General features: G+C 58.8%; 4 protein-coding genes across 6 annotated transcripts; 2 read left to right on the forward strand and 2 right to left on the reverse strand.

Moving 5' to 3' along the window:
- Positions 1–14,686: 14,686 nt before the first annotated feature.
- Positions 14,687–18,714, forward strand: U2AF1L4 (U2 small nuclear RNA auxiliary factor 1 like 4). Of its 2 annotated transcripts, XM_044990601.1 has the most exons (8): positions 14,687–14,798; positions 15,178–15,265; positions 15,464–15,530; positions 15,778–15,827; positions 16,188–16,286; positions 16,481–16,614; positions 17,822–17,917; positions 18,307–18,714. In XM_044990601.1, exons 1-8 carry the CDS (start codon positions 14,755–14,757, stop codon positions 18,389–18,391), a joined length of 663 nt encoding a protein of 220 aa, XP_044846536.1. In that variant the 5' UTR covers positions 14,687–14,754; the 3' UTR covers positions 18,392–18,714. The 2 variants fall into 2 exon arrangements, with proteins under 2 accessions (XP_044846536.1, XP_044846537.1); XM_044990602.1 differs by lacking the exon at positions 16,188–16,286.
- Positions 18,715–24,681: 5,967 nt separating this feature from the next.
- IGFLR1 (IGF like family receptor 1) lies at positions 24,682–28,616 on the forward strand. Its single transcript, XM_044991433.1, has 8 exons — positions 24,682–24,784; positions 25,227–25,451; positions 25,847–26,036; positions 26,239–26,344; positions 26,478–26,655; positions 26,796–26,906; positions 27,553–27,645; positions 27,723–28,616. The coding sequence occupies exons 2-8, from the start codon at positions 25,277–25,279 to the stop codon at positions 28,025–28,027; spliced, it is 1,158 nt and encodes a 385-aa protein (XP_044847368.1). The 5' UTR covers positions 24,682–24,784; positions 25,227–25,276; the 3' UTR covers positions 28,028–28,616.
- A 4,645-nt stretch (positions 28,617–33,261) lies between these two features.
- Positions 33,262–70,040, reverse strand: KMT2B (lysine methyltransferase 2B). Of its 2 annotated transcripts, none has more exons than XM_044991162.1 (37): positions 69,847–70,040; positions 65,274–65,349; positions 62,030–64,014; positions 56,121–56,219; positions 55,739–55,901; positions 54,979–55,231; positions 53,251–53,306; positions 49,976–50,224; positions 49,675–49,769; positions 49,136–49,234; positions 48,365–48,478; positions 47,977–48,123; positions 46,934–47,029; positions 46,707–46,824; positions 45,934–46,047; positions 45,370–45,554; positions 44,588–44,680; positions 44,326–44,433; positions 43,886–43,959; positions 43,648–43,769; positions 42,694–42,878; positions 42,279–42,416; positions 41,667–41,825; positions 41,324–41,444; positions 41,075–41,153; positions 40,408–40,562; positions 39,781–39,999; positions 38,094–39,456; positions 37,288–37,386; positions 37,101–37,198; positions 36,704–36,841; positions 36,453–36,527; positions 36,065–36,242; positions 35,715–35,822; positions 35,516–35,599; positions 35,103–35,232; positions 33,262–34,279 (listed from the first exon to the last, which is right to left on the reverse strand). In XM_044991162.1, the coding sequence occupies exons 3-37, from the start codon at positions 63,905–63,907 to the stop codon at positions 34,004–34,006; spliced, it is 7,668 nt and encodes a 2,555-aa protein (XP_044847097.1). In that variant the 5' UTR covers positions 63,908–64,014; positions 65,274–65,349; positions 69,847–70,040; the 3' UTR covers positions 33,262–34,003. The 2 variants fall into 2 exon arrangements, with proteins under 2 accessions (XP_044847097.1, XP_044847098.1); XM_044991163.1 differs by having other exon boundaries at positions 42,694–42,800; positions 69,847–69,953.
- Positions 70,041–72,679: 2,639 nt separating this feature from the next.
- ZBTB32 (zinc finger and BTB domain containing 32) lies at positions 72,680–93,007 on the reverse strand. Its single transcript, XM_044991692.1, has 6 exons — positions 91,055–93,007; positions 77,392–77,483; positions 76,092–76,178; positions 75,531–75,689; positions 74,170–74,337; positions 72,680–73,610 (listed from the first exon to the last, which is right to left on the reverse strand). The coding sequence occupies exons 1-6, from the start codon at positions 92,290–92,292 to the stop codon at positions 73,375–73,377; spliced, it is 1,980 nt and encodes a 659-aa protein (XP_044847627.1). The 5' UTR covers positions 92,293–93,007; the 3' UTR covers positions 72,680–73,374.
- Between the last annotated feature and the right edge of the window lie 45,182 nt (positions 93,008–138,189).

Genomic DNA, 138,189 nt, shown 5'->3' on the forward strand with positions numbered 1-138,189 from the left:
TGTTAACCTGGTTCAGGTTTTGTGTTTGTATTGTAACCACTTGTTTCCACCACTCAATTCTAGTTGGATTTTTATTCTGTTTTACATAACCCCTATTCTGAGTTATTGGGAGAGCTCACAAGTGCTACGTGGTTTGCAAGAGCAGTGGTTTAAGGAAAAACTGATAAACCAGGGCATACTGCTCCTTTGGGTGCAGAGGACCTGGTATTTCTGGGAGTGGCCAGTGTTAGGGGCTGGATATCACACAGTAATGATTCAAAGGAACTTGGGGTACACCTATTGTTAACCAGCCAGGTAAAGACAGGGATGGAATAGCCCAGAGGAGAGTTTTTGGCAGTGTCAGGGATCTGACACCTAGCTGCCACAAGAAAGATGCCTCTCACTGAAGGAGATAACCCTGAGAAACGTAACAGTGGTGTTGGAAGCAAGATCTGTACTCCATTTTCTAGCCATCCACAAATCACACTTCCAGCACGTACCCACCAGTTACTGAGAGACTACAGAGCATGAAGGAGGGGCGTAAGTGCAACCCTTATGCCAGGTCGAGCCGGCAGCAATCAGGGCCAGGTTCAATATCTAGGGGTTTCTTTTCAACAATACAACACAAAACCAGCTCGAGCCCCCACCCAGTAACCTGGGAAAATTACACACCACCCCATGGGTGCCTCTAGAGGCGATACTTCCCCTCTTGCAAGCAGAGTCTGACTGTAGCAAAGAAATTTTTAATAAAAGGCGGGAAGTCACCCGCATTAATTTGGGGAAACGCCACAAGCAGGATTCATAAACAAAGCCATGAGCAAAGGACCCACCCCAGATTACACTGGGCAGTCTCCTTTTGCCTCAGGTTCTTAAATCCAGCAACCAAAAGTTCCTTTAACATGCCCCTCCCTTCTCTCCACACCCCACTCTCAGTTGTGTCCAGGAGCTCACTCAACACTCCACTCCACCAGCCGCCCTGCCAGGCGCGCACACCTCCATTGGCCGCCTGCTCCTACCAGTTAACACAGCACTGTGACAAAGTGGGTTTTTCCTCCTCATTATGTTGTACATGGGCCTGTTTCTCGCTAATACTGTGTGCCTCAATTTCCCTGTGTATTGCACTGTGACATTATCTGATTAAAATATGACCATATAGATCCTTGTTGCAGCCACTGTTATATATTTGCAGCAAATATTATACAAAGGTTGTTGAGTGATGTGTCTATGGAAAGGTTATGTTTTGCTGGTTAGGATTATGCTATCTGTATGCATGTATCATTTTTGTATGTGAAGTATTGGAATATCCACCAGCTTTATGGGGATTGTCTGCCCCATGCTTTGCAGTTCACCCTAATTGAGTGACTACAGCTATCCCCCGCTGGGAGAGCAGTATCAGCCATATATGCCATGTAAGATATCTACAAAAATGTTATAATTTGTCAGATATGATCATCTTGTTTATATCACCTTTCTATTATGAGTTATACATATGTATGTATGTCTGTATTTCAAACTTGTGCTCTGCTTCTGGGTGACACCCCAGACAGTTTGGCATCAGCACTGCTTGATGGCCCATTAAGGACACAAGCTACACAACTGACCCATTGAGAGAAGGCAGATACACCTTATCTCAAGGGACATGCCTATGGACAGAACTCTACAGTGCTGCAACTGTCTCACTCAGAGGAGTGAAATATATATATACACCCCCCTGAGCGCTGCAAGTTTCAGCACTGTGAAGTGCCAGTGAAGACTGCACCAGTGCTGGGAGCGGCGCTGGGATTCCCCTCATGGAGGTGGGCTATGCCGCGACTACACACGCCACGTTAAAGCACTGCCCTAAGGCTTCCAAGCCATGTGCTGGGCAGGTTGTGTCTGGAACCAAGGAAGCACAGGCCGCATGGCAGGAGACTAGAAAAGGCAGCTGCATCGTCCCCATTTTGTCTTCAATCCTGCTTCTTACCTCTGGAGCAACTTTGCTACAAACTGAAGCTCTGAACAAAGGACCGAATGACCCATCCCAGCAGCGGATGTTCTCCAGAGACTTGACTTAAGCCAGCAGTTTATTCCATCACTGCTACAAGCCTGAACCAAGAACTTTGCCACTACTGTGTGCAATCGATTCCTTTTACCCATTTTAACTCACCGTTCTGTTTATAAAATGTTTAGATTGTAGATACTAAAGGATTGGCATCAGCATCATTTTGGGGTAAGATCTAAATTATGTATTGACTGGGGGTGTGGCTGGTCCTTTGGCATCAGAAGAACCTATTATTTGATTAGGCTGGTTGTAAAGAACCCCTGATCTCTGAATCCAGTGTTTTTGGTGGTGATACAAGAACCGGAATGCCTGAGGAATCTGCCTGTGGAGGGTCGAGCCCCGGCCAGCACCTCTCCGGGGCGGAGGGGAGCCACACCGGCTCACTGCACACTGCTGAGGTTTGGGGAATTAGTCCGGCCGCAGGAGTCTTTCCTGGCGGCCCTTGTGGTAACTGGAATAAGCACCGTAAGCCCAGGCCCTGGGTCTGGGTGGGGAAACAATGAGTCAGGGGCTCAGGCCTTCACGCAGGGGCTGAGCCACAGCGGTACAACAGAAATAGGCCCAGGCCCTGGGTCAGGGCGGGGCAGCAATGAGTCAGGGGCTCAGGCCCTCAGGCAGGGCTGAGCAATAACAGTAGGCCCAAGCTTCCAAGACTGGGGAGGGGGGAGACGGCCACCCGAGGTGGGTGGCAGGGGGACACAGGCCCTCCCTCTCCACTGCGTCCCAGCCCGGGGTCCTGGCAGCAGCAGAAGACCCACTGCTGAGTCAGTGGGGATCCTGGCCACAGCACACTGACATGGGCTCTGGCAGTGCTGCAGCCAGACTTGGGTCGGCTGCTCCCGGGCTACTTCCACACTCCCCCTCAGGTCGTACCTGGGTCAGGGTGTTGTCCTCTGGGGGGTCCAGCACCATAGGTTCCTCGGGGTAGCGAGCGCCGGGCAGGTCTGGCACCTCCTCCGGGCAGGTCCGGCCAGTTCTGGCATGCACCTTGGGCCGTGGGGGTTTCCCCATCGTGGGCTAGGCTGGAGACGTCTGGCCTGCCCGGCGGCTGGCTCCCTAGTGAGCTCTGAGGGCGAGCCTTTATACTTCTGCGTTGCCGCCTGACCCCCGAGGGGCGGGCTCCAAGCTCCCTAGCTCTGCCCACTCCAGTCTCCAGATGGGCTCATCCCACTCCGGGGCGGCGGGGAGCCACACCGCCTCACTACACTGCCTGTATGTTTTCTTGTTAACCACTGTGGCGAAACAGGAGTTTACTTTTGTAGCTGGTTCTTATAAAAGAATAACCACCAATTCTGCATTGTGTCTGCCCTATTTCTCAGCAGTTCATCCTGCATTTGGCATCCTCAGTTGGTAGCACTCAGGCATGGTTACATGCACTAATGCCTAGCTTCCTGCACTAAGCAATGGCCGGTGCCCTTCGTAACTTGAGACCCAGGAGGGGGATGCAACTAGGGGACACTTTGCCCAGGAAGCGAGACAAAGACCAGGAGGAGGACCAACAGGCATGCCAGAGGTGGAATCTCTAGGAGCTGGGCAGTCTGCTGTTGGGGACTCAGAGAGTGGGCAGTCTTGGGCATCTGACCTGGAGTCCCCCACAAGATGGACTTGGGTGAAATCACTGATTTCTGTGCTAACAAGCTCCATTCTACACTGTGTTCCTGTTGACTAATAAACCTTCTGTTTTACTCACTGGTTGAGAGTCACTGCTGGCTGCAGAGTGGGGTGCAGGGCCCTCTGGCTTCTTCAGGGGTAGACCCACCAAGGGCAAGTGTTTGGTGTGAACAGGGATGCTGGATGCGTCGAAGTCAGACCCAGTGTCATAGGTCTATTCCCCACTTTGAACTTTAGCGTTCACAAGATGGGGACCTGCATGGACTCCTAAACTAGGATTTTAGTTTAGAGATCTGGTTCTTGCTGCCACCAGTCAAGTTTTAAGTGTCTGACACACTCCCTGTTCCCCCAAAACTCTCCCTGGGGAACACAGATTCAAACTTGAATCTCAACACAAAGGGAAACAACCCATTTCCCCCCTCCCCTCTCCTAGTGCTTAGGAGAGATACCTGGATTCAAATTCCTTGAATCAAAACAAAGAGGGATTCACTTTCCCCCCCCTCCCTTTCCCCTGAAAATCCAAACAAGGAAGAAATCAATCAAGTTCTAAAAAGAAAAGATTTTATTAAAAAGAAAGAAAGTAACACTATCTCTGTAATACCAGGATGGAAAAATACAGGGTCTGACTTATAAACCTGGAGAGGCTCTCCCCCCGCCCCTCCTTTCTCAGAATAATTAAAGTAACAGCAAACAGAAATAAAGATATTTCTTCAGCAAACACACAATTGCAAATGTAGAAATCAAATTATAAGACTAGCCCGCCTTTCTAATACTCACTAGACTGAATAGAAGAAAATACTTCAGGAAACTTGGAGAACTTGAAGAATATGTCTGGCCTCTCTTAGATCCAAAAAGAGAACAAAGACCCAACAAGGAACACAGAGATTTGAAATTATCTTGTCCCCTGATTGGTCCTCTGGTCAGGTGTTCATTAGGTTACTGAGCTTGTTAACCCTTAACGATCTGTTATGACGCGCCCCCCAAATCGCAGACAGTGGGGAACCCACACTGGCGGTCATTTCTCCCTAGAACTTTAAAATAAACAGATTAACAAAACACATGCTATTACATATACTACTAAGTATGTAAACAATGAGATTTTTCTCATTTCAACAACACTTTTTAACCGTTTGATTATGGGAAACTTTCACGAGAGAGTGCATCAGCTACTTTGTTGGAAGCTCCTGAAATGTGTTGAATTTCAAAATCAAAATCTTGGAGAGCTAAACTCCATCGGAGAAGTTTTTTGTTGTTTCCCTTGGCAGTATGAAGCCACTTTAGCGCAGCATGGTCGGTTTGTAGCTGGAACCGCCGTCCCCAAACGTATGAGCGTAGCTTTTCCAGGGCATACACAATGGCGTAACATTCTTTTTCACTGATGGACCAGTGGCTTTCCCTCTCAGACAGTTTCTTGCTGAGAAACACGACAGGATGGAAGTTGTGATCCGGTCCTTCCTGCATTAGAACTGCTCCTACCCCACGTTCAGATGCATCGGTGGTTACTAGGAAGGTTTTGTCAAAGTCCGGGGCCCTTAAAACGGGGTCAGACATGAGCATCGCCTTAAGCTGGGTAAAGGCTGTCTGACACTCATCAGTCCACTTAACTGCATTTGGCTGGGTTTTCCTGGTTAGATCAGTTAGTGGGGCAGCGATTTGGCTGTAGTGTGGTACAAATCGCCTGTAATATCCGGCCAAGCCTAAGAAGGATTGGACCTGTTTCTTTGACCTTGGGACAGGCCACTTTTGGATAGCCTCCACCTTGGCCTGTAGGGGGTTTATTGTTCCTTGACCCACCTGGTGCCCTCGGTAAGTCACTCTGTTTTGGCCTATTTGACACTTTTTGGCCTTAACAGTTAGTCCTGCCTGCCTGATGCGCTCAAAGACGGTTTCCAGGTGTTCGGGCCAGGAATCAGAAAAAATGGCCACATCATCGAGGTAGGCAACTGCACATTCTCCCAATCCTGCTAGTAGACCATCTACCAGCCTTTGGAAGGTGGCGGGTGCATTTCGCAGTCCGAACGGAAGCACATTAAATTCATACACCCCTGCATGGGTGATGAAAGCTGACTTTTCTTTAGCGGGTTGATCTAGTGGTACTTGCCAGTACCCCTTGGTTAAATCTATTGTGGAGATGAACTGGGCACATCCCAATTTCTCCAATAGCTCATCGGTGTGTGGCATTGGGTAGCTGTCTGGGTGAGTTACAGCATTCAGCTTACGGTAGTCCACGCAAAAGCGTATTTCCCCATCTGGTTTGGGAACTAGAACCACTGGAGATGCCCATGCACTGTTAGAGGGGCGGATTATACCCATCTCTAGCATGTTTTGGATCTCCCGTTTAATAGCAACTTGGGCATGAAGAGACACCCTGTAGGGTGGGGTTCTAATTGGGTGAGCATTACCTGTGTCAATGGTGTGGTATGTTTGTTCAGTCCGTCCTGGGGTGGCTGAGAACAAAGGGCCGAAGCGATTGCACAGCTCCTTGATCTGTTGCCGCTGTAGACGTTCCAGGGTTGTGGAGAGGGTCACCTCTTCCACACCACCATTACTTTTTCCTTCGTAGTAGACACCTTCAGGCCACTCAGCGTCATCTCCTCCCTGGGCTGTAAACTGACAAACCTGTAATTCTCTGGGATAAAAGGGCTTTAGAGAGTTAACATGGTACACTTTAGGCTTTAAGGAGGAATTAGGAAATGCTATGAGGTAGTTAACAGCTCCCAGGCGCTCCTGGACCGTGAATGGTCCTTCCCATGACGCTTCCATCTTATGGGCTTGTTGTGCTTTCAAGACCATAACCTGGTCTCCTACCTTGAAGGAACGCTCTCTGGTATGTCTATCATACCAGACCTTTTGCTCTGCTTGAGCATCCTTTAGGTTCTCTTTAGCAAGGGCCAAAGAGTGTCGGAGGGTGTTTTGTAGGTTGCTTACAAAGTCCAGAATGTTAGTTCCTGGAGAAGGCGTAAACCCCTCCCATTGCTGTTTCACCAACTGTAATGGCCCCTTAACCTCGTGGCCATACACAAGCTCGAATGGTGAGAACCCTAAACTGGGATGTGGTACAGCCCTGTAGGCAAACAGCAACTGCTGTAACACTAGATCCCAATTATTGGAGTGTTCATTCACGAATTTATGTATCATGGCCCCTAAAATTCCATTAAATCTTTCCACCAGGCCATTGGTTTGGTGGTGATACGGGGTGGCAACCAAGTGATTCACCCCATGAGCTTCCCACAGGTCTTTCATGGCCCCTGACAGGAAATTTGTTCCCGAGTCTGTAAGAATGTCGGAGGGCCAACCTACCCGGGCAAAAATGTCAGTTAAGGCCTGGCACACAGTTTTAGCCCTGGTGTTGCCTAGAGCTACTGCTTCCGGCCATCCGGTAGCAAAGTCCACGAAAGTCAGTATGTATTGTTTTCCTCTGGGGGTCTTTGGGAAAGGACCCATAATATCCACAGCTACTCGCTGAAATGGGACCTCAATTATGGGGAGTGGCTGGAGAGGGGCCTTGACCTGGTCTTGGGGCTTTCCTACCTTTTGGCATACCTCACAAGACCGGACATAATTGGCAACGTCCTTGCCCATCCCCTCCCAGTGGAAGGACTTCCCCAACCTGTCCTTGGTTCTGTTCACCCCAGAATGACCACTGGGATGATCATGGGCCAAGCTTAAGAGCTTTTCCCGGTACTTAGTTGGAACTACCAACCGTTTTTGAGGATGCCAGCCTTCCTGGTGTCCACCAGAAAGAATCTCCTTGTATAAAAGTCCTTGTTCTACAACAAACCGGGATCGGTTAGAAGAGCTGAGAGGCGGTGGGTTGCTCCGTGCCGCCAAGCTTTCTTAAGGCCGTCATCTGCTTCCTGCTCAGTCTGGAACTGTTCCCTTGAGGCTGGAGACACCAGTTCCTCCTTAGACTGTGGACTTGGGCTTGGTCCCTCTGGAAGCAATGTAGGTGATGAGGTTGTTTCCATTGACTGTGAACCTCTCTCCGCTGGTGCACTAGGTGATATTTCAGGCTCTGACTGAGCCTCTTGGGTAGGGTTGTCTACTGCTTCTGCAAGTTCAGGCCCTCTGGCGATGGGGTTGGAGACGGGTTTGCAAGCGCTGGTGTCAGGGCTGGCAATGGTTCTGCCGCTGGTTGTCCTTCCAGTTCCGGTTCTGGGACTGGATGTACTATGGCTGCTGTAGTTGTTGGCATGGGATCCGGTTCCACCACCTCTGTCTGGGTCTTTGGCAACACAGACGGGGTCCTGGTGGACAGCTCAGGAACAGGGATGGGAGTGGAAGCTTGTTTGGCCTGGCTGCGGGTGACCACTCCCCCCCTCTTGGCCAGCTCCACATGGTTGGCCAAGTCTTCCCCCAGTAGCATGGGGATGGAATAATTGTCATAGACAGCAAAAGTCCACTTTCCTGACCAGCCCTTGTACTGGACAGGCAATTCAGCTGTAGGTAAGCTTACAGATTTTGACATGAATGGAGAAATTGTGATTTTGACCTCTGGGTTGATGAATTTTGGGTCCACTAAGGACTGGTGGATAACTGACACGTTTGCCGCGGTGTCTCTCCACGCGGTAATCTTTCTCCTGCCCACTCTCAAGGTTTCCCTGCGCTTCGGGGGTATTTGAGAGATATCTGGGCCTGGGGATCCTTGGTGTGATGATGGTGTAATGGACTGTACTCGATTGGGGTTCTTGGGGCAGTTGGCCTTTATATGTCCCAGTTCATTACATTTAAAACATTGTCCGGCTGACGGGTCACTAGGCCGAGGTGGGTTGCTGGAGACTGGTGAGGTGGGACTGTAGGTAGTCTGAGGCTTTCCCTGGGTTGTAGCTGGGGTCTTGGGTGGCCCCCGGTGGTACGATTTATTGTCAGCTTGCCCCTTGTTACATTCGCTCCCCTGGATGGTAGCTTTTTTCTTTTCTGCTATTTCCACCCATTTGGCTCCAATCTCCCCTGCCTCGGTAATAGTTTTGGGTTCTCTATCTAGGATGTACCGTTCTATTTGCTCAGGAACACCATCTAAGAACTGTTCCATTCTCATCAGGAGTGACAGCTCTTCAAAATTTTGAACCTTTGTTCCTGATATCCATGCATTCCAATTTTTGTCAATGTTGTAGGCGTGTCTGGGGAATGACCCATCTGGTTTCCATTTTAGGGCTCTGAACCGCCGACGGGCATGTTCAGGTGTTAGCCCCATCCTGATTCTGGCCTTTGTTTGAAACAGTTTATAATCGTTCATGTTTTCCTTAGGCATTTCAGCTGCCACTTCTGCTAAGGGTCCACTGAGCCGTGGCCTCAGCTCTATCATGTACTGGTCTTCAGGGATGCTGTACCCATGGCAGGTTCTTTCAACATTTTCCAAAAAGGCCTCAGTGTCATCACCTGCCCTGTAGGTGGGAAATATCTTGGGGTGGGGAACAGTGCCTGGAGAAGGGTTGTTGGGGTTGGCTGGAACATTCTGCTTAGCCCTTTCTAATTCCAGGCCCTGCTGGTGGGCCTCCCTCTGGAGCTCCAACGCCCTCCTGTGGTCAGCCTCTTTGGCTTGTTGTTTCTCCATCTCTCTCTTGTGGTCAGCCTCTGCCCTGGTCATTTCTGCCTTAAGTAGCTCCATCTGCCTTTGATGTTCTTTCTCCTTTTCTTCTGCTTGCAGCCTGGCTAGTTGGAGTTTTTCAAGTGTTTCACTGGTGCTCATGTCTGTGTGCTTTCTGGTGCTGGCCACACCCCTCTGCAGTCAATGAATTGACTGTGTTGCTTGGTTTACAGTTCCTACCCCTTTCTACTCCCGACCGAATAAAAAGAAAACAAAACTTTTCATTTGCAAATGGTGTTTTGCTGATGTTGCTGTCTCACAGCTTCTAACTGTGCTTCTTTGACAGAGGGAAAAAAAAACCAGAAAAACTGGTTTTGTAACTTGTTTCTAGCACTTGCTAAGTACCTCACAGTGGGGGTCCTTTCCAACAAGCTACCTAGAAAACTTTACCTCTTTTCCCTCAAGCTGCTTGTCCAAGCAGCCAGAAAGAAAGAAAAAAAAAAGAAACAAAATCTCTCTTTCTAACAAAGCCTGTTAGAAAACTCTATTCCCTCCAGCTTAGCCCAGCTAGAAACTCCTCCTAACAATACCCTGTTAGAAACTGAATACCTCTACCCTCCCCTCTTCTCAGGCTGCCTCCCTGCTCTAGAGGGAAAGAATAGCTCTCAATAGCTCCTGGTTCTTAATACATCCCACCACTGCCTACCATGTCATAGGTTTATTCCCCACTTTGAACTTTAGCGTTCACAAGATGGGGACCTGCATGGACTCCTCTAAACTAAAATCCTAGTTTAGATCTGGTTCTTGCTGCCACCAGTCAAGTTTTAAGTGTCTGACACACTCCCTGTTCCCCCAAAACTCTCCCTGGGGAACACAGATTCAAACTTGAATCTCAACACAAAGGGAAACAACCCATTTCCCCCCTCCCCTCTCCTAGTGCTTAGGAGAGATACCTGGATTCAAATTCCTTGAATCAAAACAAAGAGGGATTCACTTTTCCCCCCTCCCTTTCCCCTGAAAATCCAAACAAGGAAGAAATCAATCAAGTTCTAAAAAGAAAAGATTTTATTAAAAAGAAAGAAAGTAACACTATCTCTGTAATACCAGGATGGAAAAATACAGGGTCTGACTTATAAACCTGGAGAGGCTCTCCCCCCGCCCCTCCTTTCTCAGAATAATCAAAGTAACAGCAAACAGAAATAAAGATATTTCTTCAGCAAACACACAATTGCAAATGTAGAAATCAAATTATAAGACTAGTCCGCCTTTCTAATACTCACTAGACTGAATAGAAGAAAATACTTCAGGAAACTTGGAGAACTTGAAGAATATGTCTGGCCTCTCTTAGCTCCAAAAAGAGAACAAAGACCCAACAAGGAACACAGAGATTTGAAATTATCTTGTCCCCTGATTGGTCCTCTGGTCAGGTGTTCATTAGGTTACTGAGCTTGTTAACCCTTAACTATCTGTTATGACACCCAGAAATGCCAAAGCCAAGGAGGCTCCTTGCCCTGAACAGCATGCCTTGAAGGGAGTCACACCACCCCAGGGTCCTGGCTGGCTTCATACAGTGCACCAGAACTGTGACTCCATGACAAGCACTCAATGATTTCAGCCATTAGTGAGGAACTCTCATTGCTGGAAGTCTCTGGCATCAGAAACACTGTCCCAAAACTAGTCTAATGCTTAGACCTGATTATCAGTGATTTCAGCTCTCCATTGAGCCTTAATTGGCTCTATTATTATATTATACAGAGAAGAAAAACAGTATCAACTAGTGCAGGGGTAGGCAACCTATGACCAGCACACAAGCTGATTTTCAGTGGCACTCACACTACCAGGTCCTGGCCACCAGTCCACAGGGATTTGCATTTTAATTTAATATGAAGATTCTTAAACATTTTAAAAACCATATTTACTTTACATACAATAGTTTAATTATATATTATAGACTTCTAGAAAGAAACCTTTTAAAAATGCATAGAAAACCTTAAATTAGAATGAATAAATGAAAACTTAATAATTCATAGACTAGTACCTTCACCCATAAGAACCAGATACTTCTTCCAAGCTGCCACCACCCAATGAGCTTTGGAACCCATGTCCCCTGCCTAGCAAGTGTGGTTTAGGTGAGGGGGGAGTCTCTCAAGCAGGGTATGCCCAGCACAGTCCTGGTGCCCTTGATCCTCACAACAAGGATAACAATGCTTTATTACTCTTACCCCAATAACTAGGAGACTGGAGATCCAAAACCAGCCAAACGTGATCATGTGGGCAAAGCAATCCCATCAGGCCGAGCACCTAGGCAGAGTGGGTGTGTCCATGCAAACAAGGTTGGCTACTGAAGTCCTCTTCCCCAGCTCATCACTAGATGTCAGAGGAGAGCTCATTCACACCCTGCTTACACAAGTAAAGGTGAGGTTACACTTTATTTTCTGTTTATTTTGGGAAAGGAAGCAGGACAGCAGAAGAGGAAGGATGAGCAAAGACAGAGATGGTAGGCACAACAAAAAGCAGCTGGAAGAGCTGTGCGAGAAGCAAGGCTTGTTCACCGCAGGAAAAAAAAATGGGGATGGGCCGCGAGCCCTTCAAGGCATATCAAACACCACAAGAGACAGACAAGTTTGCCCAGTACACCTGAGGACTAGAGGCAGACCTCCAAGCCTGCAACTGAACCCCCAAATAGATACAGCCAACCATCCCTAGGCTCCTGCCAGGTCACCTGCTTGCAGTGCCTGATGCTGCTCTGAGATGGGAGATTCCCTGGCAGGAAGGGACTGTTGGTCAGGGCCGGCTCCAGACCCCAGCGCGCCAAGCGCTTGGGGCGGCATTTTGCCAGCAGGGCGGCAGGCGGCTCCGGCGGACCTTCCGCAGTCATGCCTGCAGGAGGTCCACCAGAGCCGCGGGACCAGGGGACCTCCCGCAGGCATGACTGTGGAGGGTTCGCTGGTCCCGCAGCTCGGGTGGACCTCCCGCAGGCATGACTGCGGAAGGTCCGCCGGAGCCGCCTGCCGCCCTCCCAGCGCACCCTCCGCAGGCGCGTCTGCAAGAGGTCCCCCGGAGCCGCGGGACCAGCAGCGCGCCCCCTGCGGCATGCCGCCGTGCTTGGGGCGGCCAAATTCCTAGAGCCGCCCCTGCTATTGGTGCAACAAAAACAAGTGGGAACAGAATAGCTGGTCCTCTGGCCAGTGAGTGTTGGTGATCTAGTTGGCATAGGCTGTCTCTGCACTGGGACCTTGCGAATTCTGGCTGGTTTGCAGGACTGAGGGATTCCCCAGAAATCTCTGCTCCATGAGCACCAAATGGCTCCTGGAGGAGACGGTTAAAGGAAAGTCACCAGATGTCCCTTGGAAGTTTCCTGAATGAAACCCCAGCAGGGCTTTGCTCTGTCTCTCAGAACAGCCCAGCCCGTTCTGGTTCTAAAATCCTGTTTTCTTCTCTTTGCTTCAAAAACCAGGCTCCTCTGGGTTCTCACACCTGTTCTCACCCCCCTAGACTAACACCCCTGCCTTTGGAGAGCTCTCCCTGGCTTCTCTTTGCACCCAGCTGGGCTCTGCAGACAGCGTTATCACAGCCTGCCAAAAAAACCCAACCATTGCTGCACCCTCACAGGTACCCATCTGCTTGAACATGCCCTCAGCTCCCGCCTCAGACCTGCCCTCCTGTGACACACACACACACACCCCCGGGCTCCACACACCATCCTTCCCCACAAATCCCTCTTCTGCATTCCCTGCCAGGCCCCAGCCAGCCCCAGAGCCCAGCGCTCACAGCTGGCCCCCAGCCCACTCTGTGATGGCCTTGGCTGGGATCAGGCTGGGGGGTGCAGTGAGACCCTGTCAGCAACAGGCCTCAACGTTCCTGTGACTCAGCATCACCCCACATCCCCTGTCAGTGGCACAGGATTAGAGCAGGACTCCAGCCCCTGAAATGAATGGAAACGGTGCTCAGTCAGGCTTTTGGGGGCACTGGCAGAGCTGTGGAGGGAACCCAGGGCTGGACAGCAGAGGGCTGTGGGTCAGGATTGAGGGCCTTCAACAAAGCTAGGGGTGGGGGATGAAGCCCAGGACTGGGATAGCAGTGGACTGTGGGTCTGGAGTGAGGGGCACCAACAGAGCTGGGGGGAGGAGTCCTGGGCTGGGCTAGCAGGGGGCTGCCAGCTGTGGGTTAGGATTGAGCTCAGGAGGGAAAATTTGGCCTTTAACTGTGAAGATTCCTCTGATCTCAGCCTCAGCCTGCTCACTGCCCACACATGATGTAAACCTACACTTGAACATCAAAGTTACGAACTGACCAGTCAACCACACACCTCAGTGGGAACCAGCAATACGCAACCTGCAGCAGCAGAGACCACAAAAAAAGCCAATCCGTACAGTGCTGTGTTAAACGCAAACTACTGAAAAATAAAGGGCAAATTTAAAAAAAGACTTGACGAGGTAAGGAAACTGCCTGCGCTTGTTTCATTTAAATAAAGATGTAAAAGCAGCAAAGAGTCCTGTGGCACCTTATAGACTAACAGACGTATTGGAGCATGAGCTTTCGAGGGTGAATACCCACTTCGTCGGATGATGACATGCATCTGATGAAGTGAGTATTCACCCACGAAAGCTCATGCGCCAGTATGTCTGTTAGTCTATAAGGTGCCACAGGACTCTTTGCTGCTTTTGCAGATCCAGACTAACACGGCCACCCCTCTGATACTTAAATGAAGATGGTTACTTCTGCATAATAAACAGAGCTGCATTAGGCCAATGTTCAGTTATAAACTTTTGAAAGAACCAGAGTTATGAACCCCTCCCCCTCCCTTCCTATGGTGTCCATAACTCTGCAGTTCTGCTGTATGTGTGTAACCCCACACCACCTGGGTGTGGTGCTGTGTCCCATCTACGGGCACTGAGACCACTTAGCACAGTGGTTCTCAAGCTTTTGTACTGGTGACCCCTTTCACACAGCAATCCTCTGAGTGTGACTCCCCTTATACATTAAATACACATTTTTAGGTACACAGTGGAGCCCTGAGCAGCGGGTGCTGTGACGTGCTGGCCTGGGAGAGGAGAAATTTAAAAAACACCTGCTTGCATTCTATTTTTGCAAACCCGGCAGGTGCCCCCCACCCCTGTGCTGGGGCTTTGCCCCCTGCTACCCTCTGGCAGTGCCTCCTCCCTGGGCCCTGCCTGCCCCGCCGCTGCCTCCGCCTCCGCCTCTAGCTGGTTCACCCCCATCCAGTTTAATAATAATAATAGATAGACCTATCTCATAGAACTGGAAGGGGCCCTGAATGGTCATTGAGCCCAGTCCCTGCCTTCACTAGCAGCACCAAGTACTGACTTTGCCCCAGATGGCCCCTTCAAGGATTGAACTCAGCTCTGGGTTAGGCAGGTCAACACTCAAACCATTGAGCTATCCCTCCCCCCTTTCTACCCCCCCTCCAAGTAAGGGCAGAGCGAGGGCAGCGGCTTCAGCTGGTGTTACTGAGCTTGCTCGGTCCGGGTGCGCATGCTCAGTACAAGCCAAGCCGCCGAGTCTGTCGAGGGGGGGTCTATTGGGGTGGGGACTACAACTCCCAGCGTGCCCCGGGGCGGGTGGAAGAGGGAAGATGGCCGAGTACCTGGCCTCCATCTTCGGCACCGAGAAAGACAAGTGAGGGGGGGGAGGGGGGCAAAGGTCAGATGACCAGGACGCCTGGGTTCTCTCCCTGGCTCGGGGGGTTGGGAGCTGGGACCCCTGGGTTCTCTCCTTAGCTCAGGGAAGAGGTCTTGGAGGGAGGTGGGGGTTGGGAGTCCGGACTCCTGGGTTCTCTCCCTGGCTCTGGGAGGGAGGGGTTGGGAGTCCGGACTCCTCGTTTCTCTCCCTGGCTCCGGGAGGGAGGTGGGGGTTGGGAGTCAGGACTCCTGGGTTCTCTCCCTGGCTCTGGGAGGGAGGTGGGGGTTGGGAGTCAGGACTCCTGGGTCCCAGGCACTCTGGGGGTTGCTGGCACCACCAGCCCCTTGCTCACTAAACATCTCTGGCCCTTTTCCAGGGTTAACTGCTCTTTTTACTTTAAGATCGGGGCTTGTCGTCATGGAGACAGGTGTTCCCGCCTCCACAACAGACCCACCTTCAGCCAGGTGAGCCTGGCAGTGGGGCTCCGTGGCGCAGCATCTGGGGGATCCGGATGCAGCCACCTCTGGGGTGGGGCAGGCGGGGAACAGACACACATAACACCACATGGGGACCACTCACCTGCTGCTGGGATGCAGCCACCGTTGGGCGGGGGGCAACTGGGGAACACGGACACCTCACTATGTCTGCATCTCCGTTTGTAGACCATCGTGCTGCTGAATCTGTATCGGAACCCCCAGAATACGGCCCAGTCGGCAGATGGCTCGCACTGTGAGTACCCGCTACCCCCTCCTGGCCCAGCTGCATGGGACACTGGGGAAGTGCACAGCCTCCCAGCCCTTCCCGTCCCTTAACGCCCTGGTCGGGTCTCCGTCCATGCTCCTGGGCACCGCCTTGCTTGTGAGGAAGCTCGTGGCCTCTGGAAACGCCCCTCACTCCTGGCAACAGGAGGCACGGGGGCACCGAATGCAGCTTGTCCATTGTCCAGCAGCCGTGAGTCTGTCTCTCTCTCCTCCAGGTCATGTCAGCGATGTGGAAGTGCAGGAGCATTATGACAATTTCTTTGAGGTAAGTCACTGAAAGCAAGCTAGGCTAGAACCCAGGAGGCCTGGCTCCCAGGTTCCCCTACTCCACAACCACAAAACTCCCTTCCCCTCCCAGAGCTGGGAATAGAAGCCAGAAATAGTGACTGCATCTCACATCAGGCAAGCCAGCCTTATGTGGTATCACTCTGCGGCTGTTCCCCAGCTGCCCTGCCCCAGAGGTGGCTGCATCCCAGGGCCAGGCGAGCCATCCCTGTGCAGCATTATGTGTGGCTGTTCCCCAGCTGCCCTGCCCCAGAGGTGGCTGCATCCGAGGGCCAGGCTAGCCAACCCTGTGCAGTTACTGGGTATTTGCCCCATGAAGCTCATTCTGTCCCTGCGCCAGGAGGTCTTCACAGAGCTGGAGGAGAAGTATGGGGAGATTGAGGAGATGAACATTTGTGACAACCTTGGGGACCACCTGGTCGGCAACGTCTATGTCAAGGTAACCCCCAGCGCTCCCCCCCCCCCCCCGAGCCAGCCAATACCTGCCCTGGAGCCAGATTGGGGCCAGCGCCCAGTAGAGGGGAAAGGCTTTGTGCCCCATTCCTCCCCCCCGAGCCAGCCAGAACCTGCCCTGGGGCCAGATGGGGGCCAGCGCTCCCCAGAGGCAGGCCCTTTTGACTCGTTCCTCCCCAGTTCCGGCGGGAGGAGGACGCCGAGCGGGCCGTGGGGGAGCTGAACAATCGCTGGTTCAATGGCCAGGCCGTGCGGGCCGAGCTGTCCCCGGTCACCGACTTCCGCGAGTCCTGCTGCCGCCAGTACGAGATGGGGTAAGTGACTGGGCACAGGGATGGCACCTCTGGGATTCTGTCCTCATTAACCCCTCAGGGATCCCCCTTTCTGGCCAGTACCTACTGGGCGCCCTGGCCCCACGATCCCTCAGGATCACCTCTCCCCAGGAAGCTACTTGCTGGTCACGCTAGCCCTCTAACCCCTCAGGGACCCCCCTCTCCCCAGGCCAGTACCCACCAGGCTTCCTGGTCTGCTTAACCCCTCGGGGACCTCCCCTTCCCAGCAAGTACCCACTGGGCGGCTGGACCCCATTAACCCTTGGCAGTGTTCCCTCGAATTTTTCCCACCCATGTGCGGAATGAATTTTGTGACACATCACCTCCGTGTTGGTGCAGCTAACAAAATTCATGTTGCAGGCTGGAGTCAAGGGATTCAGAGTGTGGGACTCGGGTCATAGAAATCATAAAATCTCAGGGTTGGAAGGGACCTCAGGAGGTATCTAGTCCGACCCCCTGCTCAAAGCAGGACCAATTCCCAGATTTTTATCTCCTTAAGGATTGAACTCACAAGCCTGGGTTTAGCAGGCCAATGCTCAAACCACCGAGCTATCCCTCCCCCAAGGCATTTGGAGTGTGGGAGTTGGGAGGGTTGGGATGCAGGGGGGTGAGGGATCCGGCTGGAGGTGTGGGCTTTGGGGTGGAGCTGGAGATGAGGGCTTTGGGGTGCACTGGGGTAAAAGTGGGGAGAGAGGACTCCCCCCTCACCCCATCTCTTTCTCCCCTCAGCAGCACCTGGGCTGGGGAGGAGAGGCGCCTCTCCCCCAGCCACAGCAGGTCCAGGCCGGGCAGGTTCGGGGCTGGGCTGGGTCGGGGTCAGGGCCGGGGGAGGGGCGGGCAGGCTCAGGACTGGGCCGGGGGAGGGGCGGGCAGGCTCAGGACTGGGCCTGGGGAGGGGCAGGCAGGCTCAGGATGGGGCCGGGGGAGGGGTGCTGTGGCAGGACTGGCCTTTGGGGAGAGGCTTCTCTCCCCACCACGGCCCTAAGTGCCTGCGCGGCACTTGATAGGCAGCTGTGTGGCTGCGCAGCTTAGAGGGAACGTAGAGCCTTGGGGATTCCTCTCCCCCGGCAGGTACCTGCCAGGTACCCTGGCCCCGTTAACCCTTCATGGTCAGTGCCCCCTGGCCAGCACCAGCTGCCATGAGGTGCCCGCATCACCGATTATCACCCCCTTGCTCTCTGCCACCCAGGGAGTGCACGCGCGGAGGGTTCTGCAACTTCATGCACCTGCGGCCCATATCCCGGGAGCTGCGCCGGCAGCTCTATGGGCAGAGCCGGCGGCGGCGGTGAGTGGGGGCAGGGGCCTGGGCCCCGGGGGATGACTGGAGGGTGGGGGCAGCTGCTCTCCTGGGGGAGGGGGGGCGTGGGAGTCCTGGGGGGGCAGGGTAGGGAAGTGCCTGGGCTGTACAAATGAGGTCGGGGGGTGCTGGGGCAGAATGAGTAGCAGGGGTCAGGGGTGCTGGGTGAATGATGATGCAGCGGGGAGGTATGGGGGCTGGGTGCAGTGCCCCCCAGGGGGAGCTCAGGAGGGAAGGGGAATGACACAGCAAACCCTGGGGGGCTGGGGGAGCTCTAGGGGCTGGGGGGTGACACAGCGCCCCCTGGGGGGCCGGGGGAGGATGCAGCACCCCCTGGGGTCCGGCCATGGCCATGCTGACTCTGTTCTCTCTCCCAGGGCCCCATCCCCATCGCGTTCCCACGACCGGCCCCATGGCAAGAAACGCCAGCGCTCGCCTGACCATCGCTATGGACGCTTCTGACCCCTCCCCAGGCTCCTTGCCTCACCTAGCCCCGCCCAGCCACCAGGTCACCTGACCTGCCCTAGACCCAGCAGAAGTGCAGCTGCTGCAGTCCCCACGGTGGGAGGGTTTGGGGATCCCTAAGGCCCCTCTCTATTTACATTCTGCTAGTGTAACCCTGCGCAGCCCATGAGTGTACTGGGGGGCCTCTCCCCAGCTGTGGAGTCGGTAGGACCCAGGCATCCGGGGAGGACTGCTCAGGGAGTGACGGTCTGAACGTTGTCCCTCCCCCCGCGTGGGATGTAATGATGAGAGCTGGAATAAACTAGACATGATCCACCCCACCCCTGTCTCATTCCCTCTGGGTGCAGCATGAACTAGGGATTACATCGATTGGCAGCAGGAGGCGCCGTGCCATGGGGAGCGGGGCAGGGGACCAGTAGGGGGTGCTGTGCTGCAGCAAGCAGGGTTGGGGCACCGTGCTGCGGGGTTGGAGGCATGGCAGGGGCACCATGCTGCAGGGAGTGAGGTGCGGGGGGGCCATGCCATGGGGTGGGGGAATGGCAGGGGCGCCATGCTGCAGGGCAGCGGTGTGGGGGGCACTGTGCTGCGGAAGCTGGTCAGGGGGCTTGGCAGAGGGCACTGTGCTGTGAGCTGGGGGGCAGAACAGGGCACGCTGTGCTGCAGGGAGTCGGGTGGGGGGTGCTGTGCTGTGGGAAGCAGGGTGAGGGGCTGTGCTGCAGGGCGGGGGGGGGTCATACCACACAGCAGGGTGGGGGGTGCTGTGCTGGGGGGTGGGGAGTGATGCTGCAGGGCAGGGGGCGCTGTGCTGGGGGAGTGGGGTGGGGTGGCCATGCTGCAGGGCAGGGGGTGCTGTGCTGCGGGGGGCATACCACACAGCAGAGCAGGGGATGCTGTGCTGGGGGAGTGGGGTGGTGGAGCCATACCACACAGCAGGGCGGAGGTGCTGTGCTGGGCGGGGGGTGCTGTGCTGGGGTGGGGGGGCCATACCACACAGCAGGGCGGAGGCGCTGTGCTGGGAGGGCATACCGCATAGCAGGATGGGGGGGTGCTGTGCTGGAGGGGCCATACCACACAGCAGGGTGGGGGTGCTGTGCTGGGAGGGGGGGAGGGCATACCACACAGCAGGGTGGGGGTGCTGTGCTGGAGGCGGGGGAGGGCATACCACATAGCAGGGCAGGGGGGCTGTGCTGGGGCTGGGGGGGCCATACCACACAGCAGGGCGGGGGGTGCTGTGCTGGGAGGGGGGGGCCTACCACACAGGTGGGAGGGGGTGCTGTACTGGGGGGGGGCTACCACATAGCAGGGCAGGGGGGCTGTGCTGGGGCTGGGGGGGGGGGCATACCACACAGCAGGGCGGGGGGTGCTGTGCTGGGAGGGGGAGGGGGCATACCAGACAGCAGCGTGGGAGGGGTGCTGTGTTGCAGGGAGCACAGGAGGGGAACTGAGTCTTGCTTTGCATTTGTCCCGTAGAGTTCTGTTCCCAAAATGAGGTTCGTTCCTGTAAAATATGTCGTCTTGCAGGTACATCCGACCTTCCCGCCGAACCTGGCGCTTCCTTTGGCTAAGCAGGACGCTGCCCATCTCCATGCCCGGTTATTGACCCAGCTGTAGAGTGGCACAACCAGGGAATCAGCGTCTGAACTTTGACCTTTTTAATGATGTTAGAAAACCAGCCGGCTGCGTTTCCTTGTTTCTGCGTCCACACTTTTTACGCTGGGCTCGTGTTATGCTGCCAAGTTACTCCTGGGGGAATTCTGCGCTACTGCGTGTGCTCATAATTAATGAGTCCTGCAGATTTTTAATTTTTTGAGCAGAAAAAAGCTTCTGCTGAATTGTTGCTGCAGTTCTGACTTTTGCCCACCAGAGGGCACTGTGGCGCTAGGGCAAAGCTGCAGCTCCCGACCAGTGGAGGAAGAATAAGCAGCTGCCTTCTCCACGGTGCCTGTCAGGCCAGAAGACGGGGCTATGGGGAGACACAGCGTGGGGTGCTGGGCGTCAGACGGGCTCACAAGGGCTAGTGGGGGAGGACAGAGTGGGGCAGGAGCTCCGTGCGAGTGGAGGCGCAGGGCCATGCTGGGGAGGGAGGTGTGCAGAGCTGCATAGGGACGGGAGTGGCTAGGCAGGGCCGGCTTTAGGACGTGCGGGGCCCGATTCGAAAGAGCTGCTGCCGAAATGCCGCTGAAGCCAGCAGCAGCAATTGAGCTGCCGCCGAAGACAGCGGCGGCAATTTGACGGCAGCTCAATCGGTTGGAGGGTCCTTCCTTCCCTTGCAGGGTCCCTCTTGCGGACGCTGTGGGGCCCTCGTAGGCGCAGGGCCCAATTCACAGGAATCGGGCGAATCGGCCTAAAGCTGGCCCTGCGGCTGGGTGGGGAGACAGAGACACAGGGAGGGGAGAGGGGGTACAAAGCCACATAGGGACAGTGGGAGGGGGTGCAGGGCCACTTGGGGATGGGGGCAGTGGGTGTCTGAGTGGGGCTGGAGGGACACATGGGAACAGGGGCAGATGTGCCTGACTGAATGGGAGAGGCTAGGGGTCTGGGGGAAGCTCCCTAACAGTCCCTCCCTCCACCCCCAAAAAACCCCTCCCAAGTTCACACGCAGGCTTCTTCCCAGCAATTTACTTCCCTCTCCCTCAGCTCCTCCGTTACCCCTGACTCCCCCAAGCCTTTGCCCTGTGTCGGAGGAAGGTGGGAAATACGGTTGTGTTGTAGTTTAAATGAATTATTACTCAGAGTTCTGTATTAATATGCCTAGTAAGGAATCTATTTCTCAAAAAACATTACAGACAACAAAAAAGATGCAAGTCTTGTTACACACATCCTTGCTGACGGGTATTTTGAAATAAATGACCAAAAATAATGGAACCTGGTGTGATTATATTGTGTTATGCAGAATTTTATATGCAGAATTTTAAAATATTGTGCAGAATTTTTAATTTTTTGGTGCCAAATCCCCCCGGGAGTAGCAAGGGCAGTTCCAGCAGCGAGGCGCAAACACGATATTTTCCAAGGGGTTCTTCTTTCTTCAAGAAAACACCTTTCAATAGGCTGGAGTCAGGCGTGAATCAAAACCTTTGGCCTTTAAAAGGACCTGCTGCAGTAAGTGTGAACTGCACATAGTGACTGCGGGAGCTGTAATTAGATTTCCCTGAGCCAGGGACAGTTGAGAATGCCTGGGCCGCGGCACCCGTCTCACCATCGAGTCCCTGACAGTCCCCTTGGGCTCTCCAGTGCAGCTCGCCCCCCAGACAAGCTGGACGTAGTGATCAGTGATCACTGACACAGTCAGGTTGCGTCCAGTCCAAGAGACCGCGCAGCCCAGATCCATGGGAGCCTAGAGCAACGGTTTTCAGCCTGTGGCCGCGGACCCCACGTGGGCCGCAGACTAGCCAAAGGGGCCGCGCCGCCATTCAAACTTTTATAGGGGTCTGGAGATGAAAAAAAGGTTGAAAACAACTGGCCTAGATCTTCCCCCCGAGACGAGGCCTGTAGTTTGTTACAGGCTCAGTCAGCTGTTACTTAGGAATACGAGTTAGTTACAAGTTAAAGCAAGCAGGGGTATGTTGGCAGGGGTCCAGCCCCCTCCTCCCTCTTAGTTCCCAGATGCAGCTCGCTGGAAAGTAACAGTCCAGAGTGCAGCCTGCAGGCACTTCCATGGGTTTATTGGGGCTACACAAGCAAGCACCAGTTGGGCATTTCTACATGCCCAGAGAGTTTTCCTCTTCCCCTCCCCCAGCTACAGGTCTATACGTGGACTGAGGTTTCCTCTTCCCCTCCCCCAGCTACAGGTCTATACGCGGACTGAGGTTTCCTCTTCCCCTCCCCCAGCTACAGGTCTATACGCGGACTGAGGTTTCCTCTTCCCCTCCCCCAGCTACAGGTCTATACGCGGACTGAGGTTTCCTCTTCCCCTCCCCCAGCTACAGGTCTATACGCCGATAGAGCCTCTTCTTCTCCTAACCCCTAGCTCCAAACGCCAGCGAGCTCCCTCTTCCCCCACTCTTCTTGGCAAATTTCATTCTACTTGTTGTGCTCGTCCCCTGGGCCCACCCCTTCCAGCCCATGGTCAGGTTCCATTCTGGGGGGGGGTCCTGAGTCGGGGGTCGATGAGCCCGCCTCTTTCGTACCTGATGGGAGGGGTAAGGAGCAGGTCATGGGCACTCCTCTGCAGACTCCACGTCTCCTCCTTACACCCTCCCCTCCCGCTACCTGGGAACCATTGCAACCCCTTGCTCCATTAGCCCCTTAGCTTCAAGGCTACCAGCGTGGGGGGATGCAGCCTTGTGCTTTCACTTACATGCTCTTGCTTATTTAGTCTGTTTAAAAGCAAAGCCAGAAGCAAGATTATGATTGTTTAGTCTCTACTCTATTTATGTTACATGCTCCTACCAAGCGACACACACTGCTGAGTTAGCATCTGAGCTGAAGAGTAACTGAGGTTGCAGTGATCTGTCCTTTGGAGCAGACCCCCCCCCGGGATCTCTGGCTTCAGCTACAGCCTCTGGCCTTGTTCCAGGTCAACCAGCCCAGATGGAAATTGTTCCTGTGACTTTGTTTGATTTCCTTCATTCAGGCTATGGCTATACTTCCACTTCAAAGCGCTGCCGCGGTAGCGCTTTGAAGCGCTAAGTGTAGTCAAAGCGCCAGCGCTGGGAGAAAGCTCTCCCAGCGCTGTCCGTACTCCACCTCCCTGCGCTGGGGCTTTGACCACACTGGCGCTTTGCAGCGCTGCAATTTGCAGCGCTGGAGAGGGTGTGTTTTCACACCCTGCTGCAGCGCTGCAACTTTGCAAGTGTAGCCATGGTCTCAGACTCTAAGCCCCCAGCCGAGCTTCCCTGCACAGAGCAGGTCTCCGGTGGGACAATCCTTCGCATTGCAAAACGTTTTCAGCATTTTAAAGCAAAACTCACGTCTTTCCTTCTCGCCGGGAATACCGACACTGCAAGTGAGCTGAACGCAGGCAGCAATTTACAAGCATGTCAGAGAGTCTAAACACTAAATCCATTCTCATTAGACTAATACCTATTCTGAGCGAAACTCAGAATAGGTATTAGTCTACACTCATACAGGTGACCTGGTCTGGGCTTCAGCTACGAGTCTGTTAGGTCTTAGCTAACGCCTGCAGCCCGGGCACGGACGGGCATCTGGCACAGCCAACATCACAAATTTAACTTGAGAATCTGAAATTCCCACGAGGCAAAGAGCTGCACCTTTTGATTCTTAAACCCCTGTTGAACGCTGGCCTTGTGGCTTTGCAGCCCTTGTAGCTCTCAGCTTCTCCTGACTGCTTGGGATTCACAGAAAGAGGGAAAAGAAGCTTCTGGCTTTTTCAGCTCCCAAGCAGTGGCGCGATTTGGAATGAACTGAGCCCAAAAGACAAAAAATGTTCCCTCTGCACCTCCCCCATAAACTGCATCCCAAATTCTGATGGTAAAAAGCTTTTCTCCCCCCCAGGAACGGTAACAGACACAGGTGGATGGCGGGCCCAATGCTGAGATGCAGCCACCTCTGGGGTGGGGCAGCCAGGGAACAGCCACACACAACGCCACACAGGGACAGCTTGCCTGACACTGAGACGCAGCCACCTCTGAGGGCAGGGAACAGCTGCACAGTACCACCCCCAGGAGTGAAAGCTTTCCACTCCGTGAACGTCATTCTACCAAGAACCAGCTCACCGGTTCTCAGTCCTGCCCACACATCCTGAATGCTGTGGCATTTAATGTCACTGTCTTTTCCTGCACTCTCAGCCCCCGTATTTTGTCTAGATTCATCAGCTGCAAGAGCCTCAGAGCCGGCCATGTCTCAGCACCCGGTGAGCCATCCCCATGCGGTGTTATGTGCAGCTGTTCCCAAGTTACCCTGACCCAGACCTGGCTGCATCTCAGTGCCAGGTAGGGTGACCAGATGTTCCGATTTTATAGGGACAGTCCCAATTTTGGGGGGCTTTTTCTTATATAAGCTCCTATTACCCCATCACGATTTTTCACACTTGCTGTCTGGTCATCCTAGGCCTGGGCAAGCATGCGGTGTTATGTGTGGCTGTTCCTTGGCTGCCCCACTCCAGATGTGGCTGCATCGCAGCACCAGGTGCGCTGTCCCGTCCGGTGTTACAAACAGCCATTCCCCAGCACCCATGTCTGGGTAATCCCCATGCGGTTGGTAGTGCTGAGTTGACTGGTTATATCTGCCTCAGCTGACTGCTGTTTTTCAGGATGGCAGGAAGTGTGCAGGGTGGAGACGGGAAATGGGGGTGCCGGCTGAGGGGGGGAGCAGCACCACGGAGTTCACATGCCTTACAGAGGTGAGCAGCGAAGCAAACACGCGTGCAACTTGCCAGCCCAGACGACCGTGGGGGCACAGCAGGAAAGAGGATACACACTCTGAGCAGGGGTGAGAGCCTGGGGGACAGCTGGGGCTGGTAGGGTGGGGTATTGGTGGGGTTATGGAGGGTGTGTGGGGAAGGGGTACAGGCCAAAGGGGTGAGCTAGGGGGAGGGGTATGATTAGTGGGGTGAGGGGCTGAAGCAGCCAGGGGGCCTGTGGGGAAGGACTCGGAGTACAGGTGGGGAGGGTTGACGGGAGCTGGGGGGTTACAGGCAGCTGGCAGGGGGTGGGGTGGAGAATGGGGATTTAAGGACCTGGATGTGGTTGGGCTCAGGGTCAGCTGGGGGCGGGGTATCAGTAGGGCCGGGGCTGCGGCTGGAGGAGGGAGTAGCTGGGATGTGGGGGTTACAGCCCCTGGAGCATGGGGGGGGGGGTTGGGGTGAGCTGGAAGATGGGGGGGTTGTAGGTGAACCCCACATCCCCCCTCCCCATGTTCTCTCCTCTCCCAGGTCCCAGCACTTCCCAGCCCTCCCCCCAACACACACACACGGTCCTTGCCATGCTGCTGCCCCTGCTGCTCTGCCTCCTGCCCAGCGCCCTGCTGCCCCCCGGCGCCTGCACGAGGGCCCAGAGCTCCCGGTCCAGGAAGTGCAGCCACCTGCAGTACTGGCACCAGCAGGCCCAGGCCTGCGTCCCCTGTGAGACCGGCTACGCACACAAAGTCCCACTGCACGGTGAGTGGGGGCGGGGGGGGCAGAGAGGGCACACCAGGGGGCGCCATGCTGCAGGGTGGGGGGCTCAGCAGGGGGCGCCATGCTGCAGGGCAGGGGGCTCACCAGGGGGCACCATGCTGCAGGGCAGGGGGCTCACCAGGGGGCACCATGCTGCAGGGCGGGGGGCTCACCAGGGGGTGCCATGCTGTGGGATGGGGGGCCTGGTAGGGAGCGCTGCGATGTGGGGCAGGTGGTCAGCAGGGGGCCCCAGGGTGCGCGGGGGTGTCTTGCTGCAGAGAGCAGGGCAGGGGGCTCTGTAGGGGGCACTGTGCTGTGGGGCAGGTGGTCAGCTGGGGACCCTGGGGTGTGTGCTGTGGGGTGCAGGGTGTCTCTGACTCACTCCACGGTCTCCCCAGGACTGGAGTTCACCGTGAACTGCGGCATGAGGGACACAGGCGGCCGCTTCGCAACTCCCACCCAGGAGTGTCCCTCCAAATCCTTCAACGATGGGCGATTCCTGCTGTGCCAAAACTGCTCCCAGTGCCCGCCCGGGGCCGAGCTCAGCTGCTGCACCCGCCTGCAGGACGCCCGGTGCTGCCCCCCCGGGTACGGCATGGACCCACCTTGGCTAGAGCAGGGGCTGGGAGTCAGGGTGCTGGGTTCAATCCCTGGGCCTGGGAGGGGAGTGGGGTCTAGTGGTTAGAGAGCTGGAGGGCTGGGCACCAGGACACCTGGGTTCTCTACACGGGGGGGGGGGGGGGGACGCTGCTCTTTGCCCTGTTTGACAAGGCTGCTCTCGGCTCCGCAGGCAGCTGCGGGGGCCGGATGGGAGGTGCCGGCCCCGGTGCTGCTTCCCCGCCGAGCAGTGTCACCCTGCGGTCCGGGCTGACATCGACTGCGACAGACCAACGGAGGTAGGTGCTGGGGGCGGGGGCAGCGTCAGTGGGGGGAGGGGGGAGCCAGGACTCCTGGGTTCTATTCGGACTTGGGCGGGGGGGGGGGGGTGGCAGATGGGCTCATGCCCTCTTGCCTGGCTCTGCCTTTCAGGCTCCCGGCGCCGAGTCTTCTGCCTTCCTCCCGCCGTGCTGGCCTGGGGCCTCCCCCACGTCCCCCACTTGGCTTCCGTCTGCAGAGGGACCGGGGGGCTCTGGCCGCGCCCCAGGCTCTGCTTCGGCCCCCGCCTCTGGGACCCCTGGAGCGCCCGAATCCTGCAGCGACACGGCAGGTACGTGGGGTCTGCAGCGCCCCCTGCTGGGCCAGGCCGGGGCTGGAGCCACGGGGAGCTCGCCCCACAGTGCCCCCTGCTGGCCAAGGCCAGAGTAGCCGGGCGCTGTCCCCGTGACCCACTGCCGCCCCCATTTGCAGGCTACGGGGGGTATGTCGCTCTTCTGACGCTGCTGCTGCTGCTTCTGGTGCTGCTGACTGGGTCCTTCGCCCTCCTTGTCTGGACAAAGCGTGGCTGGTGCCCCCGCCAGGGTGAGTAGCCAGCCAGCCCCACAGCTGCCCTGCCCCACTGCCCCCCTTCTGCCAGTGCTGGACTAGACCTAGGCTGACCCCATGCCCCGATTTTATAGGGACAGTCCTAATATTTGGGTCTTTTTCTTATATAGGCTCCTATTACCCCCACCCCCATCCTGATTTTTCACACTTGCTGTCTGGTCACCCTAAATAGACCCCCAACTCCATCAAGCGCCTCCCCCAGCTGAGAGCCCCCCCAGAGAGCAGGTCCCACCCACTGCCCATCAGGCTCCTCCTCCATCCCCCCCCCTCCCACTTTCATTGAACTCCTGAGGCAGAGACTGGGAGGGCAGGGGCAGGGTCTGCTCTGTTCTGGGCAGAGCGTCTTGGAAGAGTGGGAGGGGCCTGCCCCCAGGGAAAGGCTGCTCTAAGCACTAGAAGCCCCAATGTCAGGGGCAATGCTCCTTGGCCAGCCGGTGGGGCCTAGCCCCTGGGGGCGGGGGCTCCTTGGCCAGCCGGTGGGGCCTAGCCCCGGGGGGGTGGAGGGGGCTCCTTGGACAGCAGGTGGGGCAGTGAAGCTCTGCCCCATGAGCAGACGCTCAGTGCTCCCCTTGGGCTGGGGGTCCAGGGCCCTAACCCTCACCTCCTCCTTCTGCCCCCTCAGCCTCCAGCTCCATGGCTAAGCCCAATCTGCTGCTTTGCCCCCAGAGTGCAGAGGAGACATCTGGCATCAAAGCACCCACCACTGGCCATGCAGGTAGGTGTGGCTCCCTTCCCCCACCAGCCATGCCTACACCCACCCTGTCCTAATCACCCCTGCTCTGTGCCCCACAGGCCAGTGGGGGGCACCACTGCAGCACCTGCTGGATGACCCGGATGTGCTGGAGGAGCTGATCATGCTGCTGGACCCTGAGGGCAAGGCCGGGGCGGGTACCCGGCACCTGGCTGCCCGCTACGGCCTCTCAGCCACCTGGATTGACTATGCCTATTCCCTGCGCAGCACACGCAGCCCCCTGCGCGCCACCCTGGAGACAGTGGCTGCCCGCCAGCCTGATGCCACGCTGGGGCAGCTGGCTGGGCTGCTGGCTGCCATGGGGCGCAAGGATGCCCTACAGGTGCTGGAGGGGGTGCAGGTGTGAGGTGCATGCCTGGACTGACATGCAACCCCCCCCTGCCACCCACAGGAAGGAAACGAGCCAGGACCTTGTTCACGGTGCCCTCCACTCTAGCTGTGCCACCTCATATCCCATCTATCCTCCTGGGTAGCTGGGTTCTCCACTGCTAGCCTCCCCGGAGGGGTGGGGGGGGGAGTAACACACCAAGAACCATCAAGGAGTGTAGTTAGAGTGAAGACCAGGACCCCTGGGTTGCCAGGTGGCTGGGGGCAGCTGTTAGAGCAGGCCTGGCCCCCCCACTGGAGGAGGGTTGAGGGGCTGTCCTCCCCCACCTAGTCTCAGAGCCCATGGTGCAGCCAGTCACATCAAAGGGCAGCAGGAGGCACCAAAGCCACATTGGAGACCTTGACACCACCCCCAGCCCAGGAGACAGTGACTGACTGATGCAGGACAGGAGCAGCTGGTAACTGCCACACTGCAGCAAGCCATACCATAAGAACATAAGAAAGGCCGTACCGGGTCAGACCAAAGGTCCATCTAGCCCAGTATCTGTCTACCGACAGTGGCCAATGCCAGGTGCCCCAGAGGGAGTGAACCTAACAGGCAATGATCAAGTGATCTCTCTCCTGCCATCCATCTCCATCCTCTGACGACCAGACGCTAGGGACACCATTCTTTACCCATCCTGGCTAATAGCCATTTATGGACTTAGCCACCATGAATTTATCCAGTCCCCTTTTAAACATTGGTATAGTCCTAGCCTTCACAACCTCCTCAGGTAAGGAGTTCCACAAGTTGACTGTGCGCTGCGTGAAGAAGAACTTCCTTTTATTTGTTTTAAACCTGCTGCCTATTAATTTCATTTGGTGACCCCTAGTTCTTGTATTATGGGAATAAGTAAATAACTTTTCCTTATCAGAGGGATAGCCGTGTTAGTCTGGATCTGTAAAAGCAGCAAAGAATCCTGTGGCACCTTATAGACTAACAGACGTTTTGCAGCATGAGCTTTCGTGGGTGAATACCCACTTCCTTGCATCTGAAGAAGTGGGTATTCACCCACGAAAGCTCATGCTGCAAAACGTCTGTTAGTCTATAAGGTGCCACAGGATTCTTTGCTGCTTTAACTTTTCCTTATCCACTTTCTCAACATCACTCATGATTTTATATACCTCTATCATGTCCCCCCTTAGTCTTCTCTTTTCCAAGCTGAAGAGTCCTAGCCTCTTTAATCTTTCCTCGTATGGGACCCTCTCTAAACCCCTAATCATTTTAGTTGCCCTTTTCTGAACCTTTTCTAGTGCTAGAATATCTTTTTTGAGGTGAGGAGACCACATCTGTACACAGTATTCGAGATGTGGGCATACCATGGATTTATATAAGGGCAATAATATATTCTCAGTCTTATTCTCTATCCCCTTTTTAATGATTCCTAACATCCTGTTTGCTTTTTTGACCACCTCTGCACACTGCGTGGACATCTTCAGAGAACTATCCACGATGACTCCAAGATCTTTTTCCTGACTCGTTGTAGCTAAATTAGCCCCCATCATGGTGTATGTATAATTGGGGTTATTTTTTCCAATGTGCATTACTTTACATTTATCCACATTAAATTTCATTTGCCATTTTGTTGCCTAGTGACTTAGTTTTGTGAGATCTTTTTGAAGTTCTTCACAATCTGCTTTGGTCTTAACTATCTTGAGTAGTTTAGTATCATCTGCAAACTTTGCCACCTCACTGTTTACCCCTTTCTCCAGATCATTTATGAATAAATTGAATAGGATTGGTCCTAGGACTGACCCCTGGGGAACACCACTATTTACCCCTCTCCATTCTGAGAATTTACCATTAATTCCTACCCTTTGTTCCCTGTCCTTTAACCAGTTCTCAATCTATGAAAGGACCTTCCCTTTTATCCCATGACAGCTTAATTTACGTAAGAGCCTTTGGTGAGGGACCTTGTCAAAGGCTTTCTGGAAATATAAGTACACTATGTCCACTGGATCCCCCTTGTCCACATGTTTGTTGACCCCTTCAAAGAACTATAATAGATTAGTAAGACACGATTTCCCTTTACAGAAACCATGTTGACTATTGCTCAAGAGTTTATGTTTTTCTATGTGTCTGACAATTTTATTCTTTACTATTGTTTCAACTAATTTGCCTGGTACAGACGTTAGACTTACCGTCTGTAATTGCCGGGATCACGCCTAGAGCCCTTTTTAAATATTTGTGTTACATTAGCTAACTTCCAGTCATTGGGTACCGAAGCCGATTTAAAGGACAGGTTACAAACCTTAGTTAATAGTTCCTCAACTTCACATTTGAGTTCTTTCAGAACTCTTGGGTGAATGCCATCTGGTCCCGGTGACTTGTTAATGTTGAGTTTATCAATTAATTCCAAAACCTTCTCTAGTGACACTTCAATCTGTGACAGTTCCTCAGATTTGTCACCTACAAAAGCCAGCTCAGGTTTGGGAATCTCCCTAACATCCTCACCCGTGAAGACTGAAGCAAAGAATCCATTTAGTTTCTCCGCAATGACTTTATCGTCTTTAAGCGCTCCTTTTGTATTTTGATCATCAAGGGGCCCCACTGGTTGTTTAGCAGGCTTCCTGCTTCTGATGTACTTAAAAAACATTTTATTACCACCTTTGGAGTTTTTGGCTAGCCGTTCTTCAAACTCCTCTTTCGCTTTTCTTATTACACTCTTGCACTTAAGTTGGCAGTGTTTGTGCTCCTTTCTATTTGCCTCACTAGGATTTGACTTCCACTTTTTAAAGGAAGTCTTTTTATCTCTCACTGTTTCCTTTACATGGTTGTTAAGCCACGGTGGCTCTTTTTTAGTTCTTTTACTGTTTTTCTTAATTTGGGGTATACATTGAAGTTGGGCCTCTATTATGGTGTCTTTAAAAAGGGCCCATGCAACTTGCAGGGATTTCACTTTAGTCACTGTACCTTTTAACTTACCCCCTCATTTTTGTATAGTTCCCCCTTTTGAAATTAAATGCCACAGTGTTGGGCAGTTGAGGTGTTCTTCCCACCACAGGGATGTTGAATGCTATTGTATTATGGTCACTATTTCCAAGCGGTCCTGCTATAGTTACCTCCTGGACCAGCTCCTGCGCTCCACTCAGGATTAAATCTAGAGTCGCCTCTCCCCTTGTGGGTTCCCGTACCAGCTGCTCCATGAAGCAGTCATTTAAAGTATCGAGAAATTTTATCTCTGCATTTCGTCCTGAAGTGAAATGTTCCCAGTCAATATGGGGATAATTGAAATCCCCCACTCTTATTGGGTTCTTAATTTTGATAGCCTCTCTAATTTCCCTTAGCATTTCATCATCACTATTACTGTCCTGGTCAGGTGGTCGATAATAGATCCCTAATGTTATATTTTTACTAGAGCATGAAATTTCTATCCATAGAGACTCTATGGAACATGTGGATTCGCTTAAGATTTTTACTTCATTTGAATCTACACTTTCTTTCACATATAGTGCCACTCCTCCCCCTGCACGACCTGTTCTGTCCTTCCGATATATTTTGTACCCCGGAATGATTGTGTCCCTTGATTGCTCTCAGTCCACCAGGTTTCAGTGATGCCTATTATATCTATATCCTCCTTTATCACAAGGCACTCTAGTTCACCCATCTTATTATTTAGACTTCTGGCATTTGTGTACAAGCACTTTAAAAACTTGTCCCTGTTTATTAGCCTGCCTTTTTCTGATGTGCCAGATTCTTTTTTATGTGACTGTTTATCATCTGATCCGGCCCTTACATTATACTTCTCATTCCTCTGCTCCTGACTATAACCTGGAGATTCTCTATCATCAGACTCTCCCCTAAGAGAAGTCTGTGTCCGATCCACACGCTCCTCTGCAGCAGTCGGCTTTCCCCCATCTCCTAGTTTAAAAACTGCTCTACAACCTTTTTAATGTTTAGTGCCAGCAGTCTGGTTCCACTTTGGTTTAGGTGGAGCCCATCTCTCCTCTATAGGCTCCTCCCATCCCAGAAGTTTCCCCAGTTCCTAATGAACGTGAACCCCTCCTCTCTACACCATCGTCTCATCCACGCATTGAGACTCTGAAGCTCTGCCTGCCTACCTGGCCCTGCGCGTGGAACTGGGAGCATTTCTGAAAATGCCACCATAGAGGTCCTAGATTTCAGTCTCTTCCCTAGCAGCCTAAATTTGGCTTCCAGGACATCTCTCCTACCCTTCCCTATGTCATTGGTACCTACATGTACCACGACCACCGGCTCCTCCCCAGCACTACACATAAGTCTATCTAGATGCCTCGAGAGATCCGCAACCTTCGCACCAGGCAGGCAAGTCACCATACGGTTCTCCTGGTCATCACAGACCCAGCTATCTACATTTCTAATAATCGAATCTCCCATTACTAACACCTGCCTTTTCCTAGAAACTGGAGTTCCCTCCCCTGGAGAGGCAACCTCAGTGCGAGAGGCAACCCCAGCACCATCTGGAAGGAGGGTCCCAACTATGGGAAGGTTTCCCTCTGCTCCCATTGACTGTTCTACTTCCCTGGGCCGTTCTTCCTCCTCAACAGCACAGGAGCTGTCTGAGCGGAGGTGGGACAATTCTACAGTGTCCCGGAAAGCCTCATCAACATACCTCTCTGCCTCTCTCAGCTCCTCCAGTTCCCCCACCCTGGCCTCCAAAGTCCGTACATGGTCTCTGAGGGCCAGGAACTCCTTGCACCGACTGCACACATACGCCACCTGCCCACAGGGCAGGTAATCATACATGCCAGGGGAACAGCTCACCCAGTACCGAGATGCAGCCACCTCTGGAGTGGGGAACAGCTGCACATAATGCCACATGGGGCCAGTCCCTGCAATGAACCTGGCCCGAGCAGCAGGCATACGCCCGGAAGGTGTCTAGGGAGTCGGCGGGCGCTGCCCAGTGGAACTCTGCCTGGAGGCAGGAGACTAGGGAGGAATGGGAATAGGTCCTACAGGCGCAGAGCACCCCCCTCGGCCAGCATCCTGCTCCTGGGGTAACAGACGGTGACAGGCCAGAGCCAGGAGGTGGCGGCTGGGGAAGCAGCAGGGAGCTGTGGCTGCCCCAGGCTGAGCCGATGGAAAAGAGGAGGCATTTCTGCAGCGCAGGGGTAGGAGGGAGGAGCTGGGGCAGGCCTTTCCCAGCAGGGGGCAGTGTGCCCAGACCCCCCCCTCAACCTCTCCACAGAGCCCATTTCCCCCCTTCCCCTGGCACTGACCCGAGGAAGAGCGCAGCATGTGAAAATGGCCTTTTATTTAAAATTATACCAACGGGGCGGGGCCGGGGGGCACAGGGCCGACTCACCGCTTTAAATAAAAAAGTGCATAGAAAATAAACAGGTTTAGAAACATCTGTACAAATATCTACAGGGTTGGGGGGCCGCAGGGGGGCCTGCCCTGGCCCCCCGCCCCCCACTCATACCCTCCCCGTACAAAAAGGAAAGCAGCCCCCAGGCCGGAGCTGGGAGTCCAGACTCAGGAGGTGGGGGCTGGGCAAACTCACCCCCCCCACATACACACACACACCTCGTGCCTCTGCTAGTGCAGATCAGCAGGGGGGTCATTGTGCTCAAACCCCACTAGCCCAGCCCACATGGGGGGCTCTGAAAAAGGGGCAAGACCCTGTTCCCCAAGGGGCCTGCCCCAAGTCAAGTCTTGCTCCTCCCCACCCAGGAAAGGGGCAGGAGCCACAAGCTGCCCTGGAACCAGGGGGTGGGGGGGGAAGGGGGAGATCACAGCGGAGGAGTCTAGGGCACCGGGCCCTGCCCCCAGCACCGACGCTAGGGGCCCTTCCTCCCCAGGCCAGTGTCTGGGGGGTTGAGCAGCTGGGCTCCCTGGCCCCACAAAAGCCCAGCACTGGGCTGCTGGGGGCCTGGCAGAGGGGAGGATCGGGGGGAGGTAGCAGGAAATCGGGGGGCTCTGGAGGGGGCTGAGCCCAGCTCCTAAAGGCGGGCGCCCCAGGTAGAGCAGCGGGCGCTAGTTGAGGAACCGGCGGCAGCGCTTGGCCCCGCAGTTGCAGGGCAGCTTGGAGCCAGCGTCCTCGATGGGGAACTTGTAGTCGTAGGTGAGCTCCTCGCCGCGGAAGATGCGCCGCAGGGCGAAGATCACGATGTGCTTCTGCCCCTCCACGTGAATGACGCGCGAGTAGCAGTTGGGCTCGCACGAGTGGTTGATGAAGCGGGCGGCATTGCCGTGCATCGTGGCGTCCACCACGTCGAAGTCGTCAATGCGGAACATGTAGCAGCCGATGCCCTGCGGGGTGGGGTGGGGATGGGTCACGGGGCACCCCATGGCCGCTGCTAGGCCTCCAAGCCAGCAACCCCCCCCGGCCACCAGCCTCCACCCAGCCACCCCCTCCTGCCCCCAGCAGCCCTCCCTGGCCACCCCTCTAGCAACCCCTCCTGATCCCCCGATCCGGCAACCCAGCCCCAGCAATCCCCCGGCCACTCCTCCACACCCCCCGGCCACCCCTCTCCTGCCCCCTGCAGCAACCCCTCCTGATCCAGCAACCCAGCCCCAGCAACCTCCCATCCGCTCCTCCGCACCCCCCGGCCACCCGTCTCCTGCCCCCTGCAGCAACCCCTCCTGATCCCCTGAGCCAGCAACCCAGCCCCAGCAACCCCCCGGCCACTCCTCCACACCCCCTGGCCACCAGCCACCCATCTCCTCATCCCCTGAGCCGGCAACCCAGCCCCAGCAACCCCCGGGCCGCTCCTCCCTCCCCCACCCCGAGCCACCAGCCCCCACCCAGCTGCCCCTCTCCTGCCCCCAGCAACGCCCCCACCCCCGAGGCAGCAACCCAACTCACCGGCTGCTCCTCCCACAAGCCTGTGACCCGCCCCCAGTAACCCCGCCCAGCTGCTCCTGCCCCCCCCCCAGCCAACAACCTGCCCCTAGCAACCCCCACAAGCTGGCAACCCACTCCCTTCAACCCCCCCAGCCCCGACCCCCACAGAGCAGCTCCCCTACGGACCAGCCACCCAGCAGTCCCCCTCCTGCTCCCCCAGCACCACCATCCCCCACCCCCAGATGGAGCCTTTCGCAGCACAGCTCCCCCAGCCCAGCCCCCCCGCACCTTGCCATCGTAGTACTTCTCGCGCTTGTCGGTCAGCACTGAGCGGATGACGATGCCCGAGTACTCGATGACCATCTCGCCCGCATCGATGGTGCGTTTGCAGAACAGCCCGCGCCCGTGGATGGCCGACCTGCGGGGGCACAGGGTCAGCGCCGGGGCCAGGCCTGGGATCACAGCAGCACATGGGGTGGGGGGGCAGGCAGCACTAGCTGCGCCACAGGGAAGTGCCCCACGGAGCGGGGCAGGCAGCGCGAGCCAAGCAGCGAGCGTCCCCAGGGCAAACAGCAGGGTGAGTGGGGCACCAGCTGCAGCCAGATGCCCATTTCTGCCCCCCTGTACATGCCCTGTAAGAGCGGGGCCATATGCCAGGGCTTGGGATTGGCTGGGGGTGCTGGAGGGGGAGGGGCCATTACCTGTACACGCCCACAGCCTCCTTGGAGGTTCTCTTGAGGTGCCGGAAGCGCATGGCCATGGGCAGCTCCAGGCTGGTGGCTCGTCTGGGGAGAGCAGGAGACAGCGGATCAGAACTGAACCTGCCCGGGTTCAGAACCCAGGAGTCCTGGCTCCCAGCCCAGGAGGGAACCCAGGCATCCTGGCTCCCTGCACCATTACCTGGTGGATTTCAGCTGCACCTCATCCTCCTCCTCATCATAGGTGCCGCCCTCGGGCAGTGTGCGGTGCTGCGATGCCAGGAAGTTGAACATGTCAAAGGTGCATTTCCTGGCAGGGGGGCGGGAGGGCAGGATTAAAGCACCATTGACCCCTCCCCTATTCCCACCCACATCCCTGCCTGGATCAACCCTGCACCCCCCACCGACCCTCATCCCATTCCTGACAGACACCTCACCCTCCTAATGGCCAGGTCTCCAGCCCCACTCCCAACAGCATCCTCACACCAGGCTGGATCTCCCCCGCCCCCCGTGACTGGACCTGCCCCACTCAGGTACACATCTCTGCCTCACCTGACGTAGACCTCGGCACGGGCGCAGCCACTGGGGTTCAGGGGCAGCGGTTCCTCCTCCTCCTCGTGCTGGTGGTAGCGGAACTTGTACTTGTGGCAGGACTTGGCTCCGTGCAGCTGCTCCACCAGGAAGGTGACGGCATCGTGGTGCATGCCCAGCAGACGCACCCCATTCATGCCTGGGGAGACCCCTCCAGGCATCAGAGACCAGCATGGCCATTAGCCCCACCCCCTCCCCCAGGAGTCCTGGCTCCCAGGCCCTTTCCCCCACCCCGCTCTAACCACAAGCCCCACTCCTGCCCAGAACCAGGGAGAGAACCCAGGAGTCCTGGCTCCCAGCCCCCCTGCTCTAGCCCACAAGACCCCAGGCCAAGGCTCCCCACACTCACCAGCAAATGACAGGTGCTTGAGGCGGGCGTTGGCTCGTGCCTCCTGCACTTTCTCAATCACAGCCTTCCAGGCACCTGGAGGAAGAGCAGGAGAGAGCATGAGCCCCTGGGCTGCCTGGCACTCCCCCAGCCCCATGCCCTGCCCCTCCCTCCTCCTGAGCCAGCCAGTCCTCTCCCTTAGGGACTGCTCAGAGCCAGCGCCCCCTGGAGGGGAAAGGTCCCGTGTCCCATGCGGCCACCCACCCCCATACCATCGATACTGTCCGCCTGCACGCTGAGCCCATCCTCACTGCTGATCTCGAAACGTAGGTGCGGCTGGCTCTTGGGTGGCGCCTCGTTCTCCTTATCCTCGCAGTACAGTGTGTCCTCATCAGAGCTCGACAGCTCCCCTGGGGGCAGAGAGTGAGGATGGGCCAGGGCAGAGGACAGCTGGCCCTGGCTCACGTCTCCATGACGACACCTCCCACAATGAGGGACGGGCACCCTGCTCCAATCCCAGGCCCCACTCTGCCCCCCAGCCAAGCCCTGCAGCACAGCATCCCCCAAACCCCCTCAGGGCATGGCATGATGCCCCAACCGCCCCACAGCACCCCCTCCCTCTGCCTTGCTCCTCGTGGCACAGCCCCATGCTGCCCGCCCGGGCGATACCTGTGTAGCGATGCCACGTGGGCTCCGGCAGAGGCTCCAGGCTGGGATCTGGCATGCGGGGGCTGCACTCCGGGGCCAGGGAGGGATCCGAGGGTGACCTGCAGTGGGCAGGCAGAGGGAGCTCAGCACAGTTGACCCACCGGCCAGAAGGTGGGACAGGGTGGGGGCCGGCAAGGCTCACACTCACCCTGTGCTGCCCCCATCACTCAGCTCCGCCTGCTCCTTCCGCGCCACCAGCTCCAGGACGCTCTTCACCGAGGGAGTCTTCATCCGCACCCGGCCGGGCCTGCAACGCCAGCACAGCAGGGGGTTTAGGAGGCAGGCAGTGGCAGCTGTGGGGCCCTGGCAGAGCAGGGCAGGTTGTGGGAAGCCCAGGGGTGGAACAGGAGGGGGCTGTGGGTTGGGACTAAGGGGCCCTGGCAGAGCGGGGCAGGTTGTGGGGAGCCCAGGGGTGGAACAGGAGGGGGCTGTGGGTTGGGACTAAGGGGCCCTGGCAGAGCGGGGCAGGTTGTGGGGAGCCCAGGGGTTGGACAGGAGGGGGCTGTGGGTTGGGACTAAGGGGCCCTGGCAGAGCGGGGCAGGTTGTGGGGAGCCCAGGGGTGGAACAGGAGGGGGCTGTGGGTTGGGACTAAGGGGCCCTGGCAGAGCGGGGCAGGTTGTGGGGAGCCCAGGGGTTGGACAGGAGGGGGCTGTGGGTTGGGACTAAGGGGCCCTGGCAGAGCGGGGCAGGTTGTGGGGAGCCCAGGGGTTGGACAGGAGAGGGCTGTGGGTTGGGACTAAGGGGCCCTGGCAGAGCGGGGCAGGTTGTGGGGAGCCCAGGGGTTGGACAGGAGAGGGCTGTGGGTTGGGACTAAGGGGCAACAGCAGAGCTTTGGGGGGCAGGGCTGAGGCACCCCATGACACAGCTGACACGCCCTTACAGGGAGACATGCACTGGGCAGCTGTGTCCCAGCATGCACTGCTCCCCACGGCTCGGCAGGTGGGGTCACCTACCCGGGGCCCTGCGGGGGGCTGGCGAAGCCGTTCCTGCTCTGGCTGTCGGGGGCACCAGCTGGCGACGCAGGGGGCAGCAGCTCCTCATCTTCCTCCAGCTTGGGCCTCTTGGGGGGGGCACCAGCGACAGCAGAACCCCTCTTGGCACTGCTGGGGAACTGGTGGGGGTGCGGCTGGGGCGGGGGGACAGGCAGGTGGAGCAGACCTGAGTTGAGGGCCAGGCGCTGCAGCAGACAGGGCTGAGACAGTCCCAGCGAGGGCGTGACCAGGGCCGAGGGGCCCAGGGTGAGCTGCCCCCCAGCACCTGACGGCTGCAGCACATTCACCATGGGCACCATGCTGAGAACCGGCGCTCGGATGGTCCAGGTGGGCACTGGGCTCCTGGCCACGCCGAGCGGGGCCGCGGCACGGAAGATCACTGTGCCCAGGCTGGCTGCGGGTTGCGGGGGCAGAGCCGGGCCTGGCTTGGCAGGGGCGCCCGGCCCCTCCAGGCCGCCCCCCGCCGGCGCCTCCTCCCCACCCTGCATCTTGACAAACACCTGTCCCAGCTTGTTGACCAGAATGACCTTGGAGCCAGGCTTGGGGGGGGCAGGGGCCTCGGGGCCCAGCACCCGGACGCCCGGGCTGCCTGGCACCCAGCCCAAGGCACGGGCCGGCTCAGGCGCGGGGCCTGCCTCGCTGCCATTCACGCTGGGCTCCGGGGCCTTGCCCTCACCCAGGTTCTTCAGCACAAAGTCCACGATCTCTGAGGGCAGGTCCTCAGGTGGGGGGGCAGGGCCGGCCGACCCCTGCTCCGCCCCTGGCTCCACCCGCTTACCATTGGCACCCCGCCCCTCACCCTCCCCATCATCCACCCCGTCCAGCTGGTCGATGTGGGGCAGCGGCAGGTCCAGTGGGAACGGCGCCAGGTCCAGCTCCCGTGTCACCACTCTGCGGGGGAAGTGGAAGTAGCGCCCGGTGCCCCCGGCCCCTTCCTCCTCCTCGTCTTCGTCGCTGGGGCCGGCCAGGGGCCCCCGCCCCTCGCCCCCCTCGTGGAAGGTCTCGTCCAGCAGGCTGTCGTCGAACTCCAGGTCCGAGACGTTGAGCTCGTCGAAGGCCAGTTCGGGGGGCAGCGCCGGGGGGGAGGTAGGTGGGCCGGGCCTGGCTGAGGTAGGGGGGTGCTGCGGGCTGCTCCCTGGGGGAGCGGCTCCTGCCCTGAGAGAGGTGGGGCCCAGCGGCCGAGTCCTGGCGGGGCGTGGGGGGGAGGGGGCCCGGCGGGGGGGCGGGCGCGGTGAGAGGGGGCTGTGGCGCCGGGGGCGGCGCAGTGGTGTGAAGTCCGGGTCACCCACTGTCAGGATGTGATGGGCCATGGACGACGTGCTGCCTGGGAGGGGAGACAAGGGGTGAGATGCTGGCACCAGGTGGGGGGGGGACCCCCGCATGCCCCTCCCAGACAGGATCAGACCACCAGCCTCCAGAAAGTCTCTCTCAACCCCCTGGCCCACAACACCCTCCTCATCACAAACCCCACACAGTGCATCCCAGAATCCCCTGGGCCACAACTCACTCCCCTCCCCCCCCCCCCCACACACCCAGTTTGCCTCCCAGAATCATTTGAGAGGCTGGGCCACGAGCAGCAGTGCACCCTTCTCCCTCCCGCCATAGGGCAGCTGGCCCTGCCCCTCATGGCCAGGCAACGGGCACTTACTGGGTGACGGCAGCGGCCGGGAGGAGACCCCGGCCAGGGGCCGGCGCGTCGGCGAGTAGTTGGGCACTTTGATGCGGGCTCCGGCCAGGGAGCGGGGCACAGAGGCGGTGGCCGACTCAGGGGGAGGCAGGGGCCCCGGGTTGCGGGAAGGTGAGTGGCACTCTGGTGCCAGCATGGCAGGTGCTGCGCCCAGGAGGTGTGGGTCCCCGAGATGAGCATCTGAAATGGGAGCAAAGACAACAACACGCTAGCTAGAGCGGGGAGCCTCAACTGCAGGGCCCTGGAGACAGCGCCGGGACACGTGCCTGGCGTGGAGATGCAGCCACCTCTGGGGCAGGGCTGCTGGGAAACAGCTGCACATAACGCCACACTTTGAGCTGAAAGGAGTCTCCTCTATCTGCAGCAGCAGTGGGTCGGGTCTTTTATCCTCTGCCAGGGTGAGAGGACGGCTCCCAGGTAGGACATAGGGGCTGGTGCACCAAGGACAGCCCCGCCCCCAAGGAAGGGAGCGCCCGGCCCAGAACAGGCCTGGCTTGTGCAGGGCCCACAGAGCTCCCTTGTGTGGTGGCAGAAGGCCTCCCCACTCAACCCCAACAGGGTCAGCCCCCCAACCACCTCACCCCTCACCTGTGGCAGGACTGTGCGCGATGGTCCGGTTCTCCTCCTGCCCCCCCAGCAGGTCTGGCTCCTTCTGGCTCAGCTGGGGCCGGCACTCCAGGATTCGGCACTTGTACCAGCAGCGCCTCCGGGCATCTACCGTGCTCCAGTACAGCCGGGTACACCTGGCAGGAGAGGGCAGCTGGTCAGCTGTCAGGGCTCTGGGACCAACACAAGCCGGAGACCTCATGCCAAGCCCAGCCACAGGTGTCTGGCTAAAGCACCTCCCCGAAAGGTGGCGGCCCAGGTTGCTGCACCATGCCCTGGCCACTTCTCCCACTGGTTGCCCCCTCCCGGATGGTGCAGCCAGTGAGTTCAATGCCCCTGCCAGGGCACCGTCCCACGGGCTGGATGCCTGTGCTCCCAGCAGGAGCGGCCAGACGGGTCTCCACGTTGGCGGGTCAGGACCATACACGTCCTCGCCACCCTTCTCTCGTGCTGCTAGTTCAACCCTCCCCTGGCCGCTCCAGCATGGCCCCAGCTTCCCGCTTGGCCCCCCCCAAAGAGGGGAATGGGGGGCTGGAAATTGGGGTGGGGTACACAGGCAGCCCCAGGGTAGGGGGGGTCCACCCCTGTAGCACACACACCGCACGGCAGGGAGCCGGGGGAGCCCCGCGCCAGGGGGCCAGACACTCACTGGTAGCCAACAGGGAAGAGACGTCCCTCGCACTCCGACAGGTCCGTCAGCAGCCCCAGACTGTCAATCTTGATGGAACCTAGAATAGGAGACAAGGTGAGGGCGTCTGCATGCACCTGGGGCCAGATAGGAGCTGGAGCCTCGTGGAGGGGGAGGCCACATGCCCCATTCCCCACCCCACCCCCAGTCAGCCAGTCCCCCACTGTGGAGCCGGCGCCCCCTAGAAGAGAGAAGCCCCCCGGCACTCACCGATCATCATGTTGACGGTGTCGGGTTCGAGGCCAACCATGAATTTCCTCTTGAAGCTGATGCCCTCAAAGTCCACATAGACCCGGCGCAGCACGTCGAACCCGTCCTCGGTGACGATCTCCTGGGGTGGGCGGGGAGACGGGTCAGCGGTGCGCCCCTGCCTGGGAGCAGCTTAGTGGGGACCCCCGCCGCCAGGGCCAACCTGGCCACAGGGACCCCCCCCCCCAACACATCATGGGGCCCCAGCCCTCAATCTCCAGCGGGGGTAGCGCCCCATAGCCCAACCCACCTGGCTTGCAACCCATAGCCCCGCCCCACAGGGGCCCCCGGCATGACCCCTCACCGTCCCATCCAGCAGGTCCGTGTGCTTCTGGCAAAAAACCTTCTTGTCCTCCTGGAAGGTGCAGCAGCGCAGGCGGGCACACATGAAGTGGTAATTGCTGAGACAGGCCGACAGGCAGCAGCCCACCGTGGCACCAGTGCGCTGGCAGTGCTCGCAGCGCTGGGGGCACAGGGGGGAAAGGGGGCAGTGCTCGCAGCCTGGCCTGTGCCAGTGCAGAGGGCAAACAGCCCCCCCGGCCACAACCCGCCCCCCCTAGTGGCAGACAGGCCCTGCCCCCACTGGCCTCAGCCCCGCTCTCCCCGCCCCCCCCCCCCCCCCACACACACACGCAGCTTCAGCTCTGCCCCCCCCACAGTGGCAGACAGGCCCAGACCCTCAGCCCCGCCCCTACCAGGAGACAGGCCCCACCCCTGAAGGCTTCACCCCCCGTCCACCCCAATCGCACCCCCTCAGCAGACAGGCCCCACCACCCACCTCAATGGGAGAGCCACAGTCCTCACCCCAAAGGCAGAGACTCCTGCTCCCCCTAGGCCATACCCCTGCCAGCACCTCAGCCCTGCCCCCTCACCCCGCCAGGGCCGACCCCCTTCCTGCAGGGACCTGCCCCCTCACCATCTGGCGCCCCCGCACCACGGCGGCGTGCACGTTCTTCAGGGACCCGTCGTTCTCCTCAAAGACCTCGGCCGACCAGATGGCGCAGTTGACGTGGGTCCACTCGTTCTGGCCGATGTACAGGAGCCGCCCCGCATCCTGGGGAGGGGAGGGGAGGGGAGTGAGGGGGGACGGGGCAGCATCACCAGGCAGCAGGGGGAGCAAAGGGCAAAAACTGGGTTCTGTCCCAGGTCACCGCTGGAGGAGTCTTGGCTCCCAGCCCTCGCTGCTTTAACCATTAGCCCCCACCCCGAGCAGGGGACTGAACCCAGGTGTCCAAGCCCCACATGCCACGCTCCCTTGGATCCCCACTGGCCCAAGGCCGCGCGTTCAAGGGCTGACGACTCCCCCAGCCCTGGCACAGGCCAGGCCTTACCTTGGAGGGGGCGTCCCCGTACTGGAGGCACAGGGCGCACTGACGCTTGTCCTCAGCACCACTGCCCAGCCCCTGCTTCGCCAGCACCACCTCCTGGCCCTTCCCACCTGCAGGGAGAGGGGGTGAGAGCTGCTGGGGGCGGAGACCCGATGGCACAGAGGAGGTGTGGGGGTAGGAGAGAGGCCCTAGCAACACACATGGAGAGGGATCACTGAGTTCCTTCCCCCACACCCCCTACCCACCCAGCAGCTGGCCCAACTCCCAGCCCCCACTCCCCCAGTCTAACCCACCAGACCCCACTCCTCTCCCAGAGCTAGGGACAGAACCCAGGAGTCCTGGCTCCCAGCCACACACACCCCACCCCACCCACCTGCTCTAACCACTAGACCCCACTTCCCTCCCAGAGCTGTGGAGAGAACACAGGAGTTCTGGCTCCAGCCCCTACTATAACCCACCAGACCCCACTCCTCTCCCAGAGCCAGGGACAGAACCCGGAGTCCTGGCTCCCAGCCCCACACACCCCACCCCACCCACCTGCTCTAACCACTAGACCCCACTCCCCTCCCAGAGCTGTGGAGAGAACACAGGAGTTCTGGCTCCCAGCCCCTACTGTAACCCACCAGACCCCACTCCTCTCCCAGAGCCAGGGACAGAACCCGGAGTCCTGGCTCCCAGCCCCACACACCCCACCCCACCCCACCCACCTGCTCTAACCACTAGACCCCACTCCCCTCCCAGAACTGTGGAGAGAACACAGGAGTTCTGGCTCCCAGCCCCTACTGTAACCCACCAGACCCCACTCCTCTCCCAGAGCCAGGGACAGAACCCAGGAGTCCTGGCTCCCAGCCACACACATCCCACCCCACCCGCCCGCTCTAACCACTAGACCCCACTCCCCTCCCAGAGCCAGGGACAGAACCCAGGAGTCCTGGCTCCCAGCTCCCCTGTACTCACTGGTGCCCATGGCTCCGGGTGCCAGCTGGCCGTTCTCGGTCGCGCTGGGCTCCTCGGGCCGGCGCCACTGTGCATACATGTGATCGGAGGAGGGGGGCAGCACGGCGTCGGGCAGCATGCCACTGGGGGGGCAGAGTAACAGCGTGACGGCAGGGGAGCCGGGGTCCCGGGAGTCCCGCAAGCCCTCCCAGAACCCCACAATGTCCCTGCTGCCCATACCCCTCCCCCTGGTACTCACTTGGGGAGGCAGCTGCGCCGCTGCCAGCACTTGGCATCCTGTGCATTGAACCAGCTGAATGAGCGCGCCATGAGCTGCGGGAGAGAGCTGAGTGGTGAGGGCTTGCCACATCCACAGGGTCCTCCAGCCACCCCCCTGGGGCCCTGCCCACCACTGCTGCCCCCCCACCCAGCATCCACCCCCCTGGGGCGCTGCCCCTGCCTGCATCCACCCCCCAGGGGCCCTGCCCACCGCTGCTGCCCCCCCACCCAGCATCCACCCCCCTGGGGCGCTGCCCACCACCCAGCATCCACCCCCCAGGGGCCCTGCCCACCACCCAGCATCCACCCCCCAGGGGCCCTGCCCACCGCTGCTGCCCCCAGCCAGACCCACGGGGGGCCCATGCTGGGTGCATGCCATGTGCAGCACCCCCTGCGTGCCCCGGTGCTCCCCTGCGGTACCTCAATGTAGAGCGCCTTGACAGAGGGAGCCCCCTGCTCCTCCTCGAGGCCCTCACGCTCCTCCAGGTGCTGCAGCAGGATGCCCACCACGTCCTCGCTGAACGCGTGCTGGGGGGAGAGTGACCATGGGGGCAGGGCCTAACCACTGCCCCGCCCTACCCACCACCACCTCCGTGCCCCCCTGCACTGCTCTGTCCCCCACCTCCCTTGCCCCCATCCCTAGGGCTCCATCTGTGCCCCGCACAGCCCGCGGCCCCCTCACCACGGAGCTGTAGTGGCCCTGTTCGAAGAGCTTGCTGACGGTGCGCAGGTTGCAGGGCCGCCGGTGCACCTTCACGCCGTCGTCTGGGCAGCACTGCGGGGAGACGGGCGTCAGCACCCCGGAAAGCCACAGGTTGCTGGCGGGGGAGGGTCTGTTCCCTGCCCCAGACCAGGATCTCCCCGCACAGGCTGAGACTGATCCGCCTGGCATGGGCCCTGTGTGCCTGGCACCCAGAAACACGCCCCCACAATCAGCTCCCAGCCAGTGTCACTGCAACAACATGGACTAACGGGAAAGGGGGGCTAGGAGCCAGGACACCTGGGTTCTAACTCCCCCCCTCGCTGGGAGGGGTAAGGGGACTTGTGTATTCCAGGGGTGCTGGAAGGGGAATGGGGACTGGTGGGTTGGAGCGGGGGGACGCTAGGAGCCAGGGGGTAGAGGCCTCTCCTGGCTCCGGGCACAGGGCCATACCTGGGCACACTGAGGCAGGGGCTCGGCGTGCTGGGAGGGGAATGGGGGGCGGGGGGGAGACGCTGGGAGCCAGGGGCCGAGGTCTCTCCTGGCTCCGGGCGCAGGGCCGTACCTGGGCACACTGCAGCAGGGGCTCGGCGTGCTGGGAGGGGAATGGGGGGGGGAGACGCTGGGAGCCAGGGGCCAAGGTCTCTCCTGGCTCCGGGCCGTACCTGGGCACACTGCAGCAGGGGCTCGGCATGCTGGGAGGGGAATGGGGGGGGAGACGCTGGGAGCCAGGGGCCGAGGTCTCTCCTGGCTCCGGGCCGTACCTGGGCACACTGCAGCAGGGGCTCGGCATGCTGGGAGGCCAGCATCCCCTGCAGCACATTGCGCAGCCCCTTGCGCAGCTCCAAGGTGAGGACGTCCCGCCACTTGGCCTTGTCGCTGCCAGAGCAGGGCCGGCAGGTGTAGACCACGCTCTCTGGCAGGCTGGACAAGATCTCGTAGTCCTCGTCTGGGGAGAGAGCAGAGCAGGTCAGGCAGCCCCAGCCCCACGCAGCCTCCCATCCCTGGGGCAGGGAGCGCATGGGCCAGCCATGGCCAGTGAAGCAGGGCCAGGCTTAGATGGGAGCCCAAGGCAAAAGGGGTGTGCGGCAGATCCTGAGGGAACACACTAGGGGGTGCTGTGCCGAAGGAGGCAGGGCTCTCCCTAGCCAGCAGGGCCAGCCCCGATGCCCCGGGGCAGCACTAGAGGGCGCTGTGGGGGCGTTATGCTGCAGGGGTCAGGGTGGGGGCGCTAGGGGGTGCTGTGCCAAAGGGGGCAGGGCTCTCCCTAGCCAGCAGGGCCAGCCCCGAGACCCAGCACAGCTCGCGGGGCAAGTCCCCAGACTGACCTGAGAGCCCCTCGCATTTGGCGTGAACCCAGTGCTCGCACTTAGCGCATTGCATCATCTTGCTCTCGTAGTCGTTGTCCTCGTAGCAGTGAGAGCAGATGGGGCAGTAGTTACCTGGGGGGCAGAGGGGTTAGTGCTGCACATGGGGCCAGCACCCCCAGAGGGAACAGGCCGCAGGTCCCATTCCACACCCGAGCCAGCATCCTGGCCTGGGCCTGGAGGGGAGCCTGTGTCCTCTGGAGGGAAAAGGCCCCGTGCCCCATTCCCCACCCCCCTGAGCCAGTCAGTCCCCGCCCTGGGGCTGGATGGGAGCCTGTGTCACCTAGAGGGGAAAGGCCCCACGCCCCATTCCCTGCCCCCCTGAGCCAGTCAGTCCCCTCTCTGGGGCTGGATGGGAGCCTCTGTCCTCTGGAGGGGAAAGGCCCCACGCCCCATTCCCCACCCCCCTGAGCCGGTCAGTCCCCTCTCTGGGGCTGGATGGGAGCCCGTGTCGCCCCATTCCCCACCCCCCTGAGCCGGTCAGTCCCCGCCCTGGGGCTGGATGGGAGCCCGTGTCGCCTAGAGGGGAAAGGCCCCGTGCCCCATTCCCTGCCCCCCTGAGCCAGTCAGTCCCCTCTCTGGGGCTGGATGGGAGCCTCTGTCCTCTGGAGGGGAAAGGCCCCACGCCCCATTCCCCACCCCCCTGAGCCGGTCAGTCCCCGCCCTGGGGCTGGATGGGAGCCCGTGTCGCCTAGAGGAGAAAGGCCCCACGCCCCATTCCCCACCCCACCCACCTTTGTCATAGAGCAGGGAGCAGGGGGGGCAGAGGCTGTAATCGTGGGACCACTCTGTGTCCCAGTTCTTCCCTGGGGCAGCCCCACAGCTCTTGCAGCGGATGCAGGCAGAGCAGATCTAGGAGCCAACAAGAGCATTAGTGTGGGGGGAACCCCTCCCCCCCAACCCCAGGATAGACCCCACCCCCATCCTCCCCACCCCGGCATGGCCCTGCCCCTGTGCTCACCCAGCCCCGCTTCTTGCGGATGGGCTTGCTGGGGTAGTTGGGGCCCAGGCAGGCTGGGTGGTAGCAGTTGCGGCAGCGCTCACACTCCAGCAGTGGCTGTGACAGGCAGAAAGGAGAAGGCAGGTGTGAGAGAGAGACGGATTCCACCCCCTCCCATTCCCCCCCCCACCCCCGCCCCGGGATGGCCAGCGCTGAGATGCAGCTGCCTCTGGGGTGAGGAAGGGGGCTGGTCACCCAGGGCCCCCTCGTCCGGCACTGAGACATGGCCTTGCCGGGAATTCCCAGCTGCCCGGCATTTCCAGGTTTGGGCAGGAACCAAAGCAGAGCCCCAGCCACGCTGCCAATGTGGGTGATTTCAGGGAGCAGAATGGAATCACCCGAGGGGGGACTAACGGCCTCACACCTGGCTTTTGGCGGCAAAGGCCTCTACGTAACCCAGAGGACTCAGGCGGTGGGTGCACAGCACAGGGTATCAGAGCCAGCCCTGACCGCCAGGGACAGCCCCTGCCCAGTCCCCTGCAGCACAGTGCCCCCTAGTGCCCGGCCTGGGGCATTGGTGCCAGCCCTGACCACCAGAGAGAGCCCCTGCCCCACCCCCTGCAGCACAGTGCCCCCCTAGTGCCCGGCCTGGGGCATTGGTGCCAGCCCTGATTGCCAGGGAGAGCCCCTGCCCCACCCCCTGTAGCACAGTAGAGAGCCCCTGCCCCACCCCCTGTAGCACAGTGCCCCTTAGTGCCCGGCCTGGGGCATTGGGGCCAGCCCTGACTGCCAGGGAGAGCCCCTGCCCTGCTTCCTGTAGCACAGTGCCCCCTAGTGCCCGGCCTGGGGCATTGGGGCCAGCCCTGACTGCCAGGGAGAGCCCCTGCCCAGTCCCCTGTAGCACAGTGCCCCCTAGTGCCTGGCCTGGGGCATCAGGGCCAGCCCTGATTGCCAGGGAGAGCCCCTGCCCTGCTCCCTGCAGCACGGTGCCCCTAGTGCCCAGCCTGGGGTACAAGCTAACGCTGCCTGGAGGGAAGGGCCTCAACCTCTTCCAGGGCACCTACCTTGGAGACCTTGTTCTTGCGCCCGCACACATGGCAGAATTTGCAGCGGCGACAGCACCAATTCTCCTCCTGCTCCCGCTGCGGCTGCTCATCCTCCTCCAGGCAGAACACGTGGAAGGGGTCGCAGCAAACCTGGCAGAACACCAGCTGGGGAGGGGACGGGCCGATGAGATGGCTCCACTCAGACCGGGAGGGAACCCAAGAGACCTGGCTCCCAGTCCCCCTGCCCCCAGGGCCTGGTCTCCCAGCCCTCTCCCCCACCCCAACTACTAAACCCCCCCAACTCCAGAGCGGGGGGGAACCCAGCACCCCCCGCCTGCTCTACCCACTAGACCCCCTGCCCACAGAGCAGGGAGAGAACCCCGGCATCCGGGCCCCACGTGCTCACCTCGTGGAAGCCCTTGCTGGCACAGAGCAGGCACATGAGCTGGGCAGTGACGGGCACGGAGGTCAGGATGCTGAGCCCCCCCATCAGCCACACATTCTCCAAGTCACAGTCCTCCTGCAAGAGAGTGGCCACCCCACAGCTGAGAGCCTCTCGCCCTGCCCAGACGCCTGGCTGGGACCACGGAGACAGACATAGGCTGGGACAGCAGCCAGGGGCACAGAGCCATGCCACGCTCTGGACCCACCCACCCCACTGGATCCCGGACGGTCACACCATGGGGCAAAGGCCGAAGATTTCACCCACACTCCCCAATGCCGATCCCATGGCTCAGCAGTGCCCCCCAGCTCAGAGGGCAGTGGCACACGAGGGCCCTGGCAGCACGGGGACCAGCCTCCCCACCCCCAATGCAGCCATGGGGTGAGGAACAGCTATTGGGCAGGGCGTGGCAACCCTCTGGACACCTGAGGGAGGGGGTGGCACCCTGCCAACTCCCAGAGGGGCCTGATCACCTCCACTCCCCAGACAGTCCCCTGCCAGCCCCTCCTCCAGCCCCGCCCGGAAGAGAGGGCACTGGCAGCAGAAAGGGGTTTAATGCCTTTGCCCCATCACCAATGTGGGACTGAGCTGCCCTGTGTCCTCAGCACCTCAAGGGGAGGGGGCTGGAGGCTCGCTCTGTGTTGTGGAGCCAGGGCCGACCCCCCTCCCGCAGCAGGGCCAAGCTGGGTGCAGATTCTGGCCGACGCTGGGGACCAGGGAGTGCTGCCCCCTCACCTTGAAGTCAACGCGCAGCCGGTGGACGCCGTCAGTGGATTTCTGCTTCCCGTTCCAGCCATTGGGGAAGGAAGGGAATGAGCCAGAGGAGAGTGTGTCCTGGGGGGAGCAGAGAGTCAGTGGAGGGCGGGGAGAGGCAGGGGACCTGCACCCTCTAGCGGGCACCAGCACCCATCTGACTCCAGGGCAGGGGACTGGCTGGGCCACAGGGCTGGGGAAAGGGACATGGGGCCTTTCCACTCTGGGGGGCGCTGGCCCTGATCCAGCCACAAGACAGGAGAGTGGCTGGCTCAGAGGGCGGGGAACAGGCCACGGGTCCTAGAACCAGCCAGTGAGGTCTGGATGGAACAACGTGGGGTTCTCCATCCTGGCAGACCCCTGCCTGCCCACCCACAACTAGCCATGATTGTGGCAGAACTGGGATCCCTGGGCCTCATGCAAGCTCCTCTCCCTCTGCTCTGGGCCTGGGTCCTTCCAGTGCTGGGACCTAGGTGCATCGAACCCACACACTGCCCACTCCATGCCTGGGGCCACCTCACCTTCTCCAGCCTCCTCCTTGCCTTGAGCTGCACGACAGGCTGCAGCGGCGTTCTCCGTGGCCGGCTCTGCTCCTCCGCCTCCATGGGGAGCAGGTCTGGGGGGGCAAAGAAATTGTTAGAGGGCCAACCAGCCCCAGCCCCACCCGCTGGCACAGCCACCTCCCAGGCCCTGGCCCCTCTGCAGCCCAGAGCCAGGGAAACCAGCAACCAGGCACAGGGAGAGGGGAACCGGCCCCCATGCGGTGGAGGGGGGAGCCAGCTCAGGTGCAGGGGGGACAGAGGTCCCAGCAGGGCAGCTCACCCGAGTCGCGGGAGGGCTTCCTGCGGGGCGTGGCGGAGCCGGGCCGGGGCTCGGCGTCCGAGTCGTCCGTGGACTCAAAGATGTCATAGGAGGGTCTCTGCTTGACACAGCGCCGGGCTGACTTGCGCTGCAGCAGGGCCTCCTGCTCTGCTGTCTCCGTCGCCCCCAGCATCAGCTCCCAGGGTGCCGGAAATTCCTCCTGTGAGTCCTCCGAGTCCCGCGCCACCACCGGCTTCACCACCGTGCGACCTGCAGGTGGCAGAGAGACACTGAGACATGGGGCCCATGGCACCGCCAGCCCCATGGAGCCACCAGCCCCACCGCCATGCGACCCGTGGGCGGCCATGGCACTACTGGCCCTGTCTGTGTGACCTGCAGGCGCCAGTCCCACCACAGGGTGGCCAAGAGACACAGCCCCCACCAGCCCCACAACCACACAAACCACAGGGGGCAACCAAAACACACAGATATGGGCCCCATGGGAGTGGCTCAGAGACACAGACAAGCCGCAACGCCGGGCAACCTGCCGAGAGACGCTGATACTCAGCAATGCTGCAGCAGGCCCCCTGCCTGTCAGAGCCTAAGCAGCCCCCCCACAGCAGGTCGCAGACCCGTCCGCCCCACTGAGCGCCACATACACAGCGGCCTCCTGAACTGTCCCACTGTGGCTGCTCTCATCACCCACCTCCGACACCCCGGCTCATGCCAATGCTCGGCATGCTGGGCTGGGGCCAGAGATCACACCCACCCCACTGGGCTCTGTACACACCCCCATCCCAAACACTGACCCAGATGCTGTAGGGATGGGCCCTGCCCCAGGAGCCTGTGATCTGCAGACAGAGCACAGAGGGGGCAGGGGCTCCACACGGGGAAGTGGGCGGGGGGGGGGCGGATAGAACACAGGAGCCCTGGCTCCCAGCCTAGTGCTGGAGCAGGTCTGGTTCTGTGAACAGCTTCCCCCCCCACCCAACGCCCTGCACAGCTCCCCTCCCCCGTCCCATCGATATACATCCCAGGGCTCCCCCTCCCCCACTTACACACCCAGCACCAGACTCCACCCCACCCATTCTGTCTCTCCCCCCAAGCCATACATGGCTCACAACCACACACAGATCTCCCCCTTCCCCTCCCCCACGTACATGCAGCCCCCCCCATTCCACTCCCCCTCCCCAAGGGGCTGGGACCCACATGCACAGGCCTTGAGCCTTCCCCCACTGGCAGCAGCACAGAGCAGCTCAGGCCCCCTCCCCAGCTCCCCCCCCAGGTACCTGCTTGCAGCCTCCTCCTGCCCCCCAGCTCTCCCTGGAAAGAAACCCCCCGTCCTGCTTGCTGCTGCCCCATGGAGCTGGGCTCTGCCCCCTGCCCAGGGGCCGGCTCTGGGTGAGCTGGGGGGCGGAAGGGAGGACAAAGGACAGGGTGGTGGGGCTGGGCTGGTTTCCCTCCTCAGCCCCAGGACAGGTGGGGAGAGCTGGGCTACCCACAGCAGGATGGGTCAGGTGCAGCGCCCACAGACCCTGCCCAAGCTTGGAAGCTGCCCCCTCCCCTGGCAGGCCAGGTGCCACTCTGCCTGCTTAGATTGTAGGGGCCTGCTGCATCTAAGGGGGGGGTCCCAGCAGCACTGAGAAGAACACCCTGCTCTCCTCCAGCACCCCCATTCACAGATCTCAAAGCACCCCACACAGTGGGGAAACTGAGGCACAGGGCGATAACTTACCCGCTCACCCACCAAGCCAGTGGCAGAGCTGGGAACAGAGCAGAGGTCTCCTCGGTCCCAGCCCGGGGCTGTATCCGCTAGGCCACGCTGCCTCCCCAAACTCAGCAATCCCTGGCCTCAGAGCAAACACCCAGGGGTGAGTTTCACCCTGGGAAGTTTCCCAGCCATTTCCGAGCTCAGCAGCCATGCCCTGGTGAAGACATGCAGCATCCCTGGGCCCAGCAGTGCCACAGGGCCGGGGTGCCCAGGGCCTTTCACCACAAGGATTGTGTGGCGCACGTGGCCAGGTAAACCCCAACCCTTACTGGCCACTCATGCGCCATCCTTGCCAGCAAGTTCTCTCAGAACCTTAAGGAAGGTGCATCAACTTCAACACTATGTTAACTCTGAACCTTAATCAACGTGTCAACCTTGCTGATGTGTTCGCTCTGAACCCTAACAAGTCCATTATATAGACTGGCAACCTCGGGTTGTGTTAACCCTGAGCCTTAACTACTACCCCACAATTGTCATTGCGTTAACTCTGAACTCTAATGAGATGCCACTGCAGCCCTTGCTACTTGCAACCTCGGAGCATTTCCCGGATGGGGTCGGGGGAATGGAGCTAGCCAGGGAGGTTAGACATATGCAGAACAAGGGAGTGTCCCTCCTGAGGGGGACGGGGGCCTCTCTGCAAAACACATGAAGACAACACTGGCGATCTAGCAAGGAGGCAGCAAGTGAGAGCTGCAGCTCCATTCCAACTCCCCCCCCCGCACCACTATCCACCGAATCCAGGAGTTCTGCAAGGACAGCTTCTAGATTCAGAGTGGCCCACAGCTGGGGGAGGCCATGCAGGCTGCTCCCCAATGCCCCCGGCTCCAGCGGTCAGACAGGAACACCCCAGAGATTTTCAAGAGGGTTGCTATGGGCCAGAGGAGGGACACTGTGGCGAAGGAAAGGGGGGGGGGAAAATCACTCAGTAGGGGGAGCTCTCCCCTAAGCCACTGCTGGCCCCAGTGCCTAGGGGGTTCCGTGCTGCAGGGGCAGGGCTGGCCCAACGCCCCAGGGCGATGCTAGGGGGTGCAGGGCCGCACAGGGCAAGCCCAGACGCTCCAGGGCAGAACTAGGGGGGTGCTGGGCTGCAGGGGGCAGGGTGGGGAGCTCTGAAGGTCTCTGGAACATGCAGCTCAGAGCCTCGAGGGACTGGGTGAGCTCCAGGCTCTGCCATGGCGATTCTGCTGTAGTTGAATCATCCATCACCTGTGATGTGATGGGCCCAGATGAGAGCAGGCAGGAAGAGAAAGAACCCCCCCCCCACACACACACACACACACTGCCTGCAGCGCTCAGTGTACAAACCCAGGGTAGGGGGGGGTCTCCAGCACACAGGCAAGCCCCATGACCTCAGACTCAGACTTTAAGGTCAGAAGGGACCATTATGATTATCTAGTTTGACCTCCTGCACAATGCAGGCCACAGAATCTCACCCACCCACTCAGACACTGGCAAAGTCAGGAACAGAACCCAGGAGTCCTGGCTGACAGCCCACCCCCACCAGGCTGCGGCGGCACTGAATTACCTTTCTTGGAGAGCCGCTCCATCTTGCGTGCCTCAATCTTATCGCACTTGCGGTACCTGCCAGGGCAAAGAGAGCCGGTCAGAGCGAGGGGGCCATGGGTGCGGGAGGGAGCAGCAACACGCAGGGAGTGTGCGTTTCGTCCATCACCTGTGATGTGAAGGGAGCTAGCGGAGGAGCGAGTGCACTCACACAGTGCTTTGGGGGAGCTCGCAGGGAGGCGTTTCGTCTATCACCTGTGATGTGAAGGGAGCTAGCGGAGGAGCGAGTGCACTCACACAGTGCTTTGGGGGAGCTCGCGGGGGACGGGGGAGGCGTTTCGTCCATCACCTGTGATGTGAAGGGAGCTAGCGGAGGAGCGAGTGCACTCACACAGTGCTGTGGGGGAGCTCGCGGGGAGGCGTTTCGTCCATCACCTGTGATGTGAAGGGAGCTAGCGGAGGAGCGAGTGCACTCACACAGTGCTGTGGGGGAGCTCGCGGGGAGGCGTTTCGTCCATCACCTGTGATGTGAAGGGAGCTAGCGGAGGAGCGAGTGCACTCACACAGTGCTGTGGGGGAGCTCGCGGGGAGGCGTTTCGTCCATCACCTGTGATGTGAAGGGAGCTAGCGGAGGAGCGAGTGCACTCACACAGTGCTGTGGGGGAGCTCGTGGGGGAGGCGTTTCGTCCATCACCTGTGATGTGAAGGGAGCTAGCGGAGGAGCGAGTGCACTCACACAGTGCTGTGGGGGAGCTCGCGGGGAGGCGTTTTGTCCATCACCTGTGATGTGAAGGGAGCTAGCGGAGGAGCGAGTGCACTCACACAGTGCTGTGGGGAGCTCGTGGGGGACGGGGGAGGCGTTTCGTCCATCACCTGTGATGTGAAGGGAGCTAGTGGAGGAGCGAGTGCACTCACACAGTGCTGTGGGGGAGCTCGCGGGGAGGCGTTTCGTCCATCACCTGTGATGTGAAGGGAGCTAGCGGAGGAGCGAGTGCACTCACCCAGTGCTGTGGGGGAGCTCGTGGGAGAGGCGTTTCGTCCATCACCTGTGATGTGAAGGGAGCTAGCGGAGGAGCGAGTGCACTCACACAGTGCTGTGGGGGAGCTCGCGGGGGACGGGGGAGGCGTTTCGTCCATCACCTGTGATGTGAAGGGAGCTAGCGGAGGAGCGAGTGCACTCACACAGTGCTGTGGGGGAGCTCGCGGGGAGGCGTTTCGTCCATCACCTGTGATGTGAAGGGAGCTAGCGGAGGAGCGAGTGCACTCACACAGTGCTGTGGGGGAGCTCGTGGGAGAGGCGTTTCGTCCATCACCTGTGATGTGAAGGGAGCTAGCGGAGGAGCGAGTGCACTCACACAGTGCTGTGGGGGAGCTCGCGGGGAGGCGTTTCGTCCATCACCTGTGATGTGAAGGGAGCTAGCGGAGGAGCGAGTGCACTCACACAGTGCTGTGGGGGAGCTCGCGGGGGACGGAGGAGGCGTTTCGTCCAACACCTGTGATGTGAAGGGAGCTAGCGGAGGAGCGAGTGCACTCACACAGTGCTGTGGGGGAGCTCGCGGAGGGAGGGGGGGCAGTATACAGGGAGCTCCGGCAGGTGACATGACTTGCCTTAAGCCACACAGGGGCACAGTCAGGGGGAGGGCACAGGAGTCCTGGCCCCCAACTCCCCGCTCTAACCACCACGCCCTACTCCCTGCCCAAAGCCAGGCTGGCAGCTGGGTGCCCCGCCCCCCACCCCGGGGACACTCACACACAGCACTGTTTCTTGGTGTTGGGTCCCCCGAACTTGGGCTTGTCCAGACAGTTGACGCAGGTCCCGCAGTCCTGCAGCTTCAGGCAGCCCTTGCACTTGCCGCAGCGGGTCATGCGGTTCTTCTTGCCTGAGTGATGGTGGTGGTGGTGGGGGGTGGGGCGGCGCACGGGGGGCGGGGCTTTCACTGCCACTGGCTCCACCTTCCCCCGTCGTGCTCGCCCGCCCTCACTCTCTGAGGCCGAGGAGGTCTCTGCGGGGGAGACGGCAGGGGGGTTACCATGGGGCACCCCGGCCCCACCCTGTGGGGCATAGAGCTGCCTGCAGGACAGCATCCTGTAGCCCAGCGCCCCCCTCCGAGCCCTCCCACCCTGCCCCTGCAGCAGGGCACCCCCTGCCAAGCCATCCCATAGCACAGCAGCCCCCCCCAGGCCTCCCACTCCGCCCCCGCAGCATGACACACCCTGCCAAGCCACCCCATAGCACAGCAGCCTCCCCAAGCCCTCCCACCCCACCCCCACAGCATGACACACCCTGCCAAGCCACCCCATAGTGCAGCCCCCTCCTGGAGACCTGCCACCCCACCCCCACAGCATGACACACCCTGCCAAGCCATCCCATAGTGCAGCCCCACCCGCCCCTCACTGACACACCCCCTCCCACAACGCAGCCCAACACTCCCTGGCGCCACCTCAAGGCCAGCACTGATGGTCGTGCCCCAGCTCTGCCCCGGAGGAGTGGGCACTGCCTCCATACTCACCCTCGGCGGCCGGCGAGGCAGCGATCTCCTCCCGCTCGCGCAGCGGCAGGGCGCTCAGGCGGGGCACGTCCTCGGGCACCATGGCACGTGACTGGCCCAGCGCCACTGCCGCATGCCGGCACACGTGCTTGATCCGGGGGCCCTGCACTGGGGACTCCTGGCCCTGCGGGGACATCATGACAGGGTGGGTGCCAGGGGAAGAGACGCCCTCCTGCAGGGAGCACCACGGGGCCAAGCGGCTACCCTGCTCCCCAACCACTGGGAGGGGGTGTACAGAGCAGGGCTGGAGAAAATACATCCTCCCCCCACCGCTGTGCCCCCCCCTCGCCTCCCCCACACACACACGCACCGCGGCAGTGATCCAGCTCCCAGCCCAGCATACCAGTTTCCTGGTCTCGTTCCTGTCCGTGCTGGCCAGCTCCGGCTCAGCCTCCCCTGGCACAGCCACTGCACTCTCCTCCGATTTGACACTGGGTGATGGCTGCAGGCAGGAGACAGACAGACGCAGCTGTGATGGCACAGCCAGAGCTACAGGGACCCACCCCCCAACCCCTTTCCCTGGCTCTGGGGCGTGGGTGAGCTTGGTTAAGGCATGGGGTACCCAGCACTGCTGGGTTCTCTCCCCTGCTCTAGGAAAGGAGTGGGGTCTAGTGGGTTAAAGCAGGGGACTGGGAGCCAGGATTCCTAGAGCCGGGGATAGAACCACGGAGTCCTAGCTCCCAGCTTCACCCCCGTCCCCCATGCTCTAATAGAGGCCACTCCCCTTCCAGAGCTGGGGACAGAACCCAGGAGTCCTGGCTCCCAGCCCCCGCCCCCCTACTTATTCCCCCTCCCAAAGTTAGGGACAGAACCCAGCCCCCCACACCCTTCTCTAACTACTCATATCCACTCCCCCTTGCAGAGCTGGGGAGAGACAGTTACTAACCTTCCCGTTACGGTGGTTCTTCGAGTGCTTCCAGCATGGGTGTGTGCGCATCGTGCCTGGAAGACTTTTCCCCCCTAGTGATATCCGTCAGCTGGGCTCTGGTGCCCCCTGGAGTAGCACCTCCACGGCACGGGTAGATAGGCACCTAGCAACTTCGACAGAGGGGCAGGTGGGCAGGTTGGGGGATGGACGTGAGCAACACATCTTGAAGAACAGGAGTTACAGAAGGGTTAGTAACCATCTCTTCTTCTTGGAGTGCTTGCTCATCGCCATCCCAACACAGGGGACTCCCACGCATTCCATCAATGGGTGGGGTGGGAGTTCCTGAGAGACGGAGTGAAGGAGCACTGCCCTGAAGGCTGCATCGTTCCTCACCTGCGGGGTAAGGGCAAAGTGCCCATGAACATGTGGACAGAGGACCAAGTCGCCACCTTGCAGATATCTACAGCCAGAGCATGAGCCACGAACGCCGCTGGTGAGGCGTGTGACCGTGTGGAGTGTGCTGTTAAGCGTGGGGGAGCCACCTTCGCCAGGCCATAGCATGTGCAGATGCAGGACATTATCCAGGAGATCCTCCATGCCAAGACCACGCTGCCTTTCGTCCTTTCTGCAACAGCAACGAATAACTGGGTGGACTTTCAAAAGGGTCTGGTCCTTTCTATGTAAAAGGCCTGAGCACGTCTGAACAGGGCCGGCTCCAGGCACCAACGCAGGAAGCACGTGCCTGTGGTGGCACATGCTAAGGGGCGGCATTCCATCCATTCTTGGGGTGGCACAGTCTGAACGGCTTTATTTTATTTTATTTTTTTGCTTGGACCAGCAAAATGGTAGAGCCGGCCCTGTGTCTAACGTCCAGAGAGTGCAACCTCTGTTCATGCTTATTAGCATGAGGTTTAAGACAGAACACTGGAAGATGTCCTGACTATTGTGGAAATGGGAGACCACTTTCAGAAGGAAGGATGGGTGAGGACACACACAGACTTTGACCCTGAAGACGACCATGTAGGGCGGCTCGGAGGTGAAAGGCCAGATCTGACACCCTCCTGGCCGAGGTGATGGCCACCAGAAGGGTGGTCCTCCAGAATAAATCAATCAAGGGACATGCTGATAGTGGCTCAAACAGTGACCCTGTTGAGATCCCAGGGAAGCAGAGGCTGCGGATACAGGCGCTCAAAGCTCTTTAAGAACCGAGAGCTAATTGAGTTGGAGAAAACTGATCTGCCGTTCACCAGAGGGGGGAATGCCAATATTGCCACCCAGTGGACTCTGATGGAAGAGACCGCCAGGCCTTCTCCCTTCAGATGGAGCAGGTTGTCCAGGCTAAAGGGGAGTGTGGCCTCCAGAAGGGGGACCCCGTTCTGAAGTGACCAGAGTGAGAACCTTTTCCATTATGTTAGATAGGCCGTTCTGGCCGACTGCCCATAAGGACCACTTGGACCAGTGCCAAACAGCCCAGCTCCATTTCGCTCAGCCACAAAGAAAGCGCAGAGACTGCATGAGGCCTTGGTCCTGGGAGATCAGATCCGGCCACACTGGGAGACCGACTGGGGCATCTATCGAGAGGTCCAGCAAGGTTGTGAACCAATGCTGGCGTGGCCATGCCAGTGCTAGGAGAGTCACGGGGGCTTTGTCCCTTTTGACCCTGAGGAGCACTTTGTGGATGACGGTGTGGGAGGAAAGGCGTAGAAGGAACCTGCCTCCCCATAGCAGATGGAAGGTGTCAGAGAGAGACCAGGCTGTGCCCCAGGTATGAGCAGAACTGGGTTATTTCCTATTGCTTCTGGTTGTAGACAGATCTACCTGGGGAAACCCCCACTTCTGGAAAATAGCCTCCAGGACGTCCAGCCAGAGAGATCACTGGTGGTGACTGGTGAAGGACCTGCTCAGGTGATCTGCGAGCCTGGAAGCTAAGCAGCCACCAGGTGAATGGAGTGGGCTAAGCAGTAGTCCCAGAGTTTCAACACCTCAGGCACAGGGGAGAGGATCGGGGTCCCCTTTGCTTGTTTACGTAGAACATTGCTGTGGTGTCTGTGAGGACTGACGCACATCTGCCCTTGCTGCAGAATGCTTGGCAGGCAAGGCGCACTGCCCTTCACTCCCTGACGATGATATGCAGGCAAACCACCTCCTTTGTCCAGAGACCCTGTGTCCTGAGAGGCCCCAGGTGGGCTCTCACCCCATACCTGGGGCATCTGTGACCAGCTCTACCGTTGGTGCAGGCCTTGCAAAGGGAACCCCAGCACACACAGTGTCTTGATCCAGCCACCACTGAAGGGCGTTGAGCATCGTCTGGGGAAGAGCGACCACTGTCTAGTGGGTGACACCCGGTAATGTACACCGACGCCAGCCACAGCTGCAGAGGGTGTAGTCTGAGACATGCACGCTGCACCACAGTGAGTGCTGAAGGCCATGTGCCCCAGGAGCTTTAGGCAGCTCCTGGCTGTAGCAGTGGAGTATGCTATCTGGCCTGGTATGAGGGCTGAGATGGCCCTGAAAGCAGCTCTCCAGTAGGGAAGCCCTTGCTTGTCATGTCAAGGATTGCTCCTATGAGTTCTACCCTCTGGAAGGGCATGAAGGTGGACTTCTGCTTATTAATCAGGAGTCCCAGGCTCTTGAAAATGGACAGAACGATTTCCACTGGTTGTTCCACTAGCCCCTTGGACCGACCTCTCACCAGCCCATGTCCAGGTCGGAACAGACCTGCACATCTCTCCTCCTGAAGAAGCTGCTCCCACTACCATGCATTCTGTGAACACTCCTGGGGCAGCTGAGAGGCCGGGGGGCAGAACTGTGAACTAACAGTGGTTCCGGTTTGCCACACACCGACGGTATCTCTGTGCCCCCAGAAGAGAGCTATAGGTCAAGGGCGGCATACCAGCCCCCTGGATCCATGTGGAACTTCAACTTCTTTAAGAACTTGTTAAAGTTTCTGAGGTCTAGGATAGATCTGAGATCCCTCCTGGACTTTGGGATCAGGGAACCTCCACCACTGCCCCCGCCCTTAGGAGCAACTGCACCCTCCTGGGCCAGGAGATTTTCGTGAGAAGGGTCCCTGAAGAGGGATGGAAGAAGAAAAACTGCACGGCGTATCCCACTTTTGCCATGCAGAGCACCCACCAGTTGGATGCGATGTTGGCCCACGCCTGGTAAAAGTGGGACAATGGTCCACAAACATCAGGCCAAGATCCAGGTACTGGGCTGGTGCCCTGTCCTCAGGTGCCCCCTCAAAAGCTGTGTCTGTTGCCTGACAGTTGTTTCGCATGCGCAGACATTGAGGCTGGTCTCTTCCTGAAACCCCTATTGCTCTGTCGCCTGAAATCCTGCCGCTCGTGGGACTGGTAAAAACGGCCCATGGGCTGCGGCTTATAAGGTTTCCAGGATGGGGCAGCCCAATGATTTCAAGGTCACCCTTGAATCTTTCAGGCTGTGCAGCTGGGCGTCAGGACTGCCCTTTGAATGGGAGGTCCTGAACAGTCTGCTGGACTTCATGGGGGAGGCTCAATGACCAAAGCCAGGAACTTCTCATTACAACTTCAGTAGCCATCACCCAGGCCACTGCACCCGTGTCTAGGGCCGGCTGGAGGGATGTCTTGGCTATGGCCTTGCCCTCTTCAGTCATGGCAGCAAATTCTGCCCTAGGCTATGTCTACACTGGCAATTGAACAACAAAACTTTTGTCTTTCAGAGGTATTAAAAAAACCCCAAAAGACAAAAGTTTAGTGCCAGTGAGAACAGCGTGTGAACTGCCAGTGTGGCTTGAGGACCCCCGAGTGCTGCCCCAGGAACCAATCCTCTTTCCAACTGGGATGGAGGAGGCGCCCTTGTCTCTGACAGTGCCAAAAAGGAGCATCTCCCATGGGAGCCCTGGACCATGTGCGGCCAAAGGGTCCAGCATCTGCCATTGGCTAGTACCCCATGCTGGTGGGACAAGTCCCTGTGGTGGGTATGATCTACCCAAGGTCCGGTCCCATGCAAGGCACAAGACTCTGCCTGAGATTTGGAGCTCAAGGACCGGCTCCTAGGTGACCAGGATGGCGCCAAATGACTTTGCCTTGACAAGAAGCGGTGCTGCAACTGCTGGCCAGATGCCAGGGATGAGACCAGCATCTAGGCAAGGCGTCGCTGCAGCAAGCATGGCCTGGGTGCCGAGCCTCCCAACGATGAGCGAGATGGAGGGTGGTGCATCGCCATCTTCACGGGCTTGTCTGGGACTGGTGATTACCCTCTTAAGGCTGGGCCCTGCGGTGCCTGTCTTGTCCCTTGTAGGCCCCCAGTTTGGAGATAGCGCTACCTGGAGGGGTAAGAGATTTTGCGCTGCCCCATACGCCTCTGGCGCTGCCAGGTTCGTGTCCTCTTCTTGGATCAGCCCACATGGGGAGCTCCTCAGTACTGGACTTGACAGGTCCCCCACCCCGCCGGGTGATTACAGTGGTTCACCACAGTTCACTCATCCCCCAGTGCCCCCAATCAGACTTCTTTTCGGCCCCAGTGATGGGGAACAGTGCTGTGTCATCGGTGCAGATTTCTTGGGTGCCAGAGAAGCATGCTGGGGAGCCAACCGGACGCCAGCGTGCACCTGGGAAAGCGAGCGCTCAGTGCCGGGTCCAGTCACCGCTCTCAAGCGGGACAGAGTGCCGCCTCCGTAAGCAGGAACTTCAATGGATTCTCTCTCATTTTGGGTTCTTGGTTTGAAGTTCCTACAGATCTGGCACTTACCCTGGATGAGACCCTCTCCCGGGCACTTCAAGCAGTGCATGTGAGGGTCACTAACTGGCATGGGCCTGGCACTCTGCACACTGTTTGGACTCTGCCCTGGGGCCAGGGTGGGTGCTCACTAGAAAACTAACTAGCGCTATACTTATGCTAACAAGCTATTTACACGTATCTACAATCTATTTACAGGAAGACCCCCATGAGGGGATCTATTGCTGGGCAAGAGAGAAGATCGTGCTAGACAGAAAGAAGCAACTGAGGAGACAGCAGGTGCCTACCAACTGCACCATGGAGGCACCACTCCAGGGGGCACCAGAGTCGACCCAACGGACACTACTAGTGATTAGGGGGCAAAAAGCCTTATAGCGACAGTGCATGCGACACGTGCACACCCATACTGGAATGGACATCAGCAAGCACTCGAAGAAGAAACCAGGAGTCCTGGCTCCCAGCACCGCCTGCTCTAACCACTTGACCCCACTCCCCTCCCAGAGCTGGGAAGAGAACCCAGGAGTCCTGGCTCCCAACCCCACCTCCTGGCCTCACGGGAAGCACTGTTATTAAGGCAGACTGACAGGCTAGCATATGCAGCCCCCCTCCACCCATCCCCCCATCACCCAGTGCCGCCCCCCGACCAGGGGGCTCTGTCTCACCGGGGCCAATCTGAGCAGCTGCTGCTGGTCGATTTTGAAGAGCTGCACCTTGGCGCGAGTCAGCAGACTGTAGACTTTGTCCATGCCCGACAGCTGGGCCGGCTGTGCAGCTGGTGCTGCCTCCTCCCGGGCGGGCACCGCAGCTCCCTGCTCCTCAGCCTCACACCCTGAGCCCTCCTCCTCCTCGGACTCATGGCTGGCCAGTGAGGCCACGCGGCGGATGGCCACTTTACGCACCACGCCTGGCGCGTCCACGTCCTCCATCTTGATCAGCTCCGTGTCCGGGGGGACAGGCAGGTGCTGGGGGGGCTCCCCAAAGAGGGGCAGGGTCAGGTGGTTGGTTCGGCCCAGCAGCCGCTTGCCACTGCGGGTCATCACGGGCTCGTAGTGGGGGGAGGGGGGCTCTGGCCGGGGCACAGGGGACAGTGGGGGGTCCTTCCCGGCCTCGCTGAGGCACACGGGCTCTGGCTCCTCAGCCGACACTGTCAGCGACTCATAAATCTTCAGGTGGGCCTCGCTGGGGGTGAACTGAGGGGCCCGGAGCAGCGGGGGCCGCCTGGCCAGCGGGGAGGGGGCCAGGAGGGGGCCAGCCGGGAAGAGGTGGGGCTCCTCGGGGGGCAGCTGGAAGAGGGACTTGCCCGCCTCGGGGGGCAGAGGCGGCGAGGTGCTGAGGGAGGTCCAGCGGAAGGTGGGCTCCCGCAGGATAGAGCGCCGCTTGCCGAGGAGGCTGGGGAGAGGGGAGGCTGGGGGTGAGAGGCCAGGGGAAGGAGGGGGTGATGAGAGGGGGGAGGGGTACTCGTCAGGCGAGCGGGGGGGCTGGCCAGGTGCCACCTCCTGGCCAGGGGCTTGCTGTGGGGCCGGGGGCTCCCCACGGGGCGGCCCCTCCATTTCAGGGGCCTTGGCCCGGGGCGCTCGTCGGGGGGGCTCGTCCATGAAGCGCCGGGGAGGACGGATGAGGCGGCAGGACCGGGCGCTCACCACAGGCATGATGAACTGGCGGATGTTCTTCAGGAAGGTGGCTTTGTGCCCGGGGGGCTCCTCGCCCACCGTGCCAGCCCCCTCCCGCTGGGCAGCCGCCACCCGCTCAGCCCGCTGACTGGGGGTGAGGGGCGGCCGGCCCCGCCCCCGCTTCAGACACTGTGCCCGCGTGGACTGGGCGATGGAGGCCGGGGCAGCTGACTCCTCCTCTGCCTGGGCCGGACACGGGGGCGACCCCGGCCTCTCCTCCACGGCGCCCTCGCGCCAGGCCAGCCGCCGCGCCCGTCTCCGTCGCTTCCACCGGGCTTGGGTCGGAGAGGCTGGCTCAGCTGGTGCCTCACGGGGCAGCTGCTCTGGAGGAGGGGCAGGGGGAGCGGGGGAGTCCCCCGGCAAAACATCCCCCCTCCTTGGTGGGCTGCTCTTCCTCCTCTTGCTGCCCTGCTTCCTGCCCACGGGGGGCTTTAGTCTGGCACGGGCCAACACCACCCGCCCCGACTTCAGCCGTTTTGCTTTGGAGACAAACTTGAGCAGCAGGGGCAATTTCTTCCGCCCACGCCCAGGGCCCTTCCTCCGGGAGCTCAGGCTGGCACCAGAGGCCGGCTGCTGGCTCTTCCTGGGGGGCACTGGGGCAGCGCCGGGAGCCTTGGCACCCCGCTGAGGGGCTCCCGGCTTCTTCTTGAAGGAGCCGCGAGGGCGGCCTCGCGGCCGGTGGGGCACCATGGGGTCATGGCTCTTCCCCCTTGGGGGGCTGCTGGGGGCTGGGGAAGGGGGCATGGCCTCAGAGGGCCCTGGGTCCTGCTTGGGAGGCGTCCTTGTGGCTTGGGTGGGGCTGGCGCCCAGAGGGGGCTTGGCCGGTGGGGGCCTAGATCTCTGGAGCAGCTCGGCCAGGGCCCTGACCATACGCTCCCGCTGGGCCTCGCCCTTCCTCGGCTTGGCCGGCGCCTTGGAGGGGGCCGCAAGCAAGGACACGTCCCTCTTCTTCCTGCCGCTGGCTTGGGGCGACACACCTGCAACGAGAAATGAGAGGGGGGTGAACCGGGGGGTGGACTTGAGACCCCACCCATGCACCACCGCACACCGGCCAGCCAGCTAGCAAGGGTGGTTAACATGTGGCAACTCCATCCCAGGCCCCCAATGCCGGGGGGAGCAGCGTGTGACAGCAGGGTGTGACAGCAGCTATCACCCCAACCAAGACCTGGCTTACCCTAGGGGTGGCACTGTTTGCCCTGCAGTAGAGAGACTGGACCCTCATCATACCAGGGCACCATAACTGAGATGAGATCCCCTCATTGTGCCAGGCACTGCCTAGACACCCCACAGCCGTTAGAGCGAGGTTCTCTCAGCATGCCGGCCGCTGCCCAGACACACAGACAGTCCCTGCCCACTGAGATCAGGGCCCCCGTGTGCTGGGCGCTGCACAAACACAGCGCAAGACAGGCCCTGCCTAAAGAGCTCACAGTCTGAACAGCCAGAGGTGGATTATCCCCATTTCACAGATGGGGAAACTGCGGCCCAGGGAGAAGCAGTGAGCTGCTCAGGGTGACGCCAGGAGTCAGCGGCAGAGCCCCAGTATGTCCAGCATCTCTCCCTCCCCTTCAATGTTGGAAACATGCTGCAAACACAGAGCCAGAAAGCTGGTGCTGGCAGAGGGGCTGTGGGCACTGGACAAAGTGACTCCCACGTTCACTGGCTGGAGCCAGCACTGCGTCCCGGGCACCGCCGGAAGCTGGTGTGGCCAAGCAGTTTCAGGCAGAAGAGAAGCACGTTCACAGTGGGGAGCAGTCTCAGTTTATCCACAGCCACACCCACGTTAACTCTGCTAGGCGAAGCTGGCACCTAGACCCCAGTGGGGCTGCAGTTACACGGGGGGGACGACACAGCAATTCCCCGTCCCCTGCAGGCATGAGCTACGGCTGGTGCAACTGGGCCCACCCTATGGCGGTAGGTAGGGGGAGCTATTTTCCCTCCCCCCAAGAGACACTTATAATGCACAAGATCGGAGTTCATGCAAGGCCTTGTGCTGCGAGGCTGACCCCTGCGGGATGGAGGTAGTGTCCAGGGAGCAGCCCCGCTGCAGGCAGAGACAGCCAGGCCCCTGGGCCACGGTGCCAGGCCGAGGGGGCCGGGGAACCCCAAGGGCCCCGTGGAGAAGCACGGCACAGGAGATGTGACTGAAGGCTGGGGACATGGGACGCCAGGGCTGACACCTCCCCAGTGCTGGATCGAGGGGGCGTCCGCATGGGGTCAGGCCGGCCGGTGCCCTCACCTCTCTGGGAGCGCAGGGCGGCGCGCAAGGAACTCTGGGAGACAGGCTCATCGGGAGGGAAGCCCTGGAACTCTTCCTGCAGGGGAGGGGAACAGAAAGGGGCTGTGGTTAGATGGAGGGTACCAAGCTCCAGCCCCCAACATGAGCTCCAGCCACCCCTTGCTACACAGACCTATTCCAAGCAGCACCAAGCTAGGCCCACGCATAGGCCCAGGTCCCACCCTCCCATTTCCCCCCAGGATGACCCCACCCATATCCCCTAGACCCCACCCAACACACCTGTTTGGAGGAACTAGAGGTGGCCATGCCCACACCCCTTAGGCCCCACCCACCCAGCAGCTGTCCCACCCACACCCCCTCCCCAGGCCCCACCTACTGACATGCCACACAGCTGGAAGCAAGCGCCCAGACGGGGAGGCTGGCACAGCCTCACCATGAGACAGTGAAGGATCAGGAAGAGCCACTGGGGCACTGCCAGGCCAGCATGAGGGGACGAGATGAGCCCGGTCAGCTCCATGCTACAGCTATGGGGTGGGGGGCTCCTCGTCACAGGGTGGCAGACTTCCCTCAAGCCACCAGATGGGGCAGGCACCTCATTCATTGCCAGCGGGATCGTACCAGGGTGAGGCCTAGACAGGCCACTGGGACCAATCCCTCCTCCAGCAGCCCTCTGCTGGACCCAGCCGCTGTGCTCCCGGCAGCCCCCGAATGGGGCAGGCAGTGGAGCCCACCCAGCATTAACCACTAAGTAACTTCGGCTCGCTGGCTTCCTGCTGTACCTGCGCAGGCTCACCCAGCTTCCTAACTGCACATTGAGACGCGGCCCATAAGACCCTCGCAACAGGCACAATCAGTGCCCCTCGGACACCCAAGAGACAGCCCTGCCCCAGCCAGTGTGCAATCCCCTGCATATGGGGGAAACTGAGGCACAGAGAGACGCAGCACCGGCCAAGGTCACACACGGAGTCTGGGAATTGGTGGCACATTGCCCCTAGCTGTGCACACACCGGCTGCCATGCCACTGTACCCAGGACCATGTGGGATCAGGGGGTGCTGGGGGGACACAACTAGCCATGGGGGTGGGAGCATACTCTGCCTAAAGAGAAATGTTGCCCATTCCCTAGCAGCTTTGATAGATGCCCCAAAGGATAGCAAGGGCCTTAACGGATTACGCTCCCGCAGCACCGAGATGCAGCCGCCTCTAGGGCGGAGCAGCCGGGGAACAGCTGCATACAACACACCACACAGGGAGGCTTGCCCAGCGCTAGATGCAGCTGCCTTCACTGTGGAGCATGGCAGGCACCCAAAGACACGAGCGTGTCATCATCGTGTAGCCGCACCAGCTACCTCACCCCAGAAGCAGCAATATGTCAGCTGGGGCAATGAGAGACTGTTCCCCAGGTGCCCCATCTCAGCGCCACATGAGCCATCCCTGTGTGGCTGTTTCCCAGCGTCTCCCACAGGTGAGTGCATCTCATTGTCCAGTGCTGGACAAGGCATCCTCATGTAGTTATGTGTGGTTGTTCTCCAGCTGCCCCGCCCCAGAGGTGGCGGCATCTCAGTGCTGGACGAGCCATCCCAGCATAACATGGTTCAGCTCAACTAGCCCCAGCAGTTGGGTAAGTTGAGAAGCTAGAAGCAGCCCTGGGGTGTGAACCCTGCACAGCAGTGCCCCCTCCTCTCTGCCAGCCAGGCGGTGCTGCCCCTCTGTTGTGGGCACTTCACAATGGGCTGCTTTGCCAGCTCAAGGGCGCACAGCACGGGGACTGCTGGGTCCACGCCGCAATCGCGCAGGGCTGTGCAGGCTCATTCCACCAGACTCTCCCTCTCCACATGCCACCCCAAGCAGCGGAGAGCACTGATCACATTCCCGTGTGCTGGGGAAGAGCCAGGGCCTGCCTGAGGTCAGATGCGTCCAGCGTTTCACTGGGCAACAGGAGAACAAGGCCAAGCTACGGCTGGACAAACTCCTCGGGTTGGGTGCCAAGAGACCACACCACCTGCTGGTAATGGGTAACCCCCCCCCCCCCGGGAGGAAACAGAACCAGCCCCTCTGCTGGTGGGGCAGGAGACTGGTGGCCACCTCCACATGCCCCTTGAAAGATCCCCAGCTAGGTCAGGAACCAGCAACCTCACACTGGCAGAACTGCAGCGAAATGGAGCCAAGAAATAGCGGGAGCAGGGAACAGAGCAGGGGAGCTTTTCCTCTGGGGGCTCCAGCTCTGAGCGGGCCCCAGGGCAGGGACTGGCTGGCTCAGGGGGAAAGAAATGGGTCATGGCACCTTTCCCCTCTAGGGGCACCGGCTCCAACTGGGCCCCAGGTCTGTAGTGGCTTTATCCCAAGTGCCTTTGCTGGAGTCTGCAGCTCCAGGCAAGTCAGGGGTCTCATCTCTCAGCAACCCCTGCAGAAGACAGCTGCACTCCCCTGTCCGCAGGCCCCTGCAACCGGGCAACCCGAGGCCTGTGGGCTGGGGGCACCCAGCTCCCCCATACCCACAGAAGACAGACAAGCCTTCTGCAGGGCAGGCCGATCCAGCGCTGGCCCCCTCCCACCCTGTGGGATCCCTGCCAGCTGCCTGCCCTCACCGCAACTGGCCCAGCCCCAAATGCTGCCCACTCAAGCAAGGCTGACACCTCTGTCCAAGGCCGGGCTCCTGGAGTCCCGTGACCAGGCGAGACGCAGAGCTTTCCTCTCCAAACAGGAAAGGCAAGTTCCCGGGCCCAGTGGACACGGAGAGCCACAACAGTGACGACTCAGGCTCCAGGGCAGAGATCAGCACATTCAGCATCTAGCAAAGAAGGGCCTGTTCAGGCCAGGACCCCCATGTGCTAGGCCAGCCCCACATCTCCATCCATGAACTTCAATCACATTCCAGTGAGGGCAGAGTCACCAGCCCCCTTAGAAAGGTGGGGAAACTGAGGTATGGAGGGGGAGCAGGCCAGTGACAGAGCCGGGGCCAGACCCCAGGTCTCCAGAGTGCCAGTGCTCCAACCACCTGTTCCCTAATCAGGGGGTTCGACTCCCGATTCCAGCACAGCTCTTGCCCCACGTGCAAGACTGCGGCCAGCAGGGCTCTCAACGCCGCACTGCATGGGGGAGCCAGGTCAGAGCCAAACCAGCCAGCCTGCCCACAGCGAGAGCCCATCCATGCCATACTAGCCCTCGGCAGGAGGAGCATGGGGCCAGAACGCTGGGGCCAGAGACTCACCCCGCTCCCGAAAAAGGCACCTTGCCGGCCATTAGCCCCAGCATCACACAGTTCACAGGGGTTCCGCAGGACAGGGGAACCTCCCACCCCTCACTGCACGCAGGCCCACCCGGAGGGGGAGACCATCTGTATGTGCCCACAAAGAGGGGCCCATGCACTGAGGTGGGGGTAGGCAAGGAACCAAATGTGACTCCAGGGCAGACTTTCCACCCCCGACTGTGCAGGGAGGGCTCCGAGTGGTGCCATGCCCGGGGCAGGTCAGGAAGCTGCTGGGGGTGGCGTTGCAAGTTGCTGCCCAGACTCTGAAGCCGAACTCCAGAGGGGGGCACAGAAAAGCCGGGATGAGCCGAGCCCAGTGCTGGCTACAGTCAGCCAGGGTGAGATGGGCACTATGTGCGCCTCCTGCTGCCCAACGCACACCATGTGGGGCAGGCTCCTCCCCAACGACCCTCGTCTGCCCCACCCCAGCCCAACAGAACTGTTCAGGCAAGGGGCACCCACAACTCCTTCAGGATGGGCTCCCCTGGCCAGGTACCACCTCCTCTCATGCAGCAGCCAAACCCCTCTACACATTGGGGGGCTGCACCCCACAACTCCCTAGCCCCACAAACAGCAACCCCTGCCACAGCCCCACATAGGGGCCCCCCTCAACCCAGCTCTAGAGAGTCCACCAAGCCCCCTAACTTTCCCCTCTCCCCACCAGCACCCGCACATACCCCTCCCACAGGGACCCACCCCCACAGGTCACCCAGCTCACCCCCAAGATGCCCCTGCCCCAGAGTCACAGACCCTCCATGATCTCCCACCCCTCAACCTTCCCCACACCTCCAGCCCTGGGGCCCCAGCTCCTTTCCCCATAGGGATGCCCTCTGCAGCTTCTCCCTATACTTCCCAGTTCCTCCAGAAACTGTTCAGTCCCCCTCAGCCCTAGGGTTCCAGCACCCCAATGCACAACCTCACCCAAGCCCCCACCCTGGGGGCTCAGCTCACACCCCCTGCCCCAGCAGCACCCCAGGGTCCCAGCCACCCAACTGCTTCCCCAACATTCCCCCCCAGCTCCACCTCCTACTGCCCCATAACATCCCCCAACCTCTCCTACATGCCACATCCCACCCAACTATACCCCAGGCTCTCAGCTCCAGCCCTCTCCCCACAGCCCCCCCATGAGTTCCCAGACGCCCAGTTCCCTTCCTATCGGATCCCCCCCGAGTTCCTACCCCCAGGCCCATCAGCCCCCAGCTCAGTTCATCTCCGCCAGGATGCAGCTCCAGCCTTGCCCAAGCTCAGCGGCTCTCCAGCCCCAACCCCCCAAGTTCCTACCTCAAGCCCCCCAACCCCCCGCCCCAGCCCGCCCCACCGCTCACCGGCTCCTCCTCGCTGCTGCCCCCGCCCAACAGGCCCCGCAGGCGGCGCAGGCTCCAGCCCAGGCCCAGAAGGCTCCGAAGCGCCGGGTCCCCCAGGCCGGGCCCGTCCCCGCTGGACCCGCCGCGCAGGGGCAGGCGCGCGCGCAGCCCGGCCCGGGGCAGGGGGCGGCCCCCGCCCGGCCGCCCGGGGAAGCGGCCCCGGGCCCAGGCGGAGCCACCGCCGCCCGCCGCAGCCGCCGCCGCCGCCGCCGCCATCTTTAACCGCTGGGGGGGGGCCTGGCCCGGGGGGGGCGGGGCCGCCGCAATAACAGCCCGGCCCGGCCGCGGGGCAGCATGGGGGATGGAGTCCGGGCGGGGGCGGTGCCCATCGGCCGCAGCAGGGCCGGGACTACAGCCCCCAGCAAGCATTGCGGCTCCGCTTACTGCCCGGGCCGGCCGTGGGGCTCCCTGGGGAATGGAGTCCGGGCGGGGGTGGCGCCCATTGGCCAAAGCGGGGCGGGGACTACAGCCCCCATCAGGCATTGCGGTGCCGCTCCTGGCCCGGCCGCCGGACACCCTGGGGGATGGAGTCCAGGCGGGGAGGAGTGCAACATGGAATGAATAATAGCTCCCAGCAGGCATTGGCGCTACAAAGCCTCAGAGAGAGACTCCGTTGCATCATGGGGATTGGAGTCCATGGGGGGGAGGGCTGTTCTTCAATGCACCATGGGAGTTGTAGTCCTCTCTGGCCTGCAGGAAGGGGAGAAAACTTCAGCTCCCGGAAGGCATTGCTCCACTTGGAGAGACACCCTGTAGCCTAGCATAGGTGGCCCCAGCTCCTCTCTTCCTGTCGCATGAAAGATGTAATTAAGTTACTACGATTCCCAGCAGGCATTGAGGCACACACTGGCCCCAGGGCACCATGGGGCATGGAGTCTGGGGAGGGAGGCGCCATGTAAGTCGATCCACAGACAATAGAGGGGGACTACAGTTCCCAGCAAGCATTGCAGCTGCCAAGCGTGTAGGGTGGTGGTGTCCAGCGATTTCGCAATGCACTATGGGAGTTGTAGTCCTGTGTGGCACTCTGCTGGGGAGAGGACTACAGCTCCCTGAAGGCATTGCCCAGGTAGGAGAGACGCAGTGCATGAAGGGATATGCAGCCCCAGCTCCCTTTCCATCCCCATGCAGCAACGAGAGGTCAGCTCCCAGCAGGTCCCGTATGTGCACAGCTGTGCCCACCATTCAGACTCAGCAGCAATGTACCATGGGAAATGCTGTCCTAAGTCCTCAGTTCCCACTCACAATGCCTGGGGGTGGCAATTAGACTACAACTCCCAGCATACATTGGGCTCATCCTGCCCACTCTTAGCCCAGGGCACCATGGGAAATGTAGTTCTGAGACACCGATCACTACCACCCCATGGGCTGAAGGACATAAAAGGTTTCAACTCCCAGGAGGCATTGCGCTGCATGATATTGCAATGCACTGTGGGAAATGTAGTTCTGGGCCAAGCAGCCCCTGCCCCAGATTTTGCAGTAGTTGTCCAGCCAGTAGGCATCACACCGATCCATGTGTCATATGCCCCATATGGCCATTGGGGATTCTCCTTGAGGAGGTCCCACTGTAAGGGGATGGGGCAGCAGGGCCTGCACCCAGTAGCAGAACATTCTTTTACTGGAGACGTCATGCGCTACAAATGACAAATGCCCCTTTTAACTAGTCTGTGCGGGGTGCTGGACAAACACAGCAGAGACCCCATTGGGCACCTTTCTCAGCTGTATTACCCACTGCCCGGTGGGTGAGAAGTGATGTCTGAATGGATTTGTGAGACTCTGCAGTCACGGGACTCCCGGAGATGGGTGCTTCTGTGGGAGAAGGCCCCGTGTCTAAAGCGCCACCACAGAGGGTCTTGCGGGCAGGGGTGGGACAGAACTTTTGTGATCAACAGAAAATAACAGAGACCTTCAGTATCCCTGAGACGTTTAATAGGAAATGTGATCCCTGCCCCCACCCCACCCCACACACAGCTTGTGGGGCCCGGTCACAAAGGGGCAAGAGACGGGATGCAACACGCAATGGCCATCGGCCCCGCAACACAGCTGGCAAAGCCAGGTCGAGGGCGGGACATGAAGGACTGGCAGGTGAGGCACTCCGGTTGCTGTGGCTCGTTGAGCCTCGGTTTCCCCAGTAATGGGAGACTCCGTCTGTCCAGATCGGGAAGGTCTTTGGGGTAGGGAGCGTCTCTGACTCAGTGTTTGTGCAGCGCTCAGTGTGATGGGGGGGTCTGAGCAGTGCCCATGGCAATGGGAACCCCAGTCTTCTTGAGGGGTCTGTGCAGCATCCACAGGGCCAGGGGACTCAAAGCAGGCCAAGGGGTGGGGGGGCAGAATAGAAGGGGCAGTGCCATATGAACCCCAGCTATTCCTCCCCGCCCCCCAGTTCTCCAGTCCCTGGCCCTGGGGCCAGTTCTTACACCCCCTCCCCCCGGATAACTTCCCAGTTCTCTGCTTGCGACTCCGGACAGTTTAGTGTCGCCTGGATTCCTGCGGGCTAATGAGTCCCACCCCGCTGCTGGGTAATGAGTGACCCGCGGTGATCAAGGCAGGCCCTTCCCCAGCCACTTGTGACATTGCAGCCCGGGGCTGGCAGAATCCCTCCCCTCCAGTCTCAGCTCTCTGCTGGCCATCTGGGGTAGGGACCCCAAGTAGAGCAGGGGATCCTGCCAAGCTAATGACAGATGCCCCCTCCCCCAGTTAGCTACTGGGCAGCAGGAGTCCCCCACTGATCTGGGTTCACCTAACACCCCCCGCCCCCACGATAACTGGGGTCTCCCCATCCCCACGCTGAGGGTGATGTTAGAGGTTGGGGCCGCACACATACGGCCCCCCCTACAGAGTGAGCTGGGAACAGCAGGGACTGATCTACTCCATGTGGGCTCTCGTCTCTGGCCTGCGGCAGGTTCATGCCCTCAGTAGCTAGCTGCCCATGGTGCCCGTGCCACACGCATGACTCCCAGCCAGCGGGCAGCGCTCCCGGCGTGCTGTGTGTGACAGGCAGCAAAGCGAGCCACGGATCTGTGTTCTGCAGGTCCAGCCATGGCCAGCTGTGCCCTCTCCCCATGCCAGGTGCTGCTAGACCTCACACCCTCCCCATGCCACGCACCATCGCAGATCCGTCTGCTATGCCGACGCTGGTCCCCGCGCCCTCCCCGTGCCACGCACCATCGCGGATCCATCTGCCACGCTGACGCTGGTCCCCGCGCCGTCCCTGTGCCACGCACCATCGCGGATCCATCTGCCACGCCGACGCTGGTCTCTGCGCTCTCCCCGTGCCACGCACCATTGCAGATCCGTCTGCCACGCCGACGCTGGTCCCCACGCCCTCCCTGTGCCATGCACCATCGCGGATCCATCTGCCATGCTTTGCTGGTCCCCGTGCCCTCCCTGTGCCATGCACCATTGCAGATCCGTCTGCCACGCCGACGCTGGTCTCCGCGCTCTCCCTGTGCCACGCATGAGTCTCCCGGTGCCTGCACCAGCACAGGCGGCTCAAGAGGAGGTGGAGGAGGAGTAGAGGTAGGTGGTCTCGATCGTCCAGTCCGAGGGCAGCTCCTCGGGGCAATGGCCCTTCATGTGCTTCTGCATGGCGGCCAGGCTGGGGCAGAACTGGCGGCATAGGGTGCAGCGATAGGGGGCGGCGCCACCGTGGGTCCGCAGGTGCTTGATCATGGCGGAGTAGTCGCGGGAGCGCTGGGGGCAGAGCTTGCACTGGAACGGCTTCTCGCCTGCAGGGGGCAATGGGCTGTGAGAGGGGGTATCCAGCCCCTCCCACCTCCTTCCCTGCCCTGGCTCCCCACCCCTCCCCCAGTCCTATCCCACTGCCCGCTCCTCCCTCCCAGACCCAGCCTCACTTTCCTGGGGACAGCACAGGGGTTAGGGCCATGGCAGGGTTGGGGGCAGGAGAAATTAAGGCTGCCCCCCCAGGACCCAGGGAGATGGGGGGACCAGAGTGCCCCCGACTCCCAGTGGGGGGAGGGCTGGGGGCGATGGTGTGGGAACAATGCCCCAGCCTGCAGGGGCACAAGGCAGGTACGTGTACCCGGTTCCCAGGAGTTAGGAGGGGTGCAACACAGCCAGGGAGCACCAGGGGCTGAGGCCCCTGGGGGAGAGGCACACGGCACTGGTGGGGGGAGATGATGCCCATGGGAGAGGGGCACACAGCCCTGGGAGGGGCTGATGCCCGTGGAGGAAGGGTACACGGCACTGGGAGGGCTGATGCCAGTGGGGGAGGGGTACCCCGCACCGGGGGGGGGCTAGCGCTGTGGCTGGGGGGGTCCCACTCACCAGTGTGCACCCGATAGTGCGTCTCCATCTGGTGCTTGAGGGTGAAGCGCTTGCTGCACTCGCCGCACTCGTAGGGCTTCTCGCCTGGGGATGCCCGCCGGGGCCCCCGCAGCCCGGCCTCGGCCTGGAACCCACGGGCACAGAACTCCCGCTCCAACAGCCGCTGGCCTGCAGGAATGGCACCAGGGTCAGGCCGGCAGGTCGGGAGTGAGGGGCACCGGCTGGACAGGCAGAGGGTGGGGGCAGGGCTGGAGGAGCAGGGGTATGGGTCGGGAGTGAGGGGCACCAATGGGATGGGGGAAGGGCAGAATTGGGAGAGCAGGGGCTGCAGGTCGGGAGTGAGAGGCGCTGGCTGGATTGGGGGGGCTGGGAGAGCAAGGGCTGCAGGTCGGGAGTGAGAGGCGCTGGCTGGATTGGGGGGGTTGGGAGAGCAGGGGCTGCAGGTCGGGAGTGAGAGGCGCTGGCTGGATTGGGGGGGCTGGGAGAGCAGGGGCTGCAGGTCAGGAGTGAGGGGCGCTGGCTGGATTGGGGGGGCTGGGAGAGCAGGGGCTGCAGGTCAGGAGTGAGGGGCGCTGGCTGAATTGGGGGGCTGGGAGAGCAGGGGCTGCAGGTCGGGAGTGAGGGGCGCTAGCTGGATTGGGGGGGCTGGGAGAGCAAGGGCTGCAGGTCAGGAGTGAGGGGCGCTAGCTGGATTGGGGGGGCTGGGAGAGCAAGGGCTGCAGGTCAGGAGTGAGGGGCGCTGGCTGAATTGGGGGGGTTGGGAGAGCAGGGGCTGCAGGTCAGGAGTGAGGGGCGCTAGCTGGATTGGGGGGGCTGGGAGAGCAGGGGCTGCAGGTCAGGAGTGAGGGGCGCTAGCTGGATTGGGGGGGCTGGGAGAGCAGGGGCTGCAGGTCAGGAGTGAGGGGCGCTAGCTGGATTGGGGGGGTTGGGAGAGCAGGGGCTGCAGGTCAGGAGTGAGGGGCGCTAGCTGGATTGGGGGGGTTGGGAGAGCAGGGGCTGCAGGTCAGGAGTGAGGGGCGCTGGCTGAATTGGGGGGCTGGGAGAGCAGGGGCTGCAGGTCAGGAGTGAGGGGCGCTGGCTGAATTGGGGGGCTGGGAGAGCAGGGGCTGCGAGTCGGGAGTGAGGGGCATTGGCTGGATGGGTTGGGGGTGGGGGCAGGGCTGGGGGAGCAGGGGCTGCGAGTCGGGAGTGAGGGGCACCAGCTGGGCGTGGGGCTGGGGGAGCACCGGTTTCAGGTTGGGAGTGAGGGGTGCCAGTGGGATGGGGGAAGGGCAGGGTTGGGAGAGCAGGGGCTGCGAGTCGGGAGTGAGGGGTGCCAGCTGGATGGGGGAGGGGCAGAGCGCTCATGGCCCAGGCCATACCCATGTGGCTGCGGCTGTGTCTGCGCAGCGCCGTCTGGCTGGGGAACCGCCGCTGGCACAGCTGGCAGATGTAGCTCCAGGCGCCAGCCGGCAGGGCCCGTGGGGGGCACCGTGGGCCGTACATCAAGTACAGCGTGGTTGACGCCGCCGTGGCTGGCTCTGGGGAGGAGCAGGAGAGACACAGCTCAAAGATGGGCCCAGCCCTCCCAACCAGTCCCTCCCCAGTGAGCCCAGCTGGCTCCCACCCTCCATCCCCCCAATCAGACCTATGGGCCCATGCAACCCGGGTCTTCCAGCCCCACTGCTCTCGGGTGACCCTACAATAACAACGTGCCCAGTAGAAACAACCGAAACATCCACCTCCTCACCTCTGCCCAGGGCGGAGACCTGCCTCCCTGGTGTCCTGCTGTTCCTGCCCCTGGGGCACCCCCCACCCCCGCTGTCCCTGCCCCCCAGGGTCTCTCTACCACTGTCCCTGCCCCCTAAGGTCCCCCCCACTGACATAACTCAGGGACCCCCCACTGTCAGTGCCCCAGGTCTCCCTCCTCCCGCCCCTCTCACCTCCAGGGGGCGCTGTGCTCAGAGGCGGCAGGTCCTTGTCACAGCTCCGCTGGGCCCGGAACCGGGGGAGCGGGAGCGACTGGGGCCCTGGGGAGATGGAGCGACTGTCAGATGGGGTGTGGGGCAGACTGGGGGAGGGGCAGTGAGGGTGGGGTCGAGGATCTCGGAGGAGAGGGGATAGTTGGGGTGGGGCTGGAGGACTCAGGAGACAAGGGCAGGAGGGTGGCTGTGAGGTCGGGGGGGACCCAGTAGAGCCAGTGAGGGGCAAAGTGGGGGGAAAGGCGGGGGGCGGTAATGGGGCAGTGGGTCGTTGGGGTCAGGGTCCAGGAGCTGCTAGTGGGAGGAGACGGGCAGGGTGGGGCAGTTGGCAGGGTCCATACCTGGGTGGCACAATGAGGGGGGCGGATGGTGGGTGGTCCATATGTGGGTGGCAGAGTGGGTGACAAGGTGGGGGTCCATATGTGGGTGGCACGGGGGGCAGAGGGGCATATACATGAGTGGCACAGTGGGGGCAGGGTCTGGGGTCAGTACAGGAGTGGCACAATGGGGGCAGGGGAGTCCTTATGTGAGTGGCACAGTGGGGGGGTCCATACATGGGTGGCACAGCGGGGGTGCAGGATGGGGGGTCCGTATGTGGGTGGCACAGTGGGGGTGCTGAGGGGTCCATACATGGGTGGCAGAGCAGGAGGTGCACAGTGGGAGGTCTGTACGTGGATGGCACAGCGGGGGGACAGAGTGGGGGTCCTTATGTGGGTGGCACAGTGGGGGGACAGGGTGGGGGTCATTATGTGGGTGGCACTGTGGGGGGACAGGGTGGGGGTCATTATGTGGGTGGCACTGTGGGGGGACAGGGTGGGGGTCCGTATGTGGGTGGCACTGTGGGGGGACAGGGTGGGGGTCGTTATGTGGGTGGCACTGTGGGGGGACAGGGTGGGGGTCGTTATGTGGGTGGCACTGTGGGGGGAACGGGTGGGGGTACGAATGTGGGTGGCACTGTGGGGGGACAGGGTGGGGGTCGTTATGTGGGTGGCACAGTGGGGGGATAGGGTGGGGGTCGTTATGTGGGTGGCACTGTGGGGGGACAGGGTGGGGGTCGTTATGTGGGTGGCACTGTGGGGGACAGGGTGGGGGTCGTTATGTGGGTGGCACTGTGGGGGGACAGAGTGGGGGTCGTTATGTGGGTGGCACAGTGGGGGGATAGGGTGGGGGTCGTTATGTGGGTGGCACTGTGGGGGGACAGGGTGGGGGTCCTTATGTGGGTGGCACAGCAAGGCGGGCGGGGGAACAGGGGATTCCTTACGCGGGTGGCAGAGCAGTGGGAGGTGCTGGGCATCTGGGCCCCGCTGGGAGCAGAGGTCGTACCCCGAGTACTTGGCCGGAACCGCCAGCAGCCTGAGCAGAGGGAAACAAGGGGTTAAATGGCAAATGACCCACAGGGCTCAGGATGGGAACAGGCAGAATCTCCATTCAAAGCCCCCCATCACCTCCAGCCCCCCCCCCCCAGCTCTGACCCCATTGCTCCTGTGACGCTCTGTACCTCAGGGCAACACCCTACACCCCCCGGCTTATCTTTATAAAAGGATTGTGTGGTATCCAGTGCAAAGCTTGTCATGTCGGGTGTCTTTGGAAGGCTCCTGATGCACTGGGCACGGTTGTTACGGTGAGGTTACTGTACGGTTACAGGTTATAGGTTATAATTTCATGTATGTAGCTATGAGGCTGAAAATGTGTGCTCATGGCTTAGGGCAAGCCCAGGCAAAAACTCCCCAAGAGCAGAGGGGCAGTTCACACCTCATCAGGGCAGGTATGGGACAAGCCCAGCCCAGCCTCAAGGAACAAAGGACACTGGCCTAGGCAGCAACAAAGGACCTGTTGGACTCTCGAGTGAGTCACCCCCCTTCCTTTGGTCAGTTTGGGACGGCGATGAGGTGGAGGGGGGGCGAAGCCAAGAGGGAAGAAAGGACATGAGAAAAGGGAGGGATGTTTGCCAGGCTCTTCCTCTCTCTTCCACCTCCATCTACAGACACCACACCAAGCGGCTGATCAAAGGGGGATCAAAGGGGAGAGCCTGGCTGAAGGGCAACCAGCCAGCCTGTGGGGAGAAGCATCTACGTTTGTAAGGGCACTGAAAGTGTTAAGAGCAGCTTAGAGTGCGTTTTGCTTTTATTTCATTTGACCAAATCTGACTTGTTATGTTTTGACTTATAATCACTTAAAATCTGTCTTTGGAGTTAATAAATCTGTTTGCTTCAGGTAGACTAAACGGTGTGTTTGGGCTGAAGCGTGTCGGAGACTCCCCTTGGGATAACAAGCCTGGGACATATCAATTTCCTTGTTAAATTGACAAACTAATGATATAAGCTTGCAGCCTCCAGTGGGCATAACTGGACACTGCAAGAAGGTGTTTCCTAGGGTTGTGTCTGGGACCGGAGATATTGGCTAGTGTCATTCGGTTGCACAAGCCAAGGAGCAGCTGGCATGCCAGAGGCTGTACGTGAACAGCCCAGGAGTGGGGTTCCCACAGCAGAGCAGGGCTGGCTGGCTCCCAGAGTCAAGGATTAGAGTGACCTAGCAGATCACTGGTCCAGATACCCCAGAGGGGAACATCACAATCCCCTAGCCTCACATGGCTCTGACCCCATCGCCCCCTGGCCTCCCCACTGCTCTGACCCCCATCGCCCCCAACCCCCCTTTGCCCCCTAACCTCCCACTGCTCTGATCCATCACCCCCTAGCCCCCTGCTCTGACTCCCATTGCCCCCAACCATTCTGACCTCCTCATTGTGTAAGCTTCTTGCCCTGGAGACAGTCTGCTCAGAGAGAGGAGGCTCCCCCAGAGTCCTGACTGGCTTCGTAGGGAGTAGTTCCAGAGCATCGCCCCGGTGACTCCATGATAACTGGTGGAAGAAGTGGGATAAACTGCACCCAGTGGACAGAGCATCCTGCAGTAAGTGACTGGGGAGCACTAAAACGAAGGGGGATTAGCAAGAGACAGGCGTGCTGAAGGGTCCAAGAGGTGAGGTTCCAGGAGGCAGAGGAGCCTACAGCTGAAATCCCGAGAGAGAGTGGACCCCCAAGAAGGGCTGTCACACTGAGGGGGTTCCTCCCAGGAATCATGGGAGCTGAGAGACCACAGGCCTGTGAGTCCGTGGTCACCTGGGAACATCTCAGAGAAGGCCTATAACCATCTCCTTAAGAAGGAGATTGTAGAGCTGTGCAGAGAGAGAGAGGGCTGCATATTGGAAAGTTCACTGAGGCACAGCTGACTGCTCAGTTGGAAGAGGAGGGTGGCTCTGAGGAGCCAGATCCTGACTCAGCTGGGGCCACGAGAGAGGCTGGGAGCAGCCAGACCGCCCCAGGGCCCACACTGGTTGCTGACCCAGCTGGGGGCCCGAGAGAGGCTGGGAGCAGCCGGGTGTTCCGGAGACCCCTGTCCCCGACACCAGGGGGTCTCCACCAGGATCTGAGACGGATGGAATTGGAGCTGAGATCGAAGGACTCGGAGGACCATGAGAGACATGGAAGCCGTGAAGCAGAACAGCAGGAGAGGCAGGCAGCAGGAACTGGCGATGTGACTGAGCTGAGAGGCAGAGGGACCCATCCAGGGGTGAGTGGGGATGGACCCTGAGGTGCCAATTCTGCAGGGAACCTCGACACTAAATCGCTGCCCAGGTTAAGGAGGGGGGAGAGATAGATGCCCGTCTCGCGGCCTTTGGGAGGCTGGCAATTGAACCAGGCTGGCCCTGCAGAAAGGCTCCGGTGTCTAGTCCCCTTCCTGGGTCCCAAGGCCATAGAGCTGTTTAGCCAGATGGGTGGGGTGGCAGACTGGCTCCCACTCCTGGCCCCAGCATATAGGTCTGCATGGACTCTCCTGGGCTCAGGCCTAGGGTAACCAGACGTCCCGATATTACCAGGACAGTCCCGATTTTAGGGGACTTGTCCCGCGTCCCGACCTTACAGCGGTCAGGACGCCCTTTGTCCCCGTATCGGGGACTGTCTGACTGCAGCCACAGCACCACACCCGTGGCGCCGCCGCTCACCACTTCCTGGGGCAGCTCCCGCCTCCGCCCGCCGGCAGGAGTGCCATGTGCTGCAGCGGCGGGGCCTGCAGGCGCCGGGACCAGGCAGAGAGCCTCTGTCCCCCCCACCAGACCCAACCTGCCACCCTAGGAGCCAGCAGCCTGCCGGATGCTTCCCAGGATGGGAGCTGCCCAGGTGAGCCCCGCCGGGGCTCCCCACCTCGCCCCCTGGCAGGTCCCTCTGGCTCTTAGGGTGGGGGGCTCTGCGTGCTGCTGGCGCCTGCAAGCCCCGCTCCGTGGCTCCGGCAGCTCCCATTGGTGCTTTTCCCGGCCAATGGGAGCCACGGAGCTCGCGCTTGTGGCGGGTGCAGCACGTGGCCCTCACTGCTCTGACCCTAGGAGCCAGAGACCTCCGGCAGGGCTGGTGAGTGGTGGAGTGAGTGTCTGGGAGGTGTGTGTGGCGCGCTGGGCTGTGAGGGTGTGGAGGGCACTGGGCAGTGGGGAAGTTTGTGTGTTTTGGGGTGCTAGACAGTGGGGGCCTGTTGGGGGATGCTGGGCAGTGGGGCAGATCTGTGTGTGTCAGGGCACTGGGCAGTGCGGGTCCGTGTGGGGCACTGTGTAGTTGTGCTAGGGCTGTGGGGAAGGGCACTGGGAGGGAGGAAGGAAGGGAGGGAGGGGAAATCTGTGTGTATTGGGTAACTAGCGAGTGGGGGGTTCTGTGTGGGGTGCTGGGCAGCTGTGGTGGGGCTGTGGGCAGGGGGCGCTGGGTGTATGTGCACGGCACTGTGCATCTGTGGTGGAAGGGTTGTAGGGGGCTCGGGGCATAGTGGGGCGCTGGGCGGGGGAGCTGTGTGGTGCAGCATGGGCCCATCCCCAACAGGAAGGGGCACGCTGGTAGCACAGAGCCAGGCGGACCAGTGTGCCTCTGGCTCCAGTTGGGGCTGTGCACCTGTGTCTGTCTGTCTGTGTCATCCCTGCCCCCCCCCCCCCCCCGCTCGCCCAATGTGTCCTGATATTTCACTCTTGCGATCTGGTCACCCTACTCAGGCCCCTTGAATCCCCAGTGGGAGCGGAAGGTGGTGGTCACTGGGGAGACATTCCTGGGGTGGCGAGACCCTGGGGCAGAGAGAACGGTTGTCAGGTCCCGGGTGGTGCAGCCTCACCAGGTGCTGAGGGGCTGTGACCTGGGTGAAGGTCCCAGGGATGAAGCCCCTCGCCCTGCCTATGGGGGATGACTATGTCCCTTTGGGACAGGATCCAGGCCCTGCTCCTGTAACGGCCGAGGATTTGAATTTGAATCCAGGGAACCAATCGGCTGAGACTGAAGTGGTCAGTAAAAATGCAAATGACCTGGCTGGCAGGGAGGAGGAGCTGCTAGGTTCAGGATACCTGCCTGTCTGTAACCAGTGCCCTGGAGCTGAGTGGGGCAGAGATACTTCCCACGCCCTGCATGGCGGGAGGTGGCTTACGCTGGCTCTCATGCTGTGAGCAAAGCAGAGGGCTCATTGCCTGCCCTCACTAGGACAGCAGGGGCGAAGCTGAGCCCAGCGGGATCCGCGTCACCAGCTGAATGTGGTTAACCACAGCCAGGGCGGGACAGCTGCCAACCAGGCCTGCCTTGTCCAGAGGTGCAAAAAGCCTGGGGCAAGGGTAAAGCAGCCTTGAGACACCTGCTTGTCATAGAGGAGCCTTTTCAGACGGTGGCCCTGGTCTTGGTGAGGGTTGAATGGGAAGGGAAGGCTCCCCCGATGGAGATTCAGTGGTGGAGCATGTACTGACTTTCTAGGAAAAGCTCGCTGAGTTCATGGGTCTGGCCAGGGAGAACCTAGCCAGGGCCCAAGGGAGGCAAAAGGTCTCATACGACCACTCAGCCTATGGCACCGGGGACCAGGGGAGGGTTCTCATCTCAGTGAGGAAGAATAAGCTGCAAGCTGCCTGGGACGGGCCCTTCAAGGTCATCCAGCAGCTGAACGAGGAAAACGATGTGGTGGGCTCACAGCCACCGAGGGTACCAGGTCAACATGATGGAGCCGTATTGTGACAGGGAGAGGCTGGTACTGGCCGTGTGTGGCCAATTGGAGAAGGGGGAAGATCCCCTGGTGGGTCTCTTCCCTGAGACAGGAGCCAGCCACTTGCTGGAATCAATATGCCTCTCTGTCCTGCTAACCCCTGCCCAGCAGGCAGAGATCAGAGAGATGCTGCATTCGTACCAGCAGCTGTTTTCCAACTGTCCTGGGGTCACTAACTGAGCCATCCACTGAGTGGAGACGGCCCTCCCATCAGGTGTGCCCCATTCAGAGTAACTGGGAACAAAGCCCAGGCCCTGGAGGGAGAGGTCAGAGACATGCTGACTTTTGGGGTGATCCAGCCATCCACAAGGCCGGGGGGCCTCTCCCATGCTGCTGGTCCCCAGGAAAGATGGGTCAATCTGATTCTGTGTGGCCTATCGGAAGCTCAGTGCCATCACCATGTCTGGTGCCTGCCCATGCCTAGGCCTCATGAGATCCTAGACAAGTTGTGGGGGACTCGGTACCCCATGACCAAGGATTTCACCAAAGGCTACTGGCAGGTGCCTTTGGATCCAGATGCCAGGTTGAAACCTGCGTTTGTCACCCCTCTGGGGCTGTAGAAGTCCCTGGTCCTACCTTTCAGGCTCAAGGCACCAGCGCCAGGTGGATCAGTTACTTAGGGGGATGGAGAATTTTATCCTAGCTGACACTGATGCCATTAGCCAGACCTGGGAGGACCATGTGTCCCAGAGCAGTGGGGGCCCAGGGAGTGACGGGTTCAGAGTTGGCTGGTAGTTGGGGTTCTCCAAGATATCAGCTGTGACCTCCTGTTGCGGGATGACTGTGTCTCTTTGGGACAGGATCCAGGCCCTGCTCCTCCCAACCCCCCACCGCTCTGACTCCCATCATCCTCCAGCCCCCTACTGCTCTGACCCCTATCGCCCCCCAACCTCCCACTGCTCTGGCCCTCTGTGACAAAGTGCATGTCCCATTGCTCCCAAGCAGGAGCTGAAGGGTTAAGTCCGTGCTCGGAGCAGGCAGGAGATGCCATGGGGTGGGGTCGTTCAAGGGCTGGCCCAGGCTGACCCATAGTGATGGACAAGCTGAGAAGACAATGGAAACCCCCCACAGCCAGAGGACTCCCTGAGACCCTGGCCCAGGGCTAAGCATGGGGGGTTGGGGTGGGGGGAACGGGAACGGCCTGGGGCAAAGCCCCAGACTTAGGGGCAGGGCTGGGCCTGGGGCAGGGACCACCCGATGGGGGCTGGGATGCTGATGGGTTCATCCAAGGGACAGGTTAAAAGCTGGGGCACGGCCCCGATCCTGTGTATCCGGGACCCCCTCCATCGCCCCATCGCCCCATCGCGACCGCTGCCCTGAGCCACAGGCGACAGTCTTGCTCCAGCCAAGCACTGGGAGCTCCCACCCCTCTCTCTGGACCCACCCTTCTCTCTGGTTACGGCTGGCACGTGCCGGCGGGCAGTTGTGCCACAGCTCCAGGGCTGTTTATACATGTACCAGCTGCCCTGGGGCGTGGGTGTGTCCCTGAGCTCGAAAACCGCAGCACGCAGCATGGAGGGAGCTGGGTGCCAGATATAAAACCCAAATGTGCACCATCCCCTGCAGGTCTCCATGCTTAACCCCTGAGAGAGAGTGCACCCCCGAGAAGGGCTGTCACACTGAAGGGGGTTCCCCCCACGAACCATACGGGGCCAAGAGTGGGCATGACCTTTGAGTCCATGACATCCCCACAGTTCACCCTGAAGATTCCATCACACTGGAACCCGGCAGCCCCCCACAGTTCACTCTGCAGGTCCCCATCCCCCTAGAACCCAGCAGCCCCCCACAGTTCACCCTGCAGTTCCCCATCCCCCTAGAACCCAGCAGCCCCACTCAGTTCACCCTGCAGATCCCCATCCCTGAGTACTCAAAGGCCCTCCACAGTTCATCCTGCAGATCCCATCCCCCGACAACCCAGCAGCCCCTTCAGTTCACCCTACAGGACCCCATCCCCCTAGAACCCAGCAAGGCCCCCACAGTTCACCCTGGAGAAGTTGAGGATTTTTGTAGTGTTTTACATTAATAATGTGTGCGTGCCTCAGTTTCCCTGTGTGCTGCATGTTTAACAAGGTGGTGGGAGAGGGTTTGTTGTTGCAGAGGACCAGGGGTGACCTCACCTATCAGCCAGGACCCCTGAACAACAGCCTGGAGATGGGGAACCCTAACAGCCAGTGACCTGGTGACTAAGAGGCCCACCCCAGCTTGGCAGTCAGCTGGTTCTGGCCAGTGGGAGGACAAAGAGCTGAGGAGAGCGGGCCCTGGTGACCTGACCAGCCAGTTCCAGCCAGAGGGGAACAAAGGACTGAAGAGAGAGGGCCCCAGCGACCTGTTTACCTGGACAGAAAACAAAGGACGGGGAGGAGCTGTTGGGGCCGGGATGCCCAGCTAGAAAGCTCAGGGGCTCTGGACTGGAGCGAGAGAGCAGGCAGAGCTCACCTGGATGCAGGGGAGACTTAGATGTCCTGTGCTGAGGAAGGCCAGGCCAGAGGGCCTGAGAGTTTCCTGTGCTGGGTTCAGACGCTCAATAAACCCTCCTGTTTTACGCTGCCTGAGAGTCGCTCTGGTCCAGAGATCAGGGGGGCATTATTCCCTCTGGGAGTGGAGGCCCTGAGAGTCCAGAGCGAGTGGACTCCCTGAGGGGGCCCACGGTGAGAGACAGGCATGCAAGGCTCAGAGAGGTATGGTTCGAGGAGGCAGAGGGGCTTAAACACCGAGAGAGAGTGCACCCCCGAGAAGGGCTGTCACACTGAAGGGGGTTCCCCCCAGGGACGTTATGGGGCCAAGACTGGGTACTACCTTTGAGTCCATGATACTCCCATAGTTCACCCTGCAGATCCCATTCCCCTAGAACCCAGCAGCCCTCACAGTTCACCTTGTAGGTCTTCATCCCCCTAAAACCCAGCAGCCCTCACAGTTCACCTTGTAGGTCCTCATCCCCCTAAAACCCAGCAGCCCCACACAGTTCACCCTGCAAATCCCTTCCCCTTAAAACCCAGCAGCCCCCACCCCCCACAGTTCACCCTGCAGATCCCATCCCCCTAGAAACTGGCAGCTCCCACAGTTCAACCTGTAGATCCCCATCCCCCTAGAACCCAGCAGCCCCCACAGCTAGCCCTGTAAATCCCCATCCCTCTAGAATCTGGCAGCCCCCTACAGTTCGCCCTGCAATTCCCATCTCCCTAGAATTCAGCAGCCCCCCACAGTTCACCCTGCAAATCCCCACCCCCCTAGAATCTTGCAGCCCCCATCAAATGATTTGGAACCCAGTTGCTCTCACCATATGCCACAGAACCTGGCCGCGCCTGGAACACGCCATTCCACAACCCAGACACCTCCAATTCTTACTCTAATAACCACCCATACTTCTAGAACTTGGCTGCATGTATCACTCTAGATTGCCGCCCCCCCAGCACCATCCTCATGAGAAGCCACCTGTCAATACCACCAGGGAACACTCTAGAACCTCCCAGCAGATGATCAGAGTGGCTCGATGTGACGAAGGGGGGGACTGTCTTGTTTTTTCCTTGTTTTTCCAATGGTTTGCGTGCAGAGGGGGTGGGACTCAGTTTCCCTGGGTGTTACTGATTTAACAAGGTGATGGGAGAGGGAGTTGTTGTTACAGAGGACCTGAGAGGGAACTTGGGACCCCAGCCAATGGCCTGGAGAATGGATACCCCAGCGACTGGTGACCTGGCGACATGGTGACCTGGAGGCCCAGCTCAGGAGTCGCAGCCGGTTCTGGCCAGTGGGAGGACAATGGACTGTGAAGGGAGGACCCCAGTGACCTAGCCAGGTGCAGCCAGAGGGGGCCAGAGGACAGAAAAGAGGAGAGGAGGCCACGGTGACCCTGTTTGCCTGGAGAGCCGACAATGGACAGAGGCGGGGCTTGGGGGAGGTGATATCGGATGCCCAGCTGGGAAGCAGGGGGGCTCTGGGCTGGAGAGAGGGAGCAGGCAGAGCCCACCTGGATGCAGGGAGACTGGGATGTGCTGTGCTGAGGGAGGCCAGGCCTGAGGCCCAGAGAGTTTCCTGTGTTGTGTTCAGATGCTCAATAAACCCTCCAGTTTTACGCTGGCTGAGAGTCGCTCCGGGCTAGAGATCAGGGGGGCATTATTCCCTTTGGGGAGTGGAGGCTCTGGGGGTCCAGAGCGAGTAGACTCCCTGAGGGGGCCCACGGCGAGAAACAGGTGTGCTAAGGCTCTGAGAGGTGGAGGGGCTTAACCCCCAAGAGAGAGTGGACCCCTGAGAAGAGTCGTCACACTGAAGGGGGTTCCCCCCACGGACCGTACGGGGCCAAGAGTGGGCACGATCGGTGAGTCTGTGACACTCTAGAACCCACCCAGCCATGCATTTTCCTCCAGAATGGGGACATCAACATGCTGAAGCAATCTAGAACCCAGTCACTCCTGTGACTCTAGAACACTCTCCAGTTGTGTGGTGCTCTAGAATGCAACCCTGCTGTTCCTGCATGATCTAGAACCCCACCAGGCACCACACCCTGCTGCCTGGCCCGCTACATCTACAGGTCTGTCTCATCTTACGCGGGGGTTCCGTTCCGCGGTTAGCTCGTAAAGCGAAAACCGCGTATAGTCAAAGTTACATTGAGTTGAATGGCGGGCGGAATTGCCCGCACTACAGAAACAGTATTTAAATTGTTATTTTTCTCTTTTTTTGTTTTTGTTTTTGCCAACCGCGTAAAGCTGAAATCGCGCATGTTAAATGCACGTAAGGTGTGACAGACCTGTACTTGGCTCACTGGGGCTCTAGAACTCTTGCTGCAGCTGGTTTTGGTGGATGCAGGTAGCTGGAGCCCCGGAGGCCAGGGCTGAGAGGCACCCATTCCCACCTGTCTGGGTAATGCAGGCCCCACACGCACGTGCTAGACACACAGCACTGTGGCAGTTGAACCCTGGGGAGCTGCCGGGCCAGGGGCACTGCTCAGCAGAAGAAGAGATGTGGGGAGCAGTCCCCTGTGACAACGTGGCAATTTTCGTAATATTTTTATGACCTCTATGTGTGCCTCAGTTTCCCCTGTGCATGACTGCCCGGTGTGGGGTAAAGGTCTGTTTTTGCTCTCAGGGCAGGCTGGGTGACAAAGCTGTAAATGTCACCTGGCCGGCTGAGCTGCGATGGGTCGTTAACAAGGTCATGAAAATGGACTCACCGACCCCATGTCAATGGGAAATTGAAAAAGACAGCTGCAAAACTGATCACCAGGATGTAGCCCCCAGCCAGCCCATGACCCAGAGGAGCTGGGATTTCCCCATCTCACTGCAGGGGAGCTGGGCAGAGACCTCAGAACAGGGAAGGTGCATGATGGGGGGCACAGGAGCTGGCATCAGTCCTGGCAGAGTGGACAAGGCCCTCCAGTGAGTCGGGCTCCGTTGGCCATGCTGAACGGGGTGAAGCAGAAGGGCCCGAGGTGCAGCCTAGAGGCGCTGAGGCCATGTGGCAGAAGGACGTGAGCCCCTTTGGGGGTCTGGCACATCGTAGGGGCTCCACCGAGGAACTGTTCCAAACCTGGGGCACGGCCCCAATTCTGCACATCCCCACAACCCCAGCTGATGCCCAGCTCTGAGCTCAGGGCTGAGCAACGCGGTGCCTGCCCCAGCTGGGCACTAGAGGGCTCCATGCACCAACAAATCGTAGCTGGGAGACAGGATTTCAGCAGAAAAATGTGAATGACCCTTAGGAATTGTTTGAGAACACTTTTACTAGGTGCCAGGAAAGCCAAGCTAGAGAATGGCCAGTTCTGAAACCAGCCTGGCTTACAGGGGAAGTGCAAGTGGCTCTAAAACACAAAAAGGGAATACATAGCAAATGGGAAAAGGAGGGAGTGGAGAGCAATGACTATCACTCAGAAGCTTGGTATTGTAGAAACTGGATAAGGGAAGCAAAAAGATGCCAGACGCAATCTGTGGCCAGCGGAGAGAAGGACAATGAGAAGGACTTTTTAAAGTATATTGGGAACAAAAAAGAATCCTAAATGCTCTTGGCCCTGTGCTATTTAACATCTTTAACAGCCTGGAAGAAAACATAAAATCATCCCTGATAAAGTATCTGATGACACAAAAATTGGAAGAATGGGAAATACCGAAGAGGGCATGTCACCGATTCAGCGCGATCGGGGTGGCTTGGGAAACAGGGCACAAGCAAACACTCTGCTAAATGTCAGTCTATCCACCAGGGACCACAGAATGTCAGTGCGGGACAGCTCCAAAAGAGGCGACTCTGGGGTCTATAAACAGGGGAATCTGGAGAAGAAGCCCAGAGACTATTTGACTTCTGTACTTGGCCCTGGTGTGAGTGCAGCTGGGACCCTGTGGCCAGCCCTGGAGCCTTCCAGAAGAGATGTAGATACATTGGAGAGGGGTCGGAGAAGAGCCTGAGAGGAGAGACTCCAGGCATGGGATCAATTTAGCTACACACAGGGCAGGTTGAGGGGCGACTTGGCTGCAGTCTGTGCATGCCGACAGGGGCACGGCTCACTAATAATTGGGTCGTCAGAGGAAGATCTGCCCCATGGAAGGCTGGAAACTGAAACCAGACCCATTCAGCCCAGAAAGCAGGCATCCCTTCGGGACCCAGCCCGAGTGACAGGGGTGCAGGCTGGGGCGCTGTGCGGGGCGAGGGGGCTGGTCCCACGGTGAGGGGCTGGGGCAGGGCTGGGCGGGGGAAGGGCACACAGTACCCTGTGTGCAATGTACATGCATCCTGCCCCACGGCTGGGAACAGGAAAGAGCCGCCGCGCGATCCCCGGCCCCCTGTGTGCCCCACACAGGGTGAAAGGTTCACATCTTCAAACCACAGCAGCTGCTCAGCCAGAGGCTGTGGGTCGGTACAGGCGGGTGCGGGGCGAGGCTCTAGGAGGGCAGAGCATGATCACAATGAGCCCTTCTGATCTTACAACCTCTGGGTCTAGGAACCTGTGAACTGGGGCTGCCCAATGTCCAGCCCCCATATGCACCCCGAGATCCACCCCCACAATCCATATCCCCCCACCCCCCAATCGACCCCTACAACAATAGCCCCTCTGCCCCCAATCCACCCCTACACCCATATCCCTCCCTGCCCACACCTAGATCCACCCCTACACCCCATATCCCCCCTGCTCCTCCCAGATCCACCCCTACACCCCATATCCCCCCTGATCCCCAATCCACTCCTACACCCTATATCTCCCACTGCCCCCACTGCTCCCACCCAGATCGACCCTACACCCCATAGCCCCCTGCCCCGATCCACCCCTAAACCCCATATCCCCCGGCTCCCCGATCCACCCCTACACACCATCTCTCCCACTGCCCCCACTTTCCCCACATAGATTCACCCCATATCCCCCCTGCTTCTCCCAGATCCACCCCTACACCCCATATCTCCCACTGCCCCCACTACCCCCACTCAGATCCACCCCAGCACCCCATAGCCCCCTGCCCTAATCCACCACTAAACCCCATATCCCCCTGGTCCCCAAACCAACCCTACACCTCATGTCCCCCTGCTACTCCCAGATCCACCCCTACAGTAGCTCCCCTGCCCTCCCAATCCAACCCTGTACCCCATAGCCCCCGGTCCCCGATCCACCCCTACCCCCATAGCTCCCTGGCCCCACCCAGATCCAACCCCACACCCCATATCCCCTCTGATCCTCTGAGATCACCCCTACACCCCTTAGCCCCCTGCCCCGATCCACTCCTAAACCTCATATCCCCACTGCCCGCACCTAGATCCACCCCTACACCCCATGTCCCCCCTTCCCCCGATCCACCCCCACAGCCCCCTGATACCCCTTCACTTCCTCACCCTCCGAATTAAGGTAATTTGGCCTAGAGGAAAATGTGAACGGCTCTGGGGTGGTGGGGGGGAAGAATGTGTCATCTAGGAACAACTCAGCCCTTTGAAGTCGGACGTGTGGGTGTGGGGCCGGCTGGGGGAAACCCCACAGGCGAGTCACCCGTCCACCCCCTCCCATGGGACCTGTTTCATCTCGGGCTCCGCCGCTCTCTGGGGCAGGAACCTGCTGGGCTCAGGGTCTGTGCGTCACTGGGGGTGCGGGGGACCCTGAACCGTGACCGGCATAACTGCAAACCAGAGAGATCGGGGGATTTCCCCCCACAGCGCCAGGACAGGGCTGAGGTACTCAGGAGCTCCCCCCATAGACAATGCTTTCCCTCCCCTCAGCACCCCCAGGCTGCAGTGCCCCTACTCCAGGGTTAATCCAGCTGGCCTGGTGCCAGCGACGAGCGGCCTCTGGCCACAGCTGCGAAAGGTCAGCGGCACTTGGCAAGGCGCATGCGCAGCTGGTCCATGCCTGCCCCTGGTGCCCTGCTCAGAGCTGCAACAGCACCTGCCATGCCTGCCTTCACGGGGAGGGTGCCCCAAGGAGACCAGGCAGGAAACGAGTGACGTGGCCAGTTCCCACAGAATAGGGCCCACGGCCGAGAGCCAGTGCGCCCCGGAGCCACGGGGGAAGGGAGGGCAGCAGCCTCATGGCCTGAATCATCCCCCCGGGCTCGCAGCCCCCCTGCTCTAACCACTAGGAACCACTCCCCTTCCAGGGATAAAACCCAGGAGTCTTGGCTCCCAGCCCTCTCCTGCTCTAACCCACTAGACCCCACTTCCCTCCCAAGGACAGGGATAGAACCCTGGAGTCCTGGCTCCCAGCTCCCCCTGCTCTAATCTACTAGACCCCACTCCCCTCCCAGAACTGGGGATAGAACCCCGGAGTCTTGGCTCCTAGCCCACTCTGCTCTAACTCACTAGACCCAACTCCACTCCCAGGGCCAGCCAGGGATAGAACCCAGGAGTCCTGCTCCCAGCCTCCCTCCACCCACTCCCATCACCTATGGCTTCTCTCCCACCCCCACCCCGCTCACCTCTGGTCTTCCAGTTGCTTCTCTCTGCCTGTGATCCCACTGGGGGAGCCCGGCTTCCCCATCTCCAGCCCGCAGGGGAAGGGTCGGACGTAGCCATGGAAACCCACCGATGCCGAGAGGGCCATGTGCCCAGGCCCCAGGTTGCCCAAGGGCGAAGGCAGTGACTGCAGCTGGTAGCTGAGCAATGGTGGGCAGGGCTGGTAGCCAGAAACCACCCCCTCTGGCCCCCAGAGCGCCTCTGGCGGCCAGGGATGGGCGCGGTGCTCCTGAGGCAGTGGCCGGGCCGTAGCTGTGATGACGCTTTCCCGCGGCTTGAGGGAGGACTGTTCAAACAGGACCCAACTGGGTGCCAAGCTGCCATCTTGGATTTGGCTCCCCTTACTGTCTGGCCTACCCAGGGCCAGGCAGGGCCCATCGGCCAATAAAACTAGGTCGTGGTTGCCTGGTGACTTCATCTGGGACATCCCATCCGCTGTCTCCTTCCTCGCATCTTGGGCACCAACCCCGTCATGGCTGCCAGCCCTGTCACCAATGACAACTCCATCATGGCCACCAGCCCTGTCGTCAATGGCAACCCTGTCATGGCCACCAGCCCAATCACCAATGCCAACTCCATCATGGCCGCTAGTCCTGTTGCCAATGCCCACTTCGTCAGGGCCATCAGCCCTGTCGCCAATGGCAACTCCGTCATGGCCACCAGTCCTGTCGCCAATGGCAACCCCGTCATGGCCACCAGTCCTGTCGCCAACTCCACCATGGCCACCAGGCTTGTCACCAATGGCAACCCCATCATAGCCACCAGTCCTGTCCCCAATGCCAACTGAGTCATGGCCGCCAGCCCTGTCGCCAATGCCAGTCCCATCAGGGCCTCCAGTCCCCAGTGCCCTGAGGCACACCTGCTCCAGCTCTTCCATCTCCAGGTCCCGGGCAGTGGCCAGGAGGCTGGCGAGCTCCTCAGGTGCCACCTCAAGGCTGCCGGTGTAGGCAAAGTCCAGGGCGTGCTTGAAGGTGGCAGGCGCAAGGAAGTCCAGATTGCAGAGCTTTCTGGGGCCCTGTGGCAGGAGGAGCCGGGCCAGGGTGCGGCTGGCACAGGCCAGCACCAAGCTGTGGGCCGGGAAGTCCTGCTGGCCCACGCGCACCAACACATCGCACAGGGCCCGCACATGCCTCAGCTCACTGGCCCGGTGCAGCAGCAGGTCCGGGTGCGAGGGGCTGTGCAGCCTGACCCGCCGCGCCATCTCCCTGCCACGGGGCTCAGGGGCGCTGCCGGTCGGGGGTCAGCTCCTCCATCAGACGCAGGGCTCTTCCTCCTGGCGACAAGGGGAGAGGGAGATCATCAGTGGGGACGGGCTGCACAAGATGGCTGCCAGGCTCTCAGACCCAATGCTCAGGGATGGCAGGAGTATACGTGGAGAGGGGGGCTGCACAGGATGGCCGCCGGGCTCTCAGACCCAATGCTCAGGGACGGCGGGAGCGTGCAGGGGTGGGGGGACTGTAGAAAATGGCCACCAGGGTCACAGACCCAATGCTCAGGGATGGTGGGAGTGTGTGTGGTGAGGGGGGCAGCAAAAGATGGCTGCTGGGATCTCAGACCCAATGCTCAGGGATGGTGGGAGTGTGTGTGGGGCAGAGGGGGTGGAACTGCACATGATGGCCACCGAGGTCACAGACCCAATGGTCAGGGATGGCGGGAACACGCCTGTTGAGAGGAATTTGGACCCCTTCTCCCTCCCATTTCACTTTAGTTACACAGACATTTGGGGGCTACATTTGTCCCTCGTTCCCCTCCCCTCTTGCCAGCCCTGGGCGGGACTGTGCTTGGAGGGAGGGGCTGGCAGGAGGGGTGTATGGAGGGGGACGGTTGTGGGGGAGGGCAGAGGGTTGCTGGGGGTTGCGGGGAAGAGGTGGCGGCCTTGCAGGAGTTGGGGGCATTAGTGTGGGGACTGGCAGGAGAGTGTGTTGGGAGAGGAGATGGCGGGAGCGCAGGGCAGAGGGGCAGATAGAAGGGGGAGATTGGCAGGAGCAGGGTCTCAGTGGGGGGTGGGCGTGGGGGTGGGCCTGGGCCAGCTAGGGGGATCGGGCAGGGTTGTGAGCCATTCCCAAGGGGGGCAGGTCCTGAGCCAGATTGGGGAGGGAGGCGTTAGCCTGTCCTGTGGGGGGCAGGGCCTGGGCCGGCTGAGGGGGCCGTGAGCCAGGCCTGGGCTGGCTGAGGGGGGGCAGTGAGCCTGTCCCATGTGGGGCAGGGCCTGAGCCGTCTGGGGGTGGGGGCGTGAGACCGGCCTGCGGGGGCCAGGGCCTGGGCTGGCCGGCCGGGCCGTGAGCCCATCTCGCGGGGGGCAGGGCCTGGGCCGGCCGGGGGCGGGCCATGAGCCCATCTCGCGGGGGGCAGGGCCTGGGCCGGCCGGGGGGGCCGTGAGCCCATCTTGCGGGCCGTGAGCCCATCTTGCGGGGGGCAGGGCCTGGGCCGGCCGGGGGTGGGGGCGTGAGCCCGGACTGCGGGGGGCAGGGCCTGGGCCAGTTAGGGGGGCTGTGAACTCATCTCAAGGGGGAGCAGGGCCTGGACTGGCTGGGGGGTGCCGTGAGCCCAGGCCACAGGGGGCAGGGCCTCTGCAGCACAGCGCTGTGGGGTTTGGGGTTTTCGCTTTGTTGTCTGCGAGGCAGGAAGTTGAGGGGGGGGAAGTGAGCGCCCAGGTCTCTCAAGTGCATGAGAAAGTGTCTGTCCCCACCACCCCTCCAACCCCTGGCTCTGCTCCCACAACAAAGGCAGCGACGCCAGCGCGGGTTCGGTACATGAAAGAGGCAGCCCCACCAGAGAGCGCGGGGGGGGGAGTGGGGTGCTCCGGATTGGGGGGTTGACTGGGAGCCAGCGCAGGGATCCCCTCCCTCCAGTGCATCCTAAGCCCCCCCCAGTACCCTCTCCCTCCCCAGGAGAGCTCCCCTCAAACTCCTGTGTGCCGAGGTGAGTGCTCAGTGCAGCATTGCACATACGGAGCAAGCACTGGGCCCTGCTCCCCTCCCAGTGCCAGGGAGAGAACCCAGGAGTCCTGGCTCCCAGCCACCCCCTTCTCTAACCACTAGACCCCAGTGCCCTCCCAGGGCCACGGAAAGAACCCAGGAGTCTGGGCCTCCACACAGAAGCTTTTTAAAAGATGCACTTATCTACTCTTCTCCTCCCACAGTCCTCGTGAATTTGATCCAAGGTTTCCAGGTGCCCAGATGTCTTAATGAGACCCCTGAGTTTTTTGGGGGGGGAGCTTGGCGCTTCCTGGACACAGGGCCTCTTTGGGGTGTCAGGCATTGGCACCCCAAAAGCACTAGCCCCTTTTCAGAAGCAATGACCAAAGGTGCCCTCGAGACAGGGCAGGGCAGGGGACAGGGCAGAAGGGAGTGAGATGGGGCCGTTGGAGGGCAAAGCTGTAATGGGAGCTGCACTTTATAGGGACACCGGTGGCCAGCTGCACCTGCACCCTATGCCTGGGTTTGTGGGGGCTCCTCCTGCCCCTCTGCTGTTCTCGCAGGTACACTCTACAGAGGCCGAGGGATCTGGCCAAGTTTGGATGGATGCTTCCAGCCCCATCAAACAGCTTCTAACTCACTGCAGCAGGGTGGCCCTCCTTGGCCGGCTGAAAACCCAGAGGCCTCCACTGAGATCAGGGCCCTCCACCCCTCTCGACTGTGCCAGGTGCTGTACAGACCCCAACCAAGATCAGGGCCTCCCCTTCTCCCCCTCCAATTGTGCCGGGTGCTGCCCAGACCCTGACTGAGATCACGGCCCCGTTCTACCAGGTGCTGCCTAGACCCCAACCGAGATCAGGGCCCCATTATGCCAGGCGCTGCACAGACCCCGACCGAGATCAGGGCTCCCACATTGTGCCAGGCGCTGCACAGACCCCAACCATGATCAGAGCCCTGTTGTGCCAGGCGCCGCACAGACCCTGACCGAGATCAGGGCTCCCACATTGTGCCAGGCACTGCAGATATATAGCAAGCAATTCCCTCCACTGAATTCAGCTTGCAATTCAGATCGACGATTTGGACAAAAATAGGGTTATGCACTTCATGAGGAAACTGAGGCCCAGACAGCCTGGGTGACATCCCAAAGGTCCCACGGGAACTCTGTGGCACAGCTGGGAATCGGGCCCAGGTAGGGTGAGTCCCAAACTCACGTTCTGGTTATTATTAATTAAAAAAATAAAACAACCCCCCAAAGAACCAAAGCCCCTCTCCCCCCCCAACTCAGACACTTGCAAAACCATTGGGAGCAAAACATGCATCCCATCCTCTGCAGAGACTGCCAGGCAAAAACAGGGCAGGGCTGGGGCCCCAGGCCTATTTCCAGTGTCGAAGCAACAAGGACCCCTTAAATACCAGCTCGTCGCCACCAGAAAGCGCCCGGGAAAGAGGGCAGCACCCCTCATTCCCCCCAGATTCTCCCATATTCCAGGGCACCTTCAGGAGGGCCAGTCTCCTGGCCACGTGGCCTGTGCACGGCATCTGTCAGCAATTGTGGCAGCTGCCAGCTCGCTAAATTCCTGATTGTTCGGGTACAAAAATCCCTCCCCTTTTCCCAGCATCCCAGTAAACAAGGGATAGAAGGGGACTGCAACTAGTCCACGGGCGTTCAGAAAGGGACAGCAAGGAGTAGATCCCAGAGCCCTGCTGTAAGCGTCATTAGCCTGGGAGAATCCCCCTTGGGAATCAGCAATATAGGACACATGACACATGCACATCCGTGGAGCAAACAGAGAATCTTCATTCCTGGCCTTGATGGGCCACTGGTCTGAGCAGGGATGGGGGATATAGGTTGGCTGGGCCCATGGGCTGGTCCGGGGATAGCGCTCTTGAGGAGTGACGGGGCCGGATTTCTGCCCATTCCCCTTCCATGCTGGCGTAAATGGGGAGCGGCTCCCAGGGGTCAGTGGGGCTGAGTCCCCTCATTAATCCGGCCTGCGACTCCTTGAGCTGGTGTCTTGGGGTCAGATGGCAAACGGGCTGCGAACCCGGTTCAATGGGGACCCCTAGAACTGGCCTTGGGGCAGGAAGTGGCTTTCCGTTTGGCCTGTCCAGCGCCTGGCACAATGGGCCCCAGGGCCGTGGCTGGTGCTCCCGGGTGAGGGGCTGGGGGACCGGAGAATCCTCCCCATAATGACACTGCTGCTGGGAGATGGACCCTGAACTTGACAATGGCTGTTTTATCTATTTAACAAAGCTCCCGGGGATAGGGGATAACCCCAGGGCAGCCCCATGGGAGGGGACAGGAATTGGGAGGCATTTTAAAGTGAGCCCGGTGGCCATGTCCCAGCCAGGCCAGGAGTCAGTGACTGGCAGACTCAGGGCTAGCGGGGGAGGGTGCCGGCGCAGGGCAGACGCTGATGGGGGGCTGAGATCGGGACCCACGGCTGGCACCTGGGTGATGCGAGTTAAGTACTCCAGTTGGGTTAATTCCACAGAGAGCCTTGCCCTGATTTCCTCTCCCTGCTGGCAGGACATCCTATGGATTTTCTGATGGCCGGAAGCCAGGGGGCACAGGGCAGCTGGGCTAGGGGATGGGGAAGGTGAGGGGGGTAGAGATCATCCGCAGGGACCTAGGTGCTGTGAAAACATGAGGGGCTGGCTTAGGGGGGCAGGGAATAGGGCAGGGACCTGTCCCTTCTAGGGGGTACTGGCCCCGATTCAGCCATGGGGCAGGGGACTGTCTGGCATAGGGGGCGGGAATGGGTCACGGGGCCTTTCCCCTCTGGAGGACTCTGGCCCTAATCCAGTGCAGACCAGGGATGCAAACCCCTCCATCGGTGGCACAACTCACAAGCAGCTGCAGACCTGGGAGAAATGAGTTGCCTTCAGCTGGGACTGAGCGGGGACCAGCCAGGGGGTCTCCCTGGGGGTACGGCGGCAGGGGGCCAGCAGCTCGCACTGCTGCTGTCCCCGGTGCCCTGGTTCCCCCCTCCCCCCTCGGGCCCAGAGGGGCTGCCCCCGTTGGAAAGGGTTACGCACACCGCGGTGGGGAGGGCGGCGAGCGTGGAACATCCTGTGCTGTGACACGAGGAAACAGACGTGCACAGAACCTAGAGAGGAGGGAAGAGAAAATGCAAGGTGCGGTGGAAACGGGCAGCTGCCTCCCAGGGGGATTGTCCCCAGGATCCTCCCCCCACCCTCTCCCAGAGCTAAGGCCCTGCCACTCACCCCGTCCGGGGGCACCGAGCCAGACACATCCATCCTTCACTGGCGGCAGACGTCTCTTCCACTGACAGTCCCTGTCAATCAGGTGTCAAGGTCTTGGGTCCCGTCGATGGGCCGGGGGACCCACCCACGCCCTGCCATTGGCTGGAGGAGGTGTCTGGTGAGCTTACATTGGACAAAGGGAGCTGTCATCGAGGACCAATCTGGCACCACCCAGAGGGATTTGACTTTTCGGAGAAAAAAATGATGTTTTCTTTGAAGGGAAACTCGATTTTTTTGGTTTCAGAGTAGCAGACGTGTTTTTTGGCGCTAAGATGCAGCCAGCTCTGGGGCAGGGCAGTTGAGGAACAACCACACATAACACCGCATGGGGACAGCTTGCCTGGTGCTGGAATGCAGCCACCTCTGGGGCAGGGCAGCTGGGGAACAGACTGGTTGCGAGGGGGGGGGCTGAATGTGACTCTGACACACACACCAGTGACTGGGAGGGGCAGACAGTACCATCCTGTCATAAGAACTCAGGGTTCAGTTTCTCCTGAGCCTCCCCCAGCTTCAGCAGGGCCCCATGGCAGTGGGGGGGGGGCTGCATTGTCCCATTGCTACCCCCTCCAGGGGTGCCAGGCTGAGCCAATGCCCAACAGTGTCACGCCCCACAGATTGCAGCCAGTGTTGGGGGGGATCTGCTGTATGGGGAGGCTGCCCCCAAAAGACATTGTGCCTGACCCCCCGCCCCGCCCTCCCCACCCATCCACTCCCTCACCCCACATCAGCACCTTCACCCTGGCTGTGTTCCCTGTCATACCCCAGCCATGCCCTTACTCCCCTCTGCGTGGCTTCCCCTCTCGGGGGGATGGGGGGGGCAGTCCCAGGGCGGGGGTATGGACGGGCTCCGGGGGGGGGGCAGGGACCAATCCGGCGATTCCGGCCCCCAGAGAAATAACCGAGAGGGGCTGGTTTTCGTTTTACTGAGAATCAAAAGTGAATGATGGGGGCGGGGGCAGGGGACACTGTGGGGTGGGGAGTGGGGCCTGTGGATGATTCAGCGCCCAGGGCTGTGGGAAACGGGGACAGGGCGAGTTTTCGCCAGGCAGAGTGGGCGCCCGCTGACACATCCCTTGGGGCCGAGTTGCCCTGCTCCAACAGAGAGAGGGTGGGGCAGGATTGAGGGGTGCCGGGAGAGCTAGAGGGGGGAGCCCAGGGCTGGGTAAGCAGGGGGCTGCGGTCGGAAGTGAGCGGGGAGCCCAAGGCAGGGTTAGCAGGGGAATGTGGGTCGGGAGTGAGGGGCACCGTCAGAGCTGGGTGGGGAGCCCAGGACTGGGACGGCGGGGTTGGGGGCTTCAGAACCACAAGTGGGTTCTTTTCTGGACTGTCAGGTCCCAACTGTGATTTCTGGCCATTGAAATTCAACTTCAGAGATGACGTTAGAGCAGCAGGACACAGCTGACCGAAGCGTGAAACCAGTTCAGAGGGAATTATCCTGTGGGAGCCCAGAGACCTGGGTTCTCTCCCTGGCTCTGGGTGGGGAGTGGGATCTAGTGGTTGGAGGGAGGGCTGGAACTCAGGACGCCTGGCTCCTTTTGCTGTCTGATCTTGGAGAAGTTCCTTGCCTCGCTGTGCCTCAGTTTCTGCTGAGCAAGCTGTGGCAGATGGGAGCAGGACGAGGGGGCCGGGTATCCTGAGCAGTCACTGCCCCTCAGCATGACCCCCTGGGTCGCTGGGGTTTCCAGTCCCACAGAGGTGAGGGCTCCAGGGCCCCTGGGCAGGGCCAGGGACTCCGCAGGCTGATTCATAGCGAAAGGAAGATGCAAATCGAACGGGCTGGGGCCTGTAACTGTCTGCAAAGGGGAAAACATGGGGGGTGAGCCAGAAACTCAGCGACCCACCAAGGGGCTGGCTCTGACCCACAGCTCCCACCTGTCCTGGTGTGGGGCTGGCCGTGACCCACAGCTCCCCACATCCTGGTGCTGGGCTGACTGTGACCCACAACTCCCCCCATCCTCGTACAGGGCTGGCTGTGACCCACGGCTCCCCTCCATTCTAGTGTGGGGCTGGCTGTGACCCACAGCTCCCCCCATCCTGGTGCGGGGCTAGCTATGACCCATTCCTCCCCCCCCATCCTGGTCCTGGGATGACTGTGACCCACGGCTCCCCTCCATTCTAGTGTGGGGCTGGCTGTGACCCACAGCTCCCCCCCAACCTGGTGCTGGGCTGGCTGTGACCCACAGCTCCACCCCATCCTAGTGCAGAGCTGGTTGTAACCCACGGCTAACTCCCCACCACACACACACACACACACACACACACACACACACACACACACAGCCCTGGTATGGGGCTGGCTGTGACCCATGGCTCTCCCCCACTGTCCTGGTACTGGGCTGGCTGTGACCTACGGCTCCTCCCTGTCCTGGTTACCAGCTGGCTGTGACGCACAGCTCCCCCCATCCTTATGCAGGGCTGCCTGTGACCCATGGCTCCCCCATCCTGGTGCCGATATGGCTGTCACCCACAGCTAACCCCACCCCCACCACACACACACATCCCTGGTCCTGGTTTGGGGCTGGCTGTGACCCACAGCTCCCCACCCCCATCTTGGTGCTGGGCTGCTCTGACCCATGGTTCCCCCCCTCCTGGTGCTAGGCTGGCTGTGACCCATGGCTCCCCCCATCCAGGTGCTGGACTGTCTTTCACCCATGGCTCCCCCGTCCTGGTGCTAGGCTGGCTGTGACCCATGGCTCCCCCCATCCAGGTGCTGGACTGTCTTTCACCCATGGCTCCCCCGTCCTGGTGCAGGGCTGGTTGTGACACACAGCTACCCCCCACCCCCTTCCTGGTGCAGGGCTTTCTGTGAACCATGGCTCCCCCGATCCTGGTGCTGGGCTGGCTGTGACCCATGGCTCCGTCCAGTCCTGGTGCTAATCTGGCTGTGACCCATGGCTCCCCCCACCCCTCCGTCCTGGTGCTGGGCTGTCTGTGACCAATGGCTCCCCCCATGCAGGTGCTGGACTGTCTTTGACCCACGACTCCCCCATCCTGGTGCCCCGTCCTGTGACACACAGATACCCCCCCCCTTCCTGATGCAGGGCTGTCTGTGAACCATGGCTCCCCCGATCCTGGTGCTGGGCTGGCTGTGACCCACAGCTCCCCGAGTCCAAGTGCTGGGATGGGTGTGACCCATGGCTTCCTCTTGTCCTAGTATGGGCCTGTGTGATCCATGGCTCTCCCGCACTGTCCTGGTGCTGGGCTGGCTGTGATCCATGGCTCCCCCCCATTCTAGTGTGGGGCTGGCTGTGACCCACAGCTTCCCCCCCGTCCTGGTGCTGGGCTGGCTGTGACCCACAGCTCCCCCTGTCCTGGTGCCGGGCTAGCTGTGACCCACAGCTCCCCCTCCCCCATCCTGGTGCTGGGCTGGCTGTGACCCACAGCTCCTCCTGTCCTGGTGCTGGGCTGGCTGTGACCCATGGCGCCCCCTCCCCATCCTGCTGCTGGGCTGGCTGTGACCCACAGCTCCCACCTGTCCTGGTGCGGAGCTGGTTGTGACCCATGACTCCCCCTGTCCTGGTGCGGAGCTGGTTGTCACCCATGGCTAATCCGACCACATCCTGGTCCTGGTACGGGGCTGGCTGTGACCCATGACTCCCCACAATCCTAGGACTGGACTGGCTGTGATCCACGGCTCCCCCTCATTCTAGTGTGGGGCTGGCTGCCTCCCCCATCCTGTCTTGGTGCTGGGCTGTCTGGAACCAATGGCTCCCCCCATCCAGGTGATGGACTATCTTTGACACAAGGCTCCCCCTTTCCTGGTGTGAGGGTGGTTGTGACCCACAGCTACCCCCACTCCTTCCTGGTGCAAGGCTCTCTATGACCCACGGTTCCTCCCCACCCCGTCCTTGTGCAGGACTTCCTGTAACCCAAGGCTTCCCCTGTCCTGGTGTGGAGCTGGCTGTCACCCACAGCTAACCCCCCCACGCACCCCTGGTCCCGGTAGGGGGCTGGCTGTGACCCACAGCCCCCCACCCCCATCTTGGTGCTGGGCTGCTCTGACCCATGGTTGCCCCCGTCCTGGTGCTAGGCTGGCTGTGACCCATGGCTTTCCCCCCCCACGGTGCTGGGCTGGCTGTGACCCATGGCTCCCCCCATCCAGGTGCTGGACTGTCTTTGACCCACAGCTCCCCCATCCTGGTGCAGGGCTGGTTGTGACACACAGCTACCCCCCACCCCCTTCCTGGTGCAGGGCTCTCTGTGAACCATGGCTCCCCCGATCCTGGTGCTAGGCTGGCTGTGACCCATGACTCCCCCCAATCCTGGTGTGGGGCTGGCTGTGACCCATGGCTCCCCCGATCCTGGTGCTGGGCTGGCTGTTGTCACACCCCAAGGCCCCCTCCCTCAGGGAGTCCCTTGGGAAGGCAGATCAGCACTGTATATTGCTAACACTGTTGCTAGCACTGTAAATCATTTTGGAGAGGGTCAAAGGTGTGTGAGTGGGGAGTGGAAGTTTCCTTTGCAGGTACAAAAGGCCGAGGGGGGGGGGGAGAGAAAGAAGTAAGCAGAGAATGGGTTAACTCAACGCTGCAGCTAGCAAGCTCAGTCCGAAGATAAGAAGCTAACTCCAGCCCAAGGCCAGCTGCTACCTGCCAAGACAGAAGGGGGGAAGTCCAACCCTTCCCCGACCAGCCGTGAGAAAGGAGAGTTGTTAAAACAAAATGCAGGGGCCAGGGGGGGAAAAAATGGCAAAGGCCAGCCAGGAACTAACAGAACCATCTCACAGTCCTGAAACTAGGTGTTTTGGGAAAGCTAAAAAAACTATGGAAGGCCGGTTTGGACTGGCACAGAGGGCACCAGGACCAGAGGTCCCCGAATGAAGCACACCCCCACCCCAAGAAGCTAGGACTTAAAAACCCTCCTGAGAGCTGGAGCAATTCAGAGAGCACAGCAGATCCTTGGGCGGCCTGGGCCCAGGACAGCACTCCCGTCCACCTTCCCCCCGCTTCTTCTGACGTTACACCCAGACATGGCCAGTCTGGGTCGTGCGTGTGTGAATATGAAAGTGTGTTACGGATTGGGGTATTAACACTTTATTTCTTCCCCTGAGTGACGTGGGAGCGTTCCCAGCACTCTCTGCTGTTATTTTATTATTTTATCAATAAAGCTTTAAAATTTAGACCCTTGGTGTGCTTCGTCATCTCCTCCCTAAAAAGATCCTGAGGCATCAGCCTGATCAACTGACACCTTCAGGCAAATTGGTAACAAAAATCTGTCACAGTTTTGGTGGAGAATTGCGGAGCGGGGGGAGCCCTGCAGAACGCACCAACTGTTCTGCCCTTGATATTTCATGTTTTCTCCGCTCAGCACTGTTGGTATTTCATGTTGAGGATTTTATAATTACAGGTGTGCCCCACCCTCAGTTGTATCATAGCTGAGAACTGGAGAGGGTTTTAGCATTCCACTCTCCACCAAGGTCAGCGGGGGAAAGGTGCTGGTGGGTCAACCCCCGGTCGTAGAAGTGCTGGGTTCTAGGAGGAGGACTTAGAGATCCTCGCTCCAGGAGAGAATCCTTGGTCCATACACCCTCAGTTGTAAAAGGGCTGACTGGAAGAGGAGAACTTAGGGTTTCTTGCTTTGTCTCTGGGAGGGGTTTTGCATTTGGTGTATGGGCCCTTGGTGGTAGAAGGCCGAGCAATACAGAGGGAGGCTTAACATCTCTCTCTCTTGCCCAGTGGGGTAACATTCGAAGCCCCAGTGCTGGCATGAGCAACATGAAATCTCAAGAGATTAACAGACCTTAAGAGTTGTACTGACGGATTGTGACATCATGTTCGGGAAACAGAAGCATACAGCTGCAGACTTGGGAGTCCTGCAGTCTTGGGCAATGGCATCAGCGATGGGTTCAAGCCTAGATGTACGAGCATTCAGGAGCGCGGACACGGTAGTCCAGCTGCCTGGTCAGCTGGCGTCACGGAGGACAGGTGGACCTGATGCCCGAGCCACAGGGGAGGCAGCAAAGAGGGAGAGGACCCTGCTGCCTCTTTCAAAATGGGGGTGAGGACCTCTCCCAGCTGGAGAGGGCTCTCGCCAAGGTGGGATACAATCCCTGGGGTTCCGTGAGGGAGCTTCAGAGCAGTGTGCATTCTTGGCAGGATTTGTTAGACTTGTATGCCGAGTATGAAAAGCAGAAGGGCAAAAATCTAGGGGCAGCTGTGGGATTAATTTGGCCTGCAGCAGCCATGTGGTATCAAATGTTGTCGGGACAGAAAGAGGAGTTGGGAAGAAGGGAAGAGGTGTGTACCCGGCAGCTGGGGCGGAAATTGGGCAACTGAAAGCGCAGATGACTAACCAAGTGGCAACTCATGCCTATGCCCAGGACAAGTTGCAGGCCTTAAGACAAGACTTCCAGGCGGAAAAGACAGAATGCACCCGCCTGGAAGCACTGGCTAAGCAGGTACCGGTCCTTCAGGGGCTTGTCAAGGATTTGACCATCTGGGCTCAGCAGACGCCCCAAAGGCAGTTTGCTCACCATGAAAAGAAAATTGAACAGTTAAAACATCAATTGGCCGTGCGTTCGGCCCAGGCGGCGAGCCTCACGGGGGATGATTCGGGTGACCCTGGTGAGGGCTTTGATCTCTCCCTTTGTGAGGATCCTCAATTTTGGGCAGAACCTTGTTGCACCCCTATAGCAGCCCTCATTAAGACTGAGAAGAAGTCCAGCGGGTGAAGTGGGGGGAGAAGGTCGTATGTACAGCACCCCAAACTACAAAGAGAGCACCCTGTGGGGTAATTACGAAGAGGAAAGGGACCAGGAGGGGTGGGGGCTAGTTAAGGAGCCCACCCTCCTTGCTGAATTGGTAGTGAACCCAAGCCTGTGCCCACAGAAAGGAACAGTTCGGCAAGAAAAACAGGATCGGGCCCAGACAAGCAGGCAGGCAACGGTTAAAGAAATTGGAAAAGAGAAAGTGAGACGTTAACTCTGAAGAGGCTGGAGGGAATTAAGCAGTAAAACTTTGTAAAATGTTAAAAGAGAAGGTGTTATGAAAAGAACATTCTTGGTTTCTTTGCAGCCATTCTGAAGGGAAAAGGGGCCCTTTTCCAAAGGAATGTCTGTAAATAATCCAGGCAAAGAGGTTATCAAAGTGAAATCATTTGACTACGAACAAGTTAGTCAAATTTGCTCAAAGAAAACTCCTGGTGTTTTGCAGATTTAAGATGAATTGGTGTTGTTTTAAATAATACCACCGAAATCCATCTGAATCTTCTATTCAAAATTGCAAAACCAAGAAACACTTTTGCCAGACACAGGTAACTAGTGTTGTTTAACTTTGGTATTTAGCATTTAACCCTTAAGGTACCTCAATGCGTTTACAAAATTTAAACTATTTTAAATAAAGACCAAAGTCGTGGCTGCAGCAGGGCAGTCAAAGCCAGGAAAATGGGAAGAGATTTTAAATCCGTTTTTTGGTAACAAAATAGCAAATAAGAACTGTAGTAACAGAGAGAAAGACCATGCCCGGCACTAAGCCTTAAGGTGGCTCTTTGTAATCAAACTGTCACTTTGCCAAAGGACGCCACAAAAGGTTGTGTTTTCTTTTTCAAATCACTGTGTGTTTTGGAAGCAGGAGTTCAAAGTTAAAAGTAATCAGAACTCTGATGAAAGTTGATTGTGTCCCTTTTAAGACAGAGTCTCTGAGCTGCTGATAGTTTTGATAGTTTTGAATCCAACGCAAGCTAGAAAGCATCTGTGTTAATGCAAATTACCTAATTAATAAAGGTAAAGCCATTGAAACCTGGCCTGCCTATAGAATAAACACAGGAAATATGGGGGTAATTCCTCTGTTTTGCCTGCAATCAGCAAGGGTATTTGTAAAAGAAAGGAATAGTTTAAGCAAGAATCTGCCACCCCCAAAGGGGTAGAAACATGTTCTTTTTGTCTTCCAGAAAATCAGAAGAAGCTGATACCAGCTGAAAAGCAACCCAAAATACCATGAATCAGCTGTCACAATAGAAATTGTGTTTTGTGTTCTATGTTTTGTCTTGTGTCATTTGTTTTGTTGCTAGCACTGCTGTGTAATAAATGCTGCAGGGAAACATCCTTAGGTGGCAGACAACATATTGGGAGAAATTGGTTTTGGAGCGGGGATTATACATACTGTAGACCTGGAGGTAATTAAAAATAAATTAAGCTCTCTGTCCAGCTACAAAACAACCTAATACAGAAATAAATGGAAATGAAAAACTATCCTGCTCTAGCTATGGGACGTACTGAAATGCAGATACTTGCTTTGTCCACCTTGGAACACAAAATGTTTCGGGTAATATTAGGAAGCACTAAGGTTTTAATACATTTGCTAAAGCAAAGAAAAAGATGATTGTTTGATACTTATCAGTACGAATGGATGCAGTATGTTTCTAACATAGTAAGGCCAGATCTTTTAATTGAGGGAAATTGTTGTTAAAATCGCACATCAACAAGCTCCAGCAGCAAAGATATGGAAAATTAACCCACTCCCCATATTGCACATGGGATCCTTCTGGCTACCCCGGAATAGGGAGGGAGGGAAGCGATTGGACACCAGAGGTGGTACCGAGTGGACTCCTCAAAAGTGAGTGTGTTTGTTCTTGCCTGTTGCTCCAAAGCCCTGTAAGACAGTTCACTAGAATCCTGCAAGTGGGATGAATTGGATTATTAAACCAAATTACGGTATAATGGGCAATGTCTATGTGTTAATTCCTGGGAAAAAGTGTTTGGGGAGGATGGAAATGTAGCAACCCGCTAGTAGACAAATGTAAATGTAATTACTGTGTTTACCAATAATCACATTTATTGTTTTGCCACAACCAAAAAGTCTCAGCTTTGCCCAGCTGAGGAAGGAGCTTTGTGAAACCCATGAAGTTGTAGAGGCCACTTTAAATAAGGAAAAGTGTAAGAGGATCGTCATTAAAAACATCCAGGGATGGCAAATTGAAGACAAGGTAAACTGGGGAAAGCAGCCCACACCCTGGATGTTAAGTGGGTGGGTCTGTACTCCATTGTGAACCGCATCTCCCTGGTAGTGTACCAGCTTCAGCTACCCAGCAAATTAAAATGAGTGCATGCCAATCAATTCAAAACATAGGTTTCTTCCTAGGTTTCTGGTCATGGCATCGTGGGCCTCGGTTGTGGACCAGCCACCTGACTGGACCATCCAGGTTTCTAGCTATCCATGGGATTATCTGGATAATTATAATTTTGAAAAGGGAGAATACCCCCAAAGGCTCTCCCTGGCTCGAGCTGCTGATGGGGCTCGAGCCATCGTGTGGTGGAAGGCTGGAGGGGAGGTGCCTTGGAGACAGTGCATAGTCCAGATAGACACAGCAGGGCCACAGCAAAATACCTGGTGGGTGGCCCCGAGCCTCCCATGGATCCCTGTTCCTCCTGTGGGGGCCTGGAGTGGAAGTGAAATGGGAAGCCCTCTGGCAAGCAATAGCAATTGCTGATCTCAGGGCATAATATTGTTGTTGTAACCTCCTAAACCAGGCAAACAACATCCATAATGAAAGCCAGGGAGGGCTGTAACGGGACAACTAATAATTTAGGGAGTTTTCATCTGTGCCTCAGTTTCCCCAATAGGCGCATTTGTGTTGTTCTTTTTCTTTCCCTCTTGCTTTGTTAACAGGACAAAGCAGTAATAGCGAGAGCCCAGGGACACCCCAAACAGGAGTGGTGGGACCGCTCTTGCTGATTCAAGCCTGCAAAATTTGTCAGGGCAAAATCAGGTATGTATGATGGCACATATCTATGGGCATCCTCATGTGTCCAACGCTTTTGTCCTCCTTTGTTAATTTTACCACTGTTCAGAATCGGCCATGGTGAAAAAAAAAAAGGTCAATTATCCATTGGCAGGGGCGGGGGAGGGCAATTGTGGCTTAGCATCCTAAGAAGGTGGTGTCACGTATTATCTGGGATCTGGGATTGAGTGGTCCATCGCAACGTGTGGAATATGGCTCCCTCCAATGACATGGCTAAGTGGTATGTGCTGACTACATCTTCTATCAGCACATATGGCAGCTGTGGCCTATGGAGCCCCCTCAAATGGTGTGTAAAAAGAAAGCAGTGCCAGGCCGCTTTTATAAGGTGGGTCAACACATCTGTTGGGAAGGGAAGGCATTGGAATATGCCCCCACTGCAGCACATGTGTTTACCAATATCTCTGTGTGTGTTTGGAGAACCACCAACCCCAGAGTGCCTTTTGATTTGCTGTTAAGATCACAAATGCAAATTTTTTCAGTGCATTGACCCGCCGTTCTGCAATAGACTGTTAATGTTTCTAACTATGTTGTTTTTAATTTTTCATGCATAACACCCTGTCATAAACATACAGCTACGGGTAGCATAATATCCCTCTTTACCTGTAAAGGGTTAAGAAGCTCAGATAACCTGGTTGGCACCTGACCAAAAGAACAGATAAGGGGAGAAGATACTTTCAAATCTGTGGGGGAAGGTTTTTGTTTTGTGTTCCTTTGTTCTCTCTGAGTCAGCAAGGAACCAGGGCAGGGAAAATACATCTCCCTAAGCCATATCTGAACTAAGCATCTTATATTGCAGAAATAGTAAGTAATAGTAAGGAAATGTGTTAAATTATCTTTTGCTGTAGCTTGTGAATTTTCCCTGTGCCAAGAGGGAGGTTTATCTCTGTTTTTGTAACTTTAAAGTTTTGCCTGGAGGGGAAATCCTCTGTGTTTTGAATCTTTTTGATACCCTGTAAAGTTATCTTCCATCCTGATTTTACAGAGGTGATTCTTTTATCTTTTTTTAAATAAATTCTTCTTTTAAGAACCTGATTGATTTTTCACTGTTCTTAAGAGCCAAGGGTTTGGGTCTGTGTTCACCGGTACCAATTGGTGAGGATATTATTCTCAAGCCTCCCCAGAAAAGGGGGTGTAGGGCTTGGGGGAATATTTTGGGGAATAGGCCTCCATGCCTGACTAACCTAATTGCCTTCTATGACGAGATAACCGTCTCTGTGGATGAGGGGAAAGCAGTGGATGTACTATTTCTGGACTTTAGCAAAGCTTTTGATACAGTCTCCCACAGTATTCTTGCCAGCAAGTTAAAGAAGTATGGGCTGGATGAATGGACGGTAAGGTGGATAGAAAACTGGCTAGATGGTCGGGCTCAACGAGTAGTGATCAATGGTTCCATGTCTAGTTGGCAGCCGGTATCAAGTGGAGTGCCCCAAGGGTCGGTGCTGGGGCCGGTTTTATTCAATATCTTCATTAACGATCTGGAGGATGGTGTGGACTGCACCCTTAGCAAGTTTGCAGATGACACTAAACTGGGAGGAGTGGTTGATACGCTGGAGGGTAGGGCTAGGATACAGAAGGACCTAGACAAATTAGAGGATTGGGCCAAAAGAAATATGATGAGGTTCAACAAGGACAAGTGCAGAGTCCTGCACTTAGGACGGAAGAATCCCATGCACTGCTACAGACTAGGGACCGAATGGCTGGGCAGCAGTTCTGCAGAAAAGGACCTAGGGGTTACGGTGGACGAAAAGCTGAATATGAGTCAACAGTGTGCCCTTGTTGCCAAGAAGGCTAATGGCATTTTGGGTTGTATAAGTAGGGGCATTTCCAGCAGATCAAGGGATGTGATCATTCCCCTCTACTCAGCACTGGTGAGGCCTCATTTGGAGTACTGTGTCCAGTTTTGGGCCCCACACTACAAGAAGGATGTGGATAAATTGGAGAGAGTCCAGCAGAGGGCAACAAAAATGATTAGGGGGCTGGAGCACATGACTTATGAGGAGAGGCTGAGGGAACTGGGATTGTTTAGTCTGCAGAAGAGAAGAATGAGGGGGGATTTGATAGCTGCTTTCAACTACCTGAAAGGGGGTTCCAAAGAGGATGGATCTAGACTGTTCTCAGTGGTAGAAGATGACAGAACAAGGAGTAATGGTCTCAAGTTGCAGAGGGGGAGGTTTAGGTTGGATATTAGGAAAAACTTTTTCACTAGTAGGGTGGTGAAGAACTGGAATGGGTTACCTAGGGAGGTAGTGGAATCTCCTTCCTTAGAGGTTTTTAAGGTCAGGCTTGACAAAGCCCTGGCTGGGATGATTTAGTTGGGTTTGGTCCTGCTTTGAGCAGGGGGTTGGACTAGATGACCTCCTGAGGTCCCTTCCAACCCTGAGATTCTATGATTCTATGAAGTGGTCCTTTCCCTGATTCGTTGTCTAAATCACTTGGTGGTGGCAGCAGCATGCTGTTCAAGGACAAGGTGGAATTTGTGCCTTGGGAAAGTTTTTAACCTAAGCAGGTAAAAATAAACTTAGAGGGTCTTTCATGTGGGTCCCCACATCTGTACCCCAGAGTTCAGAGTGGAGAAGGAACCCTGACATGATGGCAGAGCGGTGGGATCATTTTGAACCAAAAGCCCAGTAGGATTTTAAAAGGACAATTTTTTTTTCCTTTTGGCTGTTTGAAAAGCAGGGAGGGTTTTGTTTGTTTGTTTCTTTGTTTGTTTGTTTTTTAAGCTGTGAGCAGCTGGAGTTCTGTTTCTCTGCCGGAGGGCAGGGTAGTTAACTTCCTGCAAGGGAATTCACAAGTGGGTTTTTTTTCTTTCTAGCTTTCTGATTTGGCTATGTTAAGCCCAGGAAGGCTGGGATGACGGACAGTGAAGTCCAAAAGAAATTAGAATTAGCCAGATTCGAAGCTGAAGAGAGACAAAAAGAACAAGATAGACCGATGGCCTTAAAGCGCTTGGAGATGGAGGCAGAAAAAGCCAGGGTGGAGGCAGAAGAAGCTGCTCACTAGAGAGCCCTGGAGGATAAAGAAAAAGAGAGGAAGCATGAACTGGAGTTAGAAATGGCAAGGGCTAAGCAGAATATAGCAGCCAACCCTAGCGATCCTTCTCCAGGTACCGCTTCCCATCCCAGAAAGTTCCCCACCTACAAGGGAGGCAATGATACAGAGGCCTTCTTAAAAATTTTCGAAAGGGCCTGCCTTGGGTACAGCATCTCTACAGACCATTACATGGTGGAGCTGAGGCCGCAGCTCAGCGGACGCTTAGCAGAGGTGGCAGCTGAAATGCCTAAGGAACACACGAACAGCTACAAACTTTTTAAACAAAAGGCCAGAATTAGAATGGGGCTAACACCCGAGTATGCCCATCGATGGTTCAGAGCCGTGAAGTGGAAACCAGCGTGGCATTTTCCTGACACGCCTACCACACTGTAAGAAATTGGGATGCCTGGATATCAGGAGCAAGCATTAAATCTCTGGAAGATCTGCCTTTCCTAATGCAAATGGAGCAGTTCTTAGAGGGTTTTCCTGAGGAAATAGAAAGGTACATCCTAGGTGGGAAACCCAAAACTGTAATCGAGGCGGGGGAGATTGGAAACAAATGGGTGGAAGTGGCAGAAATGAAAAAAACTAGTAGCAGTTGGAGCGAATATCAGAAGGGGCAACCTGAGACAAACCCCTACCACCGGGGGCAGCCCAAGGCCCCACCTCCATCCCAAGGAAAACCCCAAACCCTTTATCGTCCCACCACACCAGTCTCCAGCAACCCACCTCGCCCCAGTGACCAGTCAGCTGGGCGATGTTTTAAATGTAATGAGCTGGGGCATGTGAAGGCCAACTGCCCCCAAGAACCCCAGCCAACTGCAGTTCATTACGCCGGAGTCACACCAAAGGTCCCCAGGCCCAGATGCTTCCCAGATACCCTCAGAGCAAAGGGAAACGGTGAGTGTGGGCGGGAAGAAGGTTATCGCATGGAGGGACACTGGAGCACAGGTGTCAGCTATCCACCAATCCTTAGTGGACCCCAAATTCATCAACCCAGAGGCCCAGGTGATGATTCAACCCTTCATGTCAAACTCTCTAAACTTGCCTACAGCCAACTTGCCTGTCCAGTACAAGGGCTGGTCAGGAATGTGGACTTCTGCAGTCTCTGACGATCATCCCATTCCCATGCTGCTGGGGGAAGACTTGGCCAACCATGTGAAGCTAGCCAAGAGGGTGGGAATGGTCACCGTGATAGCTAAAGGTGTTGGAGAACAAAGGCATCAGGTGACCTCCTGGCCTGGGAAAGGGACAAAGCCCAGAGGAAGAGGGGCTAGAGGGGAGTCAGTTTGGAGCTAGCTGGGGACGAGGAGTGAGGGCAGATGTGGGTGTCTGGCTCACTGCCCCCCAAAATGACCTGGCTGAGGGGTCCTGTTCTCCGTACCTACAAGCTCTGTTTTAGACCGTGTTCCTGTCATCGAATAAACCTTTGTTTTACCGGCTGGCTGAGAGTCACGTCTGACTGCGAAGTTGGGGTGCAGGAACCTCTGGCTTCCCCAGGACCCCGCCTGGGCAGACTCGCTGTGGGAAGCATATGGAGGGGCAGGGGATGCTGAATGCTCCGAGATCAGACCCAGGAAGGTCGAAGCTGTGTGAGCTTCTTGCCCTGGAGACAGTCTGCTCAGAGAGAGGAGACTTCACCAGAGTCCTGACTGGCTTTGTAAGGAGCAGTTCCAGAGCATCACCCGGGGACTCCATGACACCCATTCCTCCCCCCAGTCCTGTAACTGGGCTGGCTGTGATCCATGGCTCCCCCCAATTCGAGCGTGGGGCTGGCTGTGACCCATGGCTCCCCCCCATCCTGGTGCGCAGCTGGCTGTCACCCAAGGCTAACCCCCCCAACCCCTGGTCCTGGTATGGGTCTGGCTGTGACCCATGGCTCCCCCCCCCCATCCTGGTGCGCAGCTGGCTGTCACCCAAGGCTAACCCCCCCAACCCCTGGTCCTGGTATGGGTCTGGCTGTGACCCATGGCTCCCCCCATTGTGGTGCTGGGCTGACTGTGACCCATGTTTCCCCCCCTCCCCATCCTGGTGCAGGACTCTCTGTGACCCACGGCTACCCACCCTTCCTGGTGTGGGGTTTTCTGTGACCCATGGCTCCCTCGCATCCTGGTGTGGAACTTGCTGTGACCCACGGCTCCCCCTGTCCTGGTGAGGACCTGGCTATCATCACGTCTAACCCTCACACCTCTGGTCCTGGTAAGGGGCTGGCTGTGACCCATGGCTCCTGACCACTGTCTTGTCGCTGGGCTGCTGTGACCCACGGCTCCCCCTGTGATGGAGTAGGAGTGGGGAGTATTGACCTGGTAATGTTGCGTGGGAGTTTTACTGGTTTACTGTCTGCATTGGTGCTGGATGGTGGTGGGATATCAGGGAGTGACTTCACTTGAGGGATGAGCACATAACCTGACACCAGGAGCCAGGTGACTCCTTCTGCCTGGGGAAACTGGACAAAGGCTGGAGGAGGAGCCAGGGGGTGTGGCTGGGGGCGGGAGGAGTGCTGGAGGGGGTTTCAGTTTGGAGCTGGTTGGGGAGACGGGGGGAGGCCCAGAACCTGGGTCTGAGCTCCCCACCCCCCAAGATGGACCTGACTAAGGGGTCCTGTTTTCTGTACCTAGAAGCTCTGTTTTGGACTGTGTTCCTGTCGTCTAATAAACCTTCTGTTTTACTGGCTGGCTAAGAGTCCCAGTGACTCACAGGAAGTGGAGATTTCAGGGCTCTGACTCCCCCACATTCTGTGACAACTGGTGGCAAGAGATGGGATGTACTGCACCCCATGGACGGCACTTCCTGCAGTAAGTGACGGGGGAGCAGTAAAACGAAGGGGATTAACGAGAACCAGGCATGCTGAAGGCTCAGAGAGGAGTGGTTTCGGGAGGCAGAGGAGCTGTGCTTAACGCCTGGGTATATGTGACCAGCAAGAAGGACTGTTGCAGTAATGGGGTCCCCGGGGACTGCAGTGAGCAATTCCAGAGGTGGAGGAGTCTGCGGCTTCACCCTGGGAGAGATGACTGTTAAAGGAACAGGGTCCCCCGGTTCCAGGTGAGTGGTTCTAGGGTGGAGGAGTCTGTGGCTTGACCCTGGGAGAGAGGTGGTGACCTGGAGAAGGGCTGGCACAGTAGGGGTTCTTCCTGGAAACCGTGGGGAGCTGAGAGCACACGGATCTGCGAGTCCACAGCAACTTGGGAACAGCAGGAAGATGTATAACCATCTCCTTAAGAGGGACCTGGTAGAGCTGTGCAAGCAGAGGGGGCTATGCATTGGAAAGCTCACCAAAGAACAGCTGATTGCCCATCTGGAGGAGGAGGATTGCTCAGAGAAGCTGATCCCTGTCCCTGGGAAACAGCCCAGCAGATGCAGCGCAGGCATGGGTGTCTGTCCTGGCTGGGAGGGGTCAGACTGCTGCCCATTCCGAGGACCCTCCTACCTACAGGGCCACCCAGAGGATTCAGGGGGGCTGGGACAAAGCGTGGGAGTGGACATAAAAAAAGGTGCCACCCGCTGTGGCGCTTGTAGTCACCGGGTGGCGCTCCAAGTCTTCGGCGGCAGCGGCGTCGGGTCCTTCACTCACTCTGCATCTTCGGCAGCACTGAAGGGCCCACCGCCGAAGTGCCACCGAAGACCCGGAGCGAGTGAAGGGCCCACCGCTGAAGTGCCGTCAAAGACCCGGACCACCACTGGGTAAGTAAAAATTAATTAAAAAGGCATCTCTAGCCAGGGAAGGGATTCTCGGCCAGGGCTCACGGGGCCCCTGCAGGGCCCTGGGCCTGGAGAAAATTGCCCCACTTGCCCCACCTCTGGGCGGCCCTGCCTACCTATGGCTAAGGGAGGGGCTGGAAGGAGCCTAGGCAGACACTGAGGGCACCGTGACCCCCGCGGCCAGCAGGGGATCCTCACAGCGGAGCTCCCCATTGCTGGAGCTGAGGCGGCTGGCATGGGAGAGGGAGATAAAACTGAAAGAGCTGGAGCAGAGGCAGCATGAACTGGAGGAGCGGAAGAAACAGCAGCAGCATGAACTGGAGTTGGGAAGGCTGAGGAGCAGAGAGCCCCCTGCTGCAGTGTGTGAGGGGGGACCCAGGACTGCATGAACCTTTGATAAGCGTATCCTGTCCCAGTTTTAGGAAGGGGAGGACATAGATGAATTCCTGATGGCCTTTGAGAAGGCCTGCGAGCTGCACAGAATTGACCCTGCAGACAGGCTCCGGTTTCTCACCCCCTTACTGGACCCCAAAGCCGTAGGGATGTACAGGGAAGGGGTGGAGGCAGGGGACTATGAACTGTTAAAAAAGGCCCTGCTAGTTTGTGATGGCTCCCGAGGTGTCAGGTAAAGGAGGAATTTTATGCTACCCTTAGCTGTATGTTTATGACATGAGGCGTACTGGAAAAAGTTCCCGAGTCAGCGTAAATCCCCATACGACACAAATCTGGAACTGATTCTCCGAATGGAGGGATATGTCCACAAGTGAGCAGATGTGGCCCAGACTAAGGAGGGCATGGTTAAACTGATTGTACTGGAGCAACTGTATGAACATTTCCCATCCAACCTCAGGATATGGTTGGTGGACAAAAAGCCAGAGGACTTGCAGAGTGCAGGGCAGATGGCCGACGAGTTTGTGGACAGACGGTCGGGGGGGGGGGTGTGGAAAGGATGAGTCCCAAAGGAATAAGCCCACCATGATGCAGAGAGAGAGTCACCCTGGGCTCCTCCAAAGGGAGAATGTCGAGAACCCTCTCCCAAGGGGAACAACCAGCATCAGGACCAACCGCCCAGCTTGAGGGGACCAATGGAACATGAACTGCTATTACGGCGGCCAGAGAGGCCACATACGGACCCAGTGCCCCAAGCTCAAGGACAGACTGAGCAGACCGAACCTGCACAGGGTTAACTGGGTAGGGACCCAGCTGGAGGATGGGTAGGCTTCCCAGGCACGGGGGGCTGGCGGCTTACCAGCTGCTCAGGAGGGAGGAGTTTCCCAGACCAGCTCCTCTGGGGGGCTGGATGCTCCGGACTCAAGGTTCTTAGTTTACAGGGTGGGCGCAGGGCTGTCCCTGCAGAGCGAGTGCCTTGTTCCCCTGGAGGTGGATGGGAGGAAGGTCAATGGATACTGGGACATGGGTGCTGAGGCGACGCTGGCCAGCCCAAGGTGGTGGCCCCAGATTGGGTGGTGCCCAACACCTCCCTGACCCTGATGGGTGTGGGCAGGACCCTATTCAAGATGCCCATGGTGAGGGCACATCTGAAATGGGGGGCCAAGGAGGGCCCCAAGGAAGTGGGGGTGCACCATCATTTGCCCACTGAGGTGTTGATGGGGGTGACCTAGAGGATTGGCCAAGCAACCCCCAGAACGCCCTAGTTGTGACCTGTAGCCAGAGCCGGCGAGGGGCACTATGCCCTGACATTGGGGACGGTACCTCGCCAGAGGCGCAGGACCCTACCCTGGTGGGGAGGGAGTGCCCAGGGACAAGGTTCAGAGGGGCAGAGAGGCTTCAGACCCAGCCAGCGAGAGGGATCAGGCCCCCATCCCTTCCCCAGCTGCTGAGTTCCAGGCCAAGTTGCAGAAAGATCCCTCCTTGCAAAAGCTAAGGGACATGGCTGGCCTCAGTGCGGCACAGACAATGGGGAGAGGCTGCCAGGAGAGGTTCCCGTGGAGAAGGGATTCCTGTACCGAGAATGGAAGTGGAGTCATGGGAGATCTGGAGGCAGCTGGTGGTTCCCCAGAAGTATTGTCACAAGCTCCTGTACCTGGCCCATGACACCCCTTTCGCAGGGCACCAGGGAATCTGGTGCACCAGGCAGAGGCTGCTACAGAACTTTTACTGGCCTGGAGTCTTTACTACTGTCCAACAGTATTGCCGATCCTGTGACCCCGTCAGAGGGTGGGGAAGGCCCGAGACAAGGGGAAAGCGGCTTTGAGACCTCTGCGCATTGTAGAGGAGCCTTTTCAGAAGATGGCCCTGGACATAGTGGGGCCTCTCAGCAAGACAACCTGATCGGGAAAGAAATACATTCTGATGGAGGTAGATTTCTCTACCTCCTACCCGAGGCAGTGGCTGTTGTAGGAACACCTGTGATCTGTATGCTGTGTATAACCTGTATGCTCAAAAGGTCTGTTACACTTCACCCTGCCTTTTGTCTCCTCTCCCTCTGAATACCTGTGAAGTGGCTTTCCCCCTCCCCTTCCCTCCTGGAACGCTTGTGGGATAAATGGGCTGGTTGAACAGCTGGAAGATCAGAAGAGCTCCCAGGTAGTCAAGGTGTCTGGGACTCTAATTAGGCAGCGATCACACACCCAATGCATGGACACTGCATGGACACTGTCTGAGGTGGAGTGTGACCAACCAGACACGGCCAAGTCATCTCTAGTCACAGGCCATGAGGAGCAGGTCCTTAAAAGGGGAAGGGGCCATGTGCTCAGCAGTGCACTCACAAGCTTGTACCTCCCATGGAGGCCCTTCACCCGGACCACCTGCCCAGTGCTTCGCTACGTTGCATTCCATCGTGCCTCGGGAAGACTTACCTTCATCACACCACCCATCGCTGTGCTGTGGGACACTTACTTAAAGGATCCTGACATCTCCAGTGCTGTGCTTGTCCTGGGAGCGTGAGTATGTGAGTGTGAGTGTGACACACACACTCCTTCATTTGAGTTTAGCTGTCAATATAATAAACGTGCTGCTTTCTGCCAAACTCTGGTGGGTCATTAGTCCTCCCTAAGCTTACTAGCTGGTCCAGTTTCAGGTAACAGTGGCCTTGTCTTCTATCGAAGCAGACACCGTGGCAGATGAACTGCTGACCATTTTCAGCCCAGTGGGGTTCCCCAAGGAAGTCTTGACAGACCAAGGATCCAACTTCATGTCAGCTCTGCTCCGGTGCTTGTGGGAGAAATGTGGGGTCCAGCACATCTGTGTCTCAGCATATCACCCCCAGTCCAATGGGCTGGTGGAGAGGTTCAATGAGTCTCTAAAGATGATGCTGAAAACTTTTATGAACCAGCACCCGCAGGACTGGGACAAGTACTTACCTCACCTGCTGTTCACATACAGGGAAGTGCCTCAGGAGTCTACCGGGTTTTTGCCCTTTGAACTGTTATATGGAAGAAGGATAAGGGAGCCCCTGAACCTGATGAAAGACGAACGGGAGGGGAAGGCCGCTCCCGATGGAGAATCACTGGAGGAGTATGTCTTAACCTTCCGAGAAAGACTTGCTGAGTTCATGGGCTTGGCCAAGGAGAATCTGGCCAGAGCCCAGAGGAAACAGAAGGTCTGGTATGACCACACGGCGCGAGCCCGCACCTACACCACAAGAGACTAGGTGACGGCTCTCATCCCCGTGAGAAGAAACAAATTACAAGCTGCCTGGGAAGGCCCTTTCAAGGTTGTCAAGCAACTAAATGAGGTAAACTATGTGGTGGAACTGTCTAACCGGGCGCACCGCCACTGGATGTACCCAGGGCCGGTACAAGGATGTTGCGCGCCCTAGGCGAAACTTCCACCTTGCGTCCTCCCCACCCCCGCGCCCCTGCCCTGAGGCGACCCCCCACTCGCGGCAGCTCTGCCCTGAGGCACCCCCCCTTGCGGCAGGGCCGCCCAGAGGGGGGGGCAAGAGGGGCAATTTACCCCAGGCCCAGCAGGGGCCCCCACGAGAGTTTTTCGGGGCCCCTGGAGCAGGGTCCTTCACTTGCTCCGGGGGCCCCGGAAAACTCTCGCAGGGCCCGACCCGGGCCCCCGGAGCTTCTTCGCTGGCGGGGGGTCCTTCCTCTCCGGGACAGAAGGACCCCCCCGCAGCCGAATTACCGCCGAAGCGGGACCCCCAGCCGGAGTGCAGCCGGATCTTCAGCGGTAATTCAGCGGCAGGGGGTGGTCCTTCCGTTCCAGGACCCACCGCCGAAATGCCCCGAAGACCCGCGGTGGGGGCTGCACTTCGACAGCGGGTCCCGCTTCGGCGGTAATTCGGCGGCGGGGGGTCCCCGCCGTGGGTCTTTGGGGCACTTTGGCGGTGGGTCCCGGAACGGAAGGACCCCCCGCCGCCAACTTACCGCCGAAGCGGGGCCCCCCGCCGCCCAAAACCCCGGGCCCCCGGAATCCTCTGGGCAGCCCTGCCTTGCGGCAGCTCCCCACCCTCCGCCCTGAGGCACCCCCCCGTCGCCAGCTCACCCCTGGCCCGCCTCCTCCCCGAGCACGCCGTGGCCACTTCATTTCTCCTGCCTCCCAGGCTTGCGGCGCCTAAGCTGATTGGTGCCACAAGCCTGGGAGGCAGGAGAAGTGAAGCAGCTCACCCCTGCCCCGCCTCCTCCCCGAGCACACCATGGCTGCTTCATTTCTCCCGCCTCCCAGGCTTGCGGCGCCAATCAGCTTGGATGCCACAAGCCTGGGAGGCGGGAGAAGTGAAGCAGCCACGGCGTGCTTGGGGAGGAGGCGGGGCAGGGGTGAGGCGGGGCGGGGAGTTCCCCTGCATGCCGCCCCTGCCCTTTACTTGCTGCAGGCGGCCCTCCCCATGCTCCCCTGCCCAGCTCCCTCTGCCTAAATGCCGGCAGCGACCGGGGCGGCCGAAGATCCAGCCGCCGCAGTCGCTGCCGAAGAAAATGGCGCCCCGCAAATGCCAGTGCCCTAGGCGACCGCCTAGGTCACCTAAATGGTTGCACCGGCCCTGGATGTACCATGTTAATATGATGAAACCATATTATGACAGGGAGAATGTGGTGTTAGCTGTGTGTGGTGTGACAAAGTTCCTCCTCTACCTTGGTGGGTCCTGTGCTTATTGGCAGATTTGCTCACCTGAGGGCTTGGCTACACTGGAGAGTTGCAGCGCTGGTGGTGACTTTACAGCGCTGCAACTGAATCACCATCCACACTTGCAAGGCTCATACAGCACTGTATCTCCCTGGCTACAGCGCTGGTTGTACTCCACCTCGACAAGAGGCATAAAGACTATACCGCTGCTGATGCAGCGCTGCCCGGCCAGAGTGGCCACCAAAAGCGCTGTTATTGGCCTCCAGAAGTATTCGGAGGTATCCCAGAATGCCTGTTCTAGCCACTCTGCTCATCAGTTCGACCTCTACTGCCCTGGCCTCAGGTGACCAACCATCAGACCCGCCCTATAAATTCCCCGGGAATTTGAAAAATCCCCTTCCTGTTTGCTCAGCCAGGTGTGGAGTGCAATCAGTGATTCTTTCCAGGTGACCATGGCTCCACGCGGCAAACGAGCCCCAGCATGGAGCAATGGCGAGTTGCTGGACCTCATCGGTGTTTGGGGGGAGGAAGCTGTGCAGTCCCAGCTGCGCTCCAGCCGTAGGAATTACGATACCTATGGGCAGATATCAAGGGCCATGCTGGAAAGGGGCCATGACTGGGACGCGCTGCAGTGCAGGGTTAAAGTGAAGGAGCTGCTGAGTGCCTACTGCAAAGCCCACGAAGGAAACCACCGCTCCGGTGCTGCCCCCACGACCTGCCGTTTCTACAAAGAGCTGGACGCGATACTTGGGGGTGACCCCACCTCCACTCCGAGGACCACCATGGACACTTCAGAGCGGGGGGGGGGAAGAGGAAAGCGAGAGTGAGGGTACTGGGGTGGGGGGAGACACCCCGGAGTCCCTGGAGGCATGCAGCCAGGAGCTCTTCTCAAGCCAGGAGGAAGGTAGCCAGTCGCAGCAGCCGGTACTTGGTGGAGGACAAACAGAGGAGCGGGTTCCCGGTAAGCGGCTTTTATTTTCAGGATGGAAATTTTTCGGGAGAGGAGGGGGGGTTAGGGCTGCATGCATGCATGCCTAGATGCGGAATAGTGCATTGATGTGGTCTATCGCGTCATGGTAATCGGCCTCAGTAATCTCGTCAAAAGTCTCAGCCAGAGCGTGGGCAATGCGCTTGTGCAGGTTTATTGGGAGAGCCACTGTGGTCCTTGTCCCAGTCAGGCTAACGCGTCCGCGCCACTGTGCCGCGAGGGGTGGGGGGACCATTGCAAGACACAGGCAAGCTGCATAGGGGCCAGGGCGGAATCCGCATTGCAGTAGAAGACCCTCCCGCGCTTCCCAGGTGACCGGCAGCAGCGAGATATCTTCCAGGACAAACTCCTGTGGAAAACATTGGGATAATGTTCAGTGTAGGTGCCCCCTGCAGCTGTTTGCTTTCTCCAACACACAGAAACCCCAGTACAGCCCTGAAACAATCAGTCCCCCTTACTCACCATTTCGGGGCTCCCGTGGGTTATGTGCGCTCTTTTTGGGATGGGAAAATTATGCTATTGTGAAGACTGTTAATGTGCCCTGCTTCAATGCAGGGGAATTACTCTGTCTGGTATAAACAATGCTGCCTCTATTAAGTGTTGCATTTTGCCTTTACAGATGCAACCTTGAGATCTCGGCTGTCCGTATTATCACCGGCTGAGAGACTACAAAACCTCCAGAAGAGGGCGCGAAAAAGCCAACAGGACATGCTGCACGAAGTGATGCAGCAATCTCTCACAGACAATCAAAAAGCGCAGGAGTGGAGGGAGAGGGAAAGCAGGATCCGCAAGGAAAACGCAGCGCAAAGGAAGCAATGCGCGGAGCAGCTGATAAGCATCCTGGAGCACCAAGCGGACTCTTTCCAGGCACTTGTAGCCATGCAGGTGGAGCACTACCGCACCCCCCGCCCCTGCTGCCCTTGTCCCAAAGCTCTTTCCCTTGTGCCCCCATGCTAGCTCCACACCCCCTTCCCCAGCATCCGGGTTCTTACCACCACCAGCTGCCTCCAACACCTGTACGTTCACCAACCAGCCCTGAGAACTACGACCCTTACCCTCTGCACTCAACCCCCATCACCATGCAGTATAGCCATCCTGAAGTGCAGCACTCATTGCACAGCACTCCAGACAGGACATATGCAAACCTGTGATTGTACAGTTCCCCACCCCACCCCCTTGCCTTTTCAGATTACAAAAAAGTTGTGTGTCTTCAATAAATGAATTTTTGGCTTTGAAAACAGTCTTTATTATTGCAGAAAGTTAAAGATACCTTAGCCCAGGAAAGAAACAGGCACTGCAAATCAGCTTAGGAAACACAGATTCCTACTAACATTGTAACCACTGCACTTCACTCCCATGCAAGGCAGCAAACATTACTGTTGGTTTTCAGCCTCAAATTCCTCCCTCAAGGCATCCCTAATCCTTGCAGCCCTGTGCTGGGCCTCTCTAGTAGCCCTGCTCTCTGGCTGTTCAAATTCAAATTCAGCCTCCAGGTGTTGAACCTCGGAGGTCCATGCCTGACTGAATCTTTCACCCTTCCCTTCACAAATATTATGGAGGGTACAGAACGCGGATATAACCGTGGGGATGCTGCTTTCCCCCAAGTCCAGCTTCCCATACAGAGATCGCCAGCACCCCTTTAAACGGCCAAAAGCACACTCCACAGTCATTTGGCACTGACTCAGCCTGTAGTTGAACCATTCCTTGCTGCTGTCAAGGCTCCCTGTGTATGGTTTCATGAGCCATGGCATTAACGGTTAAGCAGGGTCTCCAAGGATCACAAGAGGCATTTTGACATCCCCTAATGTGATCTTCTGGTCTGGGAAAAAGTCCCAGCCTGCAGCTTCCTGAAGAGGCCAGTGTTCCAAAAGATGCGTGTGTGCATCATGCACCTTTGCGGGCCAGCCTGTGTTAATGTCAATGGAACACCCATGGTGACCCACAAGTGCCTGGAGAACCATAGATTATTAGGGTTGGAAGGGACCTCAGGAGGTATCTAGTCCAACCCCCTGCTTAAGGCAGGACCAATCCCCAAATGGCCCCCTCAAAGATTGAACTCACAACCCTGGGTTTAGCAGGCCAATGTTCAAACCACTGAGCTATCCCTCCCCACCAAAATACCCCTTCCGATTAACGTACTCGGATGCTAGGTGGGGGGGTGCCAGAATAGGAATATGCGTCCCATCTATCGCCCCTCCACAGTTAGGGAAACCCATTTGTGCAAAGCCATCCACAATGTCTTGCACGTTCCCCAGAATCACGGTTCTTCTTAGCAGGATGCGATTAATGGCCCTGCAAACTTGCATCAACACGATTCCAGCGGTCGACTTTCACTCCAAACTGGTTCGCGACCGATCGGTAGCTGTCTGGAGTTGCCAGCTTCCAGATTGCAATAGCCACCTGCTTCTCCACCGGCTGGGCAGCTCTCACTCTCGTGTCCTTGCGCCGCAGGGTGGGGGCGAGCTCCTCACACAGTCCCATGAAAGTGGCTTTTCTCTTCCGAAAGTTCTGCATCCCAGACTTGCATGACGATGTGATCCCACCACTCAGTGCTTGTTTCCCGAGCCCAAAAGCGGCGTTCCACGGTGCTGAGCATGTCTGTGAATGCCACAAGCAATTTCGTGTCATACGCATTACGTGACTCGCTATCATCGTCGGACTCCTCACTGTCACTTTGGAGCTTAAGGAATAGCTCAACTGCCAAACGTGATGTGCTGGCGAGACTCGTCAGCATACTCCTCAGCAGTTCGGGCTCCATTTCCCACAGACCAAAACGGAACACAGAATCGCGCTGCACTGAAACCGTGCAAAGATGGCACCAAGTGTGGACGGAAACACAGGGATTGCTGGGATGTGAAGCGATGCATCACGGGGTGTTGGGACAGGAACCAGAATGACCCGCCCCCTCCGCCCCCTTCCCACAACCCACGGTGCCAGAATGGGAAGAGGTGCTCTGTGGGATAGCTGCCCATAATGCACCACTCCCAACACCGCTGCAAATGCTGCAAATGTGGCCACACTGCAGCGCTGGTAGCTGTCAGTGTGGCCACACTGAAGCGCTTTCCCTACACAGCTGTAACTCCCAGCGCTGTACAGCTGCAAGTGTAGCCAAACCCTCAGTGATCTTCCCCTCTGGTGGAACCCACAGTCTGGGTCAACTCCTCCTGTGTCTGATCAGGAGTTGGGAGGTTTGGGGGGAACCCAGGCCCGTCCTCTACTCCAGGTTCCAGCCCAGGGCCCTGTGGATTGCAGCTGTCTATAGTGCCTCCTGGAACAGCTGCAGGACAGCTACAACTCCCTGAGCTACTTCCCCCTGGCCTCCTCCAAACACCTTCTTTATCCTCACCACAGGACCTTCCTCCTGGTGTCTGATAACGCTTGTACTCCTCAGTCCTCCACCAGCACATCCACATCCACATCCTCATCCTCATACTCTCCCTCTCAGCTCCTTGCGCCTCTTGCTCCCAGCTCCTCTCACACACTTCCTCTCTTCTGGCTCCCCCTCCCTGACTGGAGTGAGCTCCTTTTTAAACCCAGGTGCCCTGATTAGCCTGCCTTGATTGGCTGCAGGTGATCTAATCAGCCTGGCTGCCTTAATTGGTTCTAGCAGGTTCCTGATTGCTCTAGTGCAGCCCCTGCTCTGGTCACTCAGGGAACAGAAAACTGCTCATCCATTGACCAGTATATTTGCCCTCTACCAAACTTCTGGACCCCACTGGCCTGGGTCTGTCACAGTGGACATTGGGAGGAGCAGGGAGATGACCCTTTAGTAGATCTATTCCCTGAGACAGGAGCTGGCTCCTCCCTGGAAACAATTGCCCTCTCTGATCAGCTAACCCCTGCCCAGCAAGCTGAGATCAGAGGGGTGCTGCATTTGTACCAATAGCTGTTTTGGAACCAGCCTGGACTCACTAATCTGACTGTCCACTGGGTGGAGACAGGATCGCACCCGCCTATAAGATGCTCCCCCTTCCAAGTCACAGGGAAAACTGTTCAGGACCTGGAAAGAGAGGTCAGGGACATGCTGGCTTTGGGGGTGATCCAGCCATCTTAAAGCCCTTGGGCCTCGCTGGGGTGCTGGTCCCCAAAAAAGATGGGTCGATCCAGTTCTTTGTGGACTATCGGAAGCTTAATGCTGTCACCGTGCCTGATGCCTACCCCATGCCCAGGTCTGACGAGCTCCTAGACAAGCTGGGAGGCGCTCGGTACCTCACCACCATGGATCTTACCAAGGGATACTGGCAAGTGCCACTGGATGCAGATGCCAGGCTGAAATCTGACTTTATCACCCCTCTGGGGCTCTATGAGTTTCTGGCCCTGCCTTTCGGCCTCAAGTGGGCGTCTGCTTCCTTCCAGGACTTGGTGGATCAGTTACTGAGGGGCATGGAGAGTTTTGCCCTGGTGTACATGGATTATATCTGTGTCTTTAGCCAGACTTGGGAGGATCATGTGTCCCAGGTTAAACAAGTGCTGGACTAACTCCAGGAGGCTGGGCTGACCATAAAAGCTGAGAAGCGCAAGGTGGGGATGGCCGAAGTATCTTACCTGGGCCACTGGGTGGGGAGCGGCTGCCTAAAGCCGGAACCAGCCAAGGTGGAGGTGATCAGAGACTGGCCCGCTCTCCGAACCAAAAAGCAGGTCCAAGCCTTTATTGGGATGGCGGGGTACTATCGAAGGTTCGTGCCCCCCTCACTGAGCTGTGCAGGAAGGAGAAGTCAGACAAGGTGGTCTGGGCCGGGCAGTGCCAGAGGGCTCTCTGTGTGCTGAAGGAGGCTCTGGTCAATGGCCCAGTTCTGGTAACGCCAGACTTTGACAAGCCCTTTATGGTGTTCACCGATGCCTCAGACACAGGGCTGGGTGTGGTATTAATGCAGGCTAATGAAATGGGGGAGAGACATCCCATCATGTACTTGAGCAAGAACTTGTTACCTTGGTAGCAAAACTATGCGGTCATCGAGAAGGAATGCCTGGCCACGGTGTGGGCCCTCAAGGAACTAGAGCCATATCTGTTTGGGCGACACTTCACTGTGTACACTGGCCACTGCCCCCTGACCTGGCTGCACCAGATGAAAGGAGCCAGTGCAAAGCTCCTGCGGTGGAGCCTGCTCCTGCAGGATTACGATATGGAGATGATCCATGTGAAGGGAAGTGCCAATGTGGCACCAGATGCGTTGTCCTGGAGAGCGGGGTTAGAGTGACCTCGCTCAGTTCAGTTTCAAAGGGGGGAGAGAGTGGGCAGGGCTAGTGCAAGGATATTTTGCACCCTAGGCGAAACTTCCACCTTGCGCCCTCCCTCCCCCACCCCTCCCCCCGGAGCATCGCTTATTATAAACTTTCAAAAATGAATACTGCATAATGTGGCATTGTTCATTGGAATTAATACACGTTCGGCTTGAAAATTTATTTATTTCATTATTTAGTCTACATATTTAATTAAAATAAATGGCCTTGGGTCTCCTGCATGTGGCTAGATTCCCTCCTGCCGCCCCTCCCCCATGGATCTGGAAAGGGCTGTTTTGGGGATCAGGGCACAGAGCTGGGAGTCGGCATCTGGCTTCTATTCTCCACTCTGGCACCAACTCACTGGATGACTTCAGGCAAGTTACTGCCCCGTTCTGAGCTTCAGCTCCCCCCAGCCCTAAGGTGTGAAATGGTTCCTTGCTCCTGGGCTGCCGCATGCAATGCAGGCGGGAGGGGGGTGTCTGAAGGCCTGTCTTCCCCACAGGTGTGAGGCAAGGACAGAGTTCCAGCCTCTGTCATGACCGTCCTGGTTGCTTTACTCTGCCCTACACCAGTCGCCAGGGCCGGCTTTAGGCCGATTCGCCTGATTCCCCGGAATCGGGCCCCGCGCCTTAGGCACCTTTTTAATTTTTTTTACTCACCCTGGCAGCAGTCCGCTACGCCGGGGTCTTCGGCAGCCCACTCTCCTGGCTGGAGCTCCGGCCGCAGCGTGGCAGCCCCACGGCCTCACGACCCTGGCCGGAGCTCTGGCTGGAGCGCAGCAGCCCCAGGGTCCCGTGACCGCGGTCGGAGCTCCGGCTGGAGCGCTGCAGCCCCATGGCCCTGCGACCCCGGCTGGAGCGCAGCAAGTCCCACGGCCCTGCAACCCCGGCCGGAGCGCAGCAAGTCCCGTGGCCCCGCTCTCCCGGCTGGATCTCCGGCCGGAGCGCGGCAAGCCCCACGGCCCCGCAACCCCGGCCGGAGCTCTGGCTGGAGCGTGGCAGCCCTAGGGTCCCATGACCACGGTCGGAGTTCTGGCTGGATCACGGCAGCCCCACGGCCTCACGACCCTGGCCGGAGCTCTGGCTGGAGCGCAGCAGCCCCAGGGTCCCGTGACCGCGTTCGGAGCTCCGGCTGGAGCACGACAGTCCCATGGCCCTGCGACCCCGGCCGGAGCGTGGCAGCCCCACGGCCCCGCGACCCCGGCCGGAGCTCTGGCTGGAGCGCAGCAGCCCCAGGGTCCCGTGACCGCGGTCGGAGCTCCGGCTGGAGCGCGGCAGCCCCATGGCCCTGTGACCCCGGCCGGAGCGCGGCAAGCCCCACGGCCCTGCGACCCCGGCAAGTCCCTCGGCCCCACTCTCCCGGCTGGGTCTCCGGCCGGAGCGCAGCAAGCCCCTCGGCTCCCCTCCCCTGACCGGCAGTCAAAGTGCTGCTGAAGACTGGGAGCACCGCCCAGTGAGTACAAGCCCCACCCCCAGGAATCAGGCCCCGCACTTGCTAAAGCCGGTCCTGCCAGTCGCTGCTGAAGCCCCTTACTCAGAGAGCTCTGGCCCAGGGCAGAGGCATCAGTGTCATTCTGGGGCCTGATTTTCAGAGATGCTGAGCACCTGCGGTTCCCTCGATATCTGTGGGAACTCCAGGGTTCTCAGTACTTCTGAAACTCAGGGCAATTTATTCTGAATGCTGGGCCAGGACTGAGCCTGCAAAGGCAGGTCCATATACACCCCTCAATCCACAGCAGATCTCCCATCAATAACAATACAAGCAATTAGGAGAATGATGAGGGGCAGTTGGCCCAATGCTGGGAGTAGGGAGGATATGGCCCTAATGTGGTCACTAAACTTCTACCTAGTAAAGTTACTGGTGCATCTGCCGTCATTCAGTGGGAGAACAAAAATCTCTTGGGTGCTGCAGCCTGCCCAGGATTCAGCTGCACTTAGCCTGAGTTGCTCGCACACTTGCAGTGGTTGTGCACCATGCAACTGGTCACCCATGTTAAATGAAAATCTGGCTCTGACGGTGTCATAAATTGACTTAACAGGTACTGCCGTATTTCCTAGAGCTGTTGTCCCAGGCTGGCTGCAGACTCAGGCAGACAGAACTGTGTCGGCTAGATGCTCATCGCCTTTGGAAGATTTTCCTTGTAGCCATAAGGGCTTGAGACAGCCGTGTTTCTTCACTGAAAATTTGCAGTGTGCTGCCCCTGAATCCCAGATTAACACCTTGTGTGGGCAGGTGCAGAGCTCAGGGCTTGAAGGCCTCTGGTCTAATGGCCTGAGCCAGCACAGAACTAGGAGCCTCGATCTCCTGTGTTCAAAGCAGGACTCCAACAATGACTCCCCGGGTGACCTTGGGGAAGTGACGTCCCTGTTCTCTGCCTCAGTTTCCCCACAAATGGGGTTCTATTTACCTGCTCCACAGGGCTGCAGGGATGGATGGGGATGAAGCCTTGGAAGGTGGCATGTGCTGAGGACAGTTACACTTTTGCAGCTCTTTAACCCTGTATCCTCTGGCAGGGCCATGATCCACCCCCGCAGGTGGACTGGTGGTCACGGCCTCCTCTTCCTTTCCCCAACCCCTGCCTCCCCTCCCGCCCCTGCATTGCTGTCAATAGGGCCAGCTGCAGGCGGGCTGATGTCACCTGCTCCGATCTGCAGCTGGCAGCCCTTGGGCAGCAGCCGCTGCTGCAGCAGGGGGTCCTGGACTGCCAGAGCCGGAGGGAGCGGGCTAGAGAGCGATGCGGCAGCCTGGGGACTTGGGGAGGAGGCGGCTTTGGGCTGGCAGAGGGGGCACGGGCGGGCAGTGATGTGGGGCGCGGCGGAGGGAGCTGGCAGGGCCTGCGGCTGTGATCAGCCCATCCCCCTGCTGGGAGCAATAGTGTAAAAAAAAATTTGGGGCACTGCTTTCTGGCACCCCCAAATCTTGGCACCCTAGGTGGCCACCTAGTTCACCAAGTGGTTACATCGGCCCTGGCTGAGTGGGGAGTATTGACCTGGTAATGTTGTGTGGGAGTTTTACTGGTTTACTGTCTGCATTGGTGCTGGATGGTGGTGGGATATCAGGGAGTAACCTGAGCCCAGGAGGGGGTAGGGGCCAGGTGGCACCTTCTGCCCAGGGAAACTGGACAAAGGCTGGAGGAGCCAGAGGGTGTGGCTGGGGGGATCCTGCTGGAGAGGGTTTCAGTCTGGAGCTGGTTGGGGAGACGGGGGCAGGGGAGGTGCAGAACCTGGGTCTGGGCTCCCCACCCCGCAAGATGGACCTGACTGAGGGGGTCCTGTTTTCTGTACCTACAAGCTCTGTTTTGGACTGTGTTCCTGTCGTCTAATAAACCTTCTGTGCTGGTGTGGGGCTGGCTGTGACTCACAGCTCCCCCCCCGTCCAGGTGCTGGACTGTCTGTGACCCAGGGCTCCCCCTGTCCTGGTGCAGGGCTGGTTGTGATGCACGGCTACCCCACACACACACACACACACTCCTGGTGCAGGGCTCTCTGTGACCCACGGCTCCCCCTGTCCTGCTGCGGAGCTGGCTGTCACCCACGGCTAACCCCACCCACACCCCTGGTCCTGGGCTCTCTGTGACCCACAGCTCCCCCCATCCTAGTGCAGCACTGGCTGTGACCCACAGATTCCCCATCCTGGTGCTGAGCTAGCTGTGACCCACAGCTAAAAAAACCTCATCCCTGGTCCTGGTACGGGACTGGCTGTGACTAGGGTGACCAGCTGTCTCAATTTTATAGGGACAGTCCCAATTTTGGGGTCTTTTTCTTATATAGGCGCCTATTACCCCCCACCCCCTGTCCGGATTTTTCACATTTGCAGTCTGGTCATGCTAGCTGTGACCGAAGGCTCCTCCCATCCCTGTACTGGGATGGCTGTGACCCATGCCTCCCCCCATCCTGGTGCGGTACCAGCTATGACCCATGCCTCCCCTGCATCCTGGTGCTGGGATGACGAAGTGGGAATGTTCTTAATGTTGTCTCTGAATACTGTGTGGGTGCCTCAGTTTCCCCTGTGCAGTTCTTAAGTATTGTGATACAGGAGGGCCAGAGAGCAGTGGTAGAGTGATCGATGGGAAATATATAAGCCCAAGGCTAATTAAGGGGTGGTTCCCTGGAGACTAGGGAGGGTGGCTATAGGTTAATTGGAGCACCTGCAGTCAATTAAGGCCCTGTCAGGAACCTAACAAAAACCCCTGCTTCAGGCAGTCAGAGAAGGAGATGTGCTGTAAGACTTGAAAGATCAGAGAACTGAAGTAAGGGAGACCCTCCCCCAGCAGGGGAGGGAGACTCCCTCCCCCAATGTCTAAGGACTGAAGGTACCCCACCCAAGGGGGAAGAGGGTGAGAACCCGCAGGGGTTGAGAGCATAGGTGCTGACTCCGAGGCTGGAGCACCCATGGAAAAAAATTGGTGGGTGCTCAGCACCCACTGGCAGCTCCCTGTGGCCCTGCCCCCATGCTCCAGCTTGCCTCTGCCTCTGCCTCCCTGATCATGCTGCGGCATCCTGCTTCTCCCCCTCCCTCCTAGTGCTTGTGCTATGAAACAGCTGATTCACAGGGCAGGGAGGGATGGGGGAGGAGGGGGAATGTGGTGCACTAGGGGAAAAGGCAGGGCCAGGGTGGGGATTTGGGGAAGGGATCCAATAGGGGCAGGGAGGGGGTGGAGTTAGGGCAGGGACTTTGGGGATGGGGCACGGGAACCCACTGGTGCTGGAGAAAGTTGGCACCTATGGTTGAGAGGGGCTGGGGCTCAGAGTGAGGAGCAAACCCAAACCCAGACCCCTCCCCCATTTCCCTCCTTTACCACCTTCCCGGGCCACTAGCAGGGCCCTTGGCACCCCAAGAGCTGGGGCAAGGGGTGGCATCTTAGCCCCCACCAAGAAAAGCGCTGACATCTTGTCACAGCAGCTAGGTGGTGGGATAAGGGGGTGTGATTGTTGCAGAGCCCTAGAGGTAAGGTTGATGCCGTCTGCACAGAGAATGGCCGACACCCTGTCTCCAGGCAACTCATGGCCTAGGCCCCTCCTCTGCAAAGGTGCCAACTGAAGGTGTTGGAGAACAAAGAGATCAGATGACCTCCTGGCCCAGGAAAGAGACCAAGCCCAGAGGAGGGGCTGGAGAGTTTCAGTTTGGAGCTGGCTGGGGAAATGGAGGGGGGCCAGATGGGGCTCTGGCCTCCCTGGCCCCAAGATGGACTTGACTGACGGGTCCTGTTCTCTGTACCTTTTTAATATGGGCACTATATTTGCCTTTTTCCAATTGTCCAGGACCTCCCGCAATCACCACGAATTTTCAAAGACAATGGCCAAGGTCTCTGCAATCACATCAGCCAACTCTCTCAGCACCCTTGGATGCATTAGATCTGGACCCATGGACTTGTGCATGTCCAGATTTTCTAAATAGTCCTTAACCTGTTCTTTCACCCCCGAGGGCTGCTCACCTCCTCCCCATGCTGGGCTGCCCAGTGCAGCAGTCTAGGAGCTGCCCTTGTCTGTGAAGACCGAAGCAAAAAAAGCATTGAGTACTTCAGCCTTTTCCACATCCTCTGTCACTAGGTTGCCTCCCCCATTCAGTAAGGGGCCCACACTTTCCCTGACCACCTTCTTGTTGCTAACATACCTGTAGAAACCCTTCTTGTTACCCTTCACATCCCTTGCTAGTGGCAACTCCAATCATGCCTTGGCCTTCCTGATTATACCCCTGCATGCCTGAGCAATATTTTTATACTCCTCCCCAGTCATCCATCCAAATGGCCACTTCTTGTAAGCTTCCTTTTTGAGTTTAAGCTCACCGAAGATTTCACTATTAAGCCAAGCTGGTCGCCTGCCATATTTGCTATTCTTTCTGCACTTTGGGATGGTTTGTTCCTGCGCCCTCAATAAGGCTTCTTTAAAATACAGCCAGCTCTCCTGGACTCCTTTCCCCCTCATATTAGCTTCCCAGGGTATCCTGCCCATCAGTTCCCTGAAGGAGTCTAAGTCTGCTTTTCTGAAGTCCAGGGTCCGTATTCTGCTACTTTCCTTCCTTCCTTCCTTTTGTCAGGATCCTGAACTCAACCATCTCATGGTCACTGCTGCCTAAGTTGCCACCCACTTCTACTTCCCCTACCAACTCCTCCCTGTTTGTGAGCAGCAGGTCAAGAGGAGCACGGTGATGGGTTAGATCACAGAACCCCTCTTGGCAGCTGCCAATTATGTGCCAAGACTACTTCTGCCCCTGCTTTCCTGCCCTGTCAGCTTAGGACTTCAGTGCCCTGCCTGGTTTGAGCCAGATCCGCTGGCCTGCTGCAAACCCAGACCCAGGTCTGAACCACATCCCCTAACAGCTGTAGGCTTGACTGAAAGCAGCTCACAGAAGTGTTCTTGTCTTTAGCAGTCAGATGCCCAACTCCCAATGGGGCCTAAACCCAAATAAATCTGTTTAAAGCTTATGCAGGGTAAACTCATAAATTGTTCCCCCTCTAAAACTGATAGAGAGACATGCATGGCTGTTTGTCCCCCCCAGGTATTAACACATACTCTGGGTTAATTAATAAGTAAAAAGTGATTTTATTAAATACAGAACATAGGATTGAAGTGATTCCAAGTAGTAACAGACAGAACAAAGTGAATTACCAAGTAAAATAAAATAAAACACGCAAGTCGATGTCTAAGAAACTGAATTCAAATAACACCTCACCAGTTCCAGTAAGCTTCCTTTTACAGACTAGTCTCCTGCTAGTCTGGGTCCAGCAATCACTCACACCCCCTGTAGGGACTGTCCTTTATTCCAGTTTCTTTCAGGTATCTTTGGGGGTGGGGAGGCTCTCTCTTTAGCCAGCTGAAGACAAAATGGAGGGGTCTCCCACGGGCTTAAATAGACTTTCTCTTGTCAGTGGAGACCCCCTCCTCTCTCCTATGCAAAGTCCAGCTCCAAGATGGAGTTCTGGAGTCACATGTCCATGCATGACTCACAGTCTTTACAGGCAGAAGCCATTGTCCACATGGTATCTTGAATATCTCCAGGTAGACTTCTTATGTGGACTGGAGCATTCCAAGATGCATTGTTCCTTAAGTGCTTCTTGATTGGGCACTTAACTTTGCGAATTCCTTCCTAAAGAAGCTGACCAAATGCTTTACAAAGCTTACTTAGAAATCAAGCAAGTATACAGCCAATATTCATAACTTCAAGTACAAAATGATATGTGTACAAATAGGATGAAAAGATTCAGTAAACCATAACCGTTACAGAGAGATGATACATGGCACATGTAGCATAAAACATACTCCAGTTATGTCATATTCTGACAAAGTATTATGGGATACATTGTCACACACGGCCCCTAGTCAGTTCCTCCAGCTCTTGCACCAGGAAGTTGTCCCCAACGCTCTCCAAAAACTTCCTGGATTGTCTGTGTATTGCTGTCCCAGCAGATGTCACGGTGATTGAAGTCCCCCATTAGAATCAGGGCCAGCTTTAGGAACTGCAGGGCCTGATTTGAATACCCGGCGGCGGTCCGGGTCTTCAGCAGCACTTCGGCGGCGGGGGGTCCTTCACTCTGGGTCTTCTGCGGACCCCGCGCCACTGAAATGTCGCCGAACACCCGGAGCAAGTGAAGGACCCCCCCACCGCCGAAGTGCTGCCGAAGACCCGGACCGTCTCCGGGTGAGTACAAAAAATTAAAAAGGCGCTCTTCTTTAGGGCGCGGGGCCCTCTTAGCCATGGGGCCTGATTCAGGGGAATCGGCCTAAAGCTGGCCCTGCCTGTGATCTGGAAATTTCAGTTAGTTGTCCAAAGAAAGCCTCATCTACCTCATCCTTCTGATCCAGTGGTCTATAGCACACGCCCACCACGACATCACCCTTGTTGCCATAGGCACCGACTTCTACTGGCGCCGGTGGGTGCTCGACCCTCCTCTGCCCCTGGCCCGGCCTCGCCCCGACTCCACCCCTGGTCCCTGCCCCTCTCACCCCCATTCCAACCTCTTCCCCAAAGTCCCTGCCCCAACTCTGCCCCTATTCCGACTCCTCCTCCAAATCCCTGCCTCTTCCCCACCTCTTCCCCGCCTCCTCCCCTGAGCGCGCCACGTTCCCGCTCCTTTCCCCACCCTCCTGGAGCTTGTTACAGCTGTTTGGTGGCAGCAAGCACTGGCAGGTAGGCGGAGGAGCGGGGACATGGTGCACTGTGGGGGAGGAGGTGGCGGGGCTGGGGGAGGAGCTTGGCTGCTGGTGGTGCTGGTGCTAATTTTTCCCCATGGGTGCTCCAGCTCCAGAGCACCCACGGATAGGGTGACCAGACAGCAAATGTGAAAAATCGGGACGGGGTGGGGGGTAATAGGAGCCTATATAAGAAAAAGACCCCAAAATTGGGACTGTTCCTATAAAATCAGGACATCTGGTCACCCTACCCACAGCATTGGCACCTGTGCTTGTTGCTCTCGCCTCTAAACTTACCCCAAATACTTTCAACAGGCTTTTTTCCAGTTTCACATCCTCGAGGTAGTGGCCTCTGTGCCCTTCCCCCATTTGTGGAGATATTCTCCCAAGCGACCTCCTTGTAGGTGACACCTGAGATCTTGCGTCTACCCCGGAATCGTTTCCTGTACGCCTCGGGGGTCAGTTCAAACGTCACCAGCAAAGCCTGTTTGAACAGGTCATAGTCCCCCATCTCAATACCATCCATTTGGCTGAATGTCTCTATGGCCTTGGGACCCAGCAGGGGGTTAGACAGCAGAGCCTGTCTGCAGGGTCAGTCTGGTTCAGATCCCAAGCCTTCTCAAAGGCTGTGAGGTAGGAATCAGTATCCCCCACCCCCCGCCTTAAACTGGGGCAGCAGTTTGATGTCCAGATTCCCCACAGAACTGGCATCTCAGGGCCCTTCCCCACTTATGCCCTGCAGGACCTCTTGGCTAGGGTGACCAGACGTCCCGATTTTATCGGGACTGTCCCGATATTTGCTTGTTTGTCCCGCATCCCGACCAATGTTCGGTCGGGACACTGGACAAACAAACAATTTTGCCCTCCGCTCCCGTGCACAGGCGGAGCCCGGAGGGGCTCTTGCCCCCCCCGGCCCGACTCCGCCCCTTCCTTCCCCCATTGGATCCCTCACCAAATCCCTGCCCCCAGCCCCGCCCCCTCACTGCCCCATTGGATCCCAAGCCGAACCTGGGGAGGAGACGCCCCTGTGCAGCAGCCTGGGCACACGGGCCATGGCTGGCTGGGGCCGGGAGCGCTGCAGTGCAGCGCGGAGGCTGCTCCAGCCCTGCAGTCCACGGGGCAGCATGGTGGGTCCAGGGGCAGCGCGGAGCAGGCAGGGACCGGGTGAGCGGCGTGGCCCGGGGGTGTGGGCTGCCCGCCGGAGACATTTGGTGGAGAGGGGCTGCGGGGGCGAGATCTGTCCCAGGCGGGGCGGCTGGCGCGAGGAGCCGGCCAGGGTCCCCCGAACCGATAAACTTCCCCGATGCTGCTGGGGAATCCTGCGCCTCTCCCGCTCGGCTGCGCTCCAGCATCTTGCCCTGCCGGGAAGGAGCTGCTGGAGTGCAGCTGAGCGGGAGAGGCGCGGGGCTCCCCGCCTGCGGTGGGACGAATCTCATGTGCCCGGGGTGGGAGGCTCCGCGGGGAATGCAGTGCGCGCGGCTGGGGCGCTGTGTGCGATCCGGCGGCGCGGCTGGGTCCTGCTAATGCCCCCGGCCCCTGCAAAACTGTTTTTTTTTTTTTTGCTCTGCCGCCATTTTTTTTGCTCCCCCCCCCCCCCCCCCCGTGTCCCGATATTTCATCCCTGTGATCTGGTCACCCTACTCTTGGCCCGCCTCTCCTCCAACTCCGGGTCATGTTTTCACTGATCTGAGTGGTCAACTAGCCTCCGCTCCTCCAGCTCCTTCACTCTCAGCTCCAGTTTCCATCGCCTCACATCCACTGGGGGGAACCCAGGTGGGAAGCCCCCTCTCTTGGCTGGGGAACTGGTTCCGGTGGACCCCCTGCCACTACCCCAACTGCCCCCTGCTACTCCCAGGCTCTCCGGCCATCCCGGAAACCCCGCTGGGATCTGGAACTTGGTCTGTGGCCTGGTCACTCTCTACCAGCCAGGCAATCAGCTGCTCCTGGGGGAGCCTGCCAATTCTCAGCCCTCTCTCCCTGCACAGACATGCCAGGTCCCTCTTACAGGGCTGGTTACAGGCCATGTCCACGCTGGTTCCTTCAATTCCCACATCGCTGGCAGCCACTCACTGCAAAGCGCCCGCACTCGCAGCCAACTGTCTGCAGGGTGCATCCACCAACCATCCTCTGCTACCACATTGTCATGGACTCACAGGTCGTGCCCACTCTTGGCCTCGTATGGTCCCTGGGGGGAACCCCCTTCAGTGTGACAGCCCTTCTCGGGGGTCCACTCTCTCTCGGGAGTTAAGCCCCTCAGCCTCCTGGAACCGCACCTCTCTGAGCCTTAGCACACCTGTTTCGCACCGTGGGCCCCCTCAGGGAGTCCCCTTGCTCAGGACCCCCGGGGCCTCCACTCCCAGAGGGAATAATGCCCCCCTGATCTCTGGACCAGAGCGACTCTCAGCCAGCGTAAAACAGGAGGGTTTATGGAGCATCTGAACCCAGCACAGGAAACTCTCAGGGCCTCAGGCCTGGCCTCCCTCAGCACAGGACATCTAAGTCTCCCCTGCATCCAGGTGGGCTCTGCCTGCTCTCTCGCTCCAGTCCAGAGCCCCTGAGCTTTCCAGCTGGGCATCCCGGCCCCAACAGCTCCTCCCCGTCCTTTGTCTTCTGTCCCAGGTAAACAGGTCACTGGGGCCCTCTCTCTTCAGTCCTTTGTTCCCCTCTGGCTGGAACTGGCTGGTCAGGTCACCAGGGCCCGCTCTCCTCAGCTCTTTGTCTTCCCACTGGCCAGAACCAGCTGACTGCCAAGCTGGGGTGGGCCTCTTAGTCACCAGGTCACCAGTTGTTAGGGTTCCCCAGCTCCAGGCTGTTGTTCAGGGGTCCTGGCTGATAGGTGAGGTCACCCCTGGTCCTCTGCAACAACAAACCCTCTCCCACCACCTTGTTAAACATGCAGCACACAGGGAAACTGAGGCACATACATGCTATTCATGTAAAATACTACAAAAATACCAAACTTCATCACATCCCGTCCTGATGCTGGGCTGGCTGTGACCCACACCCCCACCCATCCCGCTGTGGGGCTGGCTGTGACCCATAGCTCCCCCAATCCTGGTGCTGGGCTGGCTGTGACCCAGAGATTCTCCCCCCCTCCATTCTGGTGCAGGGCTGGCTGTGACCCATGGCTCCCCACGTCCTGGTGCTGGGCTGGCTGTGACCCACAGCTCCCCCCGTCCTTGTACTGGGTTGGCTGTGACCCACGGTTCCCCCTCATCCCACTGCAGGGCTGGCTGTGACCCATGGCTCCCTCAGGCCTGGTGCTGAGCTGGCTGTGACCCACACCCCCACCCATCCCGCTGTGGGGCTGGCTGTGACCCATAGCTCCCCCCATCCCGCTGCAGGGCTGGCTGTGACCCAGAGATTCCCCCCCTCCATCCTGGTGCAGGGCTGGCTGTGACCCATGGCTCCCCACGTCCTGGTGCTGAGCTGGCTGTGACCCACGGCTCCCCGTCATCCCGCTGCTGGGCTGGCTGTGACCCAGAGATTCCCCCCCCATCCCGCTGCAGGGCTGGCTGTGACCCACGGCTCCCCCTGTCCTCGTACTGAGCTGGCTGTGACCCACGGCTCCCCCCCGATCCCGCTGCAGGGCTGGCTGTGATGCAAGGCTTCCCCTCCCACCCCCGCCAGTGCTGGGCTGGCTGTGACCCACGTCTGGTCCCCTAGTTCCCCCCCTCCCCTCCAGCTGACTCAGCCCCTCTGGCTGGGCGGTTTAGGGACCGTCCCGAGGGCAGGAGCCGGGTGAGTCACTGCAGGGCCTAGCAGATGTTGCCGCCCGTCTTCCCCCTTCCCGCCGCCCGCAGTACCCATCCTGAAGTAGGGGGAGCCCCAGGGCCGTGTGGCTGGGGTGGGACGGGGGTCTGCTGCATCCCCCCTGGTGGATTCTCTCTGGGGAAGGGACTCTCCCCAGCAACCTGGTACAGCCACTAACCCCCTTGCAGGCCTGGGGTTCCCAGCCAGGGGGCTGAACAGCAGCAGGGTTGGCTGGGGGGAGCGGGGGAGGAATGGGACATGGGGTCTTTCCCCTCCAAAGGGCGCCGGCTCCCATCTGGCCCAGGGCGGGGACAGGGACTGGGACTGGGTGGCTGGGCAATAGAACCTGTCTGCCTTAGATGTCAAGACAATTTCAGACCGGGTTTGGCCTGGGGCTATGATTCCCCCCCCCCTCCAAGTCCCCTCACCCAGCCCCTCCTGGAAAACCCTCAGCACCCCATGGAGTACCGCTCCCCCTTCGGACTGAGCCCTTCCCTGCCCCACCAGCAAGGGGGTTTCTAGCTGCAGCTGCTTCGCGGAGCCATCGCCACGGTGACAAGGACCCCCCTGCTCCTGCACAGCCCCCATTCCACTCCACTGTCCTGGGACTGGGGCCATCCAAGGGTCCTGGGCAGCCACGCAGAGGAGGGGTCAGGGGCTGGATGGGAGACTGAGCAGCAAACTCCAAACTGGGGGGCTCAGCCGGGGACGCTGGGCTGCAGGGAGTACGGCGGGGTCTCAGCAGGGGGTGCCGTGATCCAGGGAGGGAGGGGGGCTCAGCAGGGGACGCTGGGCTGCAGGGAGCAGGGCGGGGGCTCAGCAGGGGGCGCCGTGATCCAGGGAGGGAGGGGGGCTCAGCAGGAGCTGGAGGGACTGGGGCAGGCTGTGAATAGGGGTCGCTCCCCCCCACACAGTCAGTGCCAATACCGCACTGCAGCACTAGGGGGTGCTTTGCTCCCACATCTGCACCCAAGTCCCTTCTCCCCAGGGATCCCTCTGTCCCAGCTCAGGGGATTCCAACCTTTTGTCATTCGAGGACCCCTAAAAAATTCTGATCTGGCCCCGGTGAAGGGGCAGGGGGGCAGCTGGCTCAGGAGGGCTGGGAATGGGGCATGGGGTCTTTCCCCTCCAGGGGGCACCAGCCCCATCTTGCTGGGGGCAGGGGGGCTGACACGAGGCAGGGGGAAGCTTGGTTACCAAGAGGAGGAAGGGTGGCTGTGTCCTGCTTCCTCCAGCAGGGGTGCTGCAGAAGCAGGGGGGGGGGTCTGAGATTAGCCCGGGGGGGAGGGGAGCCAGGTCAGCGAAATGGTTCTTGTGGG

The sequence above is a fragment of the Mauremys mutica genome, chromosome 17 (genome assembly GCF_020497125.1).
Source record: "Mauremys mutica isolate MM-2020 ecotype Southern chromosome 17, ASM2049712v1, whole genome shotgun sequence".
NCBI lineage: Eukaryota > Metazoa > Chordata > Testudines > Geoemydidae > Mauremys > Mauremys mutica.

What these genes read in the sequence shown, in the direction of transcription:
- ZBTB32 (XM_044991692.1), bottom strand. Translation starts at nt 92,292, where the DNA reads ATGGCGCGGCGGGTCAGGCTGCACAGCCCCTCGCACCCGGACCTGCTG. An exon ending in GAGCACAGCGCCCCCTGGAG is followed by an intron (nt 75,690 to 76,091) that starts GTGAGAGGGGCG and finishes GCTCCTCCCCAG; the next exon opens with AGCCAGCCACGGCGGCGTCA. An exon ending in ACACAGCCGCAGCCACATGG is followed by an intron (nt 74,338 to 75,530) that starts GTATGGCCTGGG and finishes CCATTCCTGCAG; the next exon opens with GCCAGCGGCTGTTGGAGCGG.
- KMT2B (XM_044991162.1), bottom strand. Translation starts at nt 63,907, where the DNA reads ATGGTCAGGGCCCTGGCCGAGCTGCTCCAGAGATCTAGGCCCCCACCG. An exon ending in AGGGCCACTACAGCTCCGTG is followed by an intron (nt 44,434 to 44,587) that starts GTGAGGGGGCCG and finishes CTCTCCCCCCAG; the next exon opens with CACGCGTTCAGCGAGGACGT. An exon ending in CACGTGGCATCGCTACACAG is followed by an intron (nt 36,842 to 37,100) that starts GTATCGCCCGGG and finishes CTCTGCCCCCAG; the next exon opens with GGGAGCTGTCGAGCTCTGAT.
- IGFLR1 (XM_044991433.1), top strand. Translation starts at nt 25,277, where the DNA reads ATGCTGCTGCCCCTGCTGCTCTGCCTCCTGCCCAGCGCCCTGCTGCCC. An exon ending in TGGCTGGTGCCCCCGCCAGG is followed by an intron (nt 26,907 to 27,552) that starts GTGAGTAGCCAG and finishes CTGCCCCCTCAG; the next exon opens with CCTCCAGCTCCATGGCTAAG. An exon ending in ACCCACCACTGGCCATGCAG is followed by an intron (nt 27,646 to 27,722) that starts GTAGGTGTGGCT and finishes TGTGCCCCACAG; the next exon opens with GCCAGTGGGGGGCACCACTG.
- U2AF1L4 (XM_044990601.1), top strand. Translation starts at nt 14,755, where the DNA reads ATGGCCGAGTACCTGGCCTCCATCTTCGGCACCGAGAAAGACAA. An exon ending in TTCGGCACCGAGAAAGACAA is followed by an intron (nt 14,799 to 15,177) that starts GTGAGGGGGGGG and finishes GCCCTTTTCCAG; the next exon opens with GGTTAACTGCTCTTTTTACT. An exon ending in ACAGACCCACCTTCAGCCAG is followed by an intron (nt 15,266 to 15,463) that starts GTGAGCCTGGCA and finishes CTCCGTTTGTAG; the next exon opens with ACCATCGTGCTGCTGAATCT.